This window comes from Heterodontus francisci, chromosome 6 (assembly GCF_036365525.1).
Source record: "Heterodontus francisci isolate sHetFra1 chromosome 6, sHetFra1.hap1, whole genome shotgun sequence".
NCBI lineage: Eukaryota > Metazoa > Chordata > Chondrichthyes > Heterodontiformes > Heterodontidae > Heterodontus > Heterodontus francisci.
The window spans coordinates 90,523,566-90,645,461 of record NC_090376.1 but is presented as its reverse complement, the minus strand read 5'-3'; the positions used below and the strand labels follow the sequence as shown (position 1 = coordinate 90,645,461).

General features: G+C 41.9%; 2 protein-coding genes across 9 annotated transcripts; one reads left to right on the top strand and one right to left on the bottom strand.

The window, feature by feature from the left end:
* Nucleotides 1-3,816: 3,816 nt before the first annotated feature.
* On the bottom strand, nt 3,817-37,362 carry LOC137371435 (centrosomal protein of 57 kDa-like). 5 transcript variants are annotated; one of them, XM_068034031.1, is made up of 12 exons: nt 36,728-37,361; nt 31,202-31,364; nt 25,350-25,529; nt 24,359-24,480; nt 21,825-21,941; nt 18,660-18,737; nt 17,911-18,012; nt 13,456-13,533; nt 12,034-12,278; nt 10,609-10,753; nt 5,163-5,403; nt 3,817-5,049 (listed from the first exon to the last, which is right to left on the bottom strand). In XM_068034031.1, the coding sequence occupies exons 1-11, from the start codon at nt 36,752-36,754 to the stop codon at nt 5,164-5,166; spliced, it is 1,497 nt and encodes a 498-aa protein (XP_067890132.1). In that variant the 5' UTR covers nt 36,755-37,361; the 3' UTR covers nt 3,817-5,049; nt 5,163. The 5 variants fall into 5 exon arrangements, with proteins under 5 accessions (XP_067890132.1, XP_067890133.1, XP_067890131.1 ...); XM_068034032.1 differs by having other exon boundaries at nt 3,817-5,403; nt 25,350-25,526; nt 36,728-37,362; XM_068034030.1 differs by having other exon boundaries at nt 3,817-5,403.
* Nucleotides 37,288-80,966, top strand: fam76b (family with sequence similarity 76 member B). 4 transcript variants are annotated; one of them, XM_068034038.1, is made up of 10 exons: nt 37,288-37,728; nt 39,845-39,909; nt 39,999-40,053; nt 51,705-51,860; nt 53,442-53,605; nt 55,720-55,767; nt 61,821-61,904; nt 69,374-69,506; nt 69,932-70,033; nt 77,556-80,966. In XM_068034038.1, the coding sequence occupies exons 1-10, from the start codon at nt 37,648-37,650 to the stop codon at nt 77,643-77,645; spliced, it is 978 nt and encodes a 325-aa protein (XP_067890139.1). In that variant the 5' UTR covers nt 37,288-37,647; the 3' UTR covers nt 77,646-80,966. The 4 variants fall into 4 exon arrangements, with proteins under 4 accessions (XP_067890139.1, XP_067890137.1, XP_067890138.1 ...); XM_068034036.1 differs by having other exon boundaries at nt 51,705-51,869; XM_068034037.1 differs by having other exon boundaries at nt 37,289-37,728; nt 69,371-69,506.
* Nucleotides 80,967-121,896: the final 40,930 nt, after the last annotated feature.

Sequence of the window (121,896 nt, the reverse complement as noted above, 5' to 3'; positions counted from 1 at the left end):
TAAGGATAAATGTGAAGAAAACCAAGACAATGGTGATAAGCAGGGACCCCAACCCTGGAGGTGAAAATTGAAGTAAATGGACAGTCCTAGAACAAGTGAAAAGATTCACATACCTTGGGCAGCTTATCACAGATAATGGGAGATCTGACAGAGATTTGGAGATTCAAAGGAGAATGGAGATAACCAAGACCAGCTTTGTCAGAATGAAGGATTTGTTAACAAAAAAAAACTGACCCTGAATCTTACAAAAAAAGGTGCTCCATTTTGTCATCTATGTTATATGCCTTGGAGACATGGACAACATATAAAGAGACTATTGTATTGGAGATGTGGACATATCTGTAGGGGAAAAAACAGTGAAGACATATGTAGAGTGAAAAAGTACATGCTAGGGGAAACTGAACTGTAAGCTCAGTATGATCGTGACACATAGTTGGAGGCATTAAAAGAGTTGAGACCTGATCAGTTTAAGGGTCGAGAGCTGCTTAGTTTAGCAGAGTTTTAACGAACCCTTTGTCTTGTCTTTTTAACCCATGATAAGCAGAATGTCATGAGCTGAAAGAAAAACAGGCCACTTGGAACAATGTATGTACTGACATATAGGCACTATTGCAATAATGCAATGAAGTGAACGGTGATCATCGAGCAGGATCTCTCGAGCTGCATCCCCTGTAAGCATACTTGTATTAGATAAACCTTTGCTTGTTTGTACCCTCAGCCATCTGTCTTTTGATACTCCACAACAATTGGTGTAGTCGGCAGGATCCCCACGAGTGGCCGGGGGACCAGACGATCACACGCACCAAGCGCGAGTACCTTTTATTCACCACCCATTGGTAGGGTGTTCGTCTGGCGGCCGAATGAACGGACCACTGAGATCGAGCTTGGGAGCGGCAGGGTAAAAGAAGACAAAAGGAATAGCACACGGAGCCAGGAGCCACCAGGGTAGATCAGAACGGTTGCGTGACAGGCAGGTCAGAATCACCAAAGGGCAGGGCCAGAGGCGAAGAACAGGCATAAGAATAAGGGTGAGAAACTTGAGGTAGTGCTTCGCGGAAACATCGGGACATGTCACAAGATGATACCTTCAATTGGGGACCCGAAGGGTCTAACTAAATTCTTGGTTGACATAAATAAGAAATTGATTGATAGACGAGAAAAAAGGATTGGAACCCCTGAGGATCCACCAGAAAAGCAAAAGATCTAGTGGGATGCCCAGCAAAAGCGACAAGGAAGAGAAGAGAATGATTCTAATCAGTAGCTACTTAGGACTGAGTAAACGGGAACATACCGACAAAGGAACTAAGGTCGGTGCTATACAGGCACCCGGACCATGGTTCACATCAGACAGAAACGAAATTGACTGGAATAGTTTGGACAAGGAAGCCACGCGGTATGACGATGGGTGGAACCCACCCCCTCTGTATAAACGGCAGAGTCCCATTGCCCCGCCAGTGGAGGGAAAGACTGTGCCAATAGCAATAGCCCCCATAGTACAGGAACATGCGGACCGGATGAGGCCGGTAGCATATTTCTCAACGGAACAATCACTAATAGTTTCCGGAATGCCACAATGTGTAGCAGCTACTGACTGCGCTACATGGGCAGTCTGAGCCACTGAGCCCATTGTAATGACAGGAGAGATCGTATTGCATACAAGACGCGGCATAATAGAACTGCTAAACACTGGGAAGGTGAAGACAGTCTCTGACAGTAGGCGGGCCACCTACAAAGTGGTATTATTACCAAGAGACAAGTTAGTACAGATAATTCAGGATATAGATAGTAACCCCGCTAAAGGGATCATAGATAGTGGGGAAGTGTATGGATGGCACAGCCGCCGAAGATCCTAGTGGGATGCTGGAGAAGCCCTTGGACGAGGTAGACCTCACCCTATTCGTGGATAGGTCACGTCGGTATGTGGATGGACTTCCCAGAACAGGATGGGCTGTGGTAGATATGAAAAGGGATGTCCTAACAAAAGGAAGTCTCGCCGGAGGATTATCTGCTCAGGTAGCAGAATGGACAGCCCTCACCAAAGCCTTGAAGATATATACTAATAGTCGATATGCTTTTAGGATAGTCCATGATTACACCATGGCATGGAATAGAAGGGGTATATAATCTCCGGTGGGGAATATATACGAGGAAGTGGTCAATTAGTTAAGGCAGGCCAGATGAGCTGCAGTAGCAAAGGTTAAGGCACATAAAAAGATACAGGATAATGTACAGAAGGACAACACTATAGAAGATCAAGCAGCAAAATCCACTGCTGCAGAAAGTGAGCAACTAATTGAGGTGGCAGCATGCAAGGTAAAAGCAGAGGAAATGAGTGCAAGGACAGTACAGGCAAAAGGTAGGCCAGAGGAGAACAACTGGAACAAAGCAGGTGCAGTCAAAGGAAAGGACAGCATATGGCAGACGGATGGGCAAGTATCACAGAAACCAGCACTCGGGGTGCAAAACTATGCTAGGACACCTTGAGAGCCTGGTGGTAGCCAGGCATGCAATGAGATGTTGCAAAAACACTGCCAGAGGTGTATTGTGTTGAGTGCGCCCTGTATAAACAAAGGGAAAGCTGTAAAAAGATAAAATTAGCCCACCAGCCAAGCCCACAAGGTCCTGGGAACACCTCCAGGTGGACTTTATAGGGCCACTGCCTTGTAGTAAACGCAAGAATTAGCAGTGATAGATCACGGCACAAGATGGTTTGAGGCTTTTGCGACTAAGGATTGCTAAGGAAATAATACTTAGGTGAGGTGTACCCTTGCAAATAGACTGGGGCCAGGGAACACATTTCACAGGAAATTAACAGATTATGGAACAGTGTGTGTTGGCACAGAGGCACTGTTGCAATGGTGCATAAATGTGAAGTGAATGGTGATCGGTGAGCAGTCTCTCTCTGTCGAGGAGATCGAACAAGCTGTATCCCTTCTATACATACTTGCACTGAACAAACTTTTGCTCGTTTGTACCCTCAGCCATCTCTGTGGCAAGTGTCTTTTGATACTCAAAATATCTGAGGATGTTCTGCATTTTAGACAGACTAAATGAGGAAATGCTGCAAATGGCTGCAGAAAAGAGGAAATTAGGGTATAACATCAAAAATACAATACTTCAGTCATATTATTAGAGCAGAAGGTAGACAGACAATTATTGGAAGGAAAGATCAATGGAAAACATGAGGGAAGCAGAAGAAAATGGATAGCAGATATAATGGACTGGATGCAGTTGACCTATGCAGAATATGTAAGGACAGCACAGGACAGAGAGGCAGAGATTCAGGAGTCAACCTTCTGGGAAGATGACACCAACGACCATGGTCTGACCTACATGCGACTCCACACCCACAGCAACGTGGCTGACTCTTAACTGCCCTCTGAAATGGCCTAGCAAGCCACTCAGTTGTCAAGGGCAAATTGGGTGGAGAACAAATGCTAGCCTTGCCAGTGATGCCCACATCACATGAAATAAAAAAAGATGCACTGCAGCAACTTGCCAAGACTCCTTCTACAGCACCTTCCAAACTTTGGCCTCTACCAAGAACAAGGGCAGCAGACACATGAGAACACACTATCTGCAAAATCCACTCCAAGTCATACATCATGCTGCCTCAGAACTATATCACCACTCCTTCACAATCACGGTCAAAATTCCTGAAACTCCCTCCCCATGGTACTATGGGTGTACCTACACCACATGGACTGCAGCAGTTCACCACCACCTTCAAGGGCAATTAGGGATGAACAATAAATGCTGAACTTGCCAGTGAGACTCATCCCACTAATGAATAAGAGAAAAAACAAAAAACTCGATACAACCCTTTTGCAGTTTACTACACTCACTACAAACAGTACAAAAAACAAACATTACAAAATGCAAGCCAACAATAGGTAGAGTCTTGAGAAGGGTTTTCTCAAAATGCTGCAAGGAGGGTGATTGTGGGTTCTACATTTAGAACAAATCTCACTTTCCAAATTTTTACTTTTATAATTATGTAAACACACACACACACACAATTGATTTATCTATACAAAGTAGTTAGACTCTTGCATTGCTGTTGTAATATGGGTAGATCTGCTTAAATGTAGAAGTTGCTCCTCCACATATACTGGATGAGAGCACCCGCCAAACCATGAGTATGAACCTACATTCCTTTATTGTGCGAAACCCTTGTAAACGGGTGCGAATTTTCCTTTTTTTTTTTTAAAAAGGGTCCCAAGACAAGCCAAATTGCTTTGTGTTTTACTATGAATCCATTAGACTTTGAGAGAAATAGCTAAAGTTAGTTCTTCCACCCCTCCTTCCAGCAGTGTCAAATCGAAATCAGTAACGTTCTTGACAGATACCAATACTTGCAATGGTTTTGAGATACCTATAACTAATAAAGTGCTGCAAGCATACAAATCTTGGTGCAACAGATTGACAGTCAGCTACCAAAAAATGCAAGATCTTTATTTTAGAATATTTAAGAATTTACCTTTTTCTTGACAGTAACTTTCTGCCGAATGCCAGCATCAAAGCATACAAATCTTGTGTATTCAATTTTAAAAATAGACCAGTTCTATATAAAATGTGCAGGAACCATAATTTGTAATTAGACTTAAATAAATTGCATACACAAGGGATTGTCACCTTAAAATATTAAATGAAATTTTCTCTTTTGAATACATTGTTGGATAATTTTCCCTGAGTAACTATACCAATCCAGAGGTCATATATCAATAGATTCATTCATAGCTTAATAATGAAGCATTGCTGAGCTCTGGTCCAGGTAATAGTCAACAAAAATGACCACAGCATCAAACTAAGCTGAACCATAAAGAGCGGTATTTATAGGTGAGCTGAATCTCCAAGTCGTTCGTTCATTTCCTCAGTCGAAGGATGTTCATGAAGCTCAGCATCTTTAAATTTAGAAGAGAAGCTAAGCAGAAGATGCAATTTTGCAAGTCCCATGACATAATTGTAGAAGTGCAGTGGTCCACAAACCAGGATTGAAGCAGTATCCAAAAAGAGTTTGTGAAACCTTCACCACCATATTGCTTTAAGCTTTTTTTTTTTGAAAAAAAAAGACAAGAATTAATTGAGAAAGTAAAAAGGTAGCATAAAGAAGCATGTTGGGGGATTGAAATACACACTACAAAAAAGTGAAAATAAATTACTTCAATATCCCCAACTAACATCATCTTTTCGGAGAGTAGTTTGTAGAGTCTGCATGTCTCTTAATAAGCAAAGGCTTCCCTTGCTTTTAGTTCCTGGTCGCACTTTAATTGAGGAACTATCCTTTCCTCTAGTTGTTACAGTTGCGACTTGCACTTTGTTGGCACTATTAAGAGTCTTTTTCTGACTTGACCCTCCACTGGCAGAATGCTTTTTCCTCATTGTTTCCTCGAATTTTTTGAGCTTAAAAAGAGAATTAAAGCACAAGATTATCAACTGTGGAACAAAAAAGGCAACAAACATTGTTCACTTCTGATCTTTTACAGGGAGGAGTGTAATCAGGAACCATATTTGCTAACCTATTCCTAATAGGTTTCCTATTGCATGGATGGATATGTATATCTATTGGGATGGGGAAAAAAAATCCCAGTAAATACAAAACAATTTAATGACTGTTCATTGTTAAATTTATAGAACACAAAACCGTAGATAACATTCCAAATCATGACTGGGTTGATAACTCAGTCTATACAGCCAACTGTGTAACAGCCCCGACAAACAAATTTTTCTGCAGCACCTGTGGAAGAGCCGGCCACTCCAGGCGCTGCTCCACACACCACTGACCACCTCCAGGCGCTTACCCATTGTCTCTCGAGATAAGGAGGCCAAAGAAGTGGTCTACACAGAGATAATAATGGGATTGCATTTCTCATTATTTATAAACAGAGATCACACATGTTAAGGGACAATCTTAGTGGAAGCCAATCTAACACAAATTAGAGAAGTTTAAGTCACTATAGAATTAATTGCTCCATTACACCATCTGTTCTCCATTACTGCTCAAGGAAGTAATATACCATGCAACACATGCTTTTATTAAATGGACATGTCTTTTGTTCTGCAGTTAACACAACTCAAGGCAATTCAATCCTGGAAAATACATGGCAGTGTAGCAAATATGTTTTGCAAATAATGTGTTTTGGATAGGAGGAAAAAGAAAATTTGGAAACTAGGACCATCAATAAATCACTGCATTTTAAAGATGCCAGTTTTTTTCTGAGTAACTATTCTATCTTAAACAAGCAACATCTATATCTTCAGTTTTCTCCCTGGTCTTTGAAAGCGGAAACTGCCCAAGAATACAGCATGCATTATCTGCAAGGAAAGTGCTTCCTTCCTTCCTCCACCCCCCCCCGCAATTTCCATCCTCAGCAGAAAGCATTTGACCATCGTAAGCCTCCTCTCCATTACAACATGGGCATCATATGCTGCAACACACTGCTCCAAAGAGCAATGGGATAAGTATCTGAAGGTGAAGGTCCCTCCACAGTGGGCTGCTATCATACTTAATGAACAATTACCAGATGGAGGTTAGGCACTCTTTCCCCTCACCTCCATGAAGATATATTGGTAATGGGGCCCATTCACTTGCGACAAAGTTAAAATAAACTTGAATTCCAAAGAAAAATTCTATTACTGGAGAGCAAGGAGGGGAAAAACAGATTAAATCGCAGTTCAGTCAAGCAGTCTGCAGAACCTCAGAGGCGCACAGATTACTAAGTTTGCAAGGGTTACAGATGAAGCAGCTCCCAGTTGCATAAGAATGGTCAATTATACAACTGGGAATGGACTCAGTTTTAGGCAGGTCTTGCTGGAATATGGTTTCTTGGGCACCAACAGACCTCAGGATCCTTAACCAGCTAATCATTTCTCAAGTACGAGGCAGGATATTAACTGTATTCACCATGGAGGGAATCACAGCTCAGTGCAATCTGGTCATAATGCACAAATCGCTTTCAAGAGGAATTAACAGGCTAGGAATCAGTGGGAGCCCTGGCTCTTTTTTGCAATCCCCATAGTTAGAGCCATTTGTAGCACTTCAGTTACCAAGCTGAAATTACCTAAATTGGCAGAGCCCAAGTATCAAACCAGAGGTCACAGAGTTAGAGTTATACAGCACAGAAACAGGCCCTTTGGCCCATCATGTCTGTGCCAGCCACCAAGCACCAACTACTCTAATCCCATTTTCCAGCACTTGGCCCCTTGTATGCTATGGCGTTTCAAGTGCTCATCTAAATACTTCTTAAATGTTGAGGGTTTCTGCCTCTACCACCCCTTCAGACAGTATGTTCCAGATTCCAACCACACTCTGGGTGACAAAATGTTCCTCAAATCCCCTCTAAACCTCCTGCCCTTTACCTTAAAAAAGGTATACCCCCTGGTTATTGACCCCTTTGCTAAGATAAAAAGTTTCTTCCTATCTAACCTATCAATGCCCCTCAATTTTGTATACCTCAATCATGTCCCCCCCTCAGCTTTCTCTGCTCTAAGGAAAACAACCCTAGCCCATTCAGTCTCTCTTCATAGCTGAAATGCTCCAGCCCAGGAAACACCCTGGTGAATCTCCTCTGCACCCTCTCCAGTGCAATCACATCCTTCCTATAGTGTGGCGCCCAGAATTATAGACAGTACTCCATGTGTGACCTAACTAGCGTTTTATACAGCTCCATCATAACCTCCCTGCTCTTATATTCTAAGCCTCGGTTAATAAAGGCAAGTATCCCATATGCCTTCCTAACCACCTTATCTACCTGTGCTGACCCTCTGTACATCCTAGGGTCCTACATTCCTTGTATATTCCCTTACCTTGTTAGTCCTCCCAAAATGCATCACCTCTCACTTCTCAGGATTAAATTCCATTTGCCACTGTACTGCCCATCTTACCAGCCCATCTATAGCATCCTGTAATATAAGGCTTTCCTCCTCACTATTTGTGACACTAATCTTTGTGACATCTGCAAACTTGCTGATCATACCTCCTATATTCACATCTAAATCATTAATGTACACTACAAACAGCAAGGGTCCCAACACCGATACTTGTGGTACACCACTGGTCACAGGCTTCCACTCGCAAAAGCAACCCTCGACCATCACTCTCTGCCTCCTGCCAAATTGCCCTGTATCCCTTGGGCTCTTACCTTCTTAACCAATCTCCCATGCGGGACCTTATCAAAAGCCTTAGTGAAGTCCATGTAGACTACATAACTGCTTTACTCTCATCTACACATCTAGGTCACCTCCTCGAAAAATTCAATCAAGTTAGAGACCATCTCCCCCTCACAAAGCCATTGCTGCCTATCTGATTAATCCCTGCCTCTCCAAGTAGGGATTAATCCTGTCCCTCAAAATTTTTCCCATTAGTTTCTCTCCCACTGATGTTCGACTCACCGGCCTGTAATTACCTGGCTTATGCCTGCCATCCTTCTTGAATAAAAACGGTACTACTTTCGCTGTCTTCCAATCCTCTGGTACCTCTCCTGTGGCCAGAGAGGATTTGAAAATTTGTGTCAGAGCCCCTGCTATCTCCTCCCTTGCCTCACATAGCCTGGGATACATCTCATCTGGGCTTGGGGATTTATCCACTTTTAAGCCTACTAAAACAGCTAATACTTCCTCCCTTTCAATGCCAATATGTTCAAGTACATCACAAACCCCCTCACTGATCCCTACATCGTCCTTCTCCTTCGCGAAGGCAGATGAAAAGTAATCATTTAAAACCTCATCCATGTCCTCTGGCTCCACACACAGATTGCCACTTTGGTCCTGAATGGGCCCTACTCTTTCCCTGGTTATCCTCCTGCCCTTAATACACTTATAAAATGCCTTAGGATTTCCTAGTAAGAGTTCTTGCATTAAAATAGATGCAATTCAGCCTTGCATTTTTCACTTGTGCCTTAACAGGTCTATATTTGCTCTGCCTTCCAGACTGACTCAGTTTCTCTTCTATATTTGACTGTGCATCACCCACTACTGTACCTCACCTCCACTCTGTATCCCAATCCCCCTGCCAAATTAGTTTAACACCCCCCACCCCAACAGCACTAGCAAACCTCCCAGCAAGGATGCTGATCCTGTTCCATTTCGGTGCAACCTGTCCACCTTGTGCAGGTCCCACCTTTGCCAGAAACAGACCCAGTGATCCAGGAAACTAAAGCCCTCCCTCCTGCACCATCTCAGCCACGTATTCATCTGCTCTATCCTCCTATTCCTATACTCACTAGCACGTGGCACCAGGAGTAATCCAGAGATTACAACCTTTGAGGTCCTGCTTTTTAACCTGCTACCTAGCTCCCTAAATTCTTGTTGCAGGACCTCATCCCTCTTTCTACCTATGTCGTTGGTGCCAATGTGTACCACAACCTCTGACTGTTCACCCTCCCCCTTCAGAATATCCTGCAGCCTCAGTGACATCCTTGACCCTAGCACCAAGGAGGCAACATACCATCCTGGAGTCACATTTGCAGACACAGAAAGGCCTATCTGTACCCCTTACGATAGAATCCTCTATCACTATAGCTCTTCCACTTTTTCCTCCCCTCTTGTGCAGCTGAGCCACCCATGGTGCCACAGATTTGGCTCTTGCTGCATTCCCGAGAAGCTATTGCCAACAGTATTTAGATTTTTAGATTTAGCGATACAGCACTGAAACAGGCCCTTCAGCCCACCGAGTCTGTGCCGACCATTAACCACCCATATTATACTAATCCTACACTAATCCCATATTCCTACCACATCCCCACCTGTCCCTATATTCCCCTACCACCTACCTATACTAGGTGCAATTTATAATGGCCAATTTACCTATCAACCTGCAAATCTTTTGGCTGTGGGAGGAAACCGGAGCACCCGGAGGAAACCCACGCAGACACTGAGAACTTGCAAACTCCACACAGGCAGTACCCAGAATTGAACCCGGGTTGCTGCAGCTATGAGGCTGCGGTGCTAACCACTGACCACTGTATTCAAAGCAGAAAATCTGTTAGAAAGGGAGATGGACGCAGGGGACTCCTGCACTAGCTACCTAGTGGTCACCCATTCCCTTTCTACCAGAGTAGCCTTTACCTGCGGTGTGACCGCCTCCCTGTACGTGCTATTCACGATGACCTCAGCCTTGCGGATGCTCCACAGTGATTCCAGCCGCCACTCCAGATTCGAAACGTGGATTTAGAGTAGCTGCAGCTGGAGACACTTAGTGTCCAGGGCGAACACGTGTGCAGTAAGTGTCCCTAACTTCCACATTGCACAGGAGAAGCATTCCATGTTGCCGACCTGCCATGACTTACCCTTAATTCATTCCCTTAAAGTAGCCAAAAATTAGATTTACATTAGGGACCTTGATTCCCTTAAAAAAAAAACACTACCTACTATATTTAAAATAAAAACTGTAGACCTTTCCCTTTACTTTGTTACGAACCCAGCTCTTTAGAGTTATTCCCTAACAGCAGATACTCAACCAATCTCCTTGCAGCTTTCCAGTGACATCACTGCTCAGTTTTCAAAAACAGATCCTGTTTTTTGATGTAGTAGTTGTGCACTAAGTGGCACCTTTATCCACTGGGTCATCTCAAGGATTGAACTACTGTAGAGAATTTTTTTTATCCTTACCGATGCCTGATGTCTGCGGACTTTAGCGATCTGATCCCCTTTTGCTTCCATTCTTTTCACCAGTGATTCCAACTCTCGTTCCAAGTCTTCTCTCATTGAATTTGTATTTGCTTCATGAATTTGTTTGACCAACTCTTGGTGCTCACTAGATAAAATACATAATATGGAGTGTATTATTTGCAAAGAAAGTAGGAATTTAATTTTTTTTAATGTAGGAGGACTTGGTGCTGTTCCTTTCCTTGGGTACAGGGCACAGTTCAACAAGGAAAGCACAAGGGGGTAAGAAAAGGCAAAATAAAGGAGAGACAGCAAAACTCAGCAGAGAATTGAGATATAGACTACTCTCCCAGTGAAAGTCTGTCTGCACCCCTAGCCAGATCTTTCCCATTTCCCATGCTGATTGCCTGCATCCCTGGCTGATGCACTTCATTGCCTGAAGGCACAATAGAGGCGACAGACATGAGGGGAATGGAAAAAAAATAGATATAACCAAAAGCAAAAGGGCTCCTCGATGTGTACTTGCAGCTCATTCTTTGCTAGATCAACTGACCAGTCATTGGTTTTCAGCCACCTGATCCTTTTTATTCTGCTTTCAGCCAGCCTTCAGGTAATGCCAAGTGCACCCTACATCCAAATGAGATCCTAAAAGGTGAGCCTGTGAATCCTTACCAAAAGCAAGTTTTAAGTATGAAAAACACAATGCTATGTTTGCTGATTGTATTTAACTCCTGTAGCAGCGTATTCAACTAGTGAACTTTACGTTTTCAGACTGAGACCCAGATTGCTGGCTGGTACAAATCAGAGGCAAGTCAGGGCACACTCATTGTCCAGCATCTACCAATCCCAATTTAGTCATATTCCTGTCCATACTTTAATTTTCCCCAAGATCCTAGGGCCCCATTTTCATGGATCCTGAATCCCAGTGTCCCTTTCACAAGGTTTTGTCACCCTGGAACCTGCTCCCTAGTATTATCAGACAGAGCTTTCCCACCCCATCTCCCCTCACCAGAACTCTTCATGCCAAGAGCTCCTGCCATTCCCAAATTAATGAAACTCCACTCCCTTTTTCAAAAATCACAAAAACATTATTGGATCATGCATTTCATTGCTGTTTATGGGGTCTTGCTCTGGTGTGACCACAGCTCATTGTCCCAAAACACTTGATAGACATTGAGGTTGTGAAATGACTTTGAGAAGCCCATGTAGACAACATTAAGTAAATCCCTAATCACTATGCCAGAAAGTTCCTCACAAAATTCAACTAGAATAGACGTACACCAAAATAATCTACTCTTCATTTCTATAACAGATTTCCCACATTGATTTATTACATAGCTGCATGCGCAATGTGTATATCTGCAAACTGTATTAGCTAATAATTTCAATGGACAATTAACATGATATGCAGAGGAAGGGTATACTTACAAGCTCATTTGTCCAAACTCATCTTGTAACATCAACAGTAGTTCAGACAGTACCTCATGGGAAGTGGAAGAAATGGTAGATCCAGAAGAACTTTCAGGTATTGTATTGGATGCTCTTGAGATTTTGTTCCTGACCATTGGCTGGTCACTGACCACTCGGTCATTGCACAAGATCTTGTTGTGTTGCTTCAACAGATGCAAGACATGCTGAACATTAGCACGAACTGAATGGCTTGGACTAGCAGACTGAAAGACATAAAAAAAAGCCATTAGGAAAATGGACGTGAAAACAAAATGTTAAGTTTAATGAAAACAAAATTTATGGGCAAAAGTAGGAAGCAAATTTTAAACTTTCATAATGCAAGCTTCTTTACATGGCAACAATGGCTAGTAACTGGTGCATTTACAAGCATCCTCAAATTTTAGAATATTTCTACATTTCATCAATTAAAAAATTCGAAATATGACCTTTCTTGCTGATCTATTATCTCTAATCAATAATTTCACAGATCGTTTGGAATGGCCAACTGGCAAGGATTATCCTACCAGTCCAGATTTTCAGACTCAGGTAGTAGATATTGTGCTAGATCTCAACAAAGCTATCTGAAAATACCAAGGGCAAACCCAAGTTTTAATTTGTGCAAGGCAAGGTTCAACTTGACCAAATACCAATATTGCAACACCACCCAAAATTCTGCTACGGCTATATTTGAATTTTAAAAAAAATTCTCAGGGCGAGTGTGATGCTGGCAAGACCTCATGTATTGCCTACCTTCAGTCAGCCTAAACTTGCTAGGCACCCTCAGATGCCACAGTGGGGAACCAGTTATGTGCAGGCCAGAGAGGGTAGGGTAGCAAGTACCCTTCCCCAAGGACACTAGTGAATCAGTTATGAGAGATAATCTGGCTTTCATGGCCATGTTTTTCTGGTGCTAACCCATAACTTACCAGATTTCTAGCATTCAGTTTCACTACTTGTCATGTTTTGGACTTAACCTCTGGTCCAGCACCATAATCACATTACCATACTCTCAATATGAATGCACTCTACCCTCCACATCCTTCAGAAAAGGTTTATCATTTCTGGAGTAATCATGCAGCAAAAAAGTCCTACAGTTTTCAAGATGAAAAATGGCACTAGTGGCAACAGGAAATGAATGAAGTCTAGTAAAAAAAGTATTAAAAATTTCAACCATTAAACTTTCTCGATGGCTGTAAGAGTTCACTGCACCTCCTTAGCTGGAAATCAACCTAGGAAGTTCTCAAGCTAAGCAGCCAACAGTAACAGACACATTGGAAACCATGCATAGAGGACCTGGACGAAAACAAAAAAAATCAATAGAAACACACCAGAATGACAAGAAATAAATGCAACAATGTAGCATATAGACACAGATGCAAAATTGATGCAACTGGTACTCACTTTTCCTGCAACAAATGGTATATCACCCAGGTTAAATCGATAGTGAGGTTGTGCATATGAATGGTTTGTACAAGATTTCTAAAAAAAAATGTAAAAGAAAATCAGGTTAGAGACATTCACAATTGCATTCTGTTCAACAGCTTTCTCCTGAACTCCCAAGGAGAATCAATTAGCAAACCTTTGCTCTCAAATTATAATGTGTCAAAATCTGGCTGTGTCAGCTATGGATCAGTTGGCAGCACTCACCTGAGTCAGAGGGTTGAGAGAGTTCAAAGTCCCTCTCTATAGGCTGGAGCATTCAATCCAGGCTGACACTTTAGTGTGGTACAGGGTGCTGCATTGTCAGAGGTCTCATCTTTCAGGTGAGATGTTAGAGGTCCAGTCTGTCCCCTCAGGTGGACACAAAAGATCCCACAGCACTATTTTAAAAAAAGAGTAGGGGAGTTGTGTGTCCTGGCCAATTTTATATCGGAGCCAATTTCAGTAAAACTGATTATCTACTCAATCACTTGGCTGTGCACAAATTGGCTGCTGCATTTCCTACATTCTTTGAAGTAACAGAGGTTTGATGCGGGCAGTGCAGTTGGTGTGTATGGACTTTCAAATGGCTTTTGGTAAAAGTGCCACAAAAAAAAAAATGAAGCCCATGTGATTAAAGGGTTCGTGGCTGCATGGATACACAAGTGGGCAAGGGACAGAAAATACAGTAGCAGTGAACAGTTGTTTTTCCAAAATAGAAGGAAACGTGCAGCAGTCTCCCCTAAGAGCTGGTGTTGGGATGACTTAGACTTGGGTATACAGGGCATAATTTCAAAGTTTGCAGATGACTAAACTCAAATTGTAAACACGGAGGACGACAGAATAGGCTTCAGGCGAGCACAGACTGAAGTGGGCAGATGAAATTTAATACAGAGAAATGTATGAAAATGAGCAGAGATATAAACTAAATGGTACAATTTTAAGAAGGTAGTGCAGGAAAAGAGACACCTCGGTTGTACTCTCTCAAATCTTTGACGGCAGTAGTACAAGTTGAGGAAATTGTTAAAGGCATATGAAGCATTGGCTTTATAAACAGAAGCAGAGTACAAAAGAAAGGACGCTATGGTAGACAGACTAGAGAAAGTCAGGTTATTCTTCTAGCAGCAGAGAAGTTTAAGGGGAGATTTCATAGGTGTTCAAAACTAAAGAGTTTTGGTAGAGTAAATAAGGAGAAACTGTTTCCAGTAGCAATATGGTCAGTAACCAGAGGACATAGACTTACTGTAGCAAGCTAAACAACTAAGAGGGGATGAGGAAATTCTCCCCCCTGCCAGTTATGATGATCTGGAATGCAATGCCCGAAAAGGGTTGTGGAAGCAAATTCAGTATTAACTTTGAAAAGAGAACTGGATAAATAACTATATATAACATTAGTAAGGCCACAACTTGGAGTAGTGTGCACAGTTCTTGTCACCTCATTACAGAAAGGATGTAATTGCACTAGAGAGGGTACAAAAGAGAGATTTACGAGGATATTGCCAGGATGGGGAAAATTGTAGCTATGAGGAAAGATCAGATAGACTGGGATTGTACTCCTTGGAACAGAGGAGGCCGAGGGGAGATTTGATTGAGTTGTACAAAATTGAAGGGCCTGGATAGAGTGGATGGGAAGGGACTTTTTACTTTAGCAGAGGGGGTCAGTGACTCGGAGGCATAGATTTAAAATGTTTGGTAGAAGGATTAGGAGAGATGAGGAAAAGTTTTTTCACCCAGAGGGTGGTGGGGCGCTGGAATTCACTGCCTGAAAAGATGAGGGTTTCTGCCACAGCCTATTTAAAAAAAAAAAGGTGCCTGGATGTGCACCTGAAGTGCTGTAACCTGCAGGGCTCCAGATCAAATGCTGGAAAGTGGGATTAGGCTGGGTGGCTTTTTTTTTTCCCTCCAGCTGGCACAGACACAATGGGCCAAATGGCCTCTTTGTGCTGTAAACATTCTATGATTCTATGATGTGCAGGGTCCTGGGGAAAGAGCAAGGGAGTGGGACTAATTGGATAGCTCTTTCAGAGAGTTAGCACAAACACAATGAGTCAATTCAGCTCCTTCTGTGTTTAACATTCTATGATATTAACAGTGATTACCATTCAAAAGTACTTCAACTGTAATGGGATGCCTGGAAGTTGTGAAAAAACACTATACAAATGCAAGTTCTATTTCTTTACTGGATGGTGCTGACTGAACTGCAATTGCAAGTTTAATTTGTAGCTCCTGATAACCAGCCACATGGAAACATTACAACGTCACAAGATAATATGAGGAAGGCCATTTGGCCCATCTTAATTCATTCAAGAGTCTCTCTTGCTCCCCATCTCCTTCACCTCCAAGATCACTTCCTTTCCAGGCGGAAAAGTCAAAGTCTCTCCAACTCTTAGAATTCTGTATTCAGACATTAGGGATCAGCCTCATGGCTTCTGTGCACTTCTAGACTCTGCACTACCTTGACCTTGTTTGGTGAAACTGGATACAGTATTCAAGGTGCCATCCACCCAGAATATTTTATAGTTTGATCATTACCTCTTCTGACATAGATCCTACTGTTTTACCAATGAAGTTCAACATCCCATCAGCTTTGTTGATTGTTGCTCTGCATTGATCGGATGTATTTGGTGTTGAGTCTACCAAGATCCCTAGGTGTCTCATCTACAACTATTTCAACACGACTGAAGCAAGTGCCAGTTATTTTCCTTTATATGCCAGAGCCTAATGTGCTACATAACTCCAAGTACTTGTTTCATACCCTTCAGCCAGTTTGTTACTCACTCCCAAGGTATGCCCCGAAATCCCACAGACTGAGTTAATAGAATTTTGTTAAAACTGTTTTGGAAATTAGCATATACCAGGTTATAATACTTCACATGGACTTGGGTTGTCATTTGCTCAATGAAGTGGCTAGTCAGACAAGATTTTCCTCTTCTGAATCCATTCTGACTGCTGGTAACAAGTTTAATATTGTTACAGGCGATAGCCAAGTTTGCTCTTTAAATGATGGATTCCATAATTTTAGATTGAACAGAAGCCAGGACCTACATCTATTTTGGCACCCTTTTAAAAAAAAAACAGGCGCCATATGAGCCTGTTTACAACCATTTGCAGTGTCCAATGATTTGCTTGTAATGAGTTAGTGCCTCTCAAATTTCTTCCAACTTTTATCAGCTCAGCATTTTGGGATAAATACCATAAATCCCTGGGGATTTGGTTTTGAGTCCATTTAACCCAAGACTTGTATCTCTTTATGAGAAAGTAATTACGTTTGGAGAGGGCATTTATTCAGAATATTTACTGTTTTATACTTGCCTTCAGTTTCAAATCAGGTTGGATTGTAAATGGTTTTCACCTCTAACTGCTCTCTTGCTATTATAATACTGATTTTCTTTTCACTGTGATGTTTTGCTTCAGCTGCTATGTTTCTTTCTAGGTCTTTCTTTTTATTTAGAGATACAGCACTGAAACAGGCCCTTCGGCCCACTGAGTCTGTGCCGACCAACAACCACCCATTTATACTAACCCTGCAGTAATCCCATATTCCCCATCACTTACCTATACTAGGGGCAATTTACAATGGCCAATCTACCTATCACCTGCAAGTCTTTTGGATGTGGGAGGAAACCGGAGCACCCGGCGAAAGCCCACGCAGACACAGGGAGAACTTGCAAACTCCGCACAGGCAGTACCCAGAATCGAACCCGGGTCCCTGGAGCTGTGAGGCTGCGGTGCTAACCACTGCGCCACTGTGCCGCCCATTTCTTTGCAATTTATTGTACTTTTCCCAGTGAGTCACTTCTCCGATTAAAGTCAGTTTGCATCTTTGATAGCCAGTGTGGTAATGAAATAATTTTAAAACAGTTTAGCCTCAGCTAAATGCCTGGAGGCATTTCTTTGTTTCTCTAATCACCCTTTTAACATGTTTCTGTATTTTCTTATATTCAATCCCAGTGAGGCCCTCCTCCCTACAGGCCCAGTTCTCTATCCAACTTTTAAAACTTAAATGTTAATCCAGTTAGGGTGACATTTGCTTAGTTAGAGCTTGCTGGTTTGGAAATGTTATCCTTCATGCTCAGCATTATACTTTTAATAGATGTTCCACTGATCTTCCGATAAGGATTCTTCCAGTTTATTTGCTCCCTCATTTCATTAAATGCAGTCCTTTAAAAAATTAGGATTTCTAACTGATTATTTTGGTCTTCATTTTGCAGTCCCTGTCCCCCCAAGAGTGCTACAACTGCTATTTCTTGTAAGCGGTGAGTTATTTAAGATCAGATTAAGAAAAGCATTGCCTTGTGACTACCCCAAATCAAGAATCAGTCACATCTACCAACTAACTTTAAACCAAGATGGTGTTGTGAAATGCCATGCCAGAAGCACTTTGAAATCCTTGTAGAACCAGACATTTCTAGTTACGTCTGGTAATGTTAAATCTACCTTGACTGACTGCTTTCTCTTGTTCTTTGCTCTCTTCGTCTTTGAAGACATTGGTGACACAGCTTGCAACAAAATTCTATTTCTTTCCAGGCCAGTCTGCAACTATATAGAAATAAAACTTTGAATAAGTAAATATGACTGCACAGAAGATTTCGACTGTATCAAGTAAGATATTCATAGCTCTAAAATTACCAAATACATTCTTTGGAATATTTAGTTCTTTTTCTTTTAAATGCCAAAAACGATATCATGTACATTGAAGGCAACCTCTTCAGAAGCTCTCCTACATAGCATTCTCTAACCTATTTGAATCAACTTATTTTCTAAATTTGTCATTCCTCTCATTTCCTTAGGTGTTTCTTCCTTCCTCAGCCTGCATACATGATTATATAGTAAACTGCTGAGACACTCCTCACAGAACTAGACAATACTGTTGCCATTAGGATTTCAATAAAGGTTAATGGTAGATGTGAGGTGTTCATACTACATCAACTTGAACTACATGAAACAGTAAGCACATTTATAACTATTGCTCCTTTAAATTTGGGTTGCATCTTAAAGAACATTTTGAGCTGTACATTAGGGTGAAGTGCTGGCAATTACAGATCAGCCACTAATGTTGGCAGCAATTTGAAATAATCATACAAGCAGTACATTAGATCAAGTTTAAAAAAAAATCAAGGACAATCTAAAATCCACCAATTTTAAACCAACTACTTTAAGAGCAGTGTTACAATGCTTGCACAAACCTGTGCAGCTTTATCCTGTACCAGTTTTCGCTGATGTTCTTCCTCTCGTAACTTCTGTTCCAATTCACGAATTTTCTTCTATGTGAAAAACAAAGCAAACTGGCTTTTTATGGCTGATTATTCTAATCATAGGATGGCTTATGTGATCTACAGAGCGACAAACATATTTACTTACAGCTTTGTCTCAGCAACAAGAAAATTAATTCTAGGTGATTCAAAGCATCACTCACTGGCCTGGATTTTCCATTGAGATTAAGGGTGTAGTTATCAGCGCTCACTCTTATGAAGCAAATTGGGTAGCAATCTCTGATATACACATAAGCACAGTTAAATGTGGAAACCAGGAAGTTGCTTGAGAGAGAGTTACCCTGCTCCTCCACAGGCTATGCTGGAACAGTACCTTGCCAAGAGATTCTGCATTGACATTCACATAAGGGCATGAAGTTGCTGTAATAAATTTATTCATTACCCATAAAAAGTAAGGCTAGTGCATTCAGCTAAGTGAATTTTTAAAATTGTGCGATGAGTTACAATTACTGCTAAACTACCTCTGGCACCAAAAATTAATTTTAAAGTGGAGCCTTTTTTAAGAAGTCAATGGAAATTAATATAATTTTCTTCACTTTGTTATCCCCCTCAATTCCACCTTTCTTTCCATCTATTTCACTTACAAAACCAGATTTTATATTGAATTAAAATCTTTTACTTCCTGGTTTAGACTGCACATCTTAGCAGAATTCTTCAATCTGATTAGCTAAAGAACCTTGCTGTTGCTCATCTTGCTCACAACAGACAGCAAACTGAAAGAAAAAGCCTATAATTGCACAAAGATGGGAGGCAGGTCAGAAGATTGGATAGAACATAAAAAGAATGAAAAGATTGATAAGGAAGGTAAAATTAGAGTACGAGAGAAAGCGCGCTAGAAATATAAAGACCGATAGTAAGAGTTTCTATACATATTTTAAAAAGAAAAGCGTTAACCCTATAGAAAGGAAGCCTAGGGAATTAGTAATTGATGAGATGGCAGATAAATTGAACATATATTTTGCTTCGATCTTCACTATTGAGGATACAAGTAATATCGCAGTACTAGCTGTAAGTCAAGAAATGGAAGGGAGGGAGGAACTCAGGAAAATTACAATCACCAGGGAAGTGGTACTGAACAAATTGTTGGAGCTGTGGACTGACAAATCCCAGGTCCTGATGGACTTCATCCTAGGGTCTTAAAAGCAGCTAGTGGATGCATTAGTTTTAATTTTCCAAAATTCCCTAGATTTGGGTAAAGTTCCATTAGATGGGAAATAGAGAACGTAACTCCTTTATTCAAAGAGGGAGGGCGACAGAAACCAGGGAACTACAGGCGAGTTAGCTGAACATCTGTCTTAGGGAAAATGTTAGAAGCTATTATTAAAGATGGTATAGGAGGGCATTTAGAAAAATTCAAGGTAATCAGGCAGTCAACATGGTTTTGTGAAAGGGAAATCATGTTTAACCAATTTATTGGAGTTCTTTGAGGGAGTTACATGTGCTGTGGATAAAGGGGAACCAGTGGATGTGTTGTACTTAGATTTCCAGAAGGCATTTGATAAGGTGCCACATCAAAGGTTATTGCAGAAAATAAAAGCTCATTGTGTAGGGGGCAACATTGGCATGGGTAGAAAATTGGCGAGCTAACAGGAAACAAAGTAGGCATAAATGGGTCATTTTCTGGTTGGCAAAATGAAACAAGTGGTGTGCCACAGGGTTCAGTGTCAGGGCCTCAACCTTTTACAAATTATATAAATGACTTAGATGAAGGGACCGAAGGTATGGTTGCTAAATTTGCTGATACAAAGATAGGTAGAAAAGTAACTTGTGAAGAGGACATAAAGGCGGCTCCAAAGGGATATAGATAGGTTAAGGGAGTGGGAAAAAACCTGGCAAATGGAGTATAATGTGGGAAAGTGGGAAATTGTCCACTTTAGCAGGAAGAACAAAAAAGCATTATCTAAATGGAGAGATTACAGAGCTGAGATGCAGAGGGATCTGGGTGTCCTTGTACATGAATCGCTAAACGTTAGTATGCAGGTACAGCATGTAATTAGGAAAGCTAATAGAATGTTATCTTTTATCACAAGGGGAATTGAATATAAAAGCAAGGAGGTTATAATTCACCTATATAGAGCATTGGTGAGACCACATCTGGAGTAGTGTGTATAGTACTGGTCTCCTTATTTAAAGGAAGGATGTAAATGCATTGGAGGCAGTAGAGAAGGTTTACTAGACTAATACCTGGAATGGGAGGGCTATCTTACAAGGAAAGATTGGAGAAGCTAGGCGTATCCGCTGGAATTTAGAAGAGCAAGAGGCGATTTGATTTGAACGTACAAGATCCTGAGGGGACTTGACAGGGTGGATGTGGAAAAGATGTTTCCCCTTGTGAGAATCTAGAACTAGGGGTCACTGTTTAAAAATAAGGGGTCGCCCATTTAAGACAGATGGAGAAATTTGTTCTGAGGGTCATGAGTCTTTGGAATTCTCTTCCTCAAAAGGCAGTGGAAGCAGAGTCTTTGAATATTTTTAAAGGCAGAGATAGATAGATTCTTGATAAGCAAGGGGGTGGAAGGTTATCAGGGGTAGGTGAAAATGTGGAGTAATCAGTTCAGCCATGAACGTATTGAATAACGGAGCAGGCTCAAAGGGCCAAGTGGCCTACTCCTGTTCCTAATTCACATGTTCTCCTGTACAGCGCGCTGTACTGGATCAAATGCCTGATGACAGCAAGCCGTCAGTCAAAAGCCTGCAAAGTCTGTTGACAACAGTCACAAACACCAAGTGCAATTCCTTCACCACTGACCACAAAATCCAGGTCACTCATGCTGGTGATTCCCTTTTGGCTTTTAAACAGTGATTTAGGAGATAGGAAGCATCATACATTATCATCCACAAAGTTGGGGCTTGCAGTGAAGTTCCAGGAACCATCAACAAGATCGGGGGAGACAAGTGTATTAACTTCAAATTATTGCAGACACTTGAATAATACAGAATTTGATAAACTGTATCTCATTAAATGTACCTCCATGGTAATACAATGGCAAGCAATTGTTACTGCCATGTGCAATATTAGTCATTAAATGTTACTTATTTCCAGTGAAATGAAATAAAGTTTATTCAAAACCCACAAACCTCTGCTGTAGTTTGTGTTGCTGTGAGTCTAACATATTCCCGCTCGATTAGGTCAAGTTTTTCAAGTTTTGATTGTAGATCAGATTGGTCTACAGAACTTTTCTTTTCCACAGATGCCTATATTAGCAAAAAATGCAAATGGAAATTTTCAAGCTAATACAGTATTTACAGAACAAATTGCCACTTCAAAAGTGCAATTTTGTACACTACCCCATTAAAATCTAATAGGAACATAAGAAAAGGAGCAGGCCATTCAGCCCTTCAAGCCTGTTCCGCAAATCAATTGTAACATGGCTGATCTGTATCTCAACTCCATCTACCACCCTGGATTCTGTAACCCTCAATACTCATGCCTCAAAAATCAATTTCAGTTCTGAAATTTTCAATTGACAGCCTCAGCTTTTTTCAGGAAAAGCGTTCCAGTTTTCCACTATACTGTGAAGTAGTGCTTTAATATTACCCCTGAATGGTCTAGCACTAATTTTAAGGTTTCGCCATCTAGTTTTGGACATTCTAGTTAGAGGGAATAGTTCATCTCTATCTGCCCTATCAACTCTTAATATTCTTAAACACCTCAGTTTGATCACCTCTTGATCTTCTATACTCAAAGAAATACAAGCTTCGTCTATGCAAACTGTCCTCATATTTTAACTCTTAGCCGAAGTACCATTCGGCACTGCAGCCCCTCAAAAGGTCACTATTTTCCTGACTTGCAATATTCCAGATGGGTCTAAGCAGAGCTCCATGAAGACTTAATGTAACTTCCACCCATTGTTTTCCAGGTCAGAGTTAAAGGTCAATATTTCATTAGCCTATTTACTATACCTGTCCACTAACATTGTGATTTCCGTACTTGGACCCCTAAATCTCTTCTCATCCACAATTCTTAACTTGATTTTTTTTTTTAAACTTGTATGAATCAAACTAGTTCCTCCTCAATTTTTCTGATACTTTATCCCCATCCTCTGCTGTGAAGACAGATACAAAAGTAGCTATTTAATAAATCTGCCATTTCTTGATTTCCAATTACATCACCGTCATTAAGTGGCCCACATTACTCTCTGCCAACCTCTTTCTCCTATATTTGTAAAAAAAATCTTCAGTGTTGTGCTGGATATCCCTTGCCAGCTTATCATTCCATTTTGCAGTTCTCATCAATTTCTCTATCTCCCAGCTACTCTTCCTTCCAGTCCTCAGGTTCTCTACTGTTCTTGGCTATTGTAAAAACCCTTTCTTTTAGTTTTATACTATTGTGTCCCTTGTTGACCAAGATTGTTTAAATACACAGAGCTCTTGCCCTTTAGGGGTATTACAGGTCTTGTACTTTACCAAAGACTTTACTGAACACCTCCCACTGTTCATCCAGTTTTATTTGTTAGTGATTCTGCCCAGTGTATTGTGGTCAATCCTGCTTCATCCCTCCAAAGTCAGTCTTATCTAACTCAAAACCTTGATTCATGACTCACTTTTCTCAAACCTAAATTCTATCATATTATGATTGTTATCTTGGTGTTCCCATTATATTAAAATGTGATGCTCATTAGTCATCACTAAATTTAATACGACAGGTTCTCTGATTCAAAAGTACATAGTTCCAGAAAACTGACAGGAATAACACAAGAAATTTGCTGTCTTTGCGACTGTAGCTGTTCAATTTCTACATCAACTGAGGGAAACAGAAGTCCTTGTACTGTTTTTCCAATAAGCTTCTCTGATCACCAGGCTAATGTCTCCCACAACTTTACCATTGCTATCTGGAGCTCTACAAATAACTCCCAAAGCCTTGCATCTTTTTCTATCAATTCTACCCAAAGCATTTCTACTACCCATACTAATATCTCCTCTTTTTAATGCTGTGATAGTTTCCTTGTCACTATTATTGCTCCACCTTCTTTTGCAATTTCCCCATCCTTTCTAAAGACCTTAGAATTATTCATAAACCAAAAGAAACAGTACAATGAGAATGGTGAAGAATGTTTACCCATACAAAATTTGAAGAGTGAAAACAGTAAAACTAGTAAAATAATTACATTTAGTGTTATACCACAAACTTTAATAAAAATACTGCTCAAAAAATTTAGCTATGATTTAATTCTATTCCATTATGTGGAATTTAAGCAGAAATTCAATATGCAACTTGCTGTGAAATAGTTTCAATGTTTTCCAAACCATTCACTGCTTTACAGATTGTGTTAGTTTTTAAAAATTATTTCAATTTAAGGGTTTCCAAAACTACTGTCAGCCAGCAATACTGGCAGTCACCTTTCATTTCATGCAGCACCAGGTTTGGAAAGCAAGATCAACCGCTGCTCACATTCAAACTGAGCTTTGATAGTGTAGCCAGTTATGATGCTTACAAAAAAAAACTGAAGTTCTGAGTAGTAAGCATTCAAAAATCAGGGGTGACAATCCTTCATTCCAGTATAAAAGCAACAAATCAGTTCCTAAAAATCACACGCTAGGTGATATGAACAACTAAGATTTTGGGTTTACTTTCCTTGCATTTTCAATCTGATTGATAAGCTTGCTACTACCTGTCTCTGCCATGCTGTCTCTTTCTCCATTTCAGCATTCTGCACCATTTTTCTCATGTATTCCAGCTGTTTTTCCAGAATATTACAGCGAGATTCTGCTGCTGACAATTGTGTTGCCAATGCTGTAGATTAACCAAAATAAAACATTGCAAGTTGAAGATACAAAAAAAGGGTAGGTCATCATTACAAACCCATTTTTGAACATCACGATTTCCTATTCACAATACTAAAACAGAATTTCATAACACTGACAAAGGGGGAAATCTGCACAAGTTTGCTTACAGGCTGTTTTTAACCAAGCAGTTCTAAAGCACAAAATGCAATTCAAATAAAAAAAGGGAGACAATTGCCAGTGAGTAGTCAGATACTTTTCCATAACAATTAGGATTACATGAAGTCAGTGTGCTATATTCAGCCCTCAACCAATTGAAAAATACACAAACTTTCAAAATATTGATTACTAGACAGTGGATTGATTTCCAATTGGGCTATCATCTTTGCACTATTTGCAAGACTTCAGATTTCACTTGATGTGGCTCTGTAATACATACCACTTCCCTTGCCACTGAATCTATTAGACTACAGAATGGTTTTCCCAACAACTGGCATGAGATTTATGCAAATAAAGTTAAATTTACATCAGGCCAGTATTTTGCCAAAGTTTGGATTAAATCCATGTAGACCAGCAATAGCAGGATAGGGTCAACTGTTGAAATACTTGCCACTGTTGGCACTCAGTGGTTTGGAGGCAGTCAAAACCCTCAGGATTACTGATGTCTCTGAAACAGCAGACAATGTTTTATTTACTTCACAAAATCTCGATGTAGGGAAGTTAAGCACCTCAGTCCCCCATGAGCACCTCCCAATAGTTCAACTAACTTACAACGTCTGTAGAAATTGAAAGGAATGAAAGATCAAGGATTTCTAGATGGACAAACTACAATCTAAGCCAGACTTTTTGGTATTTGAAACTTCAAAATCAAAAACAAACCTTGATTATGCTGTGCCACTTCAATTTGTCTGTTGCCCTCTCTTTGTTGGCCCATATCGAACACTTTTTTGCTCTCAGCTGCACCCTTGGAGATAAGTTTCAAATTTTCCTCCGCATGTGCTCGTTCCAGCTCCAACCTGCGAATCTTCTCTTGAAGATTTCTTAATGCTGAAAGTACTGCTAAATTAAATCAAACAAAAATACGGAAAGTAAATCTTGATAGTTACATTCAACTACACATTAGCAATTGAAATTTGTCTAAGCAAGATGCAACAAATACACTGACCCAAAAAATTAGCTGGAGACAAAAGCCAACTTTTGCTTCATAAATGAGCAGGTTATTGTTCAGTCTTATAGCTTTACATTTAAAAAAAAAACAAACATACTCGAGAATTATTTCTTCAGGTCCTAGGGTCCTGACATTTTACTTGACCTTTGTGTTGCACTAACAGTAGGGCTCACCTTCTTATGATTCTGTAGGATAGGGTGCTGCATGGGTAAGGCAAAGTGAAATATATGACCAGAGTTAGGGATTTCCCTCTCAAACTACACAGTTGCAAGTTCTGGGTCACAAAGCATATTTATGCATTGGCAGTCTGGTGGGAACCACTAGGAGCCCTGATTGGTTCTGGTCCTAAGGAATTGCACAGGTTGCACAGCCCTAATGCCAGCTTAGTCACATCATTAGGGGATTTTAAGTTAGACTTCATTCAGCAGACACCTGCAATTAAAATTAAATTCCAACAGGTCACTTGGCATTTATAGTAACTACCAGTATTTTAACATACCAAAATTGACATAAGTTACTTTAACAATGCCAGTAAACAAACAGCAAGGCAGATCAACTGCAATCTAGGAATCTAATGAAATAAAAGCAAGAAATGCTGGAAATACTGAGCAGATCTGGCAGCATCTGTGGAGAGAGAAGCAGTTAACGTTTCAGGTCAGTGACCCTTCAGATTTATTATAAGAGATATAAAAAAGAGTAGCCTATGTGTTTTTGATTGAATCTAATGAAATGCCTATACAAGAAGGTACAAGCCAGCTTCTGCATTTAATCGACACTGACAGTATACTTTGTCTTGTTCTCTGACAATATTCCAGCTTTAGTGTATAGTACCAATAGGCTTCAGGAATAAATGGCAGTTAACTCACTTTGTGCAATATCCGCCATTACAGTGAGTGCATATAATGGACAGCTGATTCTATATTGCCTGTTTTACATTATCAAAAATTGAAATGATCCCACATGCTTTCCTTGGCAGGGAGGGAAGGGACGAACAAATCAAGGGAAGGAATTTCATCTCATGTCTGAGATATTCCAAAGAGCTTCAGAATCAAATTACTTTTAAAATTTGATTAACTGATTTTGTAGACAAATTCAACACCCAATTTGTGCACAGAAAGGTCTTACAAATAATAAATACAGGGGAGATAGGCCTGTAACAGACATGAAACATTAACCTGTTTCTCTCTCCACAGATGCTGCCAGACCAGCTGGGTGTTTCCAGTATTTTCTATTTTTATTTCAGATTTCCAGCATCTGTAGTATTTTGCTTTGGTATTTAATCAGTGTCCCTTTTAACTTCTTGCTCCCATCTGCACAACTTAATGTGCATCCTAATTTAGAATCACCTACAAACTCGAGATATACAACACTCTCTCCTCCTTAATCAGTCATTAAGATATGCAGTGAAAGGCTGAAGTTCCAGTACAGCTAAGGAACACCACTTGTCACATCTTGCCCATCAGAAAACCTTCCTTTTGACCCTGATCGGTCTCCTACCGCCCAACCAGTTACACATGCAGTTTCATATTTGCTAATAATCTCTTCAGAAAAAAAGGTGACAAATGAGCTGTTAATCTGGTTTTGTTTCTCTCTATTTCCAGCAACTACTCCATTTTGTTGAAGATTTTCATCTTGTACTCATCAGGACAATTCACAAGAATAACAATGTAAGGGGAAGCAACAAATTTATACTGTATGAGAAGAGAGTGCTGATTGGTAGAGGCATTGCCATGGAGAATGCACCTGTTTATGACGACTGACAGCTAACTGCCAAGCTTTGTTCGAAATTTAAAAACCAGGCAGTTTGACGGATTCCTCAGAGCAATGCCTTGACCAATGAACCAGCAAATGGCTGTCATATTTTGTTTAGCTGAAACAGGCAGTGTGTACATGTTCTTTCTATCTGCAAAGAACAGGGCTCTGTATATTAATATATGTAGCTTCCAGTACACGCAAATGCGCCACACTGCAAGCCTGATTGAATCTTAAATTGGTTGTCAGCGTAATGCCTAGCACACGGAGGATTATTTAGCAAATGCTGTCCAATTGCGGAATCACATCTAATGTTGGATACAGTGTTTGAAGTTTTGCAAGCACAGGCTGGTTGGGTATGGCCTGTACCTTGCCCATTGCGAATAGCGGAAGGAACATGTCTGATACGATCCGCCAGTCTTTGGGACGTACGTCGTATCTACCTAGCATCATTCATTTGGTATATTACTCATTCGTGTGATAGGCAGCATGTCTTTTTGGCTTGACGGCAGCATCCTGTTCATGACAACTCTACGTGTTGCTACTGCATAGAAGCAGCGTGAAACGACGAGCTTCACCTGTTGCTCAAATTTTTATAATGCAATACCCTTCTGGGGTAATCGGAGGTAGACTGGGCACTTTTCAGGGCCGAAAAACATGGCTTTAGGCCCGTCCATAAGTTTGCGCAATAGACAGTGAGAAATGATCTGATCAGGGTAGCCAGTGTCATGTAGGATGCCTTTGATTGGCCCTATTTTAGCATCAAGCTTGCATGGTGAGCAAATGGCTCAGACCCCATTTACAATGGCGCCGACAAGGCCAATCTTATAGCGCGTGGAACTGTAAGAATCCCAATATGTGTATGGACCAGTGACGGTAGGCTTGCAGTAGACCATGGTAGAGAAGCCCTTAGCAAATCTCAATTAGTACATCTAGGAAAGGGAGCTCATTTGACTGCTCTATTTCAAAAGGTCAATTTGAGCGCAGGATGGAGCCCATTAAGACCTGTAAGGAAATTACATGGAACTACAGATTCAAATATAGCAAACGTACCTACCTATTGGAAATATGCAAGAGGTAGGAGATTAGGTGTCATTCACTTGAAGACATATTTCCCCTGGAACCCAACAAAGATGTTTGCAAGAGCTGGGCCTAGAGAGGATCCCAAGGCAGCACCATCCATTTTGGGCATACCTGGTGTTATTAAAACTGAACTCAACTGATTCATGCGATGGTGTCAGGTCTAGATCGCCATGATATAGTGCTGCAGTGCAGATATCTATGCAGTAGCAACGTGTGGTGCTTGCCACTAATAGGATGCTGCCATCAAGCCAAAAGGACATTCGGCCTATCACACAAAATGAGTAATGTGATATATGAATTTTAATGCCAGTGTGATGCTAGGTATATAGGCTGTATGTCCCAAAGACTGGCGGATCGTATCAAACATGTTCCTTCCACCGTTCGCAACAGGCAAGGCACAAACCGTACCCAACCAGCCCGTGCTGGCAAAACTCAAAATAGTGTCCAACATTAGGTGCGATTCTGCAATTGGAGAACATTTGCTAAATAATCCTCAATGTGCTAGGAATTAAGCTGACAACCTGTTTAAGATGGTCAGTCAGGCTCGCAGTGTGGCGCATTTATGCGTACTGGAAGCTACATATATTAATACACAGGGCCCTGTTCTTTGCATACAGAAAGAACATGTGCACACATTGTGCCCGTTTCAGCTAAACAAAATAAGTGACAGCCATTCGCTGGTTCATTCCTCAGGGTAATGCCTTGACCAGAGTCAAGCCGCTTGGTTTAAATTTCAAACAAAGCTAGACAGTTAACTGTCAGTCACTGTAAGCTGGTGCATTCACCATGGGAATGCCTCTACCAGAGTCCACATGCCAACTAATCAGCACTCTTCTCATACAGTACAAATTTGTTGCTTCCCCTTGCATTGATATTCTTGCAAATTGTCCTGCTAAGTGCAAGGCAAAAAGCTGTCTCTATTTTCAGCAATACTCAAGTTCTGTACTACCAAACGACTATATGCTATTGAAGTTTTTAAATAGCATATTCAGGACTCCTTTCTTATCCAATACACAAGTCCAACAAAAGAAGGATTCTAAGATTTAACAGAAAAACATGTAGAAACCAAAAACAAAAAGTAGCCAGCATGGATTTTGAGAAGGGTAATTCATGCTTCACCAATCTTCATGAATTCTTTGAACAAGTAACCAAGTTTAGACAAGGTTAATGCAGCGGATGCAATATACTTTTATTTACAAAAGGCCTTCAATAAAAAGGTACCAAATAGGAGACTCATGACTAAGGTCACAGCATGTGGAGTGAGGGACCTAGCGGTCTAAAAAACAGCAAGTAGGGATGGCAAAAGTTATTCTGAAAAACTTGTTACTATGATCACTGTTGTTCACCATTTACATAAATGGTTTGGACTTGGCAATCAGAAGTATAATTTCAAAATTTGCATAAGACAAAGTGGGGGTGGAGGCTGGGGTTATAAAGTTTAAAGTATAAAGTTTATAAAGAAGACAATGACGATCAAATACAAGGCAACATTAATAGACCTGCAGAACAGGGTACGCAATCAGCAAATTAATTTCAATGTGGATAAATGAGTGGCAATACATTTTGAAAGGAATATGGACCCCACATACTCCTCAGAAAAATAAGCGTCTAAATGGGATAGAAAAGCAAAGGGAACTGGGTACAGGTACACAAATCAGCAGCCCAAGTTAATAAGGCCATTAAAAAGAGCAACAAAAGGCACTGGAGTTCATCTCCAGAAAGACAGAATTGAAAAGCAAAAAAGTTATGTTAAACTTGTTTAGAGCCTTGGTCAGACTACATTTAGAGAACTCCCCACAGCTCTGGTCTCCGTATTAAAGATATAAAAACATCGGAAAAGGGAAAAATAGATTAGTATAACTTTTCAGTTCAGAGGTTGTAAACCAGGAAAGATTGAATAGACTAGGGGGCCCTTCTCTAGCAAGAAGGCAGAGGGGTGGCCAGAGAGAGATCCTTAAAATTATGATAGGGTAGATGCAAAGATGTTTTCACTTGTAGGGGAGACCAAAACAAGGGGGCATAAATAAGAGTCACTAATAGGGAATTCAGGAGCACAATTCGCCAGAATGGTAGAACATGGAAATCAATACAAGGAATAGTTAAGGTCAACAGCACAGATGCATTTAAAAGGAAAAGCTAGATAAACTTGAGGGATAAAAGAATAGAAAGGTTATGCTGATAGGAGGGTGGAAGAGTCATATGGAGCAGAAGCACAGAGATGGACCAGTTGGACTGAATGGCCTGCTTCTGTTCTGGCCTATGTAATTTGCTGCTCTGCTACAAACAAGTAGTGCCACGGGGCTTTTTACATCTACATGAAAAAGGCAAACACTGCTTCTTGCTTACTGTCACATTTGTAACTATGATACTTCCAATAACACTATTTGAAGCAAAAACTGTGCATTCACATTCTGACGTGGTGCTTGGATCCATGCCAAGTCAAACCAATGAAGATCCAATTAAATTTTTCGTTGGCTAACTTGTTTAGTTGATCAAAGATTCTCTAGTAACATTGCCCAATAGTATAGTAATATTCAAGAGTTCTTGAATATCAAAATTAATCTACACCAAATTGATATTGATCATGACAACAATGAAAATTGATTGCACAGTACTGATTCAGGCAGACTATTAGGATGTAAATAACAATGGAGTACATGAGTCACAGCTAGTCTCAACTGAATCCAATTACAGCTGAAATTAATTTTATGACCTCTTGATTACACACCTCTGCTGTTGTTCTCTGGATATGCAACAACAGGCTTATCTGGGGATCGTCGCAAGTCAGCATTGAGGAAGGGCTTGTCCATTGGGTACGCAGAAAACGATGGCACAGACAAGGTGTCAGATGTTGGTAATACTTGAAAACTTCCATCCAAACGGGACTGTAGCTGGAGAATGAAAATGTAATTGCAGCATATTAAGTCATTGCTGGGACATAATTCTAACTGGCTGCATAGATTAGGACTTCAAAGTATGAGGTTAGGTTATATACACAATAGCACTAGGGTGATTTTCTTCAGTAATATACCTTTTGAGTGCCAGCAGAAAAGCCCCTGGGAAGGACGGCATTACCCCTGAAATAATCAAGAGCACCAAGCCTGCTATACTTTCAGCACTTTACGAATTGCTTTGCCTGTGCTGGGACGAGGGAGCAGTACCACAGGACACGCATGATGCCAATATCATCACCCTCTATAAGAACAAGGGTGACTACGGTGACTGCAACAACTACCGTGGAATCTCCCTGCTCAGCATAGTGGGGAAAGACTTCACTCGAGTCGCTTTAAACAGGTTCCAGAAGCTGGCTGAGCGTGTCTACCCTGAGGCACAGTGTAGCTTTCGAGCAGAGAGATCCGCCATTGACATGCTGTTCTCCCTTCGCCAGCTACATGAGAAATGCCGTGAACAGATGCCCCTCGATATTGCTTTCATTGATCTCACCAAAGCCCTTGATCTAGTCAGCAGACATGGTCTCTTCAGACTACTAGAAAAGATCGGATGTCCACCAAAGCTACTAAGTATTATCTCCTCATTCCATCGCAATATGAAAGGCACAATTCAGCATAGCGGCACCTCATCAAACCCCTTTCCTATCCTGAGTGGCGTGAAACAGGGCTGTGTTCTCGCACCTACACTGTTCGGGATATTCTTCGCCCTGTTGCTCTCACATGCATTCAAGTCCTCAGAAGAAAGAATTTTCATCCACACAAGATCTGGTGTCAGGTTGTTCAAGCTTGACCGTCTAAGAGCAAAGACCAAAGTACGGAAAGTCCTCACCAGAGAACTCCTCTTTGCTGACAATGCTACATTAACATCATACACTGAAGAGTGTCTGCAGAGACTCAGCGACAGGATTGCGGCTGCCTGCAACAAATTTGGCCTAACCATCATCCTCAAGAAAACAAACATCATGGGACAAGACGTCAGAAATGCTCTATCCATCAATATTGGCGACCACGCTCTGGAAGTGGTTCAAGAATTCACCTACCTAGGCTCAACTATCACCAGTAACCTGTCTCTCGATGCAGAAATCAACAAGCACATGGGAAAGGCTTTCACTGCTATGTCCAGACTGGCCAAGAGAGTGTGGGAAAATGGCACACTGACACGGAACACAAAAGTCCGAGTGTATCAAGCCTGTGTCCTCAGTACCTTGCTCTACGGCAGCGAGGCCTGGACAACGTACGTCAGCCAAGAGCAACGTCTCAATTCATTCCATCTTCGCTGCCTCCGGAGAATCCTTGGCATCAGGTGGCAGGACTGTATCTCTAACACAGAAGTCCTCGAGGCGGCCAACACCCCCAGCTTATACACACTACTGAGCCAGCGGCGCTTGAGATGGCTTGGCCATGTGAGCCGCATGGAAGATGGCAGGATCCCCAAGGACACATTGTACAGCGAGCTCGCCACTGGTATCAGACCCACTGGCCGTCCATGTCTCCGCTTTAAAGACATCTGCAAATGCGACATGAAGTCCTGTGACATTGATCACAAGTCATGGGAGTCAGTTGCCAGTGTTCGCCAGAGCTGGCAGGCAGCCATAAAGGCATGGCTAAAGAGTGGCAAGTCAAAGAGACTTCGCAGTTGGCAGGAAAAAAGACAGAAGTGCAAGGGGAGAGCCAACTGCATAACAGCCCCGACAACCAATTTTATCTGCAGCACCTGTGGAAGAGTCTGTCACTCTAGAATTGGCCTTTATCGCCACTCCAGGCACTGCTTCACAAACCACTGACCACCTCCAGGCGCTTACCCATTACCTCGAGACAAGGAGGCCAAAGAGGAGTTTTTAGTTCACATTTCCAGCATTTGTAGTATTTTGCTTTTATTTTAGCGTGACCCTGACCACCTAACCACCTGTCATTTTAATTCTCCACCTTGCTTCCCACTCAAAGCTCTGTGCACTCAGCCTCCTGCAGCATTCCAATGAAGCTCAATACAAGCTTGAGGAACAGCATCTCATTTTTCAATTAGGCACCTTACAGCCTTCCAGACTCAGTAAATTTCAGACCATAACCGTCACTCCCATTCTGTTTTGTGTGTTTCTAGACAGCAACTGTTCATGATTCTGCCATTCACACCTCTGGACATCTTTTGTTTCTTTACTTGCCCCACTACCCCTTCCATTCGCCATTTAATCTCTCCTTTCTATCAGACCTTCCTTTTTGTTCTTTTCCCCACTCTCCCCTTTTGACTGACTCTGAACTTATTTAAAAAGGGTTACTGACCTGAAACGTTAACTCTGCTTCTCTTTCCACAGATGCTGCCAGACCTGTGGAGTGGTTCCAGTATTTCTTGTTTTTATTTCAGATTTCCAGCATCCGCAGTAGTTTGCTTTTATTTAAAACCTATTACACCTTCCAGGTCACTGAGCCAAAACATTAATCTTGCTCCTCTCTCTGCAGATGCTACCTAACCTGCTGAGTATTTCAGCACTTAGTTTTTATTTCAGATTTCCAGCATCTACAGTGTTTAGTGATACAGCACTGAAACAGGCCTTTCGGCCCACCGAGTCTGTGCCGACCATCAACCACCCATTTATACTAATCCTACACTAATTCCATATTCCTACCACATCCCCACCTGTCCCTATATTTCCCTACCACCTACCTATACTAGTGGCAATTTATCTCTTTTGGGCCTCCTTATCTCGAGAGACAATGGATACGCGCCTGGAGGTGGTCAGTGGTTTGTGAAGCAGCGCCTGGAGTGGCTATAAAGGCCAATTCTGGAGTGACAGGCTCTTCCACAGGTGCTGCAGAGAAATTTGTTTGTTGGGGCTGTTGCACAGTTGGCTCTCCCCTTGCGCCTCTGTCTTTTTTCCTGCCAACTACTAAGTCTCTTCGACTCGCCACAATTTAGCCCTGTCTTTATGGCTGCCCGCCAGCTCTGGCGAATGCTGGTAACTGACTCCCACGACTTGTGATCAATGTCACACGATTTCATGTCGCGTTTGCAGACGTCTTTATAACGGAGACATGGACGGCCGGTGGGTCTGATACCAGTGGCGAGCTCGCTGTACAATGTGTCTTTGGGGATCCTGCCATCTTCCATGCGGCTCACATGGCCAAGCCATCTCAAGCGCCGCTGACTCAGTAGTGTGTATAAGCTGGGGGTGTTGGCCGCTTCAAGGACTTCTGTGTTGGAGATATAGTCCTGCCACCTGATGCCAAGTATTCTCCGAAGGCAGCGAAGATGGAATGAATTGAGACGTCGCTCTTGGCTGGCATACGTTGTCCAGGCCTCGCTGCCGTAGAGCAAGGTACTGAGGACACAGGCCTGATACACTCGGACTTTTGTGTTCCGTGTCAGTGCGCCATTTTCCCACACTCTCTTGGCCAGTCTGGACATAGCAGTGGAAGCCTTACCCATGCGCTTGTTGATTTCTGCATCTAGAGACAGGTTACTGGTGATAGTTGAGCCTAGGTAGGTGAACTCTTGAACCACTTCCAGAGCGTGGTCGCCAATATTGATGGATGGAGCATTTCTGACATCCTGCCCCATGATGTTCGTTTTCTTGAGGCTGATGGTTAGGCCAAATTCATTGCAGGCAGACGCAAACCTGTCGATGAGACTCTGCAGGCATTCTTCAGTGTGAGATGTTAAAGCAGCATCGTCAGCAAAGAGGAGTTCTCTGATGAGGACTTTCCGTACTTTGGACTTCGCTCTTAGACGGGCAAGGTTGAACAACCTGCCCCCTGATCTTGTGTGGAGGGAAATTCCTTCTTCAGAGGACTTGAACGCATGTGAAAGCAGCAGGGAGAAGAAAATCCCAAAAAGTGTGGGTGCGAGAACACAGCCCTGTTTCACACCACTCAGGATAGGAAAGGGCTCTGATGAGGAGCCACCATGTTGAATTGTGCCTTTCATATTGTCATGGAATGAGGTGATGATACTTAGTAGCTTTGGTGGACATCCGATCTTTTCTAGTAGTCTGAAGAGACCACGTCTGCTGACGAGGTCAAAGGCTTTGGTGAGATCAATGAAAGCAATGTAGAGGGGCATCTGTTGTTCACGGCATTTCTCCTGTATCTGACGAAGGGAGAACAGCATGTCAATAGTCGATCTCTCTGCACGAAAGCCACACTGTGCCTCAGGGTAGACGCGCTCGGCCAGCTTCTGGAGCCTGTTCAGAGCGACTCGAGCAAAGACTTTCCCCACTATGCTGAGCAGGGAGATTCCACGGTAGTTGTTGCAGTCACCGCGGTCACCTTTGTTTTTATAGAGGGTGATGATGTTGGCATCGCGCATGTCTACCTATACTAGTGGCAATTTATAATGGCCAATTTACCTACCAACCTGCAAGTCTTTTTGGCTTGTGGGAGAAAACCCACACAGACACGGAGAACTTGCAAACTCCACACAGGTAGTACCCAGAATCGAACCCAGGTCGCTGGAGCGGTGAGGCTGCGGTGCTAACCACTGCATTCCCCAGTTGCTCCACAGGTACACATTTTACCACAATTTATTGAAGATGCAGTCAATGTTTTCAATATGTGCCCCAATTGAATAAGGCATGCAAATAAATACTCAATGAAGTCAGGCTATCTTTTACATCCAACTAAAACAGGCAGACAGATGATCATTTTAAACGACATTTGAAATAAAGCATTCCCGCATTACTACACTAGAATACAAACCTAAATCAGGTGCATGAAATGGGCCCTGAACCCACAATCTACCGTCTCACAGGAGCACTACCACTAAATCAAATCTGCATAGCTATACTACAGCATTTCCAAAGCCTTTGAACCAGGTAACCTGCAGAATCCCTCACCAGACAGTGAGGTTTGCCAGAGGATTGCCACTTTTAGAGCTTGAATTATTAACGCAACCATAACCGGCAATACATTTACAAACCAACGCAAAATGTTTCAAGTACAATAAATGAAGGCAGATCTCTCTCACTTCAAAAGTCTGGCAGGCAAATTTTTGGTTACTGAAACAGTCGTATAACATCACAAGTCGTTAAGGACTATAATAGGGAGGAAATGCAACCTTAGGAGCGTTTCAGAAATCGTAAAACAGCGTGCCCCATTAAAACTATACCATCATAATTGAATCCCCACAGGATCTGGTGCCTTGATATCTAACAAGACAGATGCAATATTAAAAGTTGGACAAAACCTACAAGGGACAAGCGCGCTCTCAGCAAGGAGCTTCATACCAGCCCTTTCCCAGTGCTCTGGACACAAGACACTTCAACCCTTATCACAATTCTACACATCTATATAATAAATGTGACAGGCCTCACCCTTCCGTTCCAGGAAACTGCTGCCATATCGGGAAAGCTAAATGCAATTTTATTTAGAGAGCCACAGCGACAAGAGAAAGGAAGACAAGCACAGCACTCGAACCGGAAGAGCCATTAAAGACGATCACCCACCGACAGCTACACCATTTGAAGCACTCGAGCGGCCCGGCCCCTGCAACGGGCGGGGGAGTGGGCGGAGCCGCCAGCCGGCTCCCGGTCACCTCATAGGCAGAGCCGCGTGATTGACAACCGTCCTTCCTCGCTTCAAAGGTGCGGTTAATTGTCTAATTAGAATAGGTGAATCCTAATCGTGTTCTTCAATTTCCTCTTCGTCTTATCGCTCTAGAAACATATTGGTAGGGAAAAGCGCCGTGAAAACTAATTTAAATCACAATGGTGGCAGTGGAATCGCATTCCGTTATCGGTATTGCATTTCTTCTCCCTGCAAAAGCGGAGGTACAACCTTTATCCTCAGCCTGGATGGCTGCTGCAAACGTCACGTGGTTTCGGCCCCGGCAGCAGCTTTTCAAATACCCTCCATTTTGCAGGTTTGTCCGCGCGACCGGAACGGAGTCTTAGCTCGCGCGCCACGGCATCCAACCGTCACTTTCCATTGGTGGCCGCGCGCGGATGAAGCCGTGTCCTGACTGGCTGTAACAGTTTGAGCGTTTCAGCACATCGTCCTATGGAGTGTTTCTATTGGCTGAACGGTCGGGTTGCGTCTGGTTTCGATGTTGCCTGTCTGTGCTGTGTGACGCCGGGAGGTCAGATTCTTTACATTATTCTTTATTTTGTTTATCGCTTTAAAAAAAAAAATTCCGTCCCTCAAAGTCCGTGTTTTTTTATTTGTGTGAAGAAACCAGTCGAGGTGTTGAAGTCTGACGGCGGGCGGCTGCGGCTATTGATTGGTATTTGAAATAATGGCCGCGCTTTACGCTTGTACGAAATGCCACCAGCGGTACCCGTTCGAGGACCTTTCTCAGGGTCAGCAGCTGTGTAAGGTTTGTAGTAAACTTCAACTCCTCCTGGGGGACATCAGTTACTCCGCTCTTTATGTAATTTGTGTCCAGGTTAACCAGCTCCCAAATCCGACGAAGGGCATGGCACTCGGTGTCGCCAATCAGCTCCATGTTTCTTAAAAGCAAAATACTGCGGATGTTGGAAATCTGAAATAAAAACAAGAAATGCTGGAACCACTCAGCAGGTCTGGTAGCATCTGTGGAAAGAGAAGCAGAGTTAACGTTTCGTTAACGTTAACTCTGCTTCTCTTTCCACAGATGCTGCCAGACCTGCTGAGTGGTTCCAGCATTTCTTGTTTTTATTAGCTCCATGTTTCTTACTCAGTAGGCGCCGCTCAACACGGAAGAGGAATGGATAACCTGTCGTGGGAGCAATGAAGGGGGGAATTGTGTTTTGAACCTTTGACTTTCGTTTAAACTGTGACACCTCCAGCTGACTTTTATTTCCCGTTCACACCGGTTCAGTTGTAACCAGATTCCGTTCAGTTTCTCCAGTTTTAATAATGCTCTCTTCCTCTCCCCCTTTCTGTGTTATGTTGTTAGTTCATCCATTGATTAGTTTAAAAGTGTAAAATAGCAAGCCTGCTAACTTAATGACCATTTTGCTGCTGTTCCGAGAAAAGTTCCAAAGTACTGGAATTTGTGCATATAATCTTAAATGTCTCTACAAAAATAGATTTCAAATGATTTGAAGAATCATTTTTAGCTTTTTATCTAACTTGATCAAGTAGAGGTTTGTGACAGTGTCTCGTTTTGAAAAATCTAGAATGTTATGAGCTGAGGAAAAAGTGATTTAATATTTTGTCTAAATTCAAATATCTAGATCAGTGATCTAGATAATCATTCCCATCCCCCCTCTTCAGAATCCAGATGTTATTTCTGTTAAGCCTGATCTTCCTGTAATCCCAGCCATGGAACTAGATAACAAGTTGTTGGATCTATCTCTGCATCTTGCAGCACAAAACAAGACCATTTGGGCCATTGTGTCTGTGTTGGCTCTTTGAAAGAGCGACCGACTTAATCCCACTTTCCTACTCTTTCGAAGAGTCCTGGAAAGTCTATATAGACAACATCAACGCTACTTCACTGACCCTCTGTCATTTTATCAAAGAACAAAGGTTAGTCAGACATGATTTGCCTTTAACAAATCTACACTGGCTCTCTGTTATTAACCTATGCTTTTCCAAGTAAGTTTTCCCATTATCGACATTAGATTGGCTTGTAATTACTAGGCTTATCTTTCTCCCATTTTTTGTAGAGGACTGTTTCATTTACAGTCCTCTAGTACCACTCTCGTATCCAAAAAGAATTGAAAGGTTGTGGTCAGAGGTTCTGCTTTTTCCACCCATGCTTCCCTCTGCATCCTAGGATGCATCCAGTCTGGGTCAAGTGATTTGTTAACTTTAAGTGATGCCAACCTATTTAGCACCTCCTTTCTATCTATTTTTATCGTATCCAATGCCTCTACTCCCTCCTCCTCTACTGTGACATTAACTTCAGTTTTTTCTTTTGTGAAGACAAATGTAAAGTACTCGTTCAGTACCTCAGTCATGCCCTCTGCCTCTACAAGAAGATTTCGCTATTGGCCCTAAACGGTCCCACCATTCTTTTTAACTATATTAACTTTTTAAGCGTTCATAAAAGATTTTTGGGTTTCCTTTTGCATATACCAGAACCAAACCCTATACAACTTAAAATCACATTTCTTTTCATGGAATTGTGCAGGGAGGCAAGTTTTGTGGTGGAAAATCAATGAGTGGACATTTTAAATTCCAGTAATCTGTTCCCTTCAAGGTAATTTTTTTTGTTCAAACTGCACAGTGTGACAAATTGAAAGTAATGAGCTTGACAGAAACTTCCTTTTCTATCTACACCTGTCTGTGGGGGGATAGTGGAATTGATTTAAAAGTTCCCCATCCAATTTGATGAGCATTAACATCCGATGCTTTTCCTTTGCTGTTGAAACTTTTAGATAGCTTTCTTGATGAAGTAGTATTTTCATTCTCTAGCATCTCTAGTTGAATGAACTGTTTTGGTAATGGACTTTTAAACATGTTGTACTATTGTGGACTAACTGCCTTGTTTTTCTTCCAAACAGGAATGTCGAATAGCACATCCAGTAGTCAAGTGTACTTACTGCAGAACTGAATTCCAACAAGAAAGGTACAGTCATTATGACATACTTTCATTTATTTTTGTGATCTTTTTTGAAATCTTGAATTTCTGAATTATGGGTTTCTTATTTTGTGCAGCAAAACCAACACAATATGCAAGAAATGTGCACAGAATGTAAAGCAGTTTGGAACAGTAAGTTGATGCAGCATTTTCTTTGATATTTTAACAGCTAACCTAACTGCTCCATTTTTGAAAAAAATTAAGGGAACAGTGTGCATAAATTGTATTATTGGTACAATTATTAATGTTTCAGTATCAGTAGTGAAATCTTAACTTGTAAATAATTTAGATGGAGCAGTCCTGCTGCTATTCCAAAATCGAACTTTTGAGTTTGAGCAGGGTAGGCAGACTGTGACTGCTTGTTTCTGCCTGGCTTTTGTTTCACTTTTTCTTGTTTTTGGTTTGCTTTATTTTATCTAGCCCTTTCATGTTATGTCTGCAGGTTGCGCGTGTATAAGAGAGCGTTAATTATTCTGCTCAGCGCGAGTAACCTATGGTAATCAGAACAATTTTATCTGCTAAAGAGTGTTGATAAGTTTCACCTCCATCAGCATAAAGCTTACAGAGGTACTGAAGGCTGGTTTTGTCTTCCCTTGAGAAAATGGGGGGAGAGAAGGAAATCAAATTTTTAAGAGTAATGTTTCTACTTCATTTTAAGCAAACTAAATTAATGGTTGGATTGCTGGGTGCGCCTGGTGCTACTACAAAATAGATTTCCCCCACATACCAATTATTTTCATTTTCAAAGTAATCCTCAGAAAATAACAATGTACAGATAACATGTTGTAAAATATTTCTTTAAACTTCATTTATGGCTGACCTCACGTCACAGAAAATCACAGAATTGTTAAGCACAGAAGGAGGCCATTCGGCCCATCGTGTCTGCACCGACTCTCCAAATGAGCAATTCACCTAATGCCATTCACCCGCCTTCTCCCTGTAACCCTGCACATTCTTCCTTTTCAGATAACAGTCCGATTCCCTTTTGAATGCCTCAATTGAACCTGCCTCCATCACTCCCTCAGACAGGGCATTCCAGATCGTAACCACTTGCTGCGTGAAGAAGTTTTTCCTCATGTTGCTTTTGCTTCTTTTGCCAATCACTTTAAATCTATGCTCCTTTCTCGTGTAGGAACAGTTTCCCCCTATCCACTCTGTCCAGACCCCTCATGATTTTGAATACCTCTATCAAATCTCCTCTCTGCTTTCTCTTCAAGGAAAACAGTCCTAACCTCTCCAATCTGTTTTCATACCTGAAGTTCTTCATCCCTGGAACCATTCTTATGAATCTTTTCTGTGCTCTTTCCAATACTTTCGCATCTTTCCTAAAGTGTGGTGCCCAGAACTGAACGCAGTACTCCAGCTGAGGCCGAACTGGTGTCTTATGCAAGTTTAACATAACCTCTTTGCTCTTGTACTCTATGCCCCTATTAATAAAGCCCAGGATACCATATGGTTTATTAACCGCTCTCTCAACTGTCCTGCCACCTTCAATGACTTATGCACATATGCCCCAAGGTCCCTCTGCCTTCACCCCGTTTAGAGTTGTACCCTTTATGTTATATTGTCTCTCCATGTTCTTCCTACCAAATGAATGGCTTCACGTTTTTCCGTATTGAACTTCATCTACCACTTGTCCACCCATTCCACCAACTTGTCTATGTCCTTTTGAAATTCTACACTATCCTCCTCACATTCATAATTGTTCCAAGCATCGTATCATCTGCAAATTTCGAACTTGTGCTCTGTACGCCAAGGTCTAGGTCATTTATATATCAGGAAGAGCAAGAGTCCCAACGTTGACCCCTGGGGAACTACACTACAAGCCTTCACATCTATCAACCACTACTCTCCGTTTCCTGTCCCTCAGCCAATTTCGTATCCAAATACGATCATCACCTCTTAACTAGAGGTAGAGTCTCTAGTTATCACCAAGTACACTTAATAAAACCTTTTAAAATTCCCAAGATAGTACTTTACCCTTTTTATGTAAATTATGGATTGACTCCTTTCTTTCTGTTAAATTTTGAGCTATTATCGGTATTGGTATGATTAGCCAATAACACTTATTGTTGAATGATACACCTACCATGATGGTAGAAGGCAAACTGGATGTACTGTAGTTTTTTTCATCTAGCAATTTATATTATGCTTCCACTTTAAAAGCAAAATAATGCCTTTGTGCATTACATTTGTCAGGACAAGAATGTTATACCAGCAGGGTACCTGGTCCAGATGGCTTAATATCTGCACATTTTAAAATAATCTAGGAAAGAAATAACAGAGGCATTACAGCACACTTTTAATAATAGAAAAGTGTAATGCTTGAAGACTGGGAAATAGTTAATGTTATACCTGTATTTGAGATAGGACATGTCTAGGGAACCAGTCGGCTTAACATCAGTGATAGGAAAAATAATGGAATTTCTACTAAAGGAGAAAATAGAAGAACATGTAGAAACAAAAAATATAGTAATGAATAGTCAACATAGACTTAAAAAGAGAAAGACTTGTTTGACCAACCTTGTTGAATTTTTTGAAGAGGTAATAGACAGTCGATAAGTGTAATGTAGTAGATGTAATTTATTTAGATTTTCAAAAGGCCTTTGATGAGATTCCCCATAATAAATTAATGAATAAGGTCAGAGAATGCAGAGGCAGAGACAAATAGCAGAATAGATAACTAGCTGACTGAAAGACGGAAAACAGAGGGTAGGGTAAAGGGTTGTTATTCAAGAGTAGCAGAAGGTGGGAATTGGTGTTCCACAAAGATCAATTCAGAGACCATTGTTGCTCACAACTTACATTAATGATTTGGACTTTGGAATCAAAAACAAAATATCTAAATTTGTGAATGATGCCAAATTGGAGGGGGATAGTCAGTAATGAGGAGGACTGCAACAAATTGAGAGATTTACCAAACTTTCAGATTGTGCATATAATTGGCAAATGAATTTCAACATAGATAAATGTGAGGTATTACATTTTGACAAGAAAAATAAATAGGTTGCATATTACTTAAAAATAAGAATCTAAATGAGATAGAGGAGCAAAGGGATCTAAGTACTAGTACATATCACTAAAAGTAGCAGCACAGGTTAACAATGCCATCAAAAAGAAAACCAAGCACTAGGGTTTATTTCTAGAGGGATAGAATTGAAAAGTGAAGAAGTTATGCTATACTTGTATCGAACCTTGATCAGAACACACCTGGAGTACTGTGTACAATTCTGGTTTCATGTTATAAAGAAGATACAGAGGTACAGGAGAAGGCACAAAGAAGATTTACAAGGATGACACCAGGAATGCGGGGTATACGTGTTAGGAGAGGATGAACAGGCTGGATCTCTTTTCTCTTGAAAAGAAAAGGCTGAGGGGTGACCTAATAGATGTCTTTAAAATTGTGAAAGATTTTGATAGAGTGGACAGAGAGAATGTTTCCACTTGTGGGGAAGAGCAAAACTAGAGGCTAGCAATATAAGATAGTCACCAAGAAATATAATAGGGAATTCAGAAGAAACATCTTTCCCCAAAGTGCTGAGCATGTGGAACTTGCTATTACGGGGAGTGGTTGAAGCGAATAGTATTTAAGGGGAAGCTCGACAAGCATATTAGGGAGAAGAGAATAGAGGATTAGGATGATCAAGTTAGATGTGGCAAGATGGGAGGAGGCTTGAATGTAAACATCAGCATGAACTGGTTAGGATGAATGGCCTGTTTCTGTGCTGTATATCCTATGTATGTGATCAGCTGACTTGCCATGAGCAACACTATCTGACATTTTCAAATATAAATGGCCCAGATTTTATGATGATAACAGTGAGGCTATTGGTGCTCATCATAGGGCAACACCCTTGCTCTTCCTCAACCTTTGCTACACCAGTTCCACATCCCCTGTGGAGGTCACCGTACTGTTTCAGGTGCCCAATTAATGCTAAGTTGCTGATTAAAAGCCCATCAAAAGTCTGCGGGCAACTGTAGGTGTAATGAATGGCATGTGCCTATCGCTTGCTGCTGACTGCTAAATACGAGACAGGATGTCTATGTATGCAAAAGTCGCATTTTGTTAGTGAGCAAAAGCAAATTTAAAATGTTTTGTAGCTCAGAGTGGAAACCTGAAATTTGACGAGTTCAGTCCAATTGCAAAGTTTCTTGACTAAACAATAATTGAATCACTCAAGTCTCTGTTAATTTAATTTCGTGGTTTAATGGCAACTTGTATTTGTATAGCGCCTTTAATATAATAAAAGTCCCAAGATGCTTTACAGGGGCATTACAAGACAAAATATGACTCTGAGCCACATAATGCAATATTTGGGCAGATGACCAAAAGCTTGTTCAGCGATAGGTTTTAAGGAGCCTCTCAAAGGAGGATAGAGAGGTTTAGGAGGAAATTTCCATGCTTAGGGCCCAGGCAGGTGAAGACACAGCCACCAATTGTCAAGTGACTAAAATCGGGAATGATCAAGAGGCCATAATTAGAGTAGCGCAATTATTAAAGGAGCATGTCCATCTTGCCTGCAGAATAATGAATTATGTATTATATGTAGCACTTGGCCTTTTAGAACTGTGTATCATTGCATTTACAATGTGGAAAGAAAGAAAAAAACTTGCATTTGTCTAGTGCCTTTCAAAACCTCAGGACATCCCAAAAGCACTTTACAGATAGCAAAGTACTTTTGAAGTCAGTTCTGATGAAAAGTTACTGACCTGAAAGGTTAACTCTGCTTCTCTTTCCACAGATGCTGCCAGACCTGCTGAGCATTTCCAGCACTTTGTTTTTATTACTTTTGAAGTGTAGTCACTTGTACTGTAGGAAAAGTGGCAGCCAAATTTGTGATTAGTATGATTAGAGCAAGTCAACATGGTTTTATTAAAGGGAAATCATGTTTGACAAATTTATTAGAGTTTTTTGAGGATGTAACTAGTAGGGTAGATAAAGGGGAACCAGTAGATGTAGTATACCTGGATTTCCAAAAGACATTTGATGAGGTGCCACATGAAAGGGTAATAGACAAGATAAGGGCTCATGGAGATAGGGGTAATACGTTAGCATGGATAGAGGATTGTTAACAGATAGGAAGCAAAGGGTGGGCATAAATGGGGCGTTTTCAAGTTGGCAAGCAGTGAATAGTGGAGTACTGCAAGGATCAGTGCTGGGGTCACAGCTTTTTACAATCTATGTCAATGACTTGGATGAAGAGGCAGAGAGCAATGTATCTAAGTTTGCTGATACAAAGTTAGGTGGAAAGGTAAGCAGTGGTCGGTGGGGAGGTTGAGACTGGTTAAGTGAGTGGGCAGCAAGATGGCAGACGGACTATAACGTAGGGAAGTGTGAAGTTATTCACTTTGGTCGTGAATAGAAAAGCAGAATATTTTTTTTTTTAAAGTGTGAAACTTGTAAGTGCTGTTTAAAGAGACTGGGGTGTTCTCGTACAAGGATGCAAAAAGTTAACATGCAGGTACAGCAAGCAATTAGGAAGGCAAATGGCATGTTGGCCTTTATTGCAGGGGGATTGGAGTACAGGAATAAAGAAGTCTTGCTACAATTGTACAAGGTTTTGCTGAGACCACATCTGGAATGCTGGCTGCAGTTTTGGTCTCCACATTTAGGAAAAGGTATACTTGCATTGGAGGCAGTACAGCGAATATTCACTAGATTAGCCTCTGGGATGAGGGTGTTGCCCTATGATGAGAGACTGACAAATTGGGCCTATATTCTCTGGAGTTTAGAAGAATGAGAGGCGATCTCATTAAAACATATAAGATTCTGAAGGGGTTGGATAGGGTAGATGCTGAGGCAATGTTTCCGTTGGTCGGAGAATCTAAAACACGGGGGCACAGTCTCAGGATAAGCGGCTGGCCATTTAGAACTGAGAGGAGGAGAAAGTACTTCACTCAAAGGTTTGTGAATCTTTGGAATTTTCTACCCTTGAGAGTTGTGGATGCTCTATCATTGAAGACATTTAAGGCTGGGATAGACAGATTTTGGTTTCTCAGGGAATCAAGGGATATGGCATGCAGGCAGGAAAGTGGAATTGAAGCCTAAGATCAGCCATGATTGTATTGAATGGGGGAGCAGGCTCAATGGGCTATATGGTCTACTTCTGCTCCTATTTCTCTTGTTCTTGTGAACAGCCAGGCTCCAGAAACAGCAAAGAAATAATTCGGCTTAATTTTATCGGAGACTGAGCTGAGCAAAGCAGCCATTGTGGATTGGAAATGCCACGGAAGATCTCCCAGTGTGCAACGCTTGGTAAATTTTCCTTATTGTGATTGAAGGATGGCTGTTTTCTATGTTTAGTAAATGTGCCCACCTTATGTTTAAACTTTTCTTGCTGGAATTTTTAAGACTTGAAAGTGCTTTAATGCAGTGGAGAAAAGCACCATAGGTCTTTGTTTCTTATAGGATGTCATTTGGCCCATCATGTCCGTGCCAGCTCTCCAGGAGTAAGTGAGCTAATCCCACTCCCCTGCCTTTTTCCCTCACAACCCTGCAGTTTCTTTCCTTTACAGGTGTTTTATCTGATTCCATTTTGAAAGCCACAATTGAATCTGCCTCCACCACACTTTCAGGTAGTGCATTCCAGATCCTAATCCCTCGCTGCATTTAAAAAAAAAAAGTTTTTCCTCATTTTACTATTGGATCTTTTGCCAATCACCTTAAGTCATAAATCTTATGCTGCAACTAATACTGTTTCTGATCAATGTTTAAAGTAGAGATTTATTTCTGCAACCTGGCCTGCACTGATATACATTGCTCTGTTTCGATCCAGTAATTTTTTTTAGTGTATTGGGATCAACAAAGGGAGTACTTTTACTTCTACGAACATTTAAAGAAGTTCTATGTTCACATGAACTTTTACAGAGGTTTTAATTTAAATTTGACACTGCAAAGAGTTATCCTACTTGCATTAAATCAACATGGTTTGAGGTGGCCTTTTTTGAACAACTGTGCAACAATCCTCCAATTCTCTGACACTGCCTGCATATCTAAGGAGGATTGGAAGATTGTGGCCAGAGCTCGCTCAATTTTCACCCTTCCCTCAGTAACCTCAGATGCACCCCATCCCGAATGGAGACTTTTCTACTTTGAGGACTGTCACCTTTTAAGTGCATCTTATTCTTATTCCATCCAATATCATTGCCAATGCAGCAGTAAAGCAGGAGGCAACCTCTTCTCCCATCAAGACAGATGCAAAGTACTTGTGTTAGTACCTGGGCCATGCCATCTGCCTCCTTTTTGGTCCTTAATTGGCCCCACCCTTCCTTTGACTAACTTATACCATTTGCAGATATTGGAATTAAGCTACATGTTAGTGAACAGGCCACCTGATATGAGGAAGAAGTAGCAATGCTTGTCACACAAGACCAGACTGATGAGTGAGGCTGTAGGGCCTGGCATGTTGATTTTTACAAGAAGCCAAGTGTGGAAATCCGGAGAAGGTGGCATTGCTCTTTTTGCACCTTCCCCCGACTTGTGAAGGAAGAGTGGTATTAATCTGTACATAAATTAAAATGAAGAAAATTATGCAGCAATGTAGTTATACTGAAGCCAAACACTAATGTTTTAGTTTAGTTTAGAGATACAGCACTGAAACAGGCCCTTCGGCCCACCGCATCTGTGCCGACCATCAACCACTCATTTATACTAATCCTACACTAATTCCATATTCCTACCACATCCCCACCTGTCTCTATATTTCCCTACCACCTACCTATACTAAAGGCAATTTACAATGGCCAATTTACCTATCAACGTGCAAGACTTTGGCTGTGGGAGGAAACCGGAGCACCCGGCGAAAATCCACGCGATCACAGGGAGAACTTGCAAACTCCGCACAGGCAGTACCCAGAATTGAACCCGGGTCACTGGAGCTGTGAGGCTGCAGTACTAACCACTGTGCCACCCTAATGCATTACCTGAAAGGATAGTGGAAGCAGATTCAGAAGTAACTTGAAAGGGAATTGGATGCATTCTGGAAAAACAAAAATTTGCAAGGTTACTGGTAAAGAGTCTGATGAATTGGATAGTCCTTTCAAAGAGTCGACAGGTGCAATAGCCTGTCAAATAGCCTCTGTGCTGAAAGATTCTACGAATCAGAACTGTTACACTGTACTGCAAGTCTGCTATGAAATCAAGAAGAAGGCCTATTCTAATTGAAATTAAGAATTTACTAGTTAATTTTAGTTCAGGGTTCTTTTTATGTGTATTCTTGTGGCTAACGCGCGTTAAAGTTGCTTTAGGTTAATGAATGAATTGATCAGTTAGGGCAGGCAGCTGCTAGTGAGTTTTTAAATTACAAAGAAAACTGTATACCAGTTCAGGTGTGTTACAGGTTAGGTGTAGGATAATATCTTCTCCACAGTTGCTTAAACCCCAAAACTATTTATTTGTATTATGTAACATTTCAGTTTCCCATGCTTGCTGCTACTTTTGTCTCTTGGAATGCAAGTTGATTTAGTTATGGGTGTCTGATTATGGAACTGGATTAGGGCCATTAGCGCTTAATCGCTAGAGAAACCTTGTAACCATCAGAGCAAGCTTTATTGTTTCTATTTGAACTAACTTCAAACCCCATCCACTCATTTAAATCCTTTTCTTTTATGTTTCGCCTCTTCCTTTAACTCCCTTCCTGAAACTCATATTCTGGTATCATTTTGTATATCCTCAAGTCTGAGCCATTGGACTGTCCTTTTAAGTCTGGATGGTAAGGGGATGGAAAAAATTGGAAGAATTCTTATTTTTCTCTGGAAGTAACCCAATAATTGTAATTTCAGAAATGATATTCGCGTGGCAAAGTTATAAGTGTTTTGAGAAGTTGCATTTTCCAAATTAACGAAATTTCAGACCCCAAGAGCTATTGACCTATTCTACTTTGGGCATTGTAGTTGAGCGTGAACCCGTTTCTTCCTTTCCCTCTCCTACCTCCATCCATTCTACGCCACGGGCCAGATTTTGTGCTCATCTCGACACTGGGCATCCCGGTTCTGATTCTCCTGGCGGTGGGATAGGCCGGCAATGGCCTTCCCGCCCAGAGGCCAAATAAGGGCCTCATTCTGCCTCCACTATGATGTTACCAGGGGGAAGGGGGGGTCCTCCGGATGCAGGGAGGACAGGATGCCTTGGGAAACGAGGTGCCCTTCCTGCAGGCTTGGGACATGGTCCCTCCTTTGTGGCCCATGGAGGACCCCCACGGGTCCCCCACCCCTGTACTGAACGTCCAACCCCCTTGCTGGCTGTGGCCTTCTGGACTGGCCCCGGGGACCCCACCACACTTACCTGAGGTCCAAGTTTCTAGCACTGGTCCTGGGTGTGAGGTTTCTGCAGTACCGACAGTGGCCACCATTCCCAGTGGTACTGCTGATACTGCAGAGCTGACGGCCCTGTGATTGGTTGGCAGCTTTTGGGGCGGGATCCCTGTCCCTATTAAGTGTTTAAAGGGACAGGGATCCCACCTTCTTAAACTTTGATCCTAAAAGACCGGAGGATCGCTGCGGGTGGCAGACAAAATGCAGAGGTGCGGTTCCTCCCCAACTTCTTGGCCTGGCGTCTGGAGCCCTGCTTCCTGCATAAAATTCAGCCCCATATTGGCCCTATGTGTAATTTCCAGCAAATGGGCAGGAACCTTGGCCAAGTTTTCCTCCTCCTGTGATGTTGAGACCAGTTATAGTCCTTCCACACTAGATACAGCCTGATAACTCTGGACGGGTCAGGGAATTCAACATGGAATTTTCCCATCTTGATGTCTGTCTAGCTCAGCAGGAGCTAAATTTACCTCCTGTACCATTGCCTCGTTTCACCTTTCATAATTAAAATATACATGTTATCAATTCAGCAACTTTCAAAGTTGCTTTATTTACTTTCTAACATGCGAGATTGTTAATCAGAGGCACAAGATGTCATTGATTACCATTATTTTGTGAATTAATTTTGAAAATTCTTTACTTTAAGTATTAAAAATTGGAAGATTAAGAAAATGTTAATTCTTCTAGCAGGAAAAATTCGTCTCATCTGTTGCTATGAATCTGAATGAGTGCCTGGAAAACACTTTGGAGTTTACATAGGATATATGGCACAGAAACAGACCATTCAGCCTAACCAGTCCATACCAGCATTTATGCTCCACTAGAATTTCCTCTCGTCATTCCTCATCTAAATCTATCAGCATAACCCTCTCTTCCCTTCTCCCTCATACACTTGTCTTGCATACCCTTCAATGCATCTGTACAATTTGCTTCAACCACTCACTGTGGTAGCAAGCTCCACAGTCTCGTCCGTCTTGGGGAATTCAGAAGAAACTTCTTTATTCAATTAGGCTTCTTGGTGACTATCTTTTATTGATGGCCTCTAGTTTTGCTTTTCCCCACAAGTGAAACATTCTCTATCCACTCTACCAAAACCTTTTATAACTTTAAATACCTTTAATAGGTCACCCATAAGCCTTTTTTCAACAGAAGAGATCCAACCAGTTCATCCTTTTCTGATGTATACACACTCGCACTTTTTGTCATCAAACGGCCAGAACCCGGATGCACCAGATCCTAGTACTGAGAGAGAATTCTTGTTAGGCCTCCTAATACCCAGAGCCTCCAGACTTTATTATGCCAGTGATGAGCAGGGGACAGCTGTGGGCAGGGATTCTAGGAGGTTGAAGTTCCTGTGCACCGGACCTCAGTCAGTACACAGCATGTAGTCCTTGTTGGCTCACCATGGAGGCTGACAAAAACAAAAAAACTTCATGCATTACACTTCAAGGGCCAATAATATAAACAGAGAGCAAGACAGTCGTTTTTTGCTACTTTCTTCTGATCCTGAACCAGTACTACCAATGTGTAAACAACTAGCAATCTGTAATTGAACTAAGGACCTGCCTATTTGTATCAAGAATTTGTGACTTTTTTTCCCAAAATATACTTTATTTGTAAAAAAAAACTGTTAAAAATACATTAGAAAACAATTCAAAACAGCACCAAGTCAACAATACGAAGAGTGCAATGGAAATCAGTTTCCTTCAATACAGGAGTGAGTTGCCTCACAACACTTCCATTTCATTTTATCTGCCATGTACTTTTTGCAGCAAACAAATATTTTCTGAATACAGCCCGAGGGGTTTTCCATGGATCCAGCCCCTCAGTTCACCTTGGTGGGGGGACCTTGCACAGTGGCCTTTCCCCATTGAGCCTTTGCCGCGGCTGCCCCAAGCTTTAGTGCGTCCCTCAGCACGTAGTCCTGGACCTTGGAATGTGCCGGTCTGCAACATTTGGTCGTGGACAACTCTGCGCTGGAAGGTTAGCAAGTTTCGGGCAGACCAAAGGGCGTCTTTCACCGAATTGATAGCCCTCCAACAGCAGTTGATATTTATCTCGGTAGGCGTCCCTGGGAACAGCCCGTAGAGCACAGACTCTTGTGTTACAGAGCTGCTTGGGATGAACCTCAACAAAAACCACTGCATCTAATTTGTGACTATAAGTGGATGAGTCAAGTTGAAAGCATCTGTGCCTTAACAGCAGAACATAACGTTGTATGTTAAATGATATACTGTTCCTGTTATGGTAAAAGTGTACTTTACAACTTGGGATCATACGAGGTGAAATTCTGTGAGGGGACGCAGATTTTATGAAAGAAGGGTGATAGATTGGTTCCTTCACTCCCTGTGCTGTGTCTATAAGAGGGCCAAACTAAAATCTTTAATAGAATCTAGTATTGCCTTCCCACCATTAAGCGTGCAGCATTTTGTTGAATTTTGAATTGATATTTTGGTTTTTTTTTATGCTTGCAGCCCAAACCATGTCAATATTGTAACATTATAGCAGCCTTCATTGGCACCAAATGTCAGCGTTGTACAAATTCAGAAAAGAAGTATGGACCTCCTCAGACATGTGAGCAGTGCAAGCAGCAATGTGCCTTTGATCGAAAAGATGAGAGTCGGCGAAAGGTAACGGAAGTGAGCAAAATTATTTATTTTAGCATTAAAGTCAGCTGTTTCTGATTTAGCAAATTTGAGATTTTGTTTTAAAATTGCAATGCCATATGGGAAAACTGGTTTGGACTTGCAATGTTAAACCTCAAAGGTATACAGTATATTGCTTCTCATTAGTAAGTGATTCTGTTTTTACTGCCAGTATTACATTTATCCAGTTGTTTTGATATTTTCCTATTGTATTTTTAAGTACAATATACATTTTTGCAGAGAAAAAGCCAAGTGATTTACAGATAAGACTGAGATCACATGGCTATAATTAAAATATAATTTCAACTTTAGTTGAGTGCTGCATAGAAATGTATATAACAGCATGGGAGATCAAACATTACTAAATATCCACATATATGGTAGATGTAAGCTGACTTCATACTATCAAAGAAGTATCCCACGATTCCATTTGTAAGTATTGTACAGTTTAAATTTTATATCTGAATATTATATTTTTCAAGTTAATGCAATACGGCTTGTCGAAGTTTAAAATGCTTCATTAATGCAGTTAATCACTTGCTTTTCTTGTCTGTTTAAAATCTCTTGGCGAGCTTTGATCATTTCATATTCCACCTGGTAGTGATAGTAAATATCCAGCGGTACTGAAGTTGTTTCTTGATTTTCCTACAAAGATTTAGATTTAATGGAGAAAACAAAAATCTGTAGAGTAACGTATACCTGGGAGGAAGTTACATGGCTATAATTTAATCAGTGGGGTTCTGATGCCGTCAAAATGATGGTTCATAAATTTACTAAATCCTGAGATTGGATTACCTTTAATTTTTCCCCCGGGTATTTATTTTACGTAATATATATTTTTAGTTTTAGTTTAGCCATTCACGTTCCTACCTTCCACTACCGTCGCCATTTGGGTTCGCCTTGAAGTTTGAAAGTTTTGCCAAATGACTTAGGAGGAAGGTTGAGGAAGGGTATTGCAGCTGGTTGTGACGATTGACCTGAAAGTACACTGCATCCTGTGACAGGTACTATCATATTACAAGGTTGTTGTTTTTTTTCAGCTGTTTAATATCTGCTACTTATAGTATTTTAATGGACAATTGGATGAATGACTAAGCAATGTGCGGCCATAGGTTTCTTTTGGGTCAATGCGTGCACATAGAATCTTAAAATCAGTGAATAGCCCCGAACACACCTTTAGTTCATTCGTGAGCATAATTTTATTTTTTCTTTATATCTCTCTGGGGGGGAAAAATGGCAGCATCTCATTGGGGTGGGAAAACCGCAATGGTGAGGTAACTGTTGATGAAAAAGAAGCTGTAAGTTCAGATAAAGATCCAACATGTGTATAAAATTACAAAAAAAAAATCTGCATGCTAATCTAAAAACAGATAAGTTGCAAAAAATGCAGCGCAAGTATAGGAAATTCTACAGCAAGTGTATTGTGCTAGTAAGGTTTGAAGTTAGGGGCAGCTAAGCAGCATCCAAGAGATTGTATTTTCTAAAATGGAATAATGCATATCATATGAACAATTCTCTGTCCATTTTGCCAAGATTTGAACTTCTGTGTTTTGTTTTGTTTTAAAGGTTGATGGAAAACTGCTGTGTTGGCTCTGTACACTTTCGTATAAGCGTGTTCTGCAGAAAACAAAAGAACAGAGAAAGAACTTGGGCTCACACTCCTCCTCGTCTTCAGCTTCACTGCCTGAGAAAGACCTCTCAAAACATCACCACAGCAGTAGTCGTCATAAGTGAGTTTTACTGATTTTTAAAGTAATGGATGCATGAGCATTGTTACCTCCATGTAAGGGCCATTTTGTTAAAATGTATTCCTTTTATTTTTTTTCTCCAAAAATATACTTTATTCATAAATTATGTAAGAAAATGCATTACTAAACCGTCCAAAACAGCACCAAGTTGACATTTCAGAAAGTGATCAGTTTTCTTCAATACAGGAGTGAGTTGCCTCACAACCCTTCAATTCCGTTTTACATACAATGTACATTTTGCAGCAAGCCCATATTTGGTGATACAGTCCGAGGGGTTTTCCATGGGTCCAGCCCATCGGCTCACTATGGCGGGAGGACCTTACACAGGGGTCTTTCCCCATTGAGCCTTTACAGTGGCTGCCCCAAGCTTTAGTGCGTCCCTCAGCACGTAGTCCTGGACTTTGGAATGTGCTAGTCTGCAACACTCAGTCGTGGACAACTCTTTGCACTGGAAGACCAGCAAGTTTCGGGCAGGTGAAAGAGCGTCTTTCACCAAATTGATGGTCCTCCAGCAGCAGTTGATGTTTATCTCGGTGTGCGTCCCTGGGAACAGCCCGTAGAGCACCGATTCCTGTGTTACAGAGCTGCTTGGGAAGAACCTCGACAAAAACTACTGCATCTCTTCCCACACCTGCTTTGCAAAGGCACATTCCAGAAGGAGGTGGGCAACAGTCTCTTTCCCCACCAAAGCCACCTCAAGGGCAACGTATTCCTTTTTCATTATTGTCTTTCTAGACATTACTGCTTTTTAATATGCTTTAAAATTGTAAAACATAAATATCAAGCTGTTGCGGGACAAAAGCCACTTCAGAATCAGGAGTAAGCTGAACTCTGAAAGATCTTTATTTCCAGCATGCCAAGGAGAGCCTTCAGCATGCCAAAGTCAAAATCAGGGTTACAGCAGAGATATTTATACAGTTACTTTATATGAAGTTAATACAGCTGGTTATTCATATGCCCATATTTGGTTATCTTACTATTGCTTATACGCTTTTTTTCAACACTTTACAATACTAATTTTTCTTTGCACTTTCACCCTTCCCAGTCGTCTATCTTACAACAGATAGGCCAAGGTCTCTTGATGGAAAGGGTTCAGCAAGAGAAAAACAACTTCATCTGTGAGCCTTAGTAACCCTATTAACCCTTCATTTTCTACATCAAAGCCAACTTGATCATCATGCATTTCTAACCAAAAGCCCAGTCTGCATTTTAAAGTGCAGTTGCAGCATGTCTTGAAAGATGCTATATGAATGCAATTACATTTTTTGTGATGGAATTCATGTACATTGTCCTATTAAAATGCTGAACTTAAGACAAAGTATATCCCAGTTTTTTTTTACAGCGTAGAATAGAACATTTCTTGAAGTGATTACCCATAAGTTTATTTCCAATATTATACATGATTTCAAGATATTTTGGTGTTGTATATCTTTCAACAAATTGGAAGACTATCTTTGCAATTGAGATGAAACCCAATTTCGCTTGGTTTCCGCTTGTCAAATTATCATTTTGAGTGCAAATGAGGGAAATAAGCCATGTGATGAATTTCTGTCATTTGTACTCATAGCAGTTTTGGATGCAAAGTACATCTCTGGCGTCCCATGTTGCTAGGGACCTAATGTGGAGGGAGCTTTTGAAAGGTCTGTGTTTTTAAAAGGAGTTTATTAATTTCTGGAAACTGACTTATAGTGAAACCATCTGGATGTTTAATTATTTCAGCATCTCTAACTGGTAATGTTAGCCCACTTTCCCTAAGACTAGAACTCATTTTCAATTCCTTTTTTCTCTTTGCTCCATCCTTTTCCCCCATCTGTGCCACTCCTTCCTGACCTCTAAAATGGGTATCTAGCTTGTAGTGTCAGCGATGTGACAACAGGATGTAAATGCCCTGACTTCAGAATTTGGGATGAGGCCAGGAGCGCATCTGTGGGCAAACTAATGTTCTGCTCCAATCCGTATTCATCCCCAAAATAGCTTCAACAATTTGGCAGTCTTCACGCTCTGGTGCATACCAAATGTTGCAGAATTTGCAAGGTTTTTTTTGGAATGAAGAACTTTTTGAAAATTTGACCAAGACTTGACTCTGTATGTTTCAGAATCAGCAGCCTAAGCCCAGAGCAGCAGCATGGAGTGTGGAAAATGAGGTAAATATTTAAATGTGATGTTGTAAAATCCTCATCACACATTTGTAAGCTTTCTTTTTCATTTAATTTTATATTTTCTTCTACCTAATGTCCTTTTCTTCCCTAATCTTAATAGAAATATTTGTAGTACTGTCTTTGGTGTTTTCATTCATCCATTGTCATTTTAAAGCCTTACGGAACTTGGGCTGGATGGATATTATGTTTATTGGATTTCCCAGTAATGTACTAGAAAGAGCAACCTTATTGTAAGTTTTCTCTTTCCTGTAGCAATTGGGTTTCATTCCCAATACATTGCACCTTCTTGAAAGCATTGGGTTTGATATAAATTCACCAGATTAAAATAACTGAACAGTTCAGGAGACAGGATACCATATTGGACATTTAAAAAGTACTGTTTCCACCATATGCAGACCAGATAGTTGGGATAAAATTATCCTCTCTACTAATTGTAAGGATCTTGACTGAGTTCAGTGATGGTTCCATCCTTGCATGTGTCTGCTGTTAATTTACCACTAATTGTCACTTGCAGGCTTAGCTACTGTAGGGAAATTAACTGATCCGTTCCTAAAGTAATGGATGCTGTTCTGATATTTGAATTAAGGTGCATTATTAGAATAGCACTTCAGAAGATAACTTTGTGCTCTTAGTTTTAGAGATACAGCACTGAAACAGGCCCTTCAGCCCACCGAGTCTGTGCCGACCATCAACCACCCATTTATACTAATCCTACACTAATCCCATGTTCCCTACCACATCCCCACCTGTCCCTATATTTCCCTACCACCTACCTATACTAGGGGCAATTTGTAATGGCCAATTTACCTACCAACCTGCAAGACATTTGGCTTGTGGGAGGAAACCGGAGCACCCGGAGAAAACCCACGCAGACACAGGGAGAACTTGCAAACTCCACACAGGCAGTACCCAGAATTGAACCCGGGTCACTGGAGCTGTGAGGCTGCGGTGCTAACCACTGCTCTATTCAACATGAAATGTTTATGTCCCTCATCATGATGAAAGCAGCATTTAAAAACAATAACTTACATTTATATAGCACCTTTAAGATAATAAAAGGTCCCAAAGCGCTTCATAGGAGCATTATCAAACAAAATTTGATACCGAACTGTATAAGGAGATATTCGGACAGGTGACCAAAAGTTTAGTTGGAGAGGGGAGAGGTTTAGGGAGAGAATTCCAGAGTTTAATGCCTAGACAACTGAAGGCATAGTCGCCAATCATCTAAACTGGGGATGTGCAAGAGGCCAGAATTGGAAGTGTGCAGAGACCTTGTAGGATTGTAGGACTGGAGTAGGTTATAGAGATAGGATTGACGAGGTCGTGGAAGAATTTGAAAACAAGGAGGAGAATTTTTAAATTGAGGTGTTGCCAGATTGAGAGCCATGGTTGGGTCAGCAAGCACAGTAGTGATGGGTGAACCAGTTTTAGTGCTAGTTAGTTAGGGTATGAACATCAGAATTTTGGATGAGCTCAAGTTTATGTAAGATGGAAGATAGGATGCTGGCCAGTGGACCATTGAAGTAGTTGAGACTGGAGGTAACAGTATGGATGAAGGTTTCAGCAGCAGATGAGCTGAGGCAGGGGCAAAAACAGGTGATGTAATGGAAGCGATCTTAGTGATGGAGAAGATATGGAAGCTGATCTCTGTTGTAAAAAACATAATTGAGCTGTGACTGTGGATGTTGTTAAATGAAATCGGCAGCAGTGGTTAAATTATTGAATTTCCAATCCTACTGTGTACTGTTTAGCATTCCTGTTATTTTCTGTCATTAACTCTTTTTAAATGAACTTAATCACCTTAAAATAGAACATTTGGGAATCACAGGGACTCATTAATTGGTATATTAAAAATGGCACCTGGCAGAATTTCAACTCCATTCTGTTTTTTGGAACTGGAGATGTTAGTAGAAATTGACAGTATTTGTGGACGATGTTGAGTGTATTGTCAGGATTCTGCTCAGATCTGTAAACTATTCAGTTATCAGAACTCCTTGACAGCTGTAGCCATAACTCCTCTGGGATCCATCCTCTTGTGTAGTCACTTCCTCTAAAATCAAAATATGCTAATGCACATACGTTATATACGAACATACGAATTAGGAGCAGGAGTCGGCCACTCGGCCCCTTGAGCCTGCTCCACCTTTCAATAAGATCATGCTGATCTGATTGTAACCTGGATTCCGCATTTCTGCCTGCCCCCGATAACCTTTCACCCCCTTGCTTATCCTTGTTGTCTTTTTACTAATTTTTTTTTTTCCCCTTGCAGATGAGTAAGCTTTAGCTTCGATACAGGCCCTATCCTAAAAGTTATTATCTGGAGATAGATAATCAAATACTACATGATGTATTTCATCTGAATTAAGTCCCTCAGTGCAGTAGACATGTTTGAATTCACTACTTGGGAGCCAATCAGAGAGTTTTTTTGAGCCGGGGGTATGGGTGTACTAATAGAGTAAAGGTCCTTTTGGTTTCTTGTGTAAAGCCTGGCTTCAATTTACACGTACAGGTTACCAACAGATCTCAATTCTATATAGCTTTTTTTTTGTTCTTCATTCTGAAATTTACCTGTTTTAGATTTTTTTTCATTGATTTCCTTTTTAAAATAGTCACTTGTATTTCACCTATCTGAACTGGTGGCTATTCAGGCTTCCTCCAGTATAGGGCTCATTTCTGTTGTCCTTAAAGACTGCCTCAGCTTTGAGCATTTGTGGCAACAAGTTATGTGTGTTTCTTTTTACAGCTACTGCTGTGAAGCTGTATAAATTCAAAAGGTGAGTAGCAGAATTGACTCCACCAAATGACACAGGAGCACCAAAGACATTTGGTTTAAATGATAAAATATGAAGAACTACAGTACATAAAGACTAAATATTATGTACAGAATTGCTCTATAATCTCTACAGACTATAAAGGAAGATATCTGTACATTTATTGATATGAGTTGGTCCTTGTTTCAATGTTTTATGCTTTAGAGCTGCTGTTTAGAGATGGCTTTGGTGCAGCAATGACAATAAGAACAAGAGGAGTAGGTTACGGTCAGCATAGTGCCCATAGAGCGGAACTTCTTCATATTCTCAAAGCATGGAGCACACTAACAAGGGCAACAGAGATACTATTATAGGGTAGGTATTCAAACTGGAGTCCCATTGAGGTGGGGGTGGGGGACAGGCAGATTTCATATTTTTATCTTTAAGCATTTGTTAATTTGCTAGCACATTATTTCTATTGCTGTATCGCAAGGAAGCATGCTTTCTGCAGTGATAGCTACTCAACATAAAAACAGTACTGACTGTGTCAATATCTTCTGGCAGTCCACCATATTAATATACAATGAAGATTTTCTTTAGAACCTTTAGAATTTTTGTGACAGACTTGTTAAATGCACTTTTGGTTTTAAGGTATTAGCAAGTTCTTCAATTTTTTTTCTACAACTGAGGAAGACTGGAAGAGATTAAATAATATGCTTATTGTAGGGGATACAGAAGCAATTTTCGGAGTGTTTGGAGCTTCTAATCAATCAACTATCCAACCAATACCAGAATTAACAGCTCTTCTGGTTCTTCCATGCCATCATACATAATCTCTGATGCTCCCATTTTGTAAGACCCCTTACCTAACTGCAAACATTGCATCCCATCACCAACTTGCCGCCACTGTTGCACCTAGACCCTGGAAGCACCTCATCCCATCAATCTTTCTTGCTTGCCATCAAACTCTGCGATTCCTAACTGCAATTCTGCAGCCTTTCACTGTTCTCCTTGCATCCCAAAGTCGTCTTTTTCCACTCACTGCCAGCAATCTCCCATTCAATATCAGCGACATCTCTGTACTTGCATCCGTTTCACTGTTTCCAAATGTTCTGCATTTCCAAGCCATCCAGTGCAACTTCTTCACGATCAATAACTCATTAAAATTTTATTCTCCCTTAACACACCCCAAGACCCAACTTCTTTGAAAACAGGTCTTCTACTAAGATAACTGTGGGCACATTTCATGATGTAATGTTCTTGCACTGAGTTATTAGCATCGTTCAGCATTCTCATTTTGCACTTTGCTCAATTTTTCACCTATTGAAATAAAAGGATGGAAAATCTGGTATGTTACAAAGTGACCACGTTAACTTCTGCATCTGCTATTCTGATTGGAGTCCTCTTGGTGCCAAGAGTGCAAAATTATACAATATACTCCTGTGCTCTAGCTTTCTGCCTTTTGACAGCCCCATTTTTAGGCGCACACCGTCATTAACATATACTATAATATTTCACATTTTAACTCGCATTTGTCAAAACCTCTAATTATATAAAAGCCTCCAATATAGCATTTCATTTTGTTTTTCAATGTTTATTTGAATTTCTATAATCTTTGTCATCTGTTTTCTTTTTAACTACCATTGCTTTTATTCCCAACGTTCTAAAATATACCAATACAATAATACATTATTACGATATATAATCTTTATCAAACGCAATATGTACAGGTATGCACATAATCATCCAGTTGAAGCCTGAAAATACAATTACCACTTCCGTAATGCTGTGTATTAACTCAATTTCACTTTTTCAACCAGTGCCCTTTGTGTGGGAGAAATTCATTATATTGTGGCACCACGCAGACTTGTGTTGATTTCCCCGTGGGCTGCTACCTGCGTCACCACCCATGGTGTTCGCCATTAATATTATTGAAGAACAGTGCACAGGTAGCATACTGTGGCACTGCTTGCTACTGGGGAATCTGAGTAGTCTGTGTGGTGTTGCTTCATGAGAACAATTCCCCCCATAATTTATTTATTCCATTACGTGGAATATCCTCTGACTTACCGTGAATATTGCCACAGCAGATCCATTAATGTAGGATAATGTAGACTGGTATTTGTTTCAAAATAATGCATTGTGGAAGTGAAATAACTTATTAAACCATCCTGACTGTTGCTGTGGCTTATAACCACTAACTCAACCCTGATGAGTTACTAGCTGGAATATAATATATAGAAAAGTGTGTTAATTTATTTCCACATGTATTAAAAGTAATTTTTTTAAGAAAAGATGTTGTGGTGGACATCAACAAATTATCTTTTCCTACCTGTGTACTCTGTAATTAGACTGGAAGTGATATTAGGATTTGTCACTGACTGAAGCAGTGAATACTGTTCTTTCCATTGGATTTCAGTTAATACTAGCTTAAGCAGCAGGACTTAAGTCCCATCGTTGGGTTGTGCTAAAACAAAAGTACACAATCAAATCTAACTCTTAAGCTGAGTGCCTAAAGGTGCATATATTCTTTAATTTGTTGATGGTATGTTTGACAGTGGCGGTAAACAATTGCGAACTCTCAATTTTGTTGCTTGGTACAGATGGTAATAAAATGCCTTTTTGAGTTATGTTGGCAACATCTATAACGTGTTAATCCTTAGGCAGCTAAAGTCTTCTGCTCCTCTTAATTTTATTTTCATTTCTGGGGCATCATGGGAAGAGGTAGATACTTGCTTACGATGTGGTAGTAGGAAATACTCCTGTTTTCCCCCCACCACCCACTCCGGCACTTGGAGCGTGAATGTGCAGTTTGAGGTCTTCTAACCTAAAGATAAAACTTTGATTTCGGCTAACAGGTGTGTAAATTAACTTTTTCTTCCCAGCACACAGTAACCTAGGATTTGAATTCCTGTTTATATCAGCTGGATTTGAATCTCCTTGATTCACAGTCGGCTTTAAATGGGCATCAGGAGGTGAGATTTTTGCTCTCCATTAGAATCTGAGTTGTTAACTCCGTGTTTAACAACTAATACAGATTTACACCTGTACTGTGAATGGGATATCGGAATCAGTTCCTCCATGCAGTGTGATTCCTTATCGAGTATTGCCTCCTGCCCCTACTTCTTTCAACATATTTTGAGGAAGTTTTATTGGCTTATATTTAATTGTTTATTGTAGTGTTTAATTGATACTTCTCAATTGCTTCTATTGCCTTCATTTTTTTTCCGTCTAGGGTCAAGCATATAAAAGGTTGTCTATAAATTAAACATTTTTTATTGTTTACAGCCATAAATCATCGTCATCCAGTATTCAAAATGAAGCTCCAAAGAAAAAGCCAAAACTTGAAACAAAGCCCTCCAATGGAGACAGGTAAATTCTGGGACTTAAACTTGCATTTTCTTATTTGGGATAGGGGACAGTTTTTGTATACAGTACAACGCACAAGATATTCAGCCAGGGTATAAAAGTAATCAAGCTCAAAAACCTACTGTTTTAGCCATACTGACCAGGAAGGGGCAAAATTAACACCCTGTCTCTGCAGACTTGGCTGATTTCACCTGAGTAGTTGTGCTAAAGTCCTTTGGTGAAGGAAGGAAAATTGGCAAGAGTTCCTGATCATTATGTAATGACCTCTGCTTGTAGTATGCAAGTATGATTGTTGGGTGAGGGCAGGGTCTGGTTCAGTGGTCCACAGTTGCGTAGTCTGTCTAGGCTTGTATGTGAATGTTGTATTCTTGAATCACATGCTGAAGAGTAACCGTTTCCTGTGGAACTGTACTCTACTAAAGAGAATCAATGGGCTAAAATTTATAGACCCACTGCCAAGATCAGCGGCGGGTGAAAACAATGGCAGTCCGCCCACGTGGAGTCGCTGCGATATTAAGCGTGGCAGCTCATTTAAATAGGGCGGACGGTCTGTCCCCAGCAATGCGGCAGCTGCCTTTGCGCAGGCACTGATGCCATTTTTAAACTGCTTCGAACTCTACCATTACATTTAAATATTTAAAGACTCATTGATGTAAAATTGATAAGAAATTAAATAAATTTATCTTGCCCCTCTCTCACCCCCAGTAACCATAGACTTAATTACCTGCCATCTCTGCCCCCCTCCCTCAAAACACTTTCCTTGTGTACCTGACCTTCCCACCACTGCCACCCCTCACCCCCACCCCCCCCCCACCGCACAAAAGTTCATAAATTTTACACTCTAACGTTCCCACCATCCCCTGCACCAGTGATATGACTGACGCTGCTTTCCCCCTCCCGCACTGAGAAACTTGCCTGCTGCCCCCTCACCACAAGTGTTCCGCCTCGGATTCCCGGACAGGGATCTGAACGCGCAGGAATGCCGGCCACTGGCATGAATATTGGACCGGGACAGACAGCGGGAGAGTAAAGGTACTTCATTGGTTTATTTAAATTAATTTATATATTTAAATTGAGCACCTGTCGCCGAGCGGGCTGCCATGAGGCCTCGCTCCGCGGGCAACATTGGGCCAGACCTTCCCAGCACGAGGCCAATGGCTGGCCTCTCTCAGAGGCATTTTCCGCCCACCTCTGCCATGGCCCCTGACATCAGGGGTTTGTAAAATTCAGCCTAGTGCTTTCAGAAAGGAAGAGATTTTCAGAGAAAAGTATTTTTTGAAAACCTGGCACAATATATACCAATCTGTATAAGTCAGTAAAACAGGCCATGGTTTGATGTTCGAATGCAATTAAAGTTATGAAATTGAAAATTAAATCCCAATCTTGTGCATCAGCTTAATTAGGCTGATTCGAAGACTTTTTTCCCCTTTTCCTTATTTCTCCTACCTCCCCAAAATTTGAGGGATTCCTCAGCTACTGATGTGGTTAAAATAGCTGGTGCACATTCCTATCCACTAGGATGGAAACTGATAAGGTAGAAGTTTTTAAAAACAAATCTACAAAAGTTATTATGTACTGGTTTCTGTCAGGTTCCTAAAGTTATCATCACACCAAGTTTAAAACATGGTTTATACAAGTTTTATCAAATTTAAAAGATTAGCATTGATTTTATAGTGTTTTACAAAACAAAATTAACATTATAAAAATTATTATAAACTGATGCGATTCCGCGACTGGACAACATTTGCTAAATAATCCACAGTGTGCTAAGAATTACGCTGACAACCAATTTAAGATTGTCAGTAGGGCTTGCAGTGTGGCGCATTTGTGCATACTGGAAGCTACATATATTAATACACATGGCCCTCTTCTTTGCAGACAGAACATGTACGCACATTGTGCTTGTTTCAGCTGAACAAAATAAATGACAGTCGTTCGCTGGTTCATTCCTCAGGGCAATGCCTTGACCAATCACAGTCAAGCTGCCTGGTTTAAATGTCAAACAAAGCTAACTGTCAGTCACCGTAAACTGGTGCATTCTCCATGGCAACACCTCTAACAATCAGAGTTTACTTGCCAACCAATCAGCACTCTATTCTCATGCAATATAAGTTGTTGTTTTCCCTTACATTGGTTATTCTTGCATATTGTCCTGATGAGTGCAAGACGAAAAGCTTCAACAGCATGTCTCTATTTTCAGCAATTCTGATTATAAACAGTAAACCAAGGACTCTCTTACTGAGTGCTGAAATCTGATTGCTTAGATTTTGTGTACCATTATGACACCTATTTAGCCTTTGGATTGCTGCTTGGTGTTGTTTACAAATTGATAGTGTGCAGATTTTGTAAGTACTCCATGTTCTTTCTGATCTGCCTGGAAATGTCACATTTCATATAACTCTTGCCCCTTGCAATGAGTATGTTGGTAGAGTACCCTTGAAACACCTGCTTTGTGGAGCCTGGTGGTGGCTAATAGGCCACTGTTACAAATCAGTCGTGTTTGAGTCATCTCAGCCCTGCCATCATGTACCCTGATGCAGCCCCAATGCGATGAAAAGTCAGTGAACTTTGGAAGAAACAAGGATCAGTAGGAGGCGGGAAGGATCAGATGGGTGTATTCTAAGATGAGAGAAGTTTTTGGCACTGAGCATGGCTTTTTCTTTTCAACTTTTTTTCTGTCTTCCTGGTTGTGTACCAATCATAGCCAGACTTCTGATGTATTTCTACTGATGTTACTCCAGAGGCAAACTGGAATGGCCTGTGGAGAAGTATTTGGTTTTAGCAGTATGGTTTATGCTATCAATTAAGATCACTGGCAATCCCACATGGCATCACTCTGGAACTACATATACACATTGTGCTTCACTCATTGCTACAGCACTGCTCAAGCAAAAACTAATGAATGATGAGAATATATCCCTCATTGTTGACAGTTATTTAAATTATGAGCTGATAACAGTTTTAAAACTGCTATGCCTGTGCTGGGATGAGGGAGCAGTACCCCAGGACATGCGCGATGCCAATATCATCACCCTCTATAAAAACAAAGGTGACCGCGGTGACTGCAACAACTACCGTGGAATCTCCCTGCTCAGCATAGTGGGGAAAGTCTTTGCTCGAGTTGCTCTGAACAGGCTCCAGAAGCTGGCCGAGCGCGTCTACCCTGAGGCACAGTGTGGCTTTCGTGCAGAGAGATCGACCATTGACATGCTGTTCTCCCTTCGTCAGATACAGGAGAAATGCCGTGAACAACAGATGCCCCTCTACATTGCTTTCATTGATCTCACCAAAGCCTTTGACCTCGTCAGCAGATGTGGTCTCTTCAGACTACTAGAAAAGATTGGATGCCCACCAAAGCTACTAAGTATCATCACCTCATTCCATGACAATATGAAAGGCACAATTCAACATGGTGGCTCCTCCTCAGAGCCCTTTCCTATCCTGAGTGGCGTGAAACAGGGCTGTGTTCTCGCACCCACACTTTTTGGGATTTTCTTCTCCCTGCTGCTTTCACATGCGTTCAAGTCCTCTGAAGAAGGAATTTCCCTCCACACAAGATCAGGAGGCAGGTTGTTCAACCTTGCCCGTCTAAGAGCGAAGTGCAAAGTACGGAATGTCCTCATCAGGGAACTCCTCTTTGCTGACGATGCTGCTTTAACATCTCACACTGAAGAGTGCCTGCAGAGTCTCATCGACAGGTTTGCGGCTGCCTGCAATGAATTTGGCCTAACCATCAGCCTCAAGAAAACAAACATCATGGGGCAGGACATCAGAAATGCTCCATCCATCAATATTGGCGACCACGCTCTGGAAGTGGTTCAAGAGTTCACCTACCTAGGCTCAACTATCACCAGTAACCTGTCTCGATGCAGAAATCAACAAGCGCATGGGAAAGGCTTCCACTGCTATGTCCAGACTGGCCAAGAGAGTGTGGGAAAATGGCGCACTGACACGGAACACAAAAGTCCGAGTGTATCAGGCCTGTGTCCTCAGTACCTTGCTCTATGGCAGCGAGGCCTGGACAACGTATGTCAGCCAAGAGCGACGTCTCAATTCATTCCATCTTCGCTGCCTCCGGAGAATACTTGGCCAGGTGGCAGAACCGTATCTCCAACACAGAAGTCCTCGAGGCGGCCAACATCCCCAGCTTGTACACACTACTGAGTCTGCGGCGCTTGAGATGGCTTGGCCATGTGAGCCGCATGGAAGATGGCAGGATCCCCAAAGACACATTGTACAGCGAGCTCGCCACTGGTATCAGACCCACCGGCCGTCCATGTCTCCGCTATAAAGACGTCTGCAAACACGACATGAAATCCTGTGACATTGATCACAAGTCGCAGGAGTCAGTTGCCAGCGTTCGCCAGAGCTGGCGGGCAGCCATAAAGACAGGGCTAAAATGTGGCGAGTCGAAGAGACTTAGCAGTTGGCAGGAAAAAAGACAGAGGCGCAAGGGGAGAACCAACTGTGCAACAGCCCTGACAAACAAATTTTTCTGCAGCACCTGTGGAAGAGCCTGTCACTCTAGAATTGGCCTTTATAGCCACTCCAGGCGCTGCTTCACAAACCACTGACCACCTCCAGGCGCGTATCCATTGTCTCTTGAGATAAGGAGGCCCAAAAGAAAAGAAAAAGAAAATAAAAAATTGACAGTTGTTTAAATTATGAGCTGGTAACAGTTTTAAAAGATTGACGTACACTGTGTGTAATAGCTGAGACTGACTATATAAAGCAATAAAACATTTTCTAAAATAATATAACACTTGACAGAATCAGTGGATTTCAAAGGGGCATCAAGTTTAATATAGAAGATGGAATGTTATGATCATCCATTATTTGGTCCTATTAGTTTTCTCCTTGAGTAAATCTTTTGTGTGTTGAGGTTTTTCTGTTGCTGAAAATAATTAGCCTCGGAGAAGTCTGACATTTCATTAACATTTGAATAGCATGGTACATCATTTGCAGAATGTTAAAAATCCCTGAATTGTAGGTATCTTTGTATGCAGAAATGCACGGTGTGATTTTACTGAATTGTGCCCATGTTGAAAAGTGTTGCTTTCCCCTTACCTCTGCCCCTCGGGTTCTCTCAAACTCATTTGCATATCCTCAAACGCAAAATCTGCAATGAACCAGTGCAATTGGAGCAGCGTTTTAAAAAAAATTTTTTTAGAGTTTGCTTTAAAAAAAAATCTTGATATATTGTGGCACTTGCTAAAGTTTGTTTGATCAAGCTGAAATCTGTGAAATACACAAAGCGTTTTAAGTCAATGTCAATCCTCCACCTGTGAATAAGAAAAAAGCTATTTGCTAATTATTTTGGCTTATAGTAGTGAGTTCCTTTAGTAAATTTTAAAAAATCAAAACTTGTTAGAATCCTAGTGCCAAAAGTCCTAGCTTAATTTTTGGAACCTTCTCGATTATCTGCAAATGTGCACAATTAGCGGAAATTCCCTTGGTGATTTAATTCATCGTTATTATGGACAGATGGGAAGTTGTGTGGGTGACTTCTACTTTTCACCTCTCAACTGACCACAGATAGCATTTTAAAAAGTGTTTTAGTCCCTGAGTGCTTTAAGGGTCAAATAATTAAACAAATGACAGGTTTTCTCGTAGTTTAAGAAAGAAAGATTAATATTTATTTTTCAATTATTGTGTAAAACTATTCGTGACTTAACCCGCTCACGCAGTCACACACACACATGCGCGTACTCAGGCGCGCGAAATGATTGAGAGTAGCATGTAACCTGCAATTAGAGTCCAATTGTTGTAAAAGAGTTCGTTTTTTAAAAAAAAAATCCTTTTTAAAAGCTTTTTGGAAGGAAATCTTTCAGCAGTGCAGGCCTAAATGTTCGTTGTCCTGAAAAGGATGAAGTGTTGTAGGCTACTTGTGGTTAAGCCTCAATCCTAAGTTGATGGTGGGAAATCCTGGTTCACATTCGCAGATTGGGAGTTCCAAAGTCACCTTGCAGTTTCTCTGCTGCAGTAGTTAAAAGAAAAATTATGACAATCCTCAGTAGAAACACATCACTCTTCTGCCTGGAAAAAAACCTCTCTGGCTGTTATGCCTGTGTACCTTTTTAATGTAGAAACTTGACAGGTTGGTGTGCCAGTCAGTTGACTAAAGGCCCTGGGGTAACTCATACAATGTTCCAGGATGTGGGAACCATCATTACATGATGGCTTCTGAATGTGGTCCCTTCTGATAGGTGTAATTTCACACCTATTATTTTGGCATTAGCGTTTGAGTCAGTCTGTTTGTAACGTTTTGTTAACTTCTATCTGCAGGAATAGAACTATTAGCATGGAGTGGGCTGTTTTCCATTTCAATGTGTTTTCCTCAAAACTAATTCAGATGTGGATAATGAGTTTCATCTTCGCAGACAAACACGCTTGTTAACAGTACAGGACGAGACACCTGACCTCTACTCCATTTTGCCTATGGCACAAAAGTGTCCATTTTTTGTAGTTCAGTTCAACAGTTGACTTTTATTTCATAATTCCTCCAGTTCATTTCATATTTCATTACTGGTCCCTTTGAGTGTGACACTGGGGGCGTGGTCAGTTTTCTGGATGGGGGCCTGCTTCTAGTGCAATGGATTTAAAACTAGCACACAGTAATGGAAACTCAAATTGCACTGAATGCAATTTGCACTTAAAATTCTACAGTCTTTGGCATCAGTTTTGCTGATATCAGGTTCTGAAAAAAAAAAATGCAATCAAGCGAAGCTCAGCCCAAAGTGCTTTGTTTCAATCCTATATCATGTTATTTATTGCCACGTGGTACAGAAGCTTCATTTTGTATATGTGGCTTATTTTCTCTCGCTAAACTGGCATGATTAAATATATCTGAATACTGCTTGCTTGTCTTTATTTTCCACCAGCAAGATTCTAATGTCCTTTTGCAGAATGATGGGTTGCCCTTATCACCCTGCCAAAGTGCTCAAAATCCACCTGGTGTTTTATATAGTTTTTTATACTTGCAGGTAAAATTTACATTTTTAAACAGAATTAATAGGGAAGAAGTAGGAAAGAAAGATGTTTATTTAGTGCATTATGATGTCACTCAAATGTCCCAAAATGCTTCATGTACAATGAATTACTTTGAAATGCAGTCATTATTGTACAGACAAAACATAGCCATTTTGATACCACAAGCAACATTGAGAATAACCAAGGAACTTGATGGTGCTGGTTGAGAGAGGAATGATGAACAGAACACCAGAACTCCTTGTGCTTTCAGTATTATTGGTATAGACAGATGTTGAAGGTTGCCTGTCTTGACAGTCTCCCACTACTATATTGAAGCGTTGTCCTCGATTTATGTGCTGGAGTAGGTGGGGCTTGACCCTACAACTACTTGGCTCAGTTGAGCATGCTGTAAAGTAAGCCAAGCTGACATCTTAATAAAATGAAGTTTTAGCGAATTTGTGATTTGATTTTATATTAAACTACATTTTTTTTTTTGCTAGCAGCTCATTAACCCAGTCAATGGACTCTGGTGGGACAGACAACTTTGTTATTATCAACCAATTAAAAGAAGAGGTGATGTCTTTGAAAAGGCTTCTGCAGCAGAAAGAACAGACCATCTTGGAAAGAGATAAAAAGGTACATTTTAAACAGTAGCAGGTACTGTCCATTATTGCTGCAGGAGATATAGACCAGAAGGTCCTGGGTTTGATTCTCGGTCTGCTGAGTTAACTGATAGGGCAGCAGTTGAAGTGTTACATTTGGGTCTAGTACTCCTGGGTAAGGGGAGAGAGAAAATCAGCCACGATTCACTTTGATTGCTGCCTAGTGCCTCTTGCTATGTGCATCATCAGGTGAAATAGAGTTGTGTTTATAAATGCTGTATGATCTGATCAAATAATTACCAGTGCTCACTTTTGTGAAGAATACCTACTTCGACAAAGTGCCAGTTGATTCTTTCAGGGCAAGAAATTGGAAAAATTTTAAAAATATATCTATGAAGCATTTTGTAGGACAAACTGGGGTTTCTGTGCTTTTAAGTGCTTTTTATTTGTTCCTCAAAGTTGACTGAGTTGAAGGCAGATTTTCAATACCAGGAGTCTAATCTTCGAACAAAAATGAACAACATGGAGAAAGCTCACAAAGATGTAGTGGAACAGCTACAGGTATTTACCAATTTTTAAAAATAATTGCAATATTTTCTTTTGTCTGCACTAACCTAACTTTACAGTATTTAGTTATGTAAAATAATTAAAATTTTTAGACACTGATACTTGGGCATTTATTTGACATGACTTACAATTGTCCAGCTGATGCCTGGTGTGAAATGTCTAAGTCTCTGCATGTTAGTCATCTGTTACCACATCTATTTATGAATTTCATATTTATTGTAAAGCTTGCCATGCTTTGTAATGTTTTTGCTGCAACAAACTTGTTTGAAATTAGAAACTTGTTTAGTTGAGCTCATATCAATACATTTGCACAAAGATAAAATACTTCTAAACAATGTTTCATCGTTGGATGGTGATCAGAATGACTGCATAAACACTAATGCCATCATTCTTCAGTCAAGTTGAGATAATAGATTCAGGCTACAGTGTCACATAACTGGCCAGAGCATGCCATTATCCCATGACCCACAGCAGTAGTTTAGATAAAAATGTTTATATACTGAATTCCATTATAAATATTAACATATGAATTTTTAATGCTAAACATTAGCCAAAAAGGTATGGCTTAGAATTATGACACAAGAGGTGTGGTTTGTAGAAAGGAAGTGTGTACTATATGCAAGACTTCTAATAACATTGCAGTAGATCTCTTCATTTTTTTTTTTTATTTAGAGATACAGCACTGAAACAGGCCCTTCGGCCCACCGAGTCTGTGCCTACCATCAACCACCCATTTTATACTAATCCTACACTAATCCCATATTCCTACCACATCCCCACCTGTCCTTATGTTTCCCTACCACCTACCTATACTAGGGGCAATTTATAATGGCCAATTACCTACCAACCTGCAAGTCTTTTGGCTGTGGGAGGAAACCGGAGCACCCGAAGAAAACCCACGCAGACCCAGGGAGAATTTGCAAACTCCACACAGGCAGTACCCAGAATTGAACCCGGGTCGCTGGAGCGGTGAGGCTGCGGTGCTAGCCACTGTGCCGCCCCCATTGCTGACTGTGAATTTGCCATTTTATAAGAACAAGAATGTTAGCCAATTAATATGAAGGATCATGACCATTAGCTTCAAGACTGTCCTTGGAAGCACTGGGAAGGGGATCTGGCAGAGGTGGGGTCTTTGGGCCCAACAGCATTTTCATGGTGTGTTCCAGTGTTGGAATGCGTGGAGGACGTCATCTGGAATCAAAGTGGAAACACATTGAAATCAGGGAATGGGGATAAGGGATTTGTGAGCACAGAGAGGGATCTGTGATTAGGGGAAGTCTAGGGAGATTGTTGTTGGGATCCAAAAGAATATGGAGGGGCAGGCATGGAATACTGGGGCTTGCTGTACTTTGACATTATTTGGGGGAGCATTGTTTAGTAGCCATGTGAGCAAAACGATGTAGAAGGAGACCCAAACTATTTGCCTCCTTAACGCATCAGCCTCTGCCCTCCACCATGTTCCTACCCAATAGCCTCCTTCCTCTTGAGCACTCTGGTAGCTCCCTTCTGCTTCCCTCCACCATTGCCCACTCCCAAACCCCTCCTACCTATCTTCATTCCCACGGTCAATTGAATCCTATTGTGTTTTCCTGCCTTAAAGCATTTAATGTAAATTATCTGCTTCAAGTTAATAGATGGAAAATCACACTGGGTGTGCACTTTCCTGGCCTAGATAGGTGACGACATTCCCAAGAATTTGCTACATTTGTTTTTCTAGGTGGTAGGGTTTGTGGATTGGGAGGTGCTGCAGAAAAAGTCTTAAGGATGTACTGCAGTGCAGTAGATAGTACACACTGCAGCCATGGCACTAGAATAGTGGAAGTGGTGGATGTTAGGCGAGTAGATGAGCAGGCAATCAAGCAGACTGCTTTGTCCTACATCGTGTTGAGCTGTTTGCATGTGGCAACTGTACCTAAACAGGCAGTCCATCACTTTCTGACATGCGCCTTGTAGATGGTGGAGAGGCATGGGGAAGTTGGGAGATGAGCCATTTGCTGTAGAAAACCCAGCCTTTATTTTATTCATTCATGGGATGTGAGCATCAATGACGATGCCAGCATTTATTGCCCGTCCCTATTTGCCCTTGACAATGTGATGATGAACCATCTTTTTGAACTGCTGCGGTCTGTGTGCTGTAGGTACTCTCTCAGTGCTATTGGGGAGGGAGTTCCATGATGTTTTCCCACTTACAAGGAATAGAAATGTAGTTCCAAGTCAGGATGGTCTATGACTTGGAGAATTTGGGGGTGGTGGTGGTCACATGCTCCTACTGCCCTTGTTCTTCTAGGTGGTAGAGGTTGTGGGTTTGGAAGGTGCATTCGAAGAAACCTTGCCAAGTTGCTGCAGTGCATCTTGTGGATGATGCACACTGCTGCCACTGTGTGTCGGTGGTGGATGTGGTGCCAATCCAGCCAGCTGCTGTGTCCTGGATGGTGTTGAGCTTCTTGAGTGTTGTTGGAGCTGCAAGTTGGGAGTATTCCATCGCAGTCCTGACTTATGACTTCAAGGGGGTCACACATTTAAAACTGAGATGCGAAGGAATTTCTTCTCTGAGGGTGGTGAAGCTCTGGAATTCTCTACCTCAGACAATTGTGGAGGCTAAGTCACTAAATGTATTTAAGGAGGAGGTAGATAAATTTTTGAAATCTTGGAGTGGAGTGTTATGCTGAGCAGGCCTGAAAGAGGAGTTGAGGCCTGGGGCTGATCTGCCATGATCTTATTGAATGGCGGGGCAGGCTTGAGGGACTGAATGGCCTACTGCTGCTCCTATTTCTTATGTTCTTTTGTAAGATGGTGGACAGACTTTGGAGAGTCAGGAGGTGAGTTACTCGCCACAGAATTCCCAGCTTCTGATCTGCTCTTGTAACCACAGTATTTATATGGCTCGTCCAGTTAAGTTTCTGGTCAGTGGTAACCCCCAGGCTATTGATGGTGAGGTACTTGGCAATGGTAATGCTGGTGAATGTCATGGGGAGATTGTTTCGATTCTTTCTTGTTGGAGATGGTTATTGCATGGCACCTGTGTGGAACTAGTGTTTTTTGTTACTTATCAGCCCAAGCCTGAATGTTGTCCAGGTCTTGCTGCATGTGGGCACAGACTGCTTTGGTATCTGAGGAGTTGCGAATGGAACTGAACATTCTGCGAACATCTCAACTTCTGATCTTATGATGGAGGAATGGTTGGGCCTCGGACAGTACACTGAGGAGCTCTTGCAGTGATGTCCTGGGGCTGAGATGATTGGCCTCCTACAACCACATCCCATGAATAAATATAATAAAGGCTGGGCTTTCTACAGCAAATGGCTCATCTCCTGACTTCCCCCAGCCTCTCTACCATCTACAAGGCGCATGTCAGCAAGTGATGATGCCTGGTTAGATACAGTTGCCACAGGCAAGAAGCTCAACACCATGCCGGACAAAGCAGTCTGCTTGATCACCTGCTCATCCACTCGCCTAACATCCACCACTTCCACTATTCGAGTGCCATGGTTGCAGTGTTTACTATATACTGCACTGCAGTAAATCCTTGAGGCTTTTTCTGCAGCACCTCCCAAACCCATGAATTCAACCAACTAGAAAAACAAATGTAGCAAATTCTTGGGAATGCCATCACCTATCTAGATCAGGAAAGTTGTGCCTCCAACCAGTGGAGTTTTCCTTTTTGATTCCCATTAACTTGAACTTTGCTCAGGCTCCTTGATGCTAGTCAAATGCTGCCTTGATGCCAAGAGCAGTCACTCTTGTCTCACCTCTGGAATTTATCTAATTTTTTTGTCCAACTTTCGACCAAGGCTGTAATGAGGTCTGGAGCCAAGTGGCCCTGGTGGAACCCAATCTGAACATCGGTGAGCAGATTATTGCCGAGTAAGTGCTGTTTGATAGCACTGTCGACAGCATCTTCCATTGCTTTGCTGATGATTGAAAGTAAACTGATAGGGTGGTAATTGGCCGGATTGGATTTGTCCTGCTTTTCATGGACAGGAAGTACCTGGGCAATTTTCCACATTGTCAGGTAGATGCCAAAATATACAAACTGGGTGGTTTTATTTTAATAAAAAAAAGTCAACATATGAAACTCTCCGCCGAACAAAGTGGGTGGAGGGGTGCCTCCACCACCCGGTAAACGGGACCTGGAACAAGCAGAGATCAGTAGCTGTACTGGAACATCTTTGCTTGAGGTGCAGCTAGTTCTGGAGCACAAGTCTTCAGTACTACAGCTGGATGTTGTCAGGATCCATAGCCTTTGCTGTATCCAGCTGTTTCTTGATATCACGTGGAGCGAGATCCATCTTTGTGCTTCTCGATCTGTCTGCAGCCTTTGACACAGTTGACCACATCATCCTTCTCCAGTGCCTCCACTGTTGTTTAGCTGGGTGAGACTGTTCTCACCTGGTTCCATTCTTCTTTATCTCATCCATAGCTAGAGTAGCACTTGCAGTAGCTTCCCTTCCCACTCCTGCAACGGTACCTCTGGTGTTCCCCAAGGGTCTATCTTTGGCTTCCTCCTATTCCTCATCTACATGCTGAGGTGAGCATCATCATCCTAAAGCACAGCGTTCGTTTTCATATTTATGCTGATGACACACAGCTCTACCTCACCATCAGCCCTCTCGACGACTCCACTGTTGCTAAATGATTAGACTGCTTATCTGACATCCAGTACTGGATGAGCAAAATTTCCTCCAATTAAAATACTGGAAATCCCAAGCCATTGTTTTTGGTCCACGCTCCAAATTCCGTTCCCTATCTCTTGATTCCAGCTCTCTCCCTGAAAACAGTTGGTATGCAAGCTAGGTGTCATATTTGATCCTGAGACAAGCTTCCGATCGCATAGTCGTGCCGTCACTAACGCCACCTATTTTCACCTACGTAATGTCGCTCAACTTCGCCCAGGTCTCATCTGGTATTGCTAAAACCCTCATCCATGCCTTTGTTACCTCTAGACTTGATTATTCCAATGCATTCCTGGCTGGTCTCCCATATTCTACCCTTTGGAAACATGAGGGCATCCAAGACTCTGCCCACGTCTTAACTTGCATCAAGACCTATCACCCCTGTGCTTGCTGACCTATGTTGTCACCTGGTCAAGCAACATCTTGATTTTAAAATTCTGATCCTTGTTTTCAAATCCTCCATGGCCTCGCCCCTCCCTATCTCTGTAATCTCTGCCAGCGCCACAACCCTCAAATATGTGTGCTTAACTAGTTCTGTCCTTTTTGAGCATCCCCAATTTAAATTGCTCCACCACTGATGACCGCGCTGTGAGTTGCCTGAGCTCTGGAATTTCCTCCCTACACTTCTCAGTCTCTTTATCTCACTTTCCTCCTTTTAAGATACTCCTTAAGACCTACATCTTTGACCAAGCTTTTGGTCATCTGACCTAATTTCTCCATGTGGCTGTCTGATATATTTTGTATTATAGTGCTCCTGTGGAGCGCCTTGCAATGTTTTTATTATGTTAAAGGTACTATATAAGTATAAGTTGTCGTTGCGCATTGAATTGGCTGAAGACTGGCATCAGTGATGCTGAAGGCCTTAGGAGGAGGCCAAGATGGATCATCCACTTGGCATTTCTGGTTGAAGTGTTTGCAAATACATCAGCCTTGTCTTTTGCTCTAGTAGTCATGACAGTTTGTGGTTGGTCCAGATGAATTTTAGTCAGTGGTGACCTTTGGGAATCTTAATTGTGGAAGACCTGGCATTGGTAATGTCACCGAATGATGAGGGGGAATGGTTTGGCTCTCTTTTTGGAGATATCATTGGCTGATGCTAGTTACACTAGTAAACACAACTATCACTTGACATAATAAAAACACAAAGTGCTGGAAATACTTAGCAGGTCAGGTAGCAGCTGTGGAGCGAGAAGCAGAGTTAACATTTCAGGTCTCTGGCCTTTCATCAGAGCTGGCAACGGTTAGAAAAGAAATAGGTTTTAAGCAAGTGAAGTGGGGTGGGGTTGGTGGGGAAGAAAACAAAAGGGAAGGTGTGTGATAGGACAGGAGAGATTAAATAACAAAGCTGTCATGGGACCAGAGCAAAGAACGTGTTGATGCTTGTGGTGAAAGACAAAGCATTACTCCAGAGAAAGTGTTAATGGCAGAGTAATGAGCAGCTCTGTCCATATGAAAAGCAGGCACATGGTAAAAAAAAATAGAAAAGAAGGCCAGTCGTGCTCTGAAATTGTTGAACTCGAGGTAGAGTCCCGTGAGACTGTAGAATGTCTAAGCAAAAGATCAGGTGCTGCTCCTTGATGCTGCATTGATGTTCACTGGAACACTGCAGCAGGCCAAGGACAGAAATGTGGGCATGAGAGTAGGGGTGTGTGTTGAAATGGCAAGCAACTGGAAGCTCGTAGTCATGCTTTTGGACTGAGTGGAGGTGTTGCGCAAAGCAATTGCCCACTCTGTGTTTGGTCTCCCCAATGTAGAGGTGACTGTAATTGTTTGCTGATGATTCAGAGTAGACTGATATGGTGGTAATTGGCAAATTTGTCCAGCATTTTGTGTACTGGACATATCTCAGCAATTTTCCACAATGTTCAGTAGATGCCAATGTTGGAGCTGTACTGAAACAGCTTGGCTAAAGGCTTGACTTGTTCTTTACCACAGTCACAATGTTGTCAGGGCCCATATCCTTTGCTATGTCCAGCTGTTTCTTGGTGTCATGTGGAATAATGTGAATTTGCTGAAGACTAGCATCTGTAATGGCGGGGACCTTGGAACGAGGCAGAGAAAGGTTGTCCACTTAACATTTTTGGCTTGAAATTGTTGCAAATGCTTCAACCTTGTATTTTTTATTTGCATGCTGGACACATTCAGGATAGAATGTTCATGGAGCCTCCTCCAGTTAGTAAGATATGTAGATAGATGTACACAATGAAGTGCTGAAAATACATGTGAAAACATGTTTAAAACCCCTTGATTAACAAATAAGTGGAAAGCTACTTTTTTCACCATTTAAAAAACATTGCCACAAGTTTCATTAACTGCTTAATCACTTTGGCGGCTGCAACCGTATTTCTCATCAGTGTAAGTTAAATCCTCTTGCCTATTGGAGACCTCAAATACGAACAGCAACCAAGAACACCGACCTGGACAGTCTCCAAATGTGATTAAAAATTTTACCCTTTTTTAATGAGTATTTGAAAAATGGTTACTATCCCTAAATTTTTTTAAAACTATTTGGGTTAACTAAATGTATCTCATATCTGTGTTATCCTCTATTAACCATACAATTCAAATCCAATTACATTGATTATCCAGTCCACACTATAGTGTGGATGAGAACCTTTTTAGTCTATTTAGGCTGTTATAATAAATGCTGGCTTAGGCAGCAACGCTTACATCCCATGAATGAATAAAAAAAACTTAATGTATTAAGCAGAGAGATGAGATGGCCTTTGAGTGTGTCTCTAAAATACTTTGGTTTTTTTTTATGTGATACACATTTCATATAACTTAGTATTACAATACTTGTGTTTTAAACTGATCATTGTATAGTTACTATTTTTTCATAGGCCAAAAATCGAGAATTGCTGAAACAAGTTGCAGCATTGTCCAAGGGTAAAAAGATGGAAAAGACTGGAAACGTACTGCTGTCTCCTTGAGGGGTTCCCTGACAGGTGCATCTTGCAAATGAAAGCAAATACTGCCATGGTTGTAGAAAGTTACTGTGAAGTCTTTACAAATTTTTGCACCCTGGTTTGTTTTCAAAGTGGCTAGATTTAGTCTTTTTTATATATTTTTAACTAGCAATAAGAAACAGGTTTGTCTTACGTGAACAGTACTATCTATCACACAAGATATTGAATCCCTTTTATTTTCACCTTGAATTTGGAAGTTTGAAAAGTGAATGCAAAGTAATAATGGAGCTATAGTCTATTGTTACTTACTGCAGAAAATTGCTTGGAGTTACCTTGCAATAAAATTCTAAAGTGTCACTTTTTGACTTTACTATTTTTACAGTAAAACTTTTATTTTACAGAAAACATGAGAGGTCTGGCAAAATATTTCTGCTAATTAGAGTTCCTGTAATCCTGTAATAGTTTTAGTGGGAACCAGGGAAAAGATTTGTTTATAATTGGAGTTTTGAATGTAAAATATAAATTACATTCTCTATTTGGAGAGCGCTGTGAACGCCTTTATCCAGATGAGCTGCAGAAGACTTGTATATATGCTTTATGCAAGTCAAAACCAATATAAATGTGTGGAACGTATATAGTGAAAACAATGTGATCTGTCCAGAGCTGCCTTTTGGAAATTTTCTCAGTGCTGTAGAATTTTGAACAGTTGATGTTTCTGATAAATTAACTAACACTAGAAATGTTTGGGTGGAAAACTCCCTTTTCAGCAACATTTCGTGTTGCTTTCACCTTAATTGATGAATGTGTATTTCTACATATGTACATGAAAATTATGTAAAATTGATTGAACGGCAATACAGGATAGCAAACTGATGTGTATTTTGGAAAAAAGAAGGAACTTTAGATATGAGTTGATAAGTGAGCTCTCCCCATAGGACATACACAAGTTATTTTTGTCTACCTTTCATCTGAAAGAACAACTCCAGGTACTGTGCAATTATAATTGTTTCAATCTCCATCCCAAAAAAATGCTTTTTTTTTTGCTTTTTTACCAAATTATAAATGGCAATTTATAATTATAAATGAACCCCGAATAAATATGTTGTTGTAGAATGTTTTTTTCTTCTATTGCCGCGTGTGTACAATTTTGTTTCTGTTCTATGAATGAAGCTTATAAAATGGATGGGATTCTTGAGATTGATGTATGTGATGAAAGTTGGAGTTGTGCCTTAGGGAAGTTAGCCTTATCTCATTTTATATCTCATGTTAAAGGAAAAATGTTCAAATTTGTATAATACATAAATTGCTGTAAATGACCTATGATTCAAATTATATAATTATTTAGATGTCCCAAAAAAGTTATGATTAGCACAATCCTATAATAATGAGGCTATAGAACATTAACTAATAGTTCACAGATCCATTTCATAAAACTGTTTATAGTATAGAGCGAGCTGTCCCTTTTTAAACTATTCTTAGTTTAGCTATACTGTATATAGCAAAACCACAAATTGTGTATGCAAGATAAATTTGTACAATTTTTACTCAGCCTTTTGATAAAATTACATTTTCATGTAAAGGTGCTATTAAATAACATGAAATGGTGAATACATTTAATTATTGGACTTATGGCATGCGTTAATTATATTTCTTTGGAAACAGTATTCAAATTTTCTAAATTGAAGATTTTTAATTTTTGTACCATACATTTTTGTTAAATTGCCCTTAAATAGCATTGTCTTTTAGATTTTTTTTAAACAGAAATAATACAACAGTTTAGGAAGGAAGCAAAAAAGAATTTCCACAGCATTCAGTCAGATGTATGACGTAACAGCTTGGCAGTTAACAGACTGGTATAAGAAATTCTTTTAAGTTCTGGTTGTAGACAATAATTATTTTATGTACAGCGTTTCTCTACATTTTGTATTCATTTATTTTTAATAATTCTACCTGAACCTTGTATTCTGGCAATTCCAATACAGGCCATCTTTTGTTGACCACTATTTTTCACCAGCATGAAGTTGAATAGGCCATATAAAGCTATGCATTTAAAACATAAAAATGTCAACAGTATCACTTTTTGGTAACTGTATGAAACAAGAAAAATTAAATATTATTCTCTCTCGCAAATGATGCTTGATAACGTCACCATGCAATTGTATGAACAGGCTTTAAAACGTCTAGCAGATAACTTTTTATAAAGGGCATTATAAAATTGTTACAGAATAATAAAAAAAAATTGCAAGAGTAAGTTTTGTTTGAACTCTTGGTTTCATAGTGATGTGAGAATATTTGGTAGCATGTTGTTACTCCAATACAAGCATGAACCCTAGGGCCTTGAATTACCTCTTCGAGAGCTGATGCATACTTGATGAAACTAATTTTGTAACCTATTTGGTGAGAACAGTTTGCAGTATTTTGTGTGTAAACAGGAGCATATAACAAAAGTTGGTAGAACAGAATTGGCAGAATGTGATCTAACCGAGTGTAAATTGCCATTGACCTCTACCAGTAACAGTGCCTTGTCATTCTACAACCTTTTAAATTTAGCATACATTCTGTAGTTATGGTGATACGTTACTATTTGTATACAACATTTTGCTAATGCACCAGGTTGCGTATTTGTAAATGCTGTAATTTTCTTTGTAGAGTAACTCCATGTTTTTAAACTTCATTTTAATCATGTAATTCCATGCTTTTTCACTGAGGCTAATTCTAGTTACATTATGTGTATGAAGGATTATTATCCTTCCGGTCTGGGCTACAAACCTTTGATCAGATATGTATACAATGTAATTTGTAAAATGGGGTGCAGAGAATTCAGAGACTTCACAGTATTTAAACCTGGATGGTGGATTTTAATCATGTGCTGAATTTTAAGATTTTAATATTGTTTATATTTGTTTTTACCTCCATTTATTACTTGAAAATTCTAAGTTGTAAAATAGTCTGGGATGTTTCCTTGCAGCAATAGACATAGACTTATGCTTTGTATTTTATTTTGGAAAGAAGTCTCTTGTATCAGTGGTGAAACTGCAAGGTATTGTACTGTATTTCATTTTTATGTAACCATAAACGTAAATTCATTAAACTTGTGTCCTTTCTAATTGAATAGGATTTAAGTTAAAGCTGCCAGTTGTATATTTTAAAATCTCACAACTCATCTTGTATTTCTTCTGTTTCCTCCTTAAGGAACTGTATGCATAAATGCTTGGAATGTGTTCCTTAGAATTTGTAACTATACACAGGAACAACCTGAATTCTGTAATCAGACATTGGTCAACAACTGAAATTTTATACTTGTTTTCTAAATCTTGACAGTTTGAAATAAATCTTGTTAAAATATTCTGCTTTAATGTCAAATGCTGTTTTAGGGATTTCATTTACTTTCCTATTTTAGTGGGTACACTATCTCAGTTATCAGATTGATGTAAACTTGATAAATTGTCCTTATGGGCACTGAATTCTGTTTTTAAATTAATGTTGAGGAGTTCCCTAATGGCTCAATGGTTTATCCAGTGAGAAGCTGAATCTCACAGGCTAGGAAAGTCCCATGTTCAATCCCATGTCTGTGCTGCATGAGCTGATCTCATTGCAGTCACTTGTAGTGACTGCAACAGCCTGGATGAGGGAGGGACATTTTTATCAATGTCATTGATATCCTGTGACCCTTGCTTCAAGTGCAGATCTATGGATGTTGATGAGGCCAAGTTTTCAGGCTCAATGTGATGGTTTTGACAACAAAATAGCTCACTGAACTCACTATGTAAGCTTCAGCATAAACAGAAGGCTATCTGGGTAAGGTACTGGAGAGCAACATTCCTCTAACTATGTTCCAGCAACATGGTGTTCATGGTGGAATAAAATTAATTGACGAGGAAAAAATAGAATATTTACTTTCTCATTTACTAGTTGTAAGTTGATGTGAAATTCCCTATAATTTGAGTAATAAATTTAACTGTACTGCACTGCTCTTTCAATATGTTTTGCAGAGCTACCTTTGTGTCAGAGTGGACACTAGCAGCTTTGTGTAATGTCAGTTTTAGTTCTTAGGGTTTCTGTACCAATATATTTGTTTGTGAAACTAGAGTAGGCAATATTCTTTTACAGACAGTGTGCAGTGTTTGTTCATTCACAAAATCATTCACTTAGTAAATTGTAGAGAACAGGAGCCCATGGTTGCATGCCCAACCCAACCTTAGATTTCACACAATATATTGAGGTTAACCTCTGAGGATTCAATGGGATTAACTATTTCGAAGTTATGAGAGCCTAAAGCATGCAGTGGACAGATCCTGGAACTGCAGCCACAGAACAAGAAAATTATTGTAGTGCTCTTCTAAGACCCAGGGCTGAATTTTACCCCCATAGGACGGGAGCTGTCCACCAACTGGAAAGTCAGTGGCAAACCTGCCTCTGCCTGGCCTGGGGATCCAGAATGCGTTTTACAGTCCCCAGGCCTTTAATTGGTTCTGAGGTGGGATTCCACCTCATTGAGGCAGGACGTCATGCCTAATGGAGCTGCTGGCCAATCAATGGGCTGGCAAATCTCTGTCCCAGCAGTGCCACTAGGAGCAGTGGCCACTGCTGGGACTGCAACCTAGCTGAAGACGCAAGATGTCAGGGAGCCCTGGAGAACTGGTAAATTTTTGGGGCCTTGCTGGGGGGCAATCGGTCGGGCCCCAGCAAGGCAAGGGTGGTTGCTTGCGGGTGGTTGTGGCATTGGGGGCAGCCTTCTGGGCATAAGGTGCTGAATTAGGAGGGGCCACCCCTCGGCTATCAGAAAGCCACCAACTTTTAACAGGCGGCTTTTCTCGGGCTTGGGCGGCTCGTCAGCCAAGGGTAAAATCCCCGTGGTGGTGGGTGGAGGCCCATAAGTGGTCATTAACTGGCTACTTAAGGGCCTTGATTGGCCTGGGGCGGGCAGGTCGGAAAGGGGTCCCCGAGCTTCTGCTCCATCTTGCGCTCCCCCCACCCCCCCGGGGCTGGCCATCATCCTGCTCTTTTTTTGGGGGGGGGGGGGGGGCATATAAATTTCTGCCCAGTATAATTTGGGCCATAAAAGAAAGTCCTTTTAGATCTACTTGTGTGCTGAAATATAACTCATGTCAATATTAGCATTTTCCTGTTTGAATAAAAGACGCTTTAGAGAATATTTGAATAAAGAGGAAAAAGCCGCAAAAGGCTTGAAATGTCTACGAGAGGTATTGATAATTAGAGATTTGATACAAATGTAGGAGCGTGGAAGATTGGGAGCCTTATACCACAAAAGCTACTTAAAATAAAATACTTAGAAAATAGTTTGCTAAAACGTTGTTTGCTTTGTTTTTGTTTTCAGTATGGACCTGGGTAGGGAATACATTTTGAAGCATCTTCATATATTTATGCTTTTGAACGTGCAAATAAAATACACAGCAGTTATCCTTGGGTTAGATTAGATGAGTTGGGGGGAATGCTTTCTTGGATTATTCTGCTGTTGAAAGATTTTGCTAAGTGTAGAATGTTTGTGTTCTGAATAAATGAAAGGGCAGAGATTACTGAATGGCACACTGTACCTTGATAGCTCCAGTGCCCCTCTAGATCCTTCTTTCCCTTCACTTCCCTCTGACCCCATCCCTCCTAATCTGACCCCTTGCCGTATATTCACTATACCCTCTGTCCGTCCCATCTCTGACGCTGTACGATCTGTACTTCAGAAAGGACTCAGTTTTATCCCTTTACATCCCCACCTCAATGAATTTCACGCTCCGCATGACGTTGAGCTCTTCCGTTGTCTTCGCCTATGGGATCACTTCTTTGACCAGGAGTCCTCTCCTCAACCTGCGCACCCTTTCACCTGCCTCCAGTGTGCTCCCTCCACCTGGACCCCTTCCTCTGGCCTGTTACCCACTCTTGATCTTTTCATTGAGAACTGTTGACTTGACATCAGCTGTCTCAATTTCTCCACTCCCCTCGCTCACTCTAACCTGTTCCCCCTCTGAACTGACTGCATTCCGGTCTAACCCTGACATTGTGATCAAACCTGCTGGTGGGTGGTGCAGTTGTCTGGCGTACCGACCTCTACCTTGCAGAGGCTGAGCGCCAACTCTCAGATACTAGCTCCTGCCTCCCCCTGGGCCATGGCCCCACCATTGAACATCAAGCCATTGTCTCCAGGACTGTCACTCACCTCTGGAGATCTTCCCTCTACAGCTTCCAACCTCCGTTCTAGAACCTCAGACAGCCCACTTCGACCTCCTTCCCAAAATCCACAAACAGGATTGTCTGAATAGATGCATTGTTTCAGCTTGTTCCTGCCCCACTGAACTTATTTCTTGTCTTGACTCTACATTTTCTCACCGGTCCGGTCTCTTTCCTCCTACATCCGTGACTCTTCTGATGCCCTGCGTTATTTGAACAATTTCCAGTTTCCTGGCCCTAACCGCTGCCTCTTAACTATGGATGTCCAATCTCTCTACACCTCCATCCCCCACCAGGACAGTCTGAGGGTTCTTTGCTTCTTCCTTGAACAGAGGCCCAACTAGTCCCCATCCACCACCACCACCCTCCGCCTGGCTGAACTTGTTCTCACATTGAACAACTTCTCTTGCAACTCCACTCACTTTCTTCAAGTAAAAGGCGTTGCTATGGATACCCGCATGGGTCTTAGTTATGCCTGTCTTTTTGTAGGATATGTCAAACATTCCTCGTTCCAGTCCTACACAGGCCCCCTCCCTCATCTTTCTCCGGTACATTGATGACTGTATCGGTGCTGCTTCCTGCTCTCGCCCAGCACTGGAAAACTTTTATCAATTTTGCTTCCAATTTCCACCCTTCTCTCACCTTTTACCTGGTTTATCTCCATCACTTCCCTTCCTCGACATTTCTGTCTCCATTTCTGGAGCCCACCGGCTCCCACGGCTACACTACACTTCCTCGCACCCTATTTCCTGTAAGGACTCCATCCCATTCTCCCAGTTTCTCTGTCTCCACGCATCTGTTCTGATGATGCAACCTTCCACAACAGTGATTCTGACATGGCTTCCTTTTTCCTCAACCGAGGATTTGCCCCCCAACACCCCCCACCCCGTGATTGACAGGGCCGATTGACAACTGTATCCGACCTATTTCCCACACTTCAGCCCGCACCCCTTCCCCTCCCTCGGGGAACTGTGACAGGGTTCCCCTTGTCCTCGCTTTGCATCCCACCAGCCTCCACATCAAAGGATCATCCTCTGCCATTTCCGTCACCTCCAGCGTGATGCCACCGCCAAACACATCTACCCTTTCCTGTCAGTATTCCGAAGGGATTGTTCCCTCCATGACACCCTGGTCCACTCCTCCATCACCCCCAACACCACGGCACCTTCCCATGCAATAATAGGAGGTGTAATACCTGCCCCTTTCGCCCCTCTCTTCGTTTTCCAAGGCCACAAACACTCCTTCCAGGTGAAGCAGTGATTTACTTGTACTTCCTTCAATTTAGTACATACGACCATAGGACTTAAGAGCAGGAGTAACCCACTCATGCCTTCAAGCCTGCTCCGCCATTAGATAAGTTCATGGCTGAACTAATTACTCCACATTTCCACCTACCCCCGTTACCCTTCCACCCCCTTATCAAGAATCTATCTACCTCTGCCTTAAAAATATTCAAAGACTCTGCTTCCATCGCCTTTTGAGGAAGAGAATCCCAAAGACTCAAGACCCTCAGAGAAAAAATTTCTCCTCATCTCTCTCTTAAACGGGCAACGCCATATTTTTAAACAGTGACCCCTAGTTCTGGATTCTCCCACAAGGGGAAACATCCTTTCTACATCTGCCCTGTCAAGATCCCTCAGGATCTTATGTTTCAATCAAGTAGCCTCTTACTCTTCTAAATTCCAGCAGATACAAGCCTAGCCTGTCCAATCTTTCCTCGTAAGACAGCCCCCTCCCCCCCACCCCCCACCCCCTGCCATTCCAGCTATTAGTCTAGTAAACCTTCCCTGTACTGCCTCCAATGCATTTAAATCCTTCATTAAATAAGGAGAACAGTACAATATACAGTACTCCAGATGTGTTCTCACCAATGTCCTGTATAGCTGAAGCATAACCTCCCTACTTGAGTGTTCAATTCCCCTCGTGATAAACGATAAAATTCTGTTAGCTTTCCTAATTACATGCTGTACCTGCATACTAACCTTTTGTGATTCATGCACTAGGACACCCAGATCTCTCTGCATCTCAGAGCTCTGCAATCTCTCACCATTTAGATAATATGCTTTTTTATTCTTGCTGCCAAAGTGGACAATTTCCCACATTATACTCCATTTGCCAGGTCTTTGCCCTCACTTCACTGATCTATATCCCTTTTGTAACCTCCTTATGTTCTCTTCACAAGTTACTTTCCTACCTATCTGTGTCATCAGCAAATTTAGCAACCATACCTTTGGTCCCTTCATCTAAGTCATTTATATAAATTTAAAAAGTTGAGGCCCCAGCACAGATCCCTGGGGCACACCACTCATTGCATCTTGCCAACCAGAAAATGACCTATTTATGCCTACTCTGTTTCCTGTTAGCTCGCCAATCTTCTATCCATGGCAATATGTCACCCCCTACACCATTTATTTTCTGCAATAACCTTTGATGTGGCATCTTATCAAATGCCTTCTGGGAATCTAAGTACAATGCATCCACCGGTTCCCCTTTAAAGGGGTGTTCAAGGAACTTGTCAGCATTCCTTTAACAAATCTATCTTTGTAAGAAACATGGCACTGCCCATTCTGTCAATACAGTCTTCCAAGAGAGGTATTGGGTAGGAGGTCTGCCTTTATTACTACATTAACCTTTCTATAATCTATACAGAGTCTAGTTGAACCGTCAGGTTTAAGCAATAATACTACTGGTGAACTCCAGCTACTTTGACTGGGTTCAATTGGGTGGTTTTCCAGCATGTATTGGATTTCTGCTTTTACCTGGGCCTGATTCTCTGGATGTCCGTGATAAGGATGCTGTTTTATAGGAAAGGATTCCCCGACATCCAATCATATGTGGCTAAGGTTGTACATCGTGACATATCTCTACAGATTCTTTTAAAAGCTGTGAGTAGCCTTGTTAGGCCTTCTCATTGTTATGCATCTAAATATGAAAGCATAGCGACCAATCTCCTTAGCAATTCAATATTAGCTAACCGGATAGTAGAAGGTTCAATTTGGGAATTGTCTAGGCCTCCTCCTGCCTCACCCTCGCGATCCTTTTCATCCTTCACTGTCACTGCTACCTGACATACCTGTGTATGCCTATGCTCCTCCTGGTGATGATATTGTTTCAATATATTGATATGACACAGCCGATTCTTTTTCTGGCGATCTGGGGTGTCAATCAAATAATTTACCTTACCAATTCTTTTGACCACTTTATATGGACCACTGAACCGTGCTTTCAGCGGTTCACCCTGTAAAGGCAGTAATAACACTTCATCCCCTGGTTGAAATGTTCGGGTTTTAGCATGCTTGTCTGCCCATTTCTTCATAATTGTTTAGGAAGTTTTAAGGTGTTCCTGAGCAACTTTGCCAGCTCTCATGAGCTGTTCCTGGAATACGGGTATATAATCTAACACAGAAGATTCATCCTTCTGTTCTAAAAACCTTTCTTTAACTGGTTTTAGAGGACCTCTTATCTCATGTCTGTAAACTAATTCAAAAAGACTAAAACCTGTAGACTCATTGGACGAATCCCTAGTGACAAACAAAAGAAATTCTTGCCCTTTATCCCAATCATGGGGGTATTCATGACTGTATCCCCTGAGCATTGTTTTGAGGGTTTGATGGTACCTTTTTAAAGCTCCTTGTGTCTGTGGGTGGTAAGATGAAGACTTTAACTGTGTTATACCCAAATTACCCATAACTTCCTGAAAATATTTAGACATAAAATTGGAACCTTGTTCCGATGAAATCTCAATCGGTAATCTATATCGAGTGAAAAACTGGGTTAAGTTCTCTACGCCTACCTTAGCAGAAATTGTTCTCAAAGGAATGGTCTCTGGGAACCGAGTAGCCATATCCATGATAGTGAGTATATAGTGGTGTCCCACTTTGGTTTTCAGTAAAGGTCCTTTACAGTCTACCAATACCCGACTAAAGGGTTCCCCAATAACTGGCATGGGAATTAGAGGTGCTGGTTTTTTGGCAGGTTGCGTTTTTCCCACAATCTGGCACGTATGGCACATTTTACAAAACTGCACCACGTCCTTGGAAAGACATAGCCAGTAAAAATGTCCACTTTGGTTTTCCGGATCCACACATGTCCTGCTATAAGAATTTCGTGCGCTATTCTTAATTGGTCTGGCAATACTTTGGCGGTACCACTATCTGATGAAAAACCATCCATTCTTCGTCCACAGGTCTGTGAGGAGGTCTCCACTTCCTCATCTGAATCCCATTTTTAATATAATAGCCTTCCGGAACTCCTTTTGCCTCTGCTTCTGTTGGAGCTAATTGTGCCACTTTATTTAACTCTGGATCAGCTTTCTGAGCCTTGATCAGAGAAGATTTATTGAACATTTCCTTTGGATTATCCAAATCCCCAAAGGAAGTTTCAGATATTTGGCTATCTGTCTGTGGTGCCAATTTTACCTCCGACAATGGAACTTGATCTGGAAAATTGAACCCATTACACGGGTTACTACACATGAAGAAAAATTTCCTGGAATCTTTTCCTGCAACTGTTCTGTCTCTTTCACTTTACTTGTTTTTTCCGTGACTACTGGAGAAGCTACTACTTTTGCTCCAGCCACATCATTCCCCAGGAGTAGGTCAACTCCGTGTACTGGACAACTACAGTTACCATTCCAGACATAAGGTCACACTCTAGGTGCACCCGAAACAAAGGTACGGGTATATACTCCCTGCCAATACCATTCACTAAAACCTTAGCATTCAATGCGCTCTCTGGTGGAAATGTTATGCCTTTCCCCAACAAGAGAATTTGAGTGGCTTCTGTATCCCTATGTATAATTATAGGTTTGCCTGCCTCACGAGGGATAAGGAGTTACTTTTCCTTTTGACAAGAATTCTCTATAACTCTCGGGTATCTTATTCACAACCCCTGCACTCACAGTGTTTTTTGTATTAAGCCTTACGGCTGCAGTCAGAGCTACAGTCTGATCTGCTGTACTCTTGGTCAAGGTCCGTTTCTCTACATTGACTTTGTGTACCCAAATAGGCCCCATGGGTTTACCCCGTAACTTCCAGCATTCTGCACAAAGGTGTCACACCTTGTGACAATGGTAACATTTAGGCTTGCGGACCTGACTTCCACCCTCAGCCTCTTCATTTCTGGCCTGTGAAGGAGAACCCGGGGCGTTCCCAGCTGTACCTTCTTGTCCCCGGCTACTTGCCTTCCTTTCACCCTCCCACCTTCTATCCTTCTGAGGTTTGTGGGGGTGACAGACAAAGGGTTTGGGCTTATACACAAGCTCATAATCATCAGCAATTTTCACTGCTAGTCTGGCCCTTGAAACCTTCTGGTTCTCTACATGGGTTCTTACTAATGGAGGGAGTGAATTTTTAAATTCTTCCAGGAGAATTAGTTCCCTGAGATTCTCATATAGGGCTTCCATCTTTAGTGCCCATATCCAATGATCAAAATTAATTTGCTTTACCCTCTCAAAATCTACATAAGTCTGCCCAGACAATCTCCAGAGGTTCCGAAATTTCTGCCTGTACGCTTCAGAGACTAACTCATATGCAGCGAGAACAGCCTTTTTTGCCATCTCATAATCTGCAGAAGCCTCCTCAGAAAGCATGGCATAAACTTCATGAGCTCTGTTCATCAACCTGCTTTGCATAAGCAGTATCCAGTTTTCCTTTGGCCACTTCATCTGTTTGGCTATTTTTTCAAAAGAAATGAAAAATGCCTCTACGTCCCTTTCCTCAAACTTAGGGAGGGCTTGCACAAATTTAAACAGCTCTTCACTGGGTCCTGGGCTGGAGTCAGATCTTTCCCCACCAGAACTTTCACTGGAGTCAAGACTACCTCTTTGTCTTAGTTTCACCTTTTTAAAATTTGAAATCCTTTCCTTCTCTTTCTCTTGCACTTTCGTTTTCCTCAAGTTCAATTTTCTTAATTGTCAATTCTCTTTCAAGGTCAAGTTTTTTCAATTCCTTTTCCCCCCTTTTCTGTTCAAGCTCAAGCTGCTTCATCTATAACTGAATTTTAGCTAATTCAGCTGCTCTACTGTCTGGTTTGGTTTGCTTCTTTTTCCAGTTGCAAATGTTGTGCTATTACTTCAATGATGTCTGCTTTCTTAATTCCTGGTTTTAACTCTAACCAATTTTGCTGCCAATGCAATTAACTTAACCTTGGTTTAAGTCCCTCAAATCACTCGGATACATGCTCCATCCCCAGAAAAGTCACAGCCACTGTTAAAAGACATTCTGGTGGTGTCGACTTTATTCTATTACATAAGAAACCTGATTCTTTTTATTTTTCCTTTTTGAGTTATTATTAACCCACTTACAATTGTACGTCGTCAGCATTGGGTTTATCCCACAAAGAGCCACCAATTATATGCTACGACCGAGGCTGGAAGAGTGCACTGTTTATTCTAGTCCCACTTCTCCACAGGTCACAACATATATTTACATTTTCCCACTTACCAATACGGTCAATCATATACTCTATTTTTCCCAGAATAAAACACACCTACCAGGTTTCTTTAATAAACCACAAAATTATTAGTTTATTATAAAACAAGTCTTAACCAGTAATGAAGTACAACATAGACACACAGATTGAAATATTAAAGTTCCCTTTTTACCTTAGCCCCTTAAACTAACTCACACACACACACACTGGTTAACAGGAAAAATAAATGGATTTGTGTTTTAGAGCTCTATTACCAAAAAAAGGCAAAAAAAAAACACTTGGGTTAAATACTTGCTAATTCTTGAAGAAAGAGAAGGTATGGAAAGATATCCTTTGTTTTAGTTTGGTGTCCCAAATATGTATAGACGGCTGTCACTGGGTTCTTCCTAGAACAGTTCGTTCCAGGCAATGTTGAAGATCAGTTTCGGTAGGCTTTCCAAGAAATGCAGCAACAGGGGTTAGGCCTTACAGCAGAAATGCAGCAACAGGGGTTTTAGTTCCCACACATTCGATGCGCAGAGTTTCTTCGAATACAGGAGGAAAGAGGAGACTGACATACTGGATATGCAGGGTTTCTCTCCAACAGAGAGAAAGAGATGAGCTGGATTTCCTTAGCAGGCAAAAGCTAACTGTCTTCCAAGCAGTTTACACTCCAATTCACTGTCCAAAGTGAAACCAAAACAATGTCACAGGAATCACGCCTCCTGACCCCTATAAATCTTGTTCCGTCACTTCTCTGGAAACATCTTCTCCAAGGCAAAACCACAAGCTCCCTGCTGGTATTTTATCTAAAAACAGGTGCCTTCCAGTAAGGGCTTGTTTACAAGTCAAGTCCAGGAAGCCTTCTGGTGACCCCTTTTAAAAAAAAAATACAACATTCAGCATCTTATGACAAGGTGAGAAAGGTGTCTAGGGGTCCCTTTTAGCCTTCATCTGGTCTTATTGTAACAGGATTTAATTTTATACACACTGTGTTTTGAGCTCACCCTTGGTGAATCCTTGTTCATCCCTTTCCAATTATAAGGCAATGAAATTAGCATAAACAGGCTTCTTGGGTTTAAAGAAGAAAAGTGAAATTTATTAAACTTAAACTGTATTGCAGTTAACGCCTATGAATACACGCTGCACCCCATGCTAGCACGCATATGCGATACGCACATACAACGCGAGACAGAAAAGAGCAAAAGAAAAAAATAAAGTAGAGAGGTTTGAGGCAATATCAGAAGAGTTTCTTGTTACTGTGCTTCAAGCTTACTGTAGTCGTCTTGTAGGTAATTCTTGCTTTTCGTTGGGGCCCAGTATTCGTCCTGAACCTTGTTCACTGTAGAAGACTTTTCTCTCTTGGGGTTCCTCTGTCTTCAATGGATTCCAAAGCTGGTGAGAATGAGATGAGCAGACAGGAGAGTGGTCTTTTCAGTCCAGGACCAGACAGCTTTCTGAGTTTTAAAACTCTGCAGCAAATTCAAATTCAAAAAACTCCAACAGCCAGTTAGTCATGTGACTAAACTGGTTTGACCAGGTCTTCTGTGCATTGGGGAACCAGGGGCTGGTTCCTTTGTTCCAACACTGACTACTAGTATGGAAAAAAGGTCTTTCCAGCAAGGGACTGGCAATTCTTTGTGTTAGGCCCTCTTTTCTTCCCAACAACAATTTTAATTTTTAATGTTCATGTGGCAAAATAACATGTGCCTCATTCTTGGCAGGTGGGCGGCCTGCATGACAATCACTTCAAGCTTCCAGATGAATCAATGCCCATAATTCAACTATAAGTCCTTAAAAACATGTTTTACAAAAAAAAGCACTCTCATAACAGTATATTGTCTGTCTTGCATTTCTTTATATTATGTATTGACAAAATTGGCATATTTGAAGTGTGTTGAAACATGCATTGCACTATAAAGAGGGCTCTGATAAGATCCCATAATTCTACTGGACAAAAGTCTTATTCACTCATGGTGTAAGAGATTAATTTGTGGTAGAGTCCTGTTTAGGTAACTCCCGTGAATGTGGGTTTGTTACAAATAAAAACGTTGTAAGTTAGAAACAGAACGAAACATAGAAAATAGGAGCAGGAGTAGGCCATTCGGCCCTTAGAGCCTGCTCCACCATTCAATATGATCATGGCTGATCATCCAAACTCAGTAACCTGTTCCCACTTTCTCCACGTATCCCTTGATCCCATTAGCCCTCAGAACTGTAGTAACAAGTTGATAGGATTGAGCTTGTAACGCAAAGCCCATGAAAGTTAAGCTGTATATAGTCAACACATAATTTTTTACTTCAAAGTAAAAATGTACCACCACCTGATTGCAAAGCAAACTGGTTATACTGAAGCTAATATAAATAGCTTGATTCTAGTCTGAGCAAGTAGCTGCAAAAACTTTTACCTCGCTAAATCCAGATTCACTGACTCCAGAGTATAAAAACTCATGTAGAAAACAGAAATTGGTATACATGCGCATTTCCATTAGTTTCAACCATCTTTTTGGTTAAAAGTGAATGTGGCATATGATTTTTATGCTGAAATGCTCATTAAAAGCATACCTTAATTTCTTCCTTGGACTTGCACAAGTTCAACTGCAAATATTGTAAAGCAATAGACCAAATAAGAGCTGGTCCAACAGCATACCAGATCACTCCAAAAACATTGTGCTACAGTGTCATTGAATGTAAGTCAATGCCTACAATTTTCCATAAAGAAGAAGCTGGAAGTCATAGGAGAATAATTAATGAATGAGGCATATAATCTTCAAATTTTATAGTTTTTTTTTGTTTCCTGGAAATCCAAGTGAAAATGAAAGAGGAAAAATACATTTTGTGTATCCTGAAGAAAATGGAACAGAAGTTAAATATTTCCCCCCAAAAGATTCCAATTTTGGGGGTAGGTGTTTTAGGCAATTTAAATAGACAAAAATTAAATCATTCTCTGTATAATCAATTTGCAGCCAAGTGGTGAGTGTTTTTTTTAAAGTAAGAAAATAAAATGTGTTTATGTATATCAAAATGAACAAAGATATTTGTCTTCTAAATTGTTTTGATGTAATTCCTATGTCATGACTCAGTGTTAGAACTGCTGATGTACAGCTCTCTTAATTCCCCTTTTAATGAAAATGGAAAATTAGAACTGTAAACTACCCTAAAGGTTCAACAAGCTACTGAGCTGTATGGACCAAGATAGTCCCAGGTTCCATACTTACAACTTCCATCAGCATTCAAATGATGGAAGTATGCTTACTGGTGCTTAAAAATGGAGGTTGGATGAAGAAAGGATCAGGGTTAGCTATGATAGCACTTGGGTGACTGGAGGAGAACTAGAACCTGTGGAATTGTCCCTTAGTGAGGAGCCTTGGAGAAGATTATATAAATTGTTTTTTCCCCCCCCGATTTTAATTGCTATACTTAATCAGTATACAGAGTATTGTTGGAATACTGAGTTGAGTGATTAGATCCAACTGAGATTCATGTACAGAGTATCCGATATTTAATGGTCCTAGAAGTTTTAACTTTGAATCAATCTTTTGTGGGGTGAGTACCTAGCTCCACTTGTGTGTGAGCCTTGTTGCACTAAATTGGCAATTTATCAATCCATTATCAAGGACATTAAGGCATGGTATAAAAAGTGAGACTGTGTATACCTGTTCTGAATGCAACATCTAGTGCATCACTGCAAAACAAAAGTCAGATCATTCTAGGTCTGATCTGGGATCCATCAGCTGATCACTTCTCTGGCACAGTTGGGCATTGCATTTTACATTAACAGCCTGTGCTATGACAGGATGGGGGTGGGGGTTTGGGGGTGTGGTTAGAACTTAGCTTGGGTTCCAGCTCTGACTTAATGTTGACATCTGCTGGAAAGTATCATGCCCAAACTTGCTTATTGGGCTCAAGTGATGACAGAATATGCGCTGAGGTAATGAAGGGTTGGTAGTGCAAGGGAAGGAGTCTCAAGTGTAGCAGTCAGTATCTTCCAATGTGGGAAGGGGCGGTGATTGAGTGTGGAAGTAACCAAGGTGCTTTGATTTACTATACTACCAGTTTTATCCCTGTGCCAGCAGTTCCTGATGCAGAGACTGCACATGAAGCATGCTGTTTGACAAGCTGAGCAACAGTACATTTTAAAAATTGAATGGGAGAACATATTGGGTGAGAAATTGAGATCTTTTTCACCCATTCTTTGAGCAATTCAAATGCTCTTAGAGCTTTCAAATGGCATCTGTGGCACATATGCACACTTTTGGGGAAAATCATGCCAAATGCCGTATTGGTGAGGGTGTTAATGTGTGTGCAAAGATTGGCTACCAGAAGTATGCAGAGTGGGCAAATCAGATTTGACAGCAGCAGTGCCTCTTTGAAACTCAACACTTCAGCTAACACTGTCTCTTAATCTCACACAGCTGAACACCTGTTCAGCAGCAGGAACAGCCACCACATCCCCCCACTGCCCCCCTCCACCCCACACACACACACACACACACACACACCAGTGCTATTTAAATGGATCAACTACTTACAAGTTGGTTGCTACTTGTTTTCATCTGGCTGTTGCTTGACATCTGCAAATGTTTGGTACTTTGTTGTTTCAAGTTGCAAATGTCTACAGGCAGTTTGTGTAGCAGGTGTTGAAGGACTTTTTCCTGACTTCAAGGCATCTGCACAAACCACTTGGTCCCAGACATGGGTGCACAATTAGACGTTCTCCTTGGAATACAGCATAGCTTGGAGAATGAACAGAGAGCGTGACAAGCTGCTGGAAGAAGGAGATGGAGGAGAGGGAGAAGAACAGCAGGAGGTCATATTTTCCCCTTCCTCCCCCCCCCCCCCCCACCCCCCCCAAGTGGCTCAGGGAGCAATTCCCCTAATTTGACATCAGCGAGGAGAAATGTGGAAGATGTCTGCGCTTCACGAATGACATCCTCACTGAAATCTGCCAGCTTCTGCAACCACAATGCAGCCGCAGAGCAGGGTTAGTACAGTATTGCCAATGACCTTGAAGATGGCCATGGTGACTAACTTCTATGCACCCGGCTCCTTCTGGACTGGAGCTGGAGATATTTGCAACATCTTGCAGTTTGCTGTCCACTGTTGCATATGGGAGGTGACTGAGGTGCTCTATTTAATGGGAGCTGGAAACATTTCGTTCTCTTACCAAAGAGTCAATGAGCTAGAGGCCAAGCTACAGACATCACGATGCATCAGGGAGGGGGAAAGCTACTTTGACACTTTGTTCCGGAAGGCAATCACACCCCATAGGATAGGGTCTTCTGATTTGGTCAGGGACGGGGGTGTGACTGTAAGTGAGGAAGGTATGGGGGTTGAGAAGGCAGAAGCGGAGGAGCCCCAGTCCTTGCAATTGGCCAACAGGTTTGAGGTTCTTTCGGCTTGTCTGGATGAGAGTAGGGGCTGCAGGGTGGATGAGCAAACTGACCATGGCACTGTATTACAGGAAGCCATACAAGTGGGGGGAGTTAATAGGAATGTAGTGGTAATAAGAGACAGCACAGTCAGGTGGATAGACACAGTTCTCTGTAGCTGAGAGTGAGAGTCCAGAATGCTGTCTTGCCTGCCAGGGTTCGGGACATCTGCTCAGGGCTGGAGAGGAACTTGCAGTGGGAGGGGGTGGATCCAGTGGTTGTTGTCCACATGGGTACCAAGTGACATAGATAGGACTAGGAAAGAGGTTCTGCTCAGGAAGTATGAGCAGCTAGGGGCTAAATTAAAAAGCAGAACCACAAAGGTAATAATCTCTGGTTTATTACCTGAGCCATAAGCAAATTGGCATAGGGTAAATAAGATTAGGGAGTTGAATGCGTGGCTCAAAGATTGGTGTGGGCAGAATGGGTTTCAATTTATGGGGCACTGGCACCAGTGCTGGAGAAAGTGGGAGCTGTATCTTTGGGACTGTCTTCATCTGAACTGTGCTGGGACTAGTGTTCTGGCGACTCGTATAACTGAGGTGGTAGAGAGAGCTAGTAAAATGATAGAACTAAAGGCTCTGTATCTGATTGCCAGCAGCATTTGTAACAAATTTGTAAAGTTAAATAATGGTAGGGCAGCTTGGCCAGGGAAAGAATGGGATTGGATTGGATGGGTGATTGATGGTCAGCGCAGGTGCATTGGGTCGAAGGGCCTATTTTTGTGCTGTAAAACTCTATGACAAAAATGGATGAATTATCAGCACAAATAGAAATAAATATGTATGACCTGATCACCATTGGCTGCAAGGTGACTAAGGCTGGGACCTGAATATTCAAGAGTTCTTGACATAAGGGAACAACAGGAAGCTAGGAAAAGGTGGTGGGGTAGCTCTGTTAAGTAAGGATAGTGAGAGATGACCTTAGTTCTAAAGATCAAGATGTAGAATCGGTTTGGGTAGATATAAGAAATAGCAGAGGTAAGAAGTCACTCGTGGGAGTAGTTTATAGGCTCCCTAACAGTAGCTACACTGTAGGACAGAGTATATTGGAAGAAATAATGGGGGCTTGTAAGAAAGGTACAGCATTAATCATGGGCGATTTTAATCTACATATAGATATATATATTGGTTCACAAGACTGATCACTGGGATGGTGGGATTGTCCTATGTGGAGAGATTGAGGAGACTGGGCCTATATTCTCTAGGGTTTAGAAGAATGAGAGGTGATCTCATTGAAGCATACAAAATTCTTATAGGGTTTGTCATGGTCCTGTAAGTTTTTTTCGGGATATGCGGTTTGCCTTTAAGGCTTGCAAGGGATCAGTATTGCTTTAACAGCTGGCAACCCTCAGGAGTTATAGGAAGGTGCATTTTCGTTGCCTTAGAAACAGCTATTTGGAGACTGCGATTCAAAGGGTGCATTCTCGATACCATGGAAACAGCCACTGGGAGTGAGCCTGATGCGATACATTTGTTACAATTCAGTTTGAACTGGCAGTTAGTAAGACAGTCTGAACACACAGACAGCTGTGGTGTCAGCACTGAAAAAGAGCTCTCAACCACTTAAACTGAAGGAAATAGGATTTTTGTCTGTTTAATTATTATCTCTCAAAATTCTAAAACATCAAACCAAGACAGAAATCTCTGGTAATTTAAATTGAAGAAAGGAAAGTTAGACTGTGACAATCTTTTATCCCTCAAAAACTCTAAAGTCAGATTGATTCTGTTGAAAGTGTTTGCAAGTCGTTAATTGTTGAAATTCACTGGACTTCGAACAACATTCTGCGAGAACTCCGAACAACATTCTGCGAGGACTTCGAACAACATTCTGTGGGGGGCTTCGAACAACATTCTGTGGGGGGCTTCGAACAACATTCTGCAAGGACTTCGAACACCATTCTGTGGGGGGCTCCGAACAACATTCTGTGGGGGGCTTCAAACAACATTCTGCAAGGACTTCGAACAGCATTCTGTGGGGGGCTTCGAACAACATTCTGTGGGGGGCTTCGAACAACATTCTGCAAGGACTTCGAATACCATTCTGTGGGGGACTTCGAACAACATTGGACTGTAAATTTGCAAGGGCTCTAATTTTTCTATTTTTAGATGTTCATAGTGTTTAAGAATTTAGTTCTTTTAATTAAAGAGTTAATTTGTTGATTTAAAGACACCTGGTTTGGTTAGCCTCATTCAGGGGTTAATAGATGGTACAATTTGGTGGGTCTTTCTTTAATTTGGAAAGTTTTTAAATGATATGTGAACTGATCTGTGGAATGACAGGATTGAATTAACAGTGCGTTGGTCCCACCACAATCAGAATCATATATTTTGATTGGGGGCTTTGACAGGAGCGGTCGGTCATAACAGGTTCGACTGTAGATGCAGGAAGAATGTTTCCCCTGGCCGGAGGGGGATGGAGGGGTGGGGGGGGGGTGGGGGGGGGTTTGGTGGGGTGGTGTCTAGAACCAGGGGACACAGCCCATTTAGGACTGAGATGAGGAGGAATTTCTTCACTCGGAGGGTGGTGAATCTTTGGAATTCTCTACCCCAGAGGGCTGTGGAGGCTCAGTCATTGAGCATATTCAAGACAGAGATCGATAGATTTCAAGATATTACCGATATCAAAGGATGCGGGGATAGTGCAGGAAAGTGGCATTGAGGTAGAACAGGGTTCTCCAACCTTTTGTTTAGTGACAGCTACTTCTGATAAATGAAAAATATCACGATCTATTTAAACATATATTGAAAAATATGAATAGATATATGCAAACTAAATATGTAGCTATTATAATTACATTATTTTATATTTAATATGAAGGAAAGCTGATCTTAACTTTATTTCAATATGATACTTGATACTGCATGCTGTCCACCAATCCTGTGAAATTCAGCTTGTAACTGGAGAGGACAATCCTGATGGAATCGTTCAGATTCTCGTCGGTCAGTCAGGTTCGAAATTTCGATTTGATTATGTTCATGTCAGAAAAGGCGGACTCACAAAGATTGTGGAACCAAACAATGAGGCCACTTTCATTGCTGCTGTGTGGATATTGCTGTATGTCTCTGCATCCACAAGACTCCAGAAATCAATTGAATGTCATTTTGAAGATTAATAATCTTCATTTCCAAATCAGCACAATTCAAGTTAAACAACGAGCGCACTTGTTCAGAAATGTTATTTACATCCACTTCCATAAAGGAGTTTGAAGTAAACTTCACACAAGCCTCCAGCTGCTTAAAGTCACGAAATCTGTCATTGAATTCTTGGCCAAGCCTGGCCCAAGAGATCACTATACTTGCTGGCGTCCAGAAGCTTAGCAGCAGCTTCATTTTCTGCCAGCATTTGGAGCACAGATGGAAAGTGCTGCATTTTCTTTTTCTGTAATTGTTGTGCCTAAAAGTCCAGTTTCAATTTGAAAGCTTTCACTGCGTTTACCATGTCAGCAATTTTTTTTCGTTTTCCCTGCAAATCACAGTTCAGGCTGTTTAAATTCTCTGTCACATCTGTTAGAAATACCAAGTCAAGCAGCCACACACTTTCTCAGATTTGGGTGGTACTTTAGTTCCTTGTCTCCATAAAAACTTTAATTTCTGACAAAGGAAAGAAATCAATGCAGCACCTTGCTTCTGCTAAGCCATCGAATTTCAGCATGCAGCAAATGATAGCCATACTCAGATGACAGTGCGTCTAGAAGTGACTTGAACTGATGGTGTTGTAAGGCCCTTGCATGAATTGAATTGATTATTTTCACAACGTGAGTCATAAGGTGATCAAATCCCATTACTTTGTCACAAATTGCTTGTTGATGATAGATACAGTGATAGTTCAGGAAACGAGGGAAATCGGGGTCTGCTTTGTAACTTGCAATGAAACTGACATGACGCCCAGTCAATGAAGGGGCTCCATCGGTTGTTATTGACACTGGGTTCTTGATTGGCACATTCTTTTTTTACAAAATAATTCTTAACCTCATTGTAGATATCAACTCCTGTGGTAGTGGCTTTGAAAGGCAACAATGTCAAGAATTCCTCTTTAATGGTGAAGTCTTCAAACATCATTTGAACGAACATAGCCAGCTGGGCAGTGTCGCTGGAGTCATCTAATTCATCACACTGAATGGAGAACCACTGACAAGTCCATAAATCCCTTGCTAACTGTTCCGAAACATCTGCAGATAATGCCGATGCCCTTCTTGCCGTGGTGCTCGCCCCTAACTGCACATCAGAAATGGGCAACATAATTTCTGGCTTGTTTTTGAAATCTTTGAACAACAATTGGGCCACAGCAGTCATCATGCCCTTTACCATTGCACCATATGAAAATGCTGCCTCGTTTTTGGTTAAAAAGTGAGGAACTTGAAAAGATGCCTCTGTTGCTGTATTAGCATTCATCACTGGTTTAGTTAGAAATGATTGCTGACTCTGCAATGCCTCCTTCAGGTGACTTACTTTTTTTGTATGGAGACTGCTTCCTGCACGAAAATGTTTCTCAAAATCCTTGTGTACCATTGCAAAGTGCCTCTCCACATTGCTCTTTTTTTCTGACTGCAACTCCCACACCACACATCAGACAGACACATTTGTCTTTAATACATGTAAACAAAAATCATTCTCTCACTCTTGGTGACAATAGTATGTCTTTTGTCTTTTTTTGGACGGGCCTGCTCAGCATCCATGATTCGAGAGACCCTCCTTGCTGCTCCGCACTTTTCCCGCCGCACTGCTCCCTCGCTGCTTGATCATTTCTCTCCTTGCTGCTCTCTTACCGCTTACTCTTTTTCCGCCTCACTGCTCCCTCGCCGCTCAGCTTCACCATTGGACTTTCCGAGTGGTGACATCACTGCATGCACATGTGCAGATTAATGATGGTACATGTGGATGACGCGGGCAATCTGACTACGTTGGAAGCTACTCAAAAGACTGTCGTGAGCTACTGGTAGCTTGCAATAGATGTGTTGGTGACCCCTGAGGTAGAAGATCAGCCATGATCTAGTTGAATGGCAGGGCAGGCTCAAGGGGCCAAATGGCCTACTCCTGCTCCTATTTCCTATGTTCCTATGACTGGAAGAATCAGATTGGCAAAGGTAGCATGGAAGATGACTTCGTAGAGTGTATTTGGAACAATTTCTTAGAGCAGCACATTCTAGAGCCAACCAGACAGCAGGCTATTCTGGACCTGGTACTGTGCAATTAGACAGGATTAATTAATGACATCATAGTAAAGGAGCCTGTAGGTAGCAGTGATCATAACATGACTGAATTTCACATTCAGTTTGAGGGTGAGAAGGGTGGGTCTAACGTTTTAAACAAATAAAGGCAATTACAAAGGTATGAAGGCAGTTTTGGCTAAAGTGCACTGGGAAATTAGGGTAAAGGGTAGGACGGTAGAGAAGCAGTGGTAGTCATTTAAGGAGATATTTCATAACACTCAGCAAAGATACATCTTAGTGAGAAAGGAAGACTAAGAAGGACGCACCATCCGTGGCTAACTAAGGAAGTTAAGGATACTATCAAATTGAAAGAAAAAGTGTACAATTTTGTGAAGATTAGTGGTAAGTCAGAAGATTGGACAGAACCAATTTAAAATCAATTTAAAAACCAGCAAAGAATGATGAAAAAAATGGAGAAATTAGAGTATGAGAGAAAGCTAGCTAGAAATATAAAAATGGATCGTAAGAATTTCTACAAGTATTTAAAAAATAAAACTTTAACTAAAGTGAGTGTTGGTCCTCTAGAGAGTGAGTCTGGGGAATTAATGAGAAATAAGGAAATGGCAGAAGCATTGAAACAGATGTTTTGTGTCTGTCTTCACTATAGAAGACGCAAATAACATCCCAGAAATACTTGTAAATCAAGAGGTGAAAGGGAGGGAGGAACTTAAAACAATTACAATCACCAGAGAAAGGGTACTATTATGACTGAGGCGGGAGGAGTGCACTGTCATTTCTAGTTCCACTTCTGCACAGATCACAACATATATTTGTTTACCCAGATACCAATGCGGTCAATCATTTCCTCTACTCTTTATCCCAGAACAAAATACACCAACTAGGTTTCTTTTAATAAACAACAAAATTATCAGTTTATTGCAACACAGGTCTTAACCAGCAATGAAGCAAAGCATTAACACACAGATTAAAATATGAAAGTTCCTTTTTTACCTTAACCCTTCACACACACACATACACACACCGGTTAACTGAAAAATAAAGAGATTTTCTCTTTGGAGCTTTGTTACAAACCGCAACCACCTCCCCCCCCCCACCCTCCTCCCCCCCCCTCCCCAAAAAAAAATACTTTGGCCAAATACTTGCTAATTCTTGAAGAAAAAAGAGAAGATATGGAAAGATGTCATATGTCCCTTTTTTTCTGTCTGGCATCCGGGGATACAGTGACAGGTCACTGGGATCCTTTTCTGGAGCAATTCATGCAGATGGCGTCGAGGATTTATCCGGCAGATTTTTCCAGTGTCTCAGAAGAAATGTGGCAACAAGGGTTCCAAGTAGGCCTTTCAGGAAGAAGCAGCATCAATTTCTCTATTTCTTACACTCATTTCTAATAGCTTTTCAAAGAGATGGAAAAACCGGCAGGCTTTTCAAAGAGATGGGAAAAGACTGAGTTGGGGGTTTGTCCTTGGCAGGTTGATTTTTATCTCCTCTTCAAAACACTGTCCATACCCCAGCTGACTGTCCAAAGTGAAACCAAAACAATATCTCAAGAGTCAAAGCTCCTGACTCCTATAAATCCTGACCTGTCACTTCTCTGTAAACATCTTCCCGAGGTCAAAAAGTCCCCACTGGGTACTTATCAGAAGACAGGTGACTTCCAGTAAGGATTGTTTACAAACCAAGTCCAAAAGACATTCCGATGACCTATTTTTAAAAAAAATCATGAAGTCCATCATCTATGGGATCCTTTTTGCAGTTTTAAAACACAAGTTCTCAAAATTTAACAAAAAAATTGAAAGCACATGTAACAGTAAAAAGAAAACTATTAGAACTAAAGACTGACTAGTCCCCAGGACCTGATGGCCTGCAACCTAGGCTCTTAAAAGAAGTAGCTGCTGAGATAGTAGATGCATTGGTTGTAATTTTCCAAAATTCCCTAGATTCTGAAAAGGTCCCTTCAGATTCAAAATAGTGAATGTAACTCCTGTATTCAAGAAAGGAGGGAGACGGAAAGCAGGAAACTACAGGCCAGTTAGCCTAACATCTGTCACAGTGAAAATTCTAAAATCTATTATTAAGGAGGTGCTAGCAGGGCACTTAGAAACTCTTATTGTGAACAAGCAGAGTCAACATGGTTTTGTGAAAGGGAAATCATGTTTTCTTGTTATTTCCTCAAAGAACTCTAATAAATTAGTCAATGTGGATAAAGGGGAACCTATAGATGTACTGTACTTGGATTTCCAAAAGGCATTTGATAAGATGCTACATCAAAGGTTACTACACAAAATAAGAGCTCGTGGTGTGTGGGGTAACATATTAGTGTGGATAGAGCATTGGTTAGCTAACAGGAAGCAGACGGTAGGGATAAATGAGGCATTTTTGAGTTGTCAAGCTGTAACTAGTGGAGTGCAACAGGTATCAGTGCTGGGGCCTCAACTATTTACAATCTATATCGATGACTTGGATGAAGGGACTGAATGTATGGTTGCTAAATTTGCTGATGACACAAAGGTTGGTAGGAGAGTAAGTTGTAAAGAGGACATAAAGGGTCTGCAAAAGGATATAGATAGGTTAAGTGAGGGGGCAAAAATTTGGCAGATGAAGTATAATGTGGGAAAATGTGGACTTGTCCACTTTGGCAGGAAGAATAGAAAAGCAGTATATTATTTAAAGGGCAAGAAATGCTGGAATCACTCAGCAGATCTGGCAGCATCTGTGGAAAGAGAAGCAGAGTTAACGTTTCGGGTCAGTGACCCTTCCAATGAAGGGTCAGTGACCCGAAACGTTAACTCTGCTTCTCTTTCCACAGATGCTGCCAGACCTGCTGAGTGATTCCAGCATTTCTTGTTTTTATTTCAGATTTCCAGCATCCGCAGTATTTTGCTTTTATATTATTTAAAGGGACCTGGCTGTCCTGGTACATGATTCATGAAAAGTTAGTATGCAGATACAGCAAGTGATTGGGAAGGCAAATGAAACGTTGTCATTAATTGCAAGGGGAATGGAATATAGAAGTAGGGAAGTTTTGCTACAGTTGTACAGGGCATGGGTGAGACCACATCTGAAGTACTGTGTACAGTTTTGGTCTCCTTACTTAAGAAAGGGTATAATTGCAATGGAAGCAGCTCAGACAAAGTTCACTCCACTAATTCCTGGGATGAAGGAGTTATCTTATGAGGAAAGGTTGGAAAGGCTGGCCTGTATCCATTGGAGTTTAGAAGAATGAGAGGTGATCTTATTGAAACATGTAAGATCTCAAAGGGACTTGACAGGGTGGATGCTGAAAGGATCTTTCCCCTGATGAGAGAGAATAGAACTAGGGGACAAAGTTTTAAAATAAGGAGTCTGCCATTTAAGACAGAGATGAGGAGAATTTTTTTTCTCTCAGAGGGTTGTTAGTTTGTGGAATTCTCTAATCCAGAGAACAGTGGAGACAGAGTCATTGAATACTTTTAAGGCTGAATTAGATTCTTGATTGACAAGGGAGTCAGGTTATAGCAGGTTGACAGGAAAGTAGAGTTGAGGCCATAATCAGATCATCCATGATCTTATCAAATGGTGGAGCAGGCTCAAGGGGCCGAATGGCCTACTCTTGCTCCTAATTCATATTTATGTAGAAGTGGGCAGAGCAAGCATGTAGATTTACTAGGATTGTATTGCAGACGTCCCTGTGGTGCAGGGTGTCATTGACCACACACACTTCACTTTGCAAACACTGCATGTCAACTCTGCCCAATGATGGAACAGACAAAGGATTCCACTCCCTCAACTTCCAGCTGGTGTGTGACCATTGGTAGTGATTTAGGTGGGTCAGTGCCCAGAATCATGGCAGCATACATGATGCCTGGATTCTGCAGCAGTCTGCTGTGCCAGCTGTATTTGAGCTAACACAGAAAACCAAAGAGTGGCTACTCAGTGACAAATGCTGTTGGTTGATCACATGGTCGATGACTGTGGTGTGCTACCCACGCACATGAGTGGAGCATGCATATAATGAAAGCCATGCTGCCACATGAGATATGATAGAGCAAGTCACTTGCATTCTGAAAAACCACTTCTACTGCCTGGGCTGCTTTGGAGAAACAGTGCAGTACTCAGCAAATCGCGTGTCAAGATGTGTGATGGTCTGTTGCATGCTGCACAACTTCGCCATCCTGAGGGGCAAGCCATTGTCACCAGCTGTATGGTGAGCAGCTAAGAGGGGGAGGAGGGACAGGAACGGAGTAGGAAACCTAGACACAGCCATTTTCTGGGTGTGAACTCATCTGAGTGCAGTACCAGTGACCGTAAGTCCAATGCCCCATTCACAAATCATCCCACACCAACGTTCCCTCTGCCACTAACCATCACGATGTCTGCTAGCACATAATGCAAAAACATAGCAGCCATAAAATAAACATTCCAAACCAAATCTATAAATGAAATCCAGGCCATATTGCATACATAGGCTAACTGATCACACTTGTACATTCCCTTAGTGCCTGTCTTCCGTGTGTCTTTGCCCATCCTCGCACTCCTACGCAGTGCTATCCCAGTGTTTGCAGCATGGCTGGTGGAAGGCCACTGACTTTGTGTCATCATACTCCCATTAAATCAATCACAGATAAGGCCATCTCTGACAACTTCCTTGTATCGCCCTCCACCCACATCCACTTCCCCCTCCCAACCTTACTTCCTTCTGTCTGCCCCTGGAATAACTACCCCAATTCACTTCCAACTGCACTTTCAAAATCACAACTGTCTAGCCTTTGGTTCTCCCATCCACCACAACATTTCTGCAGCTAGTGACCTGCTCAACCACACACTGATCTCCACTTTGGGAGGCCTAATCCCCATTAAAGTCATTACACTCTCACCCTGGCTATTTCCCAGTACAGACCCCATCTCTGCTCAGTTAAGTCCAAGGGACACAATCCTGAGTGGATGTGGTGGCCAACTGGTTTAGCCAAGCACCTCCTTATCTGTCTGGACCACATAAATCACTATTGGGTCCTGCTCTTTTCTGAAAATTTCTCACTATTCCAGGATCATCCGGGAAAGCAAAGGTAATCATGGCTTTTCTTTACTGCTAACTGTCTTCTTAAACCCCTCTCCTGTGTCTCCTCCACCCTCATTTCCTACAAGTGCAAGAAGCTCATGGACTTCTTTGTCACTAAGATTGAGATCATCCAATCAGTTGTTTCTGCCACTTCCCTCTCTTTCCCTAGCCTGTTGGGCCAAACATCCTCCAAATTTCCCACCTGCCCTTTTCCTCAACTTGCATTTTTCTTTAGTTTTTCTCCCTATCCCCCCACATATCTTCTCCAAGCTCATCCTGTCCAGGAAAGCCAGCACCTGCCTTCCTGACCCTCTTCCCACTAAACTGCTGACCAAGCAACTTCCCTCCTGTTTCCCATGTTTTCCAAGCCCACCTTTCCTGGAACCCCATGTCTGAATCTCTCCAGTCAGGTTTCTACTGCCACAGAATCAAAACTGCTTATCAAAGTCATAAATGACATCCTATGTGACTCTGATAAAAGTAAACTATTCCTACTCGTCCTTCTCAACTTGTCTGCAGTCTTTGACATAGGTATTTTTTATTTGTTCTAGGAATGTGAGCATTGCGGGCAAGGCCATCATTTATTGTCATCACTAATTGCCTTTGAGAAGGTGATGATGAGCTGCCTTCTTGAACTGCTGCAGTCCATGTAGTGTAGGTACACTCACAGTGCGGTTAGGGAAGGAGTTCCAGGATTTTGACCCAGCGACAGTGAACAAATGGCAATAAAGTTCCAAGTTGGGATGGTGTGTGACTTGAAGGGAACTTGGTGTTCCCATGTGTCTGCTGCTGTTGTTCTTCTCAGTGGTAGAGGCCACGAGTTTGGAAGGTACTATTGAAGGAGTCTTGCATCTTGATAATACACACTACAGCCACTGTACGCCTCGGATGGAGGGAGTTGATGCTTATGGTGGTGGATGGGATACCAATCCCATATGGTTTGTCTTGGATGGCATCAAGCTGTTTGAGTGTTGTTGGAGCTGCACCCATCCAGGCAAGTGGAGAATGTTCCATCATGCTCCTGACCAGTGCCTTGTAGCTAGTGGACTGGCTTTGAGGAGTCAGGAGGTGAGTTAGTCACACCAGAATTCCCAATTTTTTACCTGCTGTTGTAGCCACAGTATTTATATGGCTGGTCCAGTTAAATTTCTGGTCAATGGTAACCCCCAGGATATTGATGGTTGGGGATTTGGCGGTGGTAATGCCATTGAATGTCAAGAGAAGGTGGTTAGGTTCTCCGTTGTTGGAGATGGTCATTACTGGCACTTGTGTGATATGAATATGACTTGCTACTTATTATCCCAAGCCTGAATGTTGTCCAGGCCTTACTGCATGGAGGCATGGACTGCTTCAGTATCTGAGGAGTTGCAAATGCAATCATCAGCAAACATCCCCACTTCTGACCTTATGTTGGAGGGAAGGTCATTGATGAAGCCGCTGAAGATGGTTGGACCTAGGACACTACGCTGAGAAACTCTTGCAGTGATGTCCTGGGGCTGATTTGATTGGCTTCCAACAACCACAACCACCTTCCTTTGTGCTAGGTATGATTCCAACCAGTGGAGAGTTTTCCCCTTGATTCCAATTGACATCAAATTTTGCTCAGGCTCTTTGATCCCACATTTGGTCACATACAGCCTTGATGTCAAGGGCAGTCACTCCCGCCTCACCTGTGCAATTCAGCTCTTTTATCCATGTTAGGACCAAGGCTGTAATGAGGTCTGGAGCTGAGTGGCCTTGGAGGAACCCAAACTGAGCATCGCTGAGCAGGTTGTTGCTGAGTAAGTACCGCTTGATAGCACTGTCGATGACACCTTCCATCACTTTGCTGATGATTGAGAGTGGACTGTTGGGGCAATTGGCTGGATTGGATTTGTCCTGCTTTTTGTGGACAAGACATACCTGGGCAATTTTCCACATTGTCAGCTAGAGTCTGTGTTGTAGCTGTAAGGAACCAAGGGTGTGGTTAGTTCTGGAGCACAGGTCTTCAGTACTACAGCCAGGATGTTATCAGGGCCCATAGCCTTTGCAGTATCCAGTGTTTTCAGTCATTTCTTGATATCACATGGAGTGAATCAAATTCGTTGAAGACTGGCATCTATGATGTTGGGGACCTCAGGAAGAGGATGAGATGGATCATCCATTTGGAACTTCTGGCTGAAGATGGTTGCAAATGCTGCAGCCCTGTCTTTTGCACTGATGTGCTGGCCTCCCCTATCATTGAAAATGGGGTGTTTGTAGAGCTTCGTCCTCCGGTTACTTGTTTAATTGTCAACCACCATTCACGACTGGATGTGGCCGGACTGCAGAGCTTTGATCTGATCCGTGATGTGGGATTGCTTAACTCTGTCTACAGACAGCTGCTTCAGCTGTTTAGCATGCATGTAGTCCGGTGTTGCATGTTCACCAGGTTTACACCTCAGTTTTAGGTATATCTGCATGCCCTCCTACACTCTTCATTGAACCAGGGTTGATCCTCTGGCTTGATGGTAATGGTGGAGTGAGGAATATGCCAGGCCATGAGGTTAAAGGTGTGGTTGAATACAATTCTGCTGCTGCTAACGGCCCACAGCTCCTCATGGATGCCCAGTTTTGAGCTGCGGGATCTGTTCTATGATCACATACCATCCTCTTCCAATGCCTCTCCACCATTGTTCAGCTGCGTGGGACTGCATTCACTTGGTTCCGTCTTATCTATCTAATCAAAGCCAGAGAACCTCCTGCACTGGCTTCTCTTACCGCTCCTGCAACATTGCCTCTGATCTCTCTCAACGATCTATCCTGGGCCGTCTCCTGTTTCTCATCTACAGGCTGCGCCTCAGTGACATCATCAGAAAACACAGCGTCAATTTCTACGTGCACACTAATGATACCCAGCTGTACCTCACCATCACCTCTCAACTCCTCCACTGTCTCTAAATTGTCACCTCTCTATATGGGCGAGGACAGTCTGCAGTCCTGTTTGACAGGCAAGGGCATGAGCAGAGTGGCAGTGGGGGAACAAATGCTGTTATCCTGAGAGAGGACTGCAGGTTCATGCTCCACTGCCACTCCCCTGAGGCGGCGTCTCAGCAATCCTAGTTGGAGGATAGCAAACTCCTTTGCACACTAATCTACAGGCATGATGGCAACAGTCTGAGCTTGCATGCAGTAAGCTGACCTTCCATGACAGCAGTCTGAGCTTCTGCTGCAGCACTGAGATGCTCAGTGGCTGTTGCTTGTGCTGCAATGGAAACTGTGACGTTGGCTATCAGATGCTGCATCATGATTGGCTCAATAAATGTGCGAATGGAGTTGGTCACCATTTCCATGCTGGAAAGTATGAGCTCCAAGCTTTGTGCAAAGCCCTGTCTCAAGTTGGTGCCAAACCCCTCCATGCTCCTTGACATCGAATGCAGGCTTTCTGGCAAACTTTCCAATGCACCAAGCATTTCGTTGTGCATATCCATCAGCGTTCTTCAAGACAAGAAACATTCAGGCCTGCTACACTGTTATAAAATTTCCTCCCAGAAGAAACACTGAAGGTTCTTTAAGCAACAGACTCTTGCACAATAATTTGGATCTTAATTGCATCCTACTCTTTTCTCTCTATCTATTCTTGTATATGCATGTGTGTGTGGGTGAGGTTGCGACCATTTCGGGAACTGTTTCAGAAAAAGTTTCTTTTTAACGAGAAGACCTGTTGTTTGTCTGTTTATTTGACCCTAACAATACTCAGGGATTAACACACCATTTTTAACAAAACGCTATCTGCAGTCAGTTGGGAGGTGAAAAATGGAAGCCACCCACACCACTTTCAACCTGTCCATAACACTAGGTAGGACTCCAGCCTGTGGAGAATTTTCCCCCTGATGCCCATTGACTTCAGTTTTACTTGGGCTCCTTGATGCCAAATGCAATTTTGTTGGATTAACATCCCATTTTGTTGATTTCAAGCAATTTAAATGGCTGGCACAGCCGAAACTCATACTCCCTTCTACACCCATGCAAAGATCAGGTCATGATTGCAAAGCTCTTCAGAATGTAGCTGGACTGTTTCAGTGATTGCCCAGTATATTATGCTATCGATTACAGCTTACACAGGAAGAGTCACCTGCAGTCAAGGCTGGAGTGAGGTGAACAAATCAGTCACCCAATGAGAAATACTATACCCCTCCCACTATCCTGTCCAGGGAAAAGTAATTTTTCACTTCTACTATGGGTGCCTTTCCTTCTTCTGCCTTCTTCAAAACTGAGGGAAGCCAATGTCAAGAGCAATTTTCTAAAGCAATTTCCTCCTAATTTCATTTTAAAAACACAATCTATTATCTTCATTTACTCCATCCAGTTTCAATGGTAATGTAGGTTTGGAACAGCCTCCCTGTTTAGGGTGAAGCAGTGGAAGAGAACCTCATCGCTGTGGAAGAGCTTACACTTAAAAAAACATCCTTCCATAGGAAAGGATGTCTTGATTGCAAAGTAAGGGTCCACTAAAAGTTTTCCAAACAAAGGAGAGAAAGTATGAAATAATTACTTTGTTTTTGATTTTGGAATATTTAAAACCATAGGCTGAGCGAGAGCATGTGCATAGAATTGTTCTCCTTTTTTTTGGGAAATCATACAAACCATCCACCAATGGGGAAAAAAGATCATTCAAACTGTTTTTATAGGCAAAATTGGATGACTTCAGTCAACAGCAACATCTTGTATTTATATAATGTCTTTAATGGGATAAAATGTCCCAAGACGCTTCCAGGTAAACAAAATTTCACACTGAGCCACATAAGGAGATATTAGGGCAGATGATCAAAAGCTTGGTCAAAGAGGTAGGTTTTTAGGAACATCTTAAAGGGGGAAAGAGAGGTAGAGAGGCGGAAAAGTTTAGGGAGGGAATTCCAGAGCTTAAGGTCTTGGCAATTGAAGGCACGGCCACCAGTGGTGGACTGATTAAAATTGGAGATGCTCAAGAGGCCTGAATTGGAGGAGCGCAGCGATCTCAGGGTTGTAGGGCTGGAGGAGATTATAGATAGGGAGGGCAAGGCTGTACAGGGATTTGAAAACAAGGATGAGAATTTTTGGATGAAGATGTTGCTTAACTGGGAGCCCGTGTAGCTCAGTAAGCACATGGGTGATGGGTGAATGGAACTTGGAGTGAGTTAGAACAGGACAGCAGAGTTTTGCTGTCCTCAAGTTATGGAGGGTAGAATGTGGGAGACCAACCAGGAGTGTGTTGGAATAGTCTAGTTTAGATGTAACAAGTGCATGGATGTGGATTTTAGCAGCAGATGGGGATGAGCAAAGTTCTTTCTTTTGGCGGTTATAGGTTGTCTTAATGATGGCACAAATAAGTGATAGAAATTTCATCTCAGGATCAAATATGATACCAAGGTTGAAAATAGTCTGGCTTAGGAGAGGGATGGAATCAGTGGCTAGGGAATGGAGTTAGTGGCGGGGATTGAAAACAATGGCTTAGGTCTTCCCAAAATTTAGTTGGAGGAAATGTCTGCTCATCAGTACTGGAAGTCAGAAAAGCAACGTGACAATTTACAGACAGTGGAGGGGTCAATAGAGGTGGTGTTAGGTTGGGCTGGGTGTCACCAGTGTACATGTGGAAACTGACGCTGTGTTTTTGTGATGTTGCCGAGGGGCAGCATGTAGATGAGAAATAGGAGGAGGCCAAGGACAGATCCTTGGGGATACCAGCGTTATCAATGTGGGAGCAGGAAGAGCAGCCATTGCAGGTGATTATCCGTCTTCAGAAATTTAGGGTTGGTCATAAATGATTTAAATTAAGGTTTCCATCAAAATTTGCATGAAATAATGGATTGTGTGGGAAAAATTCAATTGGATCAATACTGAACACAGGGATTGTGCCTAGCTTTGTTGAGGCAGGCAGCACACAAAGTTTATGCTGCATGCTCATCAACATGATTGCAGCTTGCAGCCCAGTGTGACCAAGCTACACCTCTTAAAGGCAGCTTGTCCCTCTTAAAGGAGAGTTGCACTCAGGCTACAACAGCTACTAGGATAGTGTCTGGAAGGCTTTGCTTAAAGGAAGAAGACTTGGAATGGAGCCGCGGAGAGAGAAAGGGCTCCCAAGAGAGGTCACGTTTCCACAGGAGGCCCTCGAGGCACATTCAACGAAAGGAATGGCAGAAAGTGTAGATTACTTAAGGAAAGTCAGCATGGATTTGTTGAAGGCAAATGGTCTTTAACCAACTTGATTGAGTTTTTGATGATGTAACAGTGAGGGTTGATAAGGGTGATGTGATTGATGTGGTATACATGGACTTCCAAAGGCGTTGGATAAAGTGCCACATAATAGGCTTGCCTACAAAGTTGAAGCCCATGGAAAAAAAAGGGACAGTAGCAGCATGAATACAAAGTTGGCTGAGTGACAGGAAATAAGAGTAGTGGTGAATGGTTGTTTTTTGGACTGGAAGAAGTTATACAGTGGGGATCCCCAGGGGTCGGTACTAGGCCACTGTTTTTCTTGATATATATTAATGATGTACTAGGCACAATTTCAAAATGTGCAGATGATGTAAAACTTGGAATTATTGTGAACTGTGGGGGATAGTGATAGACTTTAAGAGGACATAGACAGGATGGTGGAATGGGCAGATAAGTGACAGATGAAATTTAATGCATTTTAGTAGGAAGGAACAAGGTGAAGCAATATCAAATAAAGGATACAATTCTAAAGGGGGTGCAGGAGCAGAGGGACATGGAGACATATGTGCACAAATCATAGAGGGTGGCAGGGCATGTTGATAAAATGGTTAAAAAGTGTTACGACCGAGGTGGGAGGAGTGCACTGTCTTTTCTAGCTCCACTTCTCCACAGGTCACAACATATATTTTAAAAAATGTTTACCCAGTTACCGATGCGGTCAATCGTATACGCTACTCTTTATCCCAGAATAAAATACACCAACCAAGTTTCTTTAATAAACAACAAATTTATCAGTTTATTATCAAAAAAGGCTTATCCAGTAATGAACAAAGCATTAACACACAGATTGAAATATAAAAGTTCCCTTTTTAAATTCCCCACACATACACTGAAAAAAATACAGAAATTCTCTGCAGGGGTCTGTTACAAAAATAGACAAAAAATATACTTTGGCCACAGACTTACTAATTCTTGAAGAAAAAAGAGAAGATATGGAAGGAAGTCAGTTGTCCTTTTTGGTCTGGTGTCCGGGTGTATGAAGTCAAGTCACTGGATCTTTTCTAAAGCAGTTCTTTTCAGGCGGCATTGAGAATGAATCTGGCAGGTTTTCCAACTTCTTAGGAGATTTTAGCTCTCCTACACTGCACCTTTAAAGGGTTTCTTCAAAGAGGTAGAGAAAGACATGAGCTGGGTGGTTTTTCCTTAGCAAGTTGATCTCCAACTGTCTTCAAAACAGTTCACACCCCAAACAGAAAGTCAACCTCCTGACCTCCATAAACATTGACATGTGGCTTCTCAATAAACATCCTCCACAGGTCACCAAGTTTTCTGTTGTTTACTGAGCTCAAAGCACATAATTTCCAGCAAAGGTTGTTTTCAAACAACATCTCAATGTCCTTTCAGTGAACTGTCAACAACAAATCTTCAGCCTTCCAATGAATCCATCTCCATAATTAAAATATGAGTCCTCAAAAGAAAACTGAACAAAAAATTATAGAAGCATCTTCATAACAAAAGGCATAGGGGATCCTGGGCTTTAGAAATAGAAGCATAGAATACAAAAGTAAAAAGGTTATGATGAACCTTTATAAAACACTGGTTTAGCCTCAACTGGAGTATTGTGTCCAATTCTGGCACCATATTTAGGAAGGATTTGAGGGCATGAGAGAGGGTGTAGTAAAGACTTACGAAAATGGTTCCCGGGATGAGGGACTTCAGTTACATGGATAGATTGGAGAAGCTGGTGTTGTTCTCCTTAGAGAAGAGAAGGTTGAGAGGAGATTTGATAGAAGTATTCAAAATCATGAGGAGTCTGGGCAGAGTAGATAGGAAGAAACTGTTCCCATTGGTGGAAGGATCAAGAACCAGAGGACACTAATTTAAGGTGAATAGCCAAAGAACCGACGGCACCACGAGGAAAATGTTTTTACACAGCAGGCCGTTAGGATCTAGAATGCACCACCTGAGAATGTGGTTGGGGCAGATTCAATCGTGCCTTTCAAAAGGGAATTGGATAAGCACCTGAAGAGAAAAAATTTGCAGGGCTACAGGGAAAGGGAGCGGGAGTGGGACTAGCTGAATTGTTCTTGGAGAGAGCCAGCATGGATTCAACGAGCTGAATGGCCTTCTTCTGTGCTGTACCCATTCTCTGATTCTAGATGAGTGGGGAAGCCAATTTCCAGAGTCTGGCCCTGATTTTAATCGCCCCACCAGTCAGGAAAATGTTCAATCACCTCACGCAGGTGGTCAAGGTCAGTGAATGCAATTTCAAATGACATCTTCTACCCACCGCACCACCAACCACTCACACTGCTCAATGCTCCACAGCCCGACACTCACTAATCAGCAATCAGGACTCATGCCTAATATTCAAATATTCCACCTAACTCTCACACACTTGTCAATGCTGCTAGCCTCACAACCACCTCTCACAACTTGCACATACCTCCAGCTATACAGCTATAGGCACATCACCCAAACAGCTGGCAACACAGTCAACGATATTTTTTTCCCTACCTTGCAGGAAAAGGTCGCATATAACCGTGGGGAGCAACAGCAAACTGGCGGAGAAGAGGCACGTCTACATATCCTCTGCCCTTTGAAAGAGATGGTGTTCTGCATCATGGGACTGGCTATGACTGAGGCCATTGCATCCAGTGTCATCGACAATCGTCAAGGTAACGGTATGTTCATGTCTTATGAACCTTCACAAATCCCACTTCACCCTCATCCTGCCATCTGACATGAAATGCAAGCTGCGGATGGTGTGACCATCAACCTCTTGCTTTCAACCTCTTCTGCCTTCCCTCATCCCAACCCTCCGCTTCTGCATTTTTGTTTTCAGGTACCCAAGAATTGCCACCTGGCTAGTTAGTGTGTCCTCAGTATGAAGGGCAATATCAACACTAGACCTCTGATGAAGAAGCACTTTCGCTTGATCTGACACTCGCAGTCACCAGCTCAGGTACTGGCACTACGCATAGCTTAAAGGGTAATATAGAGTCAGGATCACCACGTGCTGAGTCACTGGACACAAGAGGGTTGCAACCAGGGCAGGGGGAAAGAACAGCAGGCATGCCAGTTCCCTGAAGGTTTAGTTCACAGATGAGTTCTACTGCAGAGGACTCAGATGAGGACTTCGATGGGGCGGCACACAGGAGAGCGTAGATGGACATGCACACTGAGATGTTTGATGCATTGGCAGGCGTTTTTTAATCCTTTTGGTGGATGTGGGCGTAGCTGGCAAGGCCAGCATTTGTTGCCCAACTCTAATTGCCCTTGACAACTGCTAGGCCATTACAGAAGGCAGTTAAGAGTCAACCACATTGCTGTGGGTCTGGAGTCACATGCAGGCCAGACTGGGTAAGGACAGCTGATTTCCTTCCCTAAAGTGCACTAGTCCTTGTTGTGACTCCTGTCACAGAGCCTCTTGTTACTGTCAATGAGCATAGAAGAGTCCAGTTTCAACTTGGCACAGGGTTTCATGCAGAGCTTGGAGCCCATCCTTTCCAGCGTGGATGTGGTGGCCAACTCCATGACACCACTTGTGGACCCACCCAGGATGCAGCATCACGTGGCCGATGTCTCAACTTCCATGGCAGCACAGGCAGAAGCCATCCAACGCCTCAGACTGAGGTCATGAGATCCATACTTGTTGCTATGCAAGCTCAGCTTGGTGCCTCGCAGGCTTAGACTGCTGCCATCATGGATGCGGATACCAGTGTTCAAAGGGGTCTTGCAGGCTCTCAGAGCAGTCCAACAATCTGTCCTCCAGCAGATTACTAGGAGCCCTGGGGAGTGGCAGTGGCTCCATGGTGCACGAACCTGCTGCCCTCTCCAAGGGTGACAGCATTTGAGCTCCAAACATTTCCACTTTGTCCATACACCTACTGTTGCCTCTAAGCCAGCCAGTCCTGACTGCTGCCATTCTTGTCGAGATGGTGCAGTCTGAAGCCGGGCCCACAAGTCCCAGAGCTGCTTGAGGACATCCTACAAGACCATCTGCAGTCTCCCCCAGTGAAAGTCAGCAGCCGTCCACCAGCCATGCTGTAGCCTCTGGGGTAGTACTCATAGAAGCACTAGGCCAGGAAAAGGCACCCACAAGACAGGCAGTAAGGGTAATAAGTTGAGTTTTGTATGTAGTTTTGGAAGTGTTGTTGGATAATGTTGTTATGGAATGGTTTTTTTGCTGGTGGCTTTTATTTCAGGATTTTGACCAAGAGGACGCTGTGATGATCGACAGCAGATGGATTGATAAGTGGAAAATTATGGAGCAACAATGATGTGGGGAGGAGATTTCAGGGGAGCAGGTGTCTGATAAGCCCATCCAGAGCAAAGAGGTCCCAGGTGTCTCCTCCCTCCTCTTCTCCTTCACCTTCTCTTCCTCCTCCTCCTGAGGTACCATGAGAGCAAAATTGTGGAGGGTGCAGCAGATCCCACAAATTTGGAGAAACGCTCTGGCCAGTACTGAAGGCTCCTCTGAGTGGTCCATACAGCAAATAGTTGTTTCAGGCTGCTGATGCTTAACTGCACAACATTCCTGGTCATAGCATAAGTCTCATTGTAGGCACGCTGTCCATAGGAACAGGAGTAGGCCATTTAACCCATCAATCCTGTTCCGCCATTCAATAAAATCATGGCTGATCTGCAACTTAACTCCAGAGACCCGTCCTTGTCCCTTTTTTTTATTTGGTCATGGGATGTGAGCATTGCTGGCAAGGGCATCATCTGTTTCCCATCCCTACTTGCCCTTGAGAAGGTGGAGATGAGCCACCTTCTTAAAGCACTGCAGTCCATGTGCTGTAGGTACACCCACAGTTCTGTTAGGAAGGGCATGTTTCTGACCCAACGACAGTGAAGAAATGGCTATATAGTCAGGATAGTGTGTGGCTTGGAAGGGAACTTTCAGGTGGTGTTCTTCCCATGTATCTGCTGCCCTTGTCACTCTAGGTGGTACAGGTCGCGGGTTTAGAAGGTGCTGTCGAAGGAGGCTTGATGAGTTGCTGCAGTGTATCTTGTAGATGTTATACACTGCTGCCACTGTGCATCGGTGGTGGATGGAGTGAATGTTTAAGGTGATGGATGGGGTGCCGATCAAGCATGCTGCTTTGTCCTGGATGGTGCCAAGTTTCTTGAGTGTTGTTGGAGCTGCACTCATCCAAGCAAGTAAAGAGTATTCCTTCATACTTTTGACTTGTGCCTTGAAGGTGCTGGACAGACTTTGGGGAGTTACTCACTACAGAATTCACATCCTCTGATCTGCTCTTGTAGCTACGGTATTTATATAGCTGGTCCATTTAAGTTTCTGCTCAATGATAATCCCCAGGATGTTGATGGTGGGGGATTCAACAATTGTAATGACGTTGAACATCAAAGGAAGATGATTAGATTCTCTCTTGTTGGAGATGGTCATTGCCTGGTACTTGTGTGGCACAATTGTTACTTGCCACTTATCAACCCAAGCCTGAATGTTGTCCAGGTCTTGCTGCATGTGGGCATGGACTGTTTCAGATTCTGAGAGGTTGTGAAAGGTACTGAACACTGTGCAATCATCAGCCAACATCCCCACTTCTGGCTTTATGTTGGGCAGCTGAAGATGGTTGGGCCTAGGACACTACCCTGAGAAACTCCTGCAGTCATGTCCTGGAGCTGAGATGATTGGCCTCCAATAACCACAAGCATCTTCCTTTGTGCTAGGTGTGACTCCAATCAATGGAGAGTTTTCCCCCAATTCCCATTGACTTCAATTTTGCTCGGGCTTCTTGATGCCATACTCAGTCAAATGCAGCCTTGATGTCAAGGCAAGTCACTTTCGCCTCACCTCCGGAATTCATGTTTGGACCAAGGCTGTGATAAGGTCTGGAGCCCAGTGGCCCTGGCAGAACCAAAATTGAGTAACGGTGAGCAGGTTGTTGCTGAGTAAGTGCCGCTAGATAGCACTGTCAATAACACCTTCCATTACTTTGCTGATGGTTGAGAGAAAACTGATGGGGTGGTAATTGGCTGGATTGGATTTGGCCTGCTTTTTGTGGGCAGGACGTACCTGGGCAATCTTCCACATTATTGGGTTGATGTCAATGTTGCAGCTGTACTGGAACAGCTTAGCTAGAGGTGAGGCTCGCTTTGTAGCACAAGTGTTCAGCACTACAGCCAGGATGTCATCAGGGTCCATAGCATTTGCTATATCCAGTGCCTTCAGCTGTTTCCTGATATCATGTGAAGTGAATTGAATTGTCTGGAGACTTGCATCTGTGATGCTGGGGACTTCAGGAGGAGACTGAGATGGATCATCCACTAGGCACGTTTGTCTGAAGATGGTTGCAAAAGTTTCAGCCTTGTTTTTTGCTTTGATGTGCTGGGTTCGCCCATCATTGAGGATGGGGACGTTTGTGGAGCCTCCTCCTCTGGTTAGTTGTGTAATTGTTCACCACCATTCATAACTGAATAACAAAAATCTATCAATCTCAGTTTTAAAGTTAACAACTGATCTAGCATCAATTACCATTTTCTGAAGAGTTTTCCAAACTTCTACCTGTGCTTGAGGAAGTGTTTCCTAATTTCACTCCTGAATGGTCTGGCTTTTGACTATGCCCTTTGGTCCTAGACTCCCCAAGTAGTGAAAACAGTTTCTCCCTATCTACCCTATCTGTTCCCCTTAATATCTTGAAAACTTTTCTCAAATCACCCCTGGAAATATGAAATAAAAATAGAAAATGCTGGAAATACTCAGCAGATCAGGCAGCATCTGTGGAGAGAGAAACAGAGGGCTGGATTTTATGCTCTCCCCCATGGTGAGTTTGGAGCTGGGGAGGGCATTTAATTGGGCTGGATGATGGCAGGTGGGGACCCCACCACCTTCCAGCCTCTACCCCAATTAAGTACATAGCAGGAAGGCCCAAGGATGGCCTTCCTGCCTCGCCACTAATTAAGGCCCTTAAGGGGTAATTAATGCCCATTTAAGGGCCTCTTCCCACCGCCACAGGTATTAACCTAGCCACACAGGGAGCCCGACATGCAAACCCCGACATGCGGGGATGATTGCCGGCTCCCAAGAGGGGTCCCTCATGCAAAAGCACTCAGCAGTATCTGATTGAAGGACCTGGCTTCGGGAAGGGGGAAGCCCGCTGAGCCAACCGCTACCCTTGCTACACCCACGCCCCATGACCCCCACCCCGTGAAACCCCTCCCCCCTCCTGCCATCACCCAACTGAGTCCGGGTTTCAACGCCAACCCAGGCCTCGGGTGAGTGTCTTTCTCACAGCGGCCACCACCTCCCCGGCCGTTGATTGGTCGGCAGCTCTCGGTGGGTGGCACTTCTGCCCCCGGTGTTCTTGATCCCAGTGAAGGTCTGCCACTGTCCACTTAAGTGCCTGATTGGCACTCAATTTGGCAGGCTTATCGAAAGGAGGCGACGCAGGGCTCTTGCCGGCTCTCCAGCTGGCGGGCAAGATCCATTTCGCCTACATGAAATACCGCCCAGATTTAACATTTCAGGTTTGTGATCTTTCATCAGAATTGGGAAAAGTTAAGCAAGTGAAAGGGGGGAGGGTGGGAAGAAGAACAAAAGGGAAGATCTGTGATAGGATGGAGGGCAGGAGAGATTAAATCACAAAGGTTTTCATGGAGCAAAGCGAAAGGGTGTGTTAATGGGACAAGTAAAGAAACAAAAGATGTGTCTAGAGGAGGTGTGAATGGCAGGATATCAGCTGTCCAAATGTAAAATAAAAGAATTATGAAAGAAACAAGAGAAAAAATCTGAGCCAGCAAAAAAGAAACAAAATGGGGGCAGAGGTTATGATGTAAAATTGTTGAATTCAATGTTGAGTCTAGAAGGCTGTAAAGTGCCCAGTTGAAAGACGAGGTGTTGTTCCTTGAGCTCACTTTGAGCTTCAGTGGAACACTGCAGCAGGACAAGCACAAGAAGGTCAGAGTGGGAGCAAGGTCAAGAATTAAAATGACAGATGACTGGAAGCTCAGGTCATGCTTGCAGACTGAATGGAGGTGCTCTGCAAAGCAGTCACCCAGTCTGCGTTTGGTCTCTCCAACGTAGTGGCGATCCCATCGTGAGCCGTTTATACAGTGTACTAAATTGAAAGAAGTACAATTAAATTGCTTTTTCACTTGGAAGGAGTGTTTGGGACCTTGGACAGTGAGAAGGGAGGAGGTAAAAGAGCAGGTGTCACATCTCCTGTGCTTGCATGGAAAGGTGCCATAGGAAAGGGAGGTGGTGTTGGTGGTGTCAGACGAGTATACCAGGGTGTCACGGAGGGAATGGTCCCTTCGGAATGCTAGAAATGGAGGAGAAGATGTGTTTGGTGGTGGCTTCACACTGGAGGTGGCGGAAATGGCGGAGGATGATCCATTGAATACAGAGGCTGGTGGGGTGGAGGGTGAGAACAAGGGTAATCCTATCGTGGTTCTAGGAGGGAAGGGAAGGGTTGAGAGCTGAAGTGTGTGGAATAGAACGGACATGGTCGAGGACCTTGTCAATCACAGTGGGGAGGAAAATCTTCGATTGAGGAAAAAGGAAGACTTATCAGAAGTGCTGGTATGGAAGGTTGCATTGTCTGAGCAGATGCGACGGAGATGGAGAAACTGGGAGAATGGAATAGAGGAAGCTGTGGGAGTCAGTGAGTTTATAGTGAATATTGTTTGAAAGCCTATCCCCAGAAATGGTGACAGAAAACCTATGTTGCACTCCTTGTATGTCTTTCCTAAGGTCTGGTGCCTGTTCATGACATTTTAATGATCTGTCTACCTGGACCCCGTAAGTCTCTTGGACTTCCACTGTTTCTAGCTTTTCCCCATTTAGAAAGTGCCCTGTTCTATCCTTTTTGGGTCCAAAGTGGTTGACCACACATTTGCCTACCTTGAAATTCATTTGCTCCTGTTTTGTCTATTCACTTAATCTATCTACCTGCCCATAATCCCAACTCTCAGTCTCCTGCCACAACCAATTTCCTAATCAGATCAATAATTTGTCTTCAATTCCAGGAACTTCAACTTTAGCTAACAGTCTCTTATGAGGGACTTTATCAAATGCTTTCTGGAAGTCCATGTAAATGACATCCATAGACATTCACCTATCCACTAATTGAGTCACTTATTCTAAAAATTCAATCAAAATCGTCAGGCATGACCAACCCTTTACAAATCCATGCTGGCTCTCTTTGATCAGCTGAAATTTTTCAAGGTGTTCAGTCACTCTATCCTTAACTAATCTAGTAATTTCCTGACAACAGATGTTAAGCTAATTTGTCTGTAATTCCCTGGTTTTCTTCAGTCACCTTTCTTAAATAGCGGTGTGTCATGCACAATTTTCCAAACTACAGGAACAGTACCCAAATTGGAAGAACTTTGGGCAATTATAGTTAGGGCATCTACAATGTTCTCACCTACGTCCTTTAAAACTCTGGGATGGAAACCACCTGGTCCTTGGGTTTGTCACTAGTTAGTGCCATTATTTTCTTCATTACTGTTAGTTTAGTTTAGTTAAGAGATACAGCACTGAAACGGGCCCTTCAGCCCACCGAGTCTGTGCCGACCATCAACCACCCATTTATACTAATCCTACACTAATCCCATATTCCTACCACATCCCCACCTGTCCCTATATTTCCCTACCACCTACCTATACTAGGGACAATTTATAATGGCCAATTTACCTACCAACCTGCAAGTCTTTTGGCATGTGGGAGGAAACCGGAGCACCCGGAGAAAACCCACGCAGACACAGGGAGAACTTGCAAACTCCACACAGGCAGTACCCAGAATTGAACCCGGGTCGCTGGAGCTGTGAGGCTGCGGTGCTAACCACTGCGCCACTGTGCTACCCCTGCGCCACTGTGCCTTCTTACGTTGAATCCCTATCCCTGATTCAATAATATTTTC

Coding starts and splice junctions, on each gene's coding strand:
- fam76b (XM_068034035.1), top strand. CDS start 37,648: ATGGCCGCGCTTTACGCTTGTACGAAATGCCACCAGCGGTACCCGTTC. Junction 37,729..39,844: donor AGGGTCAGCAGCTGTGTAAG/GTTTGTAGTAAA, acceptor TCTTCCAAACAG/GAATGTCGAATAGCACATCC. Junction 55,768..61,820: donor CATGGAGTGTGGAAAATGAG/GTAAATATTTAA, acceptor TATTGTTTACAG/CCATAAATCATCGTCATCCA.
- LOC137371435 (XM_068034030.1), bottom strand. CDS start 36,754: ATGGCAGCAGTTTCCTGGAACGGAAGG. Junction 18,738..21,824: donor CAACACAAACTACAGCAGAG/GTTTGTGGGTTT, acceptor TTTTTCACATAG/AAGAAAATTCGTGAATTGGA. Junction 5,404..10,608: donor TCCGCAGACATCAGGCATCG/GTAAGGATAAAA, acceptor TCTCTTTTTAAG/CTCAAAAAATTCGAGGAAAC.